Source organism: Myiozetetes cayanensis, unplaced genomic scaffold (assembly GCF_022539395.1).
Source record: "Myiozetetes cayanensis isolate MyiCay16 unplaced genomic scaffold, myiCay2020 scf6-25, whole genome shotgun sequence".
NCBI lineage: Eukaryota > Metazoa > Chordata > Aves > Passeriformes > Tyrannidae > Myiozetetes > Myiozetetes cayanensis.
In genome coordinates this window covers 56,748,108-56,870,003 of record NW_026087853.1, presented here as the reverse complement: position 1 = coordinate 56,870,003, position 121,896 = coordinate 56,748,108, and the positions used below count along the sequence as shown (strand labels likewise).

The 121,896-nt window shown below is 40.8% G+C and overlaps 2 protein-coding genes and 1 long non-coding RNA gene across 5 annotated transcripts; 2 read left to right on the top strand and 1 right to left on the bottom strand.

Moving 5' to 3' along the window:
• Positions 1–2,746: 2,746 nt before the first annotated feature.
• Positions 2,747–51,762, top strand: ANO5 (anoctamin 5). Its single transcript, XM_050337086.1, is given in 23 exon segments — positions 2,747–2,894; positions 11,747–11,791; positions 14,167–14,237; positions 19,876–19,923; positions 26,500–26,613; positions 31,998–32,066; positions 33,035–33,319; positions 33,594–33,630; positions 33,633–33,706; positions 34,840–34,955; positions 35,863–35,997; positions 36,368–36,473; positions 36,563–36,623; positions 37,742–37,893; positions 40,259–40,333; positions 40,703–40,925; positions 42,862–43,031; positions 43,647–43,744; positions 44,129–44,259; positions 45,723–45,928; positions 46,702–46,883; positions 47,502–47,607; positions 48,408–51,762. Coding segments are annotated over 23 exon segments (2,787 nt in total). The 5' UTR covers positions 2,747–2,833; the 3' UTR covers positions 48,630–51,762.
• A 5,636-nt stretch (positions 51,763–57,398) lies between these two features.
• Positions 57,399–68,654, bottom strand: LOC126651313 (uncharacterized). 3 transcript variants are annotated; one of them, XR_007631629.1, is made up of 4 exons: positions 68,460–68,654; positions 61,576–62,246; positions 59,291–59,434; positions 57,399–58,384 (listed from the first exon to the last, which is right to left on the bottom strand). It is a non-coding gene; the product is annotated as an uncharacterized LOC126651313 (long non-coding RNA). The 3 variants fall into 3 exon arrangements; XR_007631628.1 differs by lacking the exon at positions 68,460–68,654 and having other exon boundaries at positions 61,576–61,625; positions 62,072–63,940; XR_007631627.1 differs by lacking the exon at positions 68,460–68,654 and having other exon boundaries at positions 61,576–63,940.
• Positions 67,377–96,308, top strand: SLC17A6 (solute carrier family 17 member 6). The gene is made up of 12 exons (XM_050337087.1): positions 67,377–67,776; positions 70,737–70,989; positions 71,954–72,072; positions 83,959–84,073; positions 86,353–86,440; positions 86,576–86,662; positions 87,617–87,759; positions 89,808–89,957; positions 91,664–91,796; positions 92,416–92,526; positions 93,679–93,806; positions 94,139–96,308. The coding sequence occupies exons 1-12, from the start codon at positions 67,691–67,693 to the stop codon at positions 94,469–94,471; spliced, it is 1,746 nt and encodes a 581-aa protein (XP_050193044.1). The 5' UTR covers positions 67,377–67,690; the 3' UTR covers positions 94,472–96,308.
• Positions 96,309–121,896: the final 25,588 nt, after the last annotated feature.

Below are 121,896 nucleotides of genomic sequence, written 5' to 3'. Positions count from 1 at the left end.
CAGAGCCGCGTCCCCGGCTCGGTCCTTCCCCGAGGTCAGACCTAAGAGGCTCGGCTTAGCTGGGACCGCGCCCGTGCGGTTTTTCCCTGCCCCGGGGAGAGCGCACACGGAGGGTTTGGTGTCGCTTCTGCTATTGTCAACGTGGCCAAGAAAAACATAGGTTATAGCTTGTCAAGTCATCTGTTTGTTTAGACGCCGTAGGTGTCACAGCTGCCAGCGCAGCTTCCTGCGAACAGCTGACTGTAAAGTGATGAAATAAGGAAAAAACGCAGTGAGTAATGACGAACTTTTGCATACTTTGTAAAACTTTTTTACTTTGAGAAGTGTTGGCCCTCTGCCGCCTTCAAGCACATCTCTTCATGGCCCCCTCTTTCCACTTCCTGATGGTTTTAGGGCTGCGCCGTAGCAGGCACAAAGAATCAGCCGTCTCCGTACACAAATTCACTGCCCGTTCCCATCGGCAAGCCTTGCTGTATTTCTGAGCGCCTGAGCCTGCTATTCCAGCAGCTGGGTTTCCCTCAGGAACTGTGTGTAGTGGGAGGAGTCAGATCTCAAACAGCCTCTGAGTAATGAGCAGAAAAAAAAAATGCTGTGATAACTGAATGGTAGTTTTGGGTAGCATAATGCTGGACTTGGGTTCCTAACTTCCATCTAAGTCCCACTTTCCCTTTCTAAGGCTGTTTGGTATCAGGCCCTCCTGATGTCTAAACAATTAACTTCTTTCCAAATTACCCTATTACTTCTATTCTAAAGGGCTAATTGAAAGGCAGGGAAATACGTTATCTCTTCGACTAAAAAGCCTCAACAGCCTTTAACCAGTTGACAAAAGCACACTCCTGAAGACAGGGGAGGCAGCAACATTAATTTCTGGGACACAGCCCCCACGTGCTGAAATCTCACAACGCAGCAAACATCCACGGGGTTGTTCAGCCATCAGAGGAGCAGGAGGAGGCTGAGGAGGCTGGGAAGTCTCCTGTCTCTGTTTCAAACTCGTGTTTAGTTATTTCTGACTTGTGTTTACAGTCTGATTTGAGAACTTACTAAAACCCTGAATATATATATATAAATATAAAACCTTTTTAAACAAGAGGAGTGTACACAATACACTTCAATAGCAGAAAGCCGGTGCACCTTCAGAGATGATTATTCATGAATATATATGTTTATTCACTGCTAGCAGTTTTTGGTGATGCTTGCTGCCTTTACCCACAGTCTTCTAGGTATTTTTATTATTTTTTTGTTTATGTTTATACTGTATTAGAAACAGTGTTTGAACTCCAGACCACTAAATACAGAAATATTATGGTGTACCTGGTTTACTCTATTAATATTTCAGGAATAAACCGGTCCTGCCATTGGGTGGTTCCTAGATCAGTTGGGCAACTGTGAAACCCACCGAGCCAGACAATGGCTACTGAAACTCTGAATGTGTAAGAAAATTCAGTGCTGGGTATTGCATGGACCTCCCATGCTCCTCCACAGATCACTCTGGGAGAGCATCGTCCCGTCCCAACCCCACCACAGGCCACTGTGTAATTTGCACAAAGTGGACACACCATCAGCCTGTGCAATTACAGAGGTCTGGAAAATCTTCTTTGGCGTTCTGGCAGAGGTACTTGCAGAGTTTTAGGTACTGCTGGGTTTGCTGCCGGGTGGAGCTGGGAAGAGGGAGCGTGTAATTAGGAGGCAAAATCCAGCAACGACCTCTCCAGCTCTTGCTGTTTCTGGCTCTTGTTGAATAGCAAATCTAATTTCATCGCAACTCTAATTGCATATTCCATGGGCATAAAAGCATTTATCCAAGATATCTAGTGCTATGAGGAAATTAAAGGCTTAGAAAGTGCAGCTTTAAACTGAACGTTGTGACCTGGTGCACTGTAGGCAGTCACAAGCCGTTTGAAGGCATGCTTTGGTGCGCCAAGCCCGTCCTCTTTGTTCCCACCATCCTGCATCGTGATATTGAACCCCAAACTAAATATTTTAGCCTTTGGAAAGCAACCAGACACATTTTTAGGTCTTGCTCTTGACTAAAAATACACTTCTTGAAGCAGTAAGGCTCCACAAATAAAGGCTTAGTATGAAAACATGCCCAGAACTCAACTGACTTTGAATTTTATTAGGAATTCCTGTAATGAAGCTGCTGTTGTGTTACAGTTGCCCAAGTAACAGAACTCCCTACCAGTCTGGTGCATGAAGTGGTTAACTCGTGCAGTAAAAGCTGAATGTACAAAAAAAGTTCACCTGAGAGGCCTGAGATCATATTAATGTACAAAACCATATATTAAATACATGTCTACTGAACACAGGGACTGTTGGGAACCGTCTCTGAAGGCAGCGATGAGGAGCCAGGGCCGTCTGATGCATGGCAATGGCACAGCTGCGGGAGCAGCTGCCAACGGAGCCCCACGCGTTAAATTCCTTTTAAAACATGGCTTTTTTGGGTTTGTCTTTTGCCTGTGTGACGACCGCACGGCTGACAACAGAGGGATGCTAAAGATATTGACGAGCACAGCGCGCCTGGGGCGAGGCGGGGGGAGCGGAGGGGGCGCACAAGAAGCTGGGAGGGGACACAAGCCGAGCGCACAGCACGGATATAAACACTGCTCTCAGGCACGTGGTCTGATTTTTGGGGGGCTTTGTTCCGTGCAGGGCCTGGCCCTGGGGCGGGACCCCATCCCGGCTGGGCTCTGCTCGGAGCCGCCCGGCCGGGGTTCGCGGTGCCGGCCCCGCTCCGCCTCCCCGGGCAGTGCGCATGTATTGAGGCGGCCCAGCCCCTGAGTCACCCGCTCCGCTGCTCAGCCGCTCCCGGCAGGGGCAGGAAAAGGCGGCCACCATGAACCGCCTGGGCAGGAAAGGCAATGAGACCCTCATCGAGATGTCGCTGTCGGCGGACGGTGAGCGGTGGCGGGGCGGGGGGGAGCGAGGGGGTCGCTGATGGGTTTCGCCGATGGGTTTCGCCTCTGCCCCCCGGGACAGGGCTGGGCTGGGCTGGGCTGGGCTGGGCTGGGCTGAGCTTCCTGCCGGGGGTGACTCGGAGCCCCCCCCCGGAGGCGTCGGAATTTGGGGCGGATTTGGGGGGCATTTTGGGGCGCTCTGGTTCCTCCCCGGGGTCTGCAGGCCGGTGACGGTGAGATGGGGCTGATCCCGGGGGGGGAAGAAGGGTGATTCCTGGTCCCCTCCTGCGTCAGGGTTGAGATCCTCCGGCTTCCACTGAGCGCAGCAGAGCCACGTTTCTATGAGCCGCCGATCAAACTGCGGTTAGATCTTTTATAAGCCCCAGATAAACCTTGAAAACCTTGGAGGTTTCTTGCATCAGCCCAGAACAATGGGAAACCCTTTGGATTTTATCCTAAAGCGCGCCGCAAATGCACAGGTCCCTCTGCCTGATGGCAAACTTCCATCCTCCCCCGGGGCACCAGCTGGGATCAGGTGCCGGCTCCCAGGAGCTGAGGTTGCCACTACAAGAAGGTTCGGAGCAGGCTGGGTCACCCCTCTCCTGGAAGGTGTGAGCAGCCCCTCTCCCCCGCTGCCCCATCCCAGATGTGCTGGTGCCCATCAGCTTTGGATGGGACCCCTGCAGAAGGGGCAGCCGGGCAGTGGGGTTTGTGTCGGGGCCTGGCCTTATTGTACTGAGCCAGGTTACAGTTTCCACTTCATCTCGGTGTGGTATGCCATTACTTAAAATAAATGTGGTCATATTAATGATTTTGTAAAATAACATGACGCAAGTGTGTATTTATCAGCACCTCACCTGGCAACGTGAGTCAACAGTCAGATGTAGGAGAGCGCACTGATGCTTTCAGCATGGGACTGGAGTTATTTAAAAACAAAACAAAAATGCTGACCTAGAAAAATTTCCCTTTTTTGGGGGAGGGAATAATGCTTTGCCATCAGTCCTAGAAGTGAAGATCTTAAAGCAGGAAGGAACCACTAAGTTCCTGCGTTGGCTTCTTGGGTCATGTGTCCTCCCTCAAAGCTCGATTACGCTGTCCCTTTTAGAAAAACATGTAATGCCACAATATATATTAATACCCCAAGCGCTGGGGTCAAGTCGTGATTTTCAAACTATTTGACAGTCTTGTTTCATTGACTGGGAAAATTACCCAAAAGAAGCCCTCAGCAGTGCCAGGGAGGAGCGGAGTCCAGCTGCGGGGAGGCAGGCGTCCACAGCAAGTGTCAGACGGAGGCTGGCCCTCCCTGGGAAAGCCTGGTGGAGCTGGCAGGCTTCTTAGGAACTGGAGCAGATGGGTGTTACAGCCTCTTGGCCAGCACTGCTATTCCAAAGGGGATGTGGGGAGGCCTGAGTCACTGCCCATCCCGCTGCCTGTGAGCGATGAAAAGTGCTAGGACTGAGCTGCTCTAGCCAGGGGTTGTTCTTCTGAAGTGGCTCGAGACTAAAAAATATTTACAGAGCACACAAAATATTTCCATCTAGGGAATGATTCTGTGAAGTCAGGTTTGTAAACACAGTGTTCAGTTTCCCCGGGAGTGCCTTGTGGGTGTTTTCTAGACATAAATATTGAATATGAGGATATTTGAGGGGTTTCAGTGAGCAAGGATGGTTTAGGAGGATTTACCATACAGTAGCACATAACTGTCCAGACAAAATCTTCTAACAGTTCAATTAATTTTTTTTTTTAACTAACAACTTTTCTAAAACAGAAACAAATTGAATATGAGTAGTCTTAAAGTTTATGTAAATTTGTTGCCCCAAAGCCTCTCAAGGTTAAAAAAAAATAAAATCTTCCTTAAATTATGTCTCAAAAAACTTAACAGTGTGCATGTACTGCTAGCAGAACATCTGCTTTGTGGCTTTAAGGAAAAGCCTCCTAAGGCTATACATGTCTAATGTGCATAAGCAGGGCCCATGTGAGTCAGTAGGAATAAAACAGAAGACATTTGCTACTTACTTTTCTTAAAGACATGTTTGTATTTGGATAGTGTGTGTGTGTATTTAATTCTGGTTTACTACTGCTTTTCCTTAAACTTGAATGCTGGGAGACAGGTGGTGGGGATGAAAAACTGCGTGCCAGCAGCAGAAAGTTTGACTTGCAGAGTCTGTGTTCAGAGCCTGTGTGCCACAGCTCCTACCTGGAAGGAAGTTTTCTGGCTTCCTGCTGAATTACATCTGCGTGAGGTAATAACTTCCACTTCTGTGTGTGTGATTTCGCTTTCTGTTGGGAGATGTGGGTCATTTACCTCAAATATTAAACTCTCAGAGAACTGAACCTGCGAAATTGGAATGTAAATATCAGAGGAAGAAGACCACAGTATGTTGCTAGGAATATTTATGTCTGTGTTGCCTCTCAGTGTTTGGTTTTTTTCCCAGCACTTTAATGCTGCAGTAACTGTGTTGTGGGATATATCCCAAGACTGTGGATCTTCTGGAAGCTTGCAGTTGGCTCCATGCCATGATTTGAAATGTCCTGCCTTTATAACACATGGCTCCTCTTCAGAAACTTCCAGGAGGCTGGTTTGAACTCGAAACACTCTAAGCCTTGTAAATTTGGTTCTCATCTTGCTTGTGTCCCCTCTGAGAAAGGTGGAAAAACATCAGGAAAAGCCAGCGGTATGACTTGCAAACAGCGCTTGTGCCAGAGTGTTGGCATCACGTAGTGCCTCAACGTTCAGGGCCAAATATTGCTGCCATTTAATAGAATGATACTTCACTTATTTGATCAGGATTATTGTGATTCATACTAACAACATAAAACCTCTGCTCAGAACTACATCTGTCTCTAATTACTGGCGCAATGTATGGAGTAATTTCTGATCTATTTGTGGAAACGCTGAATGGGGTATCGTGTTCCCACAGGGCTAAACCCAGGGGTTTGTTAACGGGAAAGCTGTTTGACAGATTATTCCTGGGTAATGAAATAAAAGCTCTAAAAGCTCCAGGAAACTTGTATGCAGCTCAGAATACAAAAAGGCGGGGGAGAAAATACTCTTGGACCAAGCAGTGTGTAGTTTCTGAGTGGAATTTCTTTGCTGGCTGCTTGTGAGTCACCGCGGGGGCACAGCGTAAATAAATACAGGTTGGTTATTTCTCCCTGTAGCAGAAAACTCCTGATTGTAGTAGGAAAACTTGCTCTTGGAAAACACTTATTTTAGGTGAGAACCCTGCATATGAGGTTAAACTCACTCCCTGTAGCCCGGTGAGCAGCAAAGGAGGGATTAAGTCCCCCGTGTGCCATCTAAGCCCAGTAGCAATTATGTGGGTTGTTTGGGCCACACTTTGGGAAGCTGGGAAATACAGCTGGATTCATAGAATCCTTAAGGTTTGAAAAGACCTCTGAGATCCCTCAGGGACAGAACTGAGTGATGGTCCTGCTATCACAGGTGAAGGTGTTTTACCCTCTATATAATGAGGGGTCCACGACTTCAACAAGAGAAAAATCATTCTGTAGACGTCTCCCCTCACAACAGTTCCTGGAGGAATGCTTGGTTGCAGCTGGGGGCAGAGGTCCTGGGCTGTGAATGCCAAATAAATGCCGAGAAAGCCACCAAAATGCCTTCTGGTGTAAGGCAGAGTGATGTTCTCTCAGTGTTCCCCTCTCCATCAGTTTGCTGCTAAGATACTGCCTGGCGTGCTGTGCCCTTCTGAGGTGTTCCCTGCAGAAATGAAGTAACTACCATAAAAAAGGATGTGCACTATAACCTCTGTGTACAAAGGCTTGATAATTAGTGTGATACAAGCAAACACTAGGATAAGACACAAGGGCACTGCTGAAAAGGTACTTTTTAAAATTATGCTGACAGCTGTTGGCAGATAATTTGTAAAAAAAACCAAAAAAACAAACCTCAAATAACCAACCCATTAAACTATGGGTTGCACGTGGAGGAGACAACATAAACATGTAATTAAGAAGGTAGAGGTAATGTAGAAATGTGGTCAGATGTTAACAGGCAAGGTCATAATGCAGTGAACTTCTCCATGGGGTTTTTTTTTTTACTGCCATCTGAGGTTCAAACCAAAGAGCAGTGTAATTACTGGGTTGTGATTTGTTATCTAGCAGTAATTTCATTATATTTGGTGATAGCTTTTCACCTCCACGTGTTTGTAAATGCAGGGAGCGGGAGGAAGATCCAGGTGTTGCATTTCTAGGGGTAGTTCTTGCAATTATAACGTAATTACGGAAGGATTTTGAGGCGTTTGTTTGCTATGTACCAAAGCTGAGCAGCATGTCAGGAATTATTTATAGATTAAACATGGTGTGTGACGACACATCGTGTGACATCCGTTGAAACAATTACTACATTTTGTGTTACATTAAACTTCGTGTTTGGGAGGAGCTGATTCTAGTTTGGGACTTGGATTATGCTTTAGAGATGTGTGTTTTTCGTTGAAACCTGTGGCTGCTAAAGCTGGGGTGTTCTTGTCTCCATTCTCAGTGAGGTAGTGAAGTTCCAAACACGTTTTCTTTAGGAAGTGAGTGTGTCTTTGTGTGAAGTGCAGTCTTTTAACTGGAAATCCCAAGTGATTCTCTTGTCTTCTTCACCCAGCTCCCAAGGGTAAATATGAAACTTGAGGCCTTTGGCAGGGTAGCAGAACCCCAGCAAGCCACGTGGGCAGGGCTGGGGAGGCACACGGCTGGCCTCTCATTTTCTGCACCAGCCCTAAATTAGAAAGGGTCCTGTGGTTTGTTATTCAGAGTTTTCCTAACTGTGGGGTAGGTAATCAGAAAGTCTGTGTTGCTGCAATTTTTAGCATGCTAGACTATACCGTGGTAGCAAGTAATGGCTAGCAGATGTGGGTTTGAGGCCACTGGTACATGGATGCCTTTGCCTGCTTCATTTCTGTTAATTGACTGGTGCTCACATAAAAAACTCCCAAGTGATGGAAGCCATGGTCCATTGCCCTGCTCATTTTCTTGGCTGATAGGAGCTGTTCCTCTCTAGGATCAGTTTAGGAATTCCAGAGTTATTCCATCGTCCTTAAAGTGATTTGGACGAAAACACTAATTCTTCCAATTCTTGCATTTGTTTCTAAAAGGTCCTCCTATACTGGTGTATTTTTATGTTGTTTATTGTGAGAAAATGAGATACGTGGTGGATATACTACCAAAATTCTCAAGGATACATTTCATTAGAAGCATAATCAAGACTATTGAATGAGGTAGAGCATAATGACCAAAAGGGGTAAAAATTTGGAGATTAAATTTGCCATCTGAAGTTAAATGTCTGGATAACATGAAGCTGAGGAATACTGTCTGGTGTTTTACCCCCTTGCTCTGCTGAGGTTTATTTGTCATCCTAGTCCCCCTTACTTGCATGTATATAAATGCTGCAAAGTATAAAAATAGCTGGCTTTGTCCAGCTGTCCCTAGTCTGGGCTTGCTTTTCTTAACTGCATTTGAACCCGTTAATCAGTTTACATGTGTCATTCTGCAGAATGATGATACCTTAAAGGTCTAGGTGTTAAGTGCTCACAGCATGCTTTAAGCCTTGTCTGTGCTGGTATATAAAATATGGTAGTGGTTGTTGCAGTAAATGCCATTCAGGGTCTGTGTTACAACACTATGGTTGTGGCTTTTTTGCTAAAAACAGCTTTACTCAACTTCTTTTTTTTATTCCCCCCCCCCTTTTTTTTTATTCCTGTGCCTTTCAATCAAAAGGGGAGGTGGTTTTGTGGTTCTTTAAAAGCGAGGCAGCCGAGGGTAAACGTGGAGTTTCTGATTTAAAATACCCAGTTACTCTACTAGAGACTAGGGCTAAGATTCCATGTCTTTTCCACGTGCTAAATGAGATTTTCCTATTGATAGGAACAGATTTTCCTTATATAAGAGACTTACTTTTCTTCTGATGCATTGATAAATGCCTGTTCTGTGGAAAATGCCTGTTTAATAATAAAACACATCCAGATTTTATGTCCGTGAAGCAGCCTATGCTTGAGTAAAATCTTCTTGGTTTTTTTATTAAGGGACTAATAAAATTCTTTTAAAATGTTCCCAGTAAACTTTCTTGGATTCACTGAGAATGTTTTGTTTCCACTGTCAAGAGATAGTTTTGAATTTTTAGAAGCGTTTCTGCTCGCGCATGAACCAACCACTTCAGACATCATTGTGGCACTGAACTTTTGGCTCAGCAGTGAATTTGTTACTCTTCAGGCAATGTCACGCGAAGCAAAACCCTATTTTCCTTGCTCAGGAGCCAGCAAGGTGGGTCTCCAGTTCACCATGGCAACTCAGCCGTCCAGCTCTGGGAGGATGCGATCGCTGTGCAACTTAAGTTTATTTAATAAGTCATTTTAAAGCTGTTTTCTGTAGATATGGAAGCACTTGGCAGTAGTGATTATGGTGTTTGCTTGGAATGAGCGACCTTTTTCTGGAGAAGTCTTTGTTCAGTATGTGTTTTTATTAGTGATGCAATGCTGAATCAGACCCTTATCCAGGATGGAAATCAGATGCAGTAGGGCCCACTGCAGCAGCAATCCCACGGTGATTGTTTGGGAGCAAAGGACACAGGACTTTAAATAGCACATTGATTTAGTGATAAGTAAGCATGTTTGAAATTGATTTCTCTCTTTTCTGTCAGCCAGGCCAGGTGATTGGATAATGGCAAGGGTTTATTAAGATGGTGACTTCAAGACGTCTAGGAATAAAATTTTCTTTCATTGCTTGTTAAGGATGAGTATTGAGAATTTTCTTCGTAGTACAAAGTAACTGCCTCATAACAACTGCAGTGTAAGTTTCAGGATTTGTTAGGGTTTTGCTTGGTTTATTTGTTTGGTTTTTTATTTTACCCGGACCATCAAAATTTTCCTCTAAGGATATGTTTGCTCATAAACTAATACACCACAGGTGTCAGACGGGCAGAACAAGGTCAAAGCTCTTGAAAGCTCTTTTGACCTGCTTGGTTTTGTTGGCTGAAAAGGATGCTGTTACTGTGGCTAAGGCAAATTGTGGAAATAAATGAAAGCAGTAGTTTGGAAACAAGACTGAAAGTAAGAGCAGGGCAGAACTAATACTGCCTTACTGCTCCTGAACAATGCACGTTATCAACTCCTGCCTGAGAATCCTGTCTCTGACTTTGCCTTTGGACTAGCTCTGTCAGAGGTCTTATGCCTGCAAATGGAGATGATTTTCTAGTTTAAGCAGCAAAAGGAAAATTCTAATCCCTAAAGATGTCTATTCAGCTGCCACTTGGTTTTAGAAGCACCTAATCTGTTAGCGTTTTTTGCTGGTAGAAGCACATCTGTCGAGAGCTCTGCTTGGTGCAGATGAATCAGGGTGATAGAAGCTGGAGGAAAAGGAAAACTTAAAGGTCTTCTCTTGCTCTTTTTTTTTTTAATGATGCAGAGCCTGAGCTGTGCCACACTGCAGCATCTACAACCAGGGCAGTGGGCCTGGCTGTACCTCCAGTGCAGCATCATCAGCTGAGCTTTTTTCTTTGCCATCTCCCAGCAGACCCTGACTTACTGAGGGATGCTGAAGTAACAGGGATTGTCATCTTCCTTGCTGCAGCTTTCAGAAAACAGGGGGCTACGGGAGGTGTTGTTTTTACAATGGCATCATTAGTTTTTGCAACAGCATTGACCACGGGCACTTCTACCTTCTCCTAAACCCTCAGTTTTGCTCTGTAGAAAAACAAAGTGAACCTGGCACTGTGAACAGATTTAAACTGCTGTAGAATGACTAATCATTTCATTGCACAAGAAGCCATTTTTTTCATGCCTGTTACAGAAATTCTAAGATTGCACTAATAAAAGTACCTTTTTTTTTTTTTTTTTTTTTGTGGGTAAACTCCTTGTGTTTTAAGAGGTGAAATCACAGTCTTGATTATATTCTGCAGTCTTCGGTACCGAACGTTGATTTCTGTTTTGAATTACCGTTGTTCTGCTCCTTCAGGCCTGTAATTGAAGTGGAAATGGGCTGTAATTCTTAGGGGTGGCACGGCAGGAGTTTCTAAGTGGGTTTGCCCTGTGGTTGGGCGTAGTTTGGGACAGCAGATGTTAATACTGCAGAATTACAGGCCGTGTGAAGCTTGCTTATTTCCAGTAACATGCAGACTCCCGAGGCACACGTGTCTGGAGGGTTGCAAATAGCTGAGTGAAGAACTGTGAGGCTGTGGAAGACAACAGTTGCATTGGGAAAGAGGTATTTCTTTCAGCTGGGATGCGGGCGTGCCGCTGGAGGCCTGTGATTTGAACAGATACTAAAATGATAAATGTCTGAAACAATTTTAGGGAGTTTTGATGGTCGCAGAGTTGGTCTGGAGTTAATTTTGGAACAAAAGAAACACTTCAAGGAGTGACTGCAATTTGTACAGAAACATTTTGTATAACGAAGAGTCCCTTAGTTTACTGACTGTCCTTGTTTGTTGTTCTTGGAGTGCGGACACTTGTAGAATCTGTTCATGTGCATAACAGCATGTAGTGTTGAGGAACAAGGACATACCCTTAAATACGGTATTTTTACCAGAATGTTGTTTTACTCCCACCTTTAGATGAGAACTTGTAATTTTGTGAAGAATTTTAGAGGCATTTTCTTGGCTGGCAGAAACAATTATGTCCTACCTGCTGCTGATACGGGAAAGTGCCTGGACAAAAAGGTGAATGTTGGTGTTCCAAGAGGAGCCTGTTCCATGATTTCTGTCTAGCTCGCAGTCTCTGCCATCCAGGGCCTATTTTTTTTTGTTGGATATATAGTGGCTGTGTTGTAAAGGATAGAGGAGAACTATGAAACGGGTTCATGTTAAAAGTGATTTTTACTTCTGGTTCTTACTGAAGTGTTTTTTCCTTTTCAAGATGACATTGCGATTCTCACCAAGTTCAAGCCATCACAGTCAGAAGGTATTGTACTAACCCACGTTACACCTTCCTTCCTTTTGTCTGTGTCCTCTGTCCCTTTGTTTTTTCTGCTGGGAGCCTCTTGGAAATCAGACTTGGGTTAATGTGAATCGCTGGTGTCACATACGGGCCACGCCTTTTGCAGTGTGATTTGCAAGTCAATTGTTGGCTATCTGTGGGCAGCTCTCCTGGGTAAGAACTAAGTGGGCATTTCCATTCCTGGTGCTTGTTGTGATTCTGGGATGTGTCTCTTTTGCACCTTCCTACTTGTGCTGTTCTCGTTCAGGAATCTGTTTGTGTTTTTCAAGGAGAGAACATATTAAGTATGTTGTACTTCTCATTTAATATATGTTTTGCTTTTTTTTTTTTTTTTTTGTGCTGCTCTAGGGTTATTCAGGTTTATTCATGTGGTTCAGAGAGGATTTCCTTCCACAAGTTGCCTAAGTAATCAACTGTGGTGTTGGGAAAGCATTTAAAAAGTGGAACTCTGAATTGTACTTCTTCCTGAGGTCAGACTTTCACAACTACAGAAAGGATAAAATCCAGAAAAAAACCCCAAAATACAAAGGCTGTTAGAGGCAGTGGAATCAGTTCAAGTCCCCTCAGCAGCTTTGGCAAATTGAACGTTCCTGCTGCAGGGGCAAGGTGCCCAGGCTGCTGGTGGCCTGGGACTGGAGGGTTGTGTGACAAAATGTTTGGGCTTTCTTGCTCCAGGGCCTTGGGCTCGTTCGTACCTTTGGCCAAATCTGCAGCAGCCACCTGCCTCCCAGGGCTGGGGGTGCTCCCCTTCCTTCATCCTGGGCAGCTACTGGGTTTGCATAAACTTAAAGCCATCCCTGTGCAAAGGCAGAGCCTCTTCTTAAGAATATTCTTACAGAAACAGTTTCTCATGTAAGTTAAAGTGACTGCTTTGGTAACTGTTGGGTTTTGAGTCAAGACTCTGTGTTCTTACTACGATATTCTCCCATCACGTAACATTCATTTCTGCTGTATGTATTGGACATTCCTGCAGTGCTGGGAGGTGAACTGAGGTCAGTTCTGTGCTGCAGACCTTCTCTGGGTTTGGTGTTCTGTCTCTGGATAGGAAGAATGATCCCACATTATTTACTTACACGTTAACTTTTTAGAGACAACTTAGCACCCATCTCCACGCTCATATCAGTGCACAGAGACACTTTTCTACAGGTGCATAAATAAAACCCAAGAGACTTCAGCTATTAGTACAGATTTTGCAGGTGTAGTTTGCTTTAGCAGAATAACATGCAGCAGCTTTAAATGTCTTGGCATTCAGGAACTTATTCATTATATTTTACATACCATTATGTACCATTGCCCAGTTTCTCATTATATTGTATGTAAGCTTATAAATTAGAGACCATTTTCTGTGAGTGAATGTAGAGAAATAAAAAAAATTGTAAGAAACAAAATGTTCTCAAGCTCTACTTAAGTAGCTTATTATGTATTTTCAAAGAAGGAGTTTATATCCTGCCTGGATGCAATTTTGGCATCAAATATTTGCCTGATTTAGGAGACTGATGTGTCTGTCTACTCACCAGAGAGATGGTTGTTCACAAAAACTTCTTGAAGCGCGAGCCTATAGCTTATGGCTCAGAGTTGTTCTCCAGAGGAAACCGATGGCAGAGTAAGTTCAGAAGCACAAAACCAGCTGATGTCTCAACACAGTTTAGGGTTCTGATGGTATTAAATATCATTTCCCCCCAACATTAACATTTAAGTAACAGTGTCCTTGGTGAACTGACTGTTTTTGTAGGAAAGTCATGCTGGAGTTCACACCTGTTAAAATGAAGGTAGTTTCTTTTAGTTTGGGTGGTGATTGTTGTTGTTTTGGGGGTTGTTTTTGTTCTTTAAACAACAAGAAGCTTACTTAAGTTCATATTACTGTTCTTGATCTGTTGACATGTCTCCATTATGTGGGCATCTGTAATCTTGAGGTTGTGCATCATTAACCCCTTAGCCAAAAAAACACACCCTAATTCAACGTCTAGCAAGCAATCCCGTGGGTAATTCAACTTTCATAACCGAGGCAGCAAAGCTCTGGGTGTGAGACCCTCTTAAACAACAGCCTAGCAGGTATTTGAAACAAGAAGGATCCGTGATGGCAACAGATTTTTGTTTGTCGCAGTTAAAAATATGTTTCTGTGACTGCAGGGTTACACCAAGGTAGTACAGACTGAGTATATTGTCTCACAGCATCTTCTTCCCTTTAAATAACTGTTCTTGGTGGTTGACTGAGGATTATTTTCCACCTTTTCCGTGTTCATAGTTTGATGCCTTCAAGGTCCACATCATTTTCAGATCCAGTAATATTTTAAAATACGGAGTGTATTGATGTGAATCTCTCTTTCCATGTTCCTTAGGGGAAGAATGCAATGGACCCTTAAGTGAAACTATTTCAACTGCAGGATCAGAAATCCCAAGCAGCTCTGAGGTAAGGTACAGCATGGATGGTGTTAGCTAATGCACTGCTGACAGGAAGAAAGAAGAGTGGTTGCTGTGAAAGACACAATTAGTTTAAAAACTAATATTTCTTTTAGATTGTCTTCTACCCCCTTTTTGTCCATGTAAGCATTTGCATCCTGTGTTGTTTTGAAAGAGCAAAACTGTGAATGTAACACTGACACTCCCTGAGTCTTATTATAAAATGAGGCTTACCAGTGTCAGTGCTACAACACAGTAGTGGTAGAAAACAGTATGAACTTAATGGTGTTTCCAGTATTAGTCTTGAAATTAGAATCACACAACAATTAAGGGTTTGGGCAACTGGAAAAACATAGTGTTTCTGCACAAAGCAAACACTTTGTTTTGAGCTGGGGCCTGCTGGGGAAATGGAGGCATGTGTGTGTTCTGCTGCTCTAGGAACGTTGTGGCAGTGCTGCAAGATTGACGAGAAAGCAAATGAAGGTTTGAGTTACTAAAACACCTCTTCCTTGCAACATGTGCAGTATGAAAAGCACCATCAGCTATTCATGTTTTCACAGCACTTCATTGCTTAATGTGTACAGTACACAATGTCTTAAAGAGGTAGCAGTGTGTGGTTAGTATTCAGTTAAGAAACAGATGCAAAAAGAATATTGGAAAGACACGTTCTTGAAATCGTTATTTTATTTTCATTCCTATAGTCTGATTTCTTTATTGCTGGTATAGGCTTAGAGGAAGAGAGGAAGAGTTTCAGATAGGAAGAGAAACAACTGTCCTGTCAAAGTAGGGTCTTACACTGGCCATGAGCACTCATCAGGAATGATGTCTCTTGAACTGAGTGTTGAAAAACTGCAGCTGAGATTCTTAAAAGTAAAACATGTCCTCACCTACCTCTAAGGGTCAAATCTGGAGATGATCACATGAAGACAGAACTCAGAAGGGCTTCCTAAATTACACAGATCTTTGTCTTCCTGGACCATGCAACCATATCATCCCAATGTTTCCGTAAATCTACTGGTTCCATCTTAAAACTTGTTCCTGTGTTCACCCTGCTGCTTTCTGAATCTGTTGGAGGAACTGTAATCATCTTTTTCTCCAGGAGAATGTTCAGTGAACAGCTGCATCAAATCTTCACTGAGCAATGGGCAGACATGATCTCCAGTTCTAGTGTGTGAGTCATCATACCATGATAAGCTGATTCTGAGCTACTTGTGAGTGTCTCTGAGTGGATGGAGATGACCTATTTTCCCCAAAGCTTGAAAAAATTCACTTCAAGCCTTAGGAAGGACAAACAGGCAGGGAACATGGGAGAAAGGGTGCAGTGCTTGTGTCATATATGTAGAGACATGGGATTTGAACCTTTTTTGAAGGGTGAAGGATTCATTATGGGGTGGGAAAGGAGGCTTTGATCTTCAGCACATTCTTGTCTGGGAAAAATAATATCTGGTTATCCTCTCAAAAATCTCTCCTTGGTAACTTTATGCAGCCTTTTCACTTGTTTCTTCTTATGTTCCCTTACATAAGCATTTTTTCTCTTCATTTGTTCATAAATACCTCAGAGTATTTTCATATTAGCAATATCAGTCAGAGCTGACTTGATAACTTGGGGTTTTGTGTTTTGTTGTTTTCCTTGCTCCCTCTGAGAGGACTTGTTTGGCTTTAGGTAGTTGGTTTCTGTAGATCAGCTGGTCATCTGACATTTGCTTCCATTTAAATTACTACTTTTCTGTGCTTTGCCTTATCCTACCCCATGCTCCCTAATACATTTTCATTTATCTGATTTTTGCTTTCTATGCATTAGCCAGACATAAAGCTAGAGAGTTACTCTTAATCTTCTTGCCCAGTTTCACACTCTTATCACCCATTATTCTTGATGAATAATGTCCTAGATATTCAGGTTAAGTCCATACTTAGTTTTTCTGTGAATTCATTCCAATAGTAAGATAGCCCCTAATATTTATGGGATTTTTTTTTTTCATAAAACGTTAATCTTTTGTCTCCACATGTTGTCACAACTTCAGGTGTCTTCTGTATAAACTGGAAGAATTTCTTTTCCCTCGGTTCTTTGCTAGGCTGCCTTTGACATCCTTGGTACATTCCTGTAGGAACTGAACAGGGTCTTCTATCCCAGCATGAAAGTCAAGCTCTGGCTTCTCCTCTTTTCACCAAGCCCTTCTGAGCTCAGGTCAATATGCTTTGTTCTTGTTCTGACAAGTAGCCCGTTTCTCTGTGTAATGATTTCACTCCTATGGTAGGTTGGTAATTTTCTTGTCACTTAACAATGTTTCTGCAGTTGAAAAATCTGAACGTTAAGAAGTCTTAAACCGATTTAAGTCAAGTAATTTTGAAACAGGAATGGAATTAATTAATGAAAAAAAAAAACATTGGAAAGAGTTAAATGAGTTTGCATTCAGGTCACTGCTTCATTAGGCTCAGGCTGTCTTTTGGAAGAGAAAAAACATAACATACAGGAGCAATATGTTTCTGCTCAGCAGTACAGAGAAAAGCTTAAAATTGATTAGAGGAGGGGAAAAAATAAATCTAGATTTAATATGGAGAACAGGAAACATTACCTATCCATAATTTAGTGGTTCTTTCTTTCTTTCTTTTGTAATCTGTAAAGGAATATGTGATTTGGACATAAGGAGTGATGCAAGTAAAGCAAAGACAAAGGTGAAAAACAGTCTGTGGTGAAGCCTGCCAACATATATACAAAAACTGGATGAAGTCCAGGACTCAAAGAGCATTTGAGTCTCCAATCTGTGCTGCATTTGGTCCTCTGTGATTTTGCCTATTTCGCTCTGGGTTTTTTTCTTTTCTTTTTTTATTTTTTTAAATCTTCTTTTTGAGTCTCTGTATTTTTCTTATTATTTAATCTCCCACAAGGACAAAAATAAATAAGATCATTTGGAGTTCAACAGATTTTCGTATTCCAACCCTTACAGAGTAAATTATCTCCAATGGCATGCAGGGAGGTGAGGAGACATTTTCAGCAAACAGGAGATGGGAGAAGGGAAACAAAAAAAAAAAAGGATGTGTTGGGGATATTTTCAAATAGGTGCTGCAATGAATTTTGGGCAAAATTAAATCCCTGGTTTGTAGTATATCAACATCTGTAAGCTGTGTATACAGAGGACTATTTGTCTCTCTGCTGTTCCAGTTCAGAACTACAAAGTACTTTAAAATGTTTACTTGCTATGCATGTGGACCCCTTGGTATGCAGGTGACTGCACTACTCTAGGGCTGCAGGACTGTGCCCTAATCCAGCTCTGGAGGGGTTAGCATTTACTTTTGCACAGTTATACATGAAATTTTCACTTTCCTGTTGGTTTCACACCAGTGAAATGCTCACTAAGAGTTTGTGTTTATCAGGATTTTCCATAATGTAACTTGATCATGAGAAACCTTGAGAACAAGCTGTCTTTGCTTAAACCAGGTTAGAGGAAGTAAATTGACAGAATTCCATCAAATTTCTTAAAGCAATGCATTTTACCAAAATTAGGGCTGTGACACATAGATTATTATTTTTTTCAGAGCAGCAGGTGCTGCAGGTGTTCTAAATTAATTGTTGTGGTTTATTTTTTTTTTTTCCTGAAGAAACACCATCATAATATACATTACTTTTCATTCTTGTTCATTTTTCAATTCAGGCAGGTGGAGAGAAACATAAAGTACCATTATCAGTATTGTGAGAAGGCAGACCAAATTGGTTTCAAAATCCAGATGGAAGTACAAAAATACTTCTTCCAGTTGTAACAAAAACACAGTCTGAGGGTTATTTTGGGGAGAGCCAGAGTACATGGAAGACTTATGAGAGTGGATTCCAGAGCAAGAAGGACCAACTCAACGCTGCTGCCACCACTGCCAACCTTCTTGGTTTTCCTCTCAGCAGAGTTTGGACTGTTTGAGTTGGTTCCTGTTTTGGGGGGTCATGTGTTAATCAAGATTGGGCCCCCTTTGTGCTGTACATCGGATTTTGGCATCTAATGGTGCGTTTTTACCAGAGGACTTAAAAGGTGCAGGAGAGGGTTTGGGCACGAGTTTTACAGTAGTTAACCCCAGTGGCCTGAGCTAATTAATTGCAGACAGGGTAGGTTCCCTAGATTAGCATTTCCCGGAATGCAGAGGAATGTCCAAAGGCCTCTGCAGGTCATGCATCTTCACCTCACAGCTGAGTGTTTCGCTACCTGCATTAAAATTCTACCTCTGTGGGCAGTGAGCACCAGTGGGTGGCTAAAACCTCCGTGGAGGAGGAGGGGGGGAGCAGTGAGTGGGAGAAATGTGGGATGGAGAGGTTGGATGAAAGCAGATGGAAGAGCCCCAGCGTGGCTGGGGAGTTGCCTGTGTGCAGTAGAGAGGGCAGGAGCTGTGGGGCAGCACTGAGAGCAAGGCTGTGCTTTCATGGACATTGTTTGTGCAGTATTTTACATGACAGGTACCTGTATAACTGGAGAAAAATTAAAAATTTCAGTTTAATTGTCTCAACCCTTCATTCTCTGCAGATAGAGCAGGTTTTTTTCCTGTCACATCAGTGACAGGAGGATTAGACTTCTAAAGCCAGTTCAGACTGTGTCACAGTAAGAGCATAGTGCAGCTATTTATATTTGCACTGGTTCTCATGTGGTTTCCTTGCCAAAAAACAGATGGATCTTTTTGTGTTTTATTTGACTGCGTTCTGAAAAGGACGTTTTTTTCTTACTTAGATAAGCAAATACCTAGAGATAGCATCATAAAAAGAATATAAAGATGTGTGTATGCACATTACTTGACGTGTGAATAGGAAAACCCAGCACATTTGTTTCACAAAATTACAGGAATGGGCTTCAGCGTTTTCTCTCAACAAAAATTGTAATAAAAGTGAAAAATACTGTTTTCTAATTTAAAAAATAATAAACAGTACTTTATGAAAATTGGATTTAGGGCAATAAACTTTTTGAAATATTACAATTCTGAAGCAAAAAATGATGGCCCAATAATGGAATGCTGTTAGTATTCCGCTTCTATTGAAAGTTAATTGAATTCCACAGTGAAGTGTTGTATTTTCATAATGCACTCACACTGTTTGGCTGCACTGTTTAAAACTGTCTGTGGTTTGTGTACAGAAGCAAACTGGTACCAGTTTACCTTGTCTGCACTGAGGGACTGGGGATTTGTTTCCTTGCCTTTGTTTTTGTGCAGTGCACAAAAATGGTCTAATTTTGATTTGCATTTCAAGAAATAGCCATTTAAGGGGCATCCCATTGCAGGTGCAGCCATCTATGCTGCACTTGCACTTTCTCTCTTTGGTATCAAAATAAACAAGAGTGCTGTTAAAAGTTGTTCTTCATCAGCTTGTAAACGGTAATCCACGTGCCAGCTTGTTTAGACTTTATTTCTTTCTAAGGGAAATGCTGAGGAGTACTGTATAGCTCTTACCAAAAATGGTAATTTTTAATACTTAAAATTAACATGGGCCACCTGTTAATTGTTGGTGGCATAGACTGGAGACCAAGCTCGCCTGAGGAAGTGGAACTTGGTTTAAACTTAGGCTATCTAGGCTGAAAATCCGTCAGAAGAGCTTTTACCAACTTAGATTAGCCTTTTATTTTTAAAGCATCCTTTGCATCATCGCTAACAACGTTATGTTTTTCCCGTGATGCCACTGGCAGGGCCTAAGCAGCACTGAGACTACTTTACTCATCCCTGAACATCAAGTGGTAAGCAGTAAGCAATATTCATGCTTCCTTGCATGAATTTGTGTGGCGTCTTCTATTACAGTTTGCCGAAACATCCCTCACCGTGAAATTTTCCAGTTTCGAGGATGCCATCCTTCCAAAAAAAAAAAAAAAAAAAAAAAGGAATCTTTTCCTAACTTGTCCATTAAGAATGTGGTGTTTGCATTTATTCCTAGCGATGACTTTAAAAAAAAAAAAAATCTAAGCAAATCAAAAGGATAATCGACAAAAATTGAAAAGTTAAGATTGGTGGAGAAAACTGGAAAGTTTGCTTTTTTTTTAATTGTTGTTTTGGTTTGATGGGCTACAGGATATATTCTGACTCTGGTGTTATTAACAAATGTGGGATTCCTTGTTACCATGGTAGCCTGAGGGCTCTGTGAGTCAGCATGATACTTTAAAAAGTTTGAAAGAGCAAGAAACAAACATTGGTGTCATTTGAAACGCGTTGCCTCTTTTTTTTTTTTTCTTTCGTTGTAGCAAATAATAAGGAAAGGCTCAAAATAGCCACTTACTGAAATTCACAGAAAAGAGAACTGTATAAATTCCCAAATATATCGGAAAACTTAAAATGATTATTATTGTTTTATGGAGACAAAGTGCAAAAATTCACTTAAGATGACTGAAGAAGTACATGCTGAGGTGTATTAAAACTGTCTGCTTGCTTACATTGGGCTCTGGTGTCTTCCATTAACACCTACGCTCTCCTAGCATACTTTTTATTTTCCTTTGTTCTGTTCTTGTTTACCCAGAGGGGCTTTTTGTGTGCAGTTTAAATTTCGGTGCAAATATCCCGGTATCTTAAACGGCTTTGAAATGCATGTTTTCAAGCTTGCAGACTTTACCGTGGTTCAGAGTTGAAACACATACTGAAGGTGGAAAAAAAACCAAAAAGCAGCTTGCAAGTTTCAGCTACAAGAAATAACGTGGGGTTTTGTGTTTCTTTGAATGGGAAAGGTGATGGTTTTGTATGAAACCTTGTGAGCTGCATGAAGTCTAACTGGAAACTGGGGTGTGTGGTGTTAAAGTGTGTTGTTAATACGCTCCTTTAAAGTGAGTAACTCTTCAGTTGCACGGATTCCTCCAAGGAAGAATAACGAAGAATAACTTCATGGAAAGGGGCTCTCTGGTAAAATGGGAACTGTGTTTATGGTGCATAAACCAGAAATTTGCCTTTTTTGATTTTCATGGGAGTGCCTGTATATTTGCTTATGTTCTGCAGATGCATTCACAGGAACTTTTTGCTTTTGGAAGTACATTTATATTATTTATATATGTGTATTTTTAAAATGATGTTTAAATTATATATAGGTATATATAAATATATATATTTATATTTATGAAGTTGTATTTAGCAGCACTTAGATCTGCATGTTTTTCCTGTAAGTGTGTTTAATTCAGTGAACAGGAGGAGTATATAAATATTCCATGCAAATTGGGGATCTGAGTGAAGGTGTTAACTTTGGTTTTAAGTCATTTAATGTTTCCTACCCTTTCAGTTATGGAAGCTTCTCTTGTATTTTGATTCAGGTTTTCAACACTTATTTTTTTGTCCATTTCTGTGTTCTGAAAGTTTTTCTGCAGTGGAAATTCATAAATTACCTAATCACTTTTTAATGCAGTTCTGTTGGGTTTTTACCCTGCCCATTTTAGATCTTCTGTGCCTGTGTGATTATCAAAGGTATGCAGTCAATAAAGTAAATATTTGGGTTGGAGACTATCCTGTAAGAAAGAAAATGTTACAAATCGATTTCATTTTCTAATTTCAGGCAGGTTTTTTTTTTGGCCTGGAAATGTAGGACTGTGCCAGTACAACTCTTTGATGTGCTGATGGGGATCATACAAACCAGCTATTGTGTGTTATTAACGTAACCTCAGAGCTGGAGGTGCTTCCCTGTGCTGTAACTCTAATGAAGCTATAATGGGTTCCTCCACCCCAGATTAGTGTTGGTGACTGACTGCTTTGTTACTGAAAGTGCTGCTCTAAGCCACCTTCCCACAAAAAAAAGGTGCAAGATACAAAAAGCAGAAGGGGAGCAGTGCTGAGGTCTGAACTTGCAGTCCCGTGTCTGTGGGGTTGGACACTTGGGAAACCTTGAAGTCTGGGGCATTGAATTTGGGATGGGTGTTTCTGAATGTAGACCCCTAAGGAACTTTGCACTCTTCTGACTGAATAATAATCTGAAAAGTATTGCTTTAGGACAAGTTGCCCCCTGTCTTTGAAGCATGGGCATGGAGAGGGCTGGGATATTCAGCATCAGGGTGTATTTGGAGGAAGCTCCATGCCTGTAAGGAGTGAGCTGTAAGGACATAAAATTCCTGTTAGGTGGATGATGAGAAGCAGAAATCCCTCAGAGTCCTGTAAAAACATACGGGGTTGAATCATTCAGGTATAACCTGCAAAACTTATTTGCTTTTGGGGAACTGTGGTTCCCTCAAACCGCTGAGGGGGAGCTGCCCACACTGCCCGAGGCATTTACCACAGCCCCCGTCCTTCAGCTTCAAACCAAAGCCGTGTCTCTGGGGCACTCTCTGTGCCCGTGTCTGTGGCTGGTGCCACTTCCAGCAGCTGGGTTTTCCCCTCTCCAGCTCACCCTGTCCCACTGTTTGCCTTGGCCCTGGGGAGGCGTCTCTGAGGCACCTGCGGAGCGAGGCAGCCGAGGACTCCTCAGCAGTGCTGGAGAGCCTGGATGGCTCTGAGTGGAGTGTGGGGCCACCAGCCAGCATTTACACACCGTACCCAAACCAGTCTGGGCAGAGAGGGCCGTGGGCTCTTACAGCCTGACTGCAGCTTGGTCCTGTTTGAGTCGGGGTTTCCCACTGCAGGGCTTTGGATCGTGTCTGAGGGGAGGATTGCAAGTGCAGGCACTTGGAGGGTTGTTTGTTAGGTTGGACATGGTCCAATACCCCAACCTCTGCTGGGTGTCTAGACAGAAATTATCGAATATGGGGTCATTAGAAATATTAATATAATTCCATATGAGTCCTGTAAGTTTGCACTTCTGTAGCCATGTGAAAAGAAAATTTCTCTTTTCACGACAGACCATTAGAGCATTCAATTAGCACATCTGTGTGCAAGTTGTGAGGTCACTTAGTTCTTAGAGAGATAATTAGACTATTGAGGCTGCAAATTTACTGCAGGAGGGCAGTATTTGGACAGGTGGTTTTTGTAAACTTGCTCTGCAGCTGATGGATTTATTCAGCTTTTTGAAAGCGCTGGTGAATGCTGAATGTTTGCAGTAGGCTCCTGCAATGAACTTGGATTGGAAGTGACCTCTGAAGGTCTTCTTGGCCAGCCTCCTACTCAAGGCAAGGCTGGCTTCAAACTGAGGTCAGGTTGCACAGTCCTGGCCTAGCTTGACCAGGTTGTGTGGTCTTTGGGGGTGGAGATTTTGCAGTCTCTCTGGGTAACCTTTTGTACCCTTTCCCACTCAACCACGCCCTCACATCCAGTAGAAATTTCCCTTGTTGTGGCTTTTGGCTGTTGCTTCTGGAGTTTTCAATGTATGACTTTGGGCCCCTTCTCTTCTGTAATTCCTCATTGGGCATAATTTAATTATTCGAAAACTTCAGCTCGCTTTCTGTGCTGTGTTGGGAAATTTTAATTTGGTACTTGTGTGGCAGGAGGAATACATTACAGAGCATCTACTGTGATGAGTTGTAGCTTCATTTAATAACTGCACATTGTCCAAGATAATTAATTTGAATACAGTTCTGTAAAGAGCTGCTACTAATCCGTAATGTTTAATGATTCACTGATAACACCAATGCGAATTACGAACTTGTCATATATTTTAAACCTGTAGGTGCACATTTATGCACAAACCTGTATAAGTGTGCAAGACTGATCTTGTTCTCCTTGTGAAATCCAAATGCAGCAAAATGGAAAGGAATAATTTATGTGTTTAATAAGCAGACCTGTCACTATCCATGATAAATAATCCTTTGTACAGAAGGAGAAGGAAGTGATAAGTATTCCCCTTCTCAAAGCAGGTCCAGCAATGACTACTGCATCTCCTTAAATTGATAGTCAGGCCTTTAATGACTGAGGGTTCTGATACATCTTAAAAAATGAGTCAATGTTGATGGCACTAAAGATAAAGTATTACTTCAATTGTATTGAATAATCTAATTATAACTATGCAACACAAACAGTTTGGGATACTCCTTTGGCAGGAGCTTTTTTTGAAGTAAATATTATGTATTGATTTATTTCTTTTTTGTGTATATGATTCTGTGGCTTACACAATGTAAGCCAGTGGTTGGGGTGGCCTTTTTTAGGGCAATCCCCAGCATTGTAATTTGTTAGACTGCACTTTGGGGTTCACTTATTTTAAGGCTGAATAATTACATTACTGTTGATTCTATACAGATGTGAGTGTGGTTCTACGCACCATGTTAATTTGATTAAATCAACATCTAAAGTGTTGCAGTTTGCATGTAGTCACAGTTATATTTACAAAGAAAAACCCAAACCTGCAAGTTCAAAATGGAATGGAAAAATGCTTTTTCTTTTCTACTGTTGGATTCCGTGGTTTTTGTGAACCTCTTAATCGTGCAAGGTTATGTACTGCTTTTGGAAGCAGAAGTATTTTCTGAGGTAGCTGATTTCAGTCATGCAAAGTGGTCTACTTTAATTGATCTGCTGTAAGTATTTCTTGGGAAGAAAAGCCACAGAAAACCCTCACAGAATTGCTGAAGAGGGCAGGCAAAGAAAGGATGGCAGCAATTTCAGGAAATAATTTCTTTTACCTCTTGCAACGCAGTATTTTGCAGCTCCCCCAAAGGCTAGGATAGGGAACACAGGAATTCTCTGTAGTGCGTGGATGCTTGAAGTAGGCTGGTTCCTGGAGTCACCACTGTGTCTAATGGAGATGCAAAAAGTTGTGCAACACCATAGAAACTTCCAGTTATTTGTATTTAATTTCAGCCTACTTGAAGATAAACATGTATCCTGGACTATGTGGATGTTGTTGCTTGTAATTTTGTCAGCTCTGGAATTACGGGTTTGCCACTTGTCTTTTTGTGTCCCAGTGGGTCCAGCCTAACAGGAGTGTAACAGAAACGTTCTGTGCTTGTTGTGTTACCCTTGCCCCACACTCAGACCCACTTCCTTAGTCCTTTTCTAAATCTGCCTCTAAGTATCCAAATGATGGCCACTGGCACTATAGGGGTTATTCTTTAAAACATATACCTGCTGTCAAAACGGATCCCAGCAGCTTCACCTTGAATTGAAAAGACACGATGTTCAGATTATTTGTGGGTGCTCCTGTTTTTCTGATAGCTGGGGGCTTTTCCTAGCTTTAAGGGACACAGAAGTTCACTGTAGTTGGGGTGTGTGCGCTCCAAGCAGGTGGTGTGGTCCTTGGAGGGGAGCAGTGGGCCTGCTAACTACTTGTTGGTTGTTCCAGCAGAGTGGAAGGAGATACAATCTGTTCCTGAAGCGACGTCTCAGGGTAAACCAGTGATGAATGGTATTGCAAGTGGCTTGGATGGCTGCAGTAATAACATGCTTCACTGTGTGATGCCTTTTGTTAACTGGGAGCAAGCTTCACAGTTACAAATAAGTATTCTGCGCTTTCTCAGGGAACCTTTTCACACGTATCCTTGCATGGCGTGAGACGGAGATGACAGAGATGTAGCCCTCTGAATTATTCTGGTTTGTTCCTACTCTCATAAAATGAAAACCCAATTCAGCCCCGTAAAAATACACTTGTGTTGATGGGTGTGGTTAAAAAACACCAGCCTTCCTCAGCAGAGAGGCCAGATTTCCTCCCTGGAATTCCTCAATGTTTAGACCAGACTGTTAACTTCTGTGGAGAGCACTTTGCTGCATGTCTCTTGTACCCAAGATGGTAAAGCTGAATATTGACATGACAACAAATAATATTACCTAATATTGCAAATAATATTACCTAATATGAGTTAACTTCCCTAGGGGAGTGGGGTTACAGTCTTTTATTTGCCTGACATTAATTACTGTGGCCTAATGGATAAAAAAGGTAAATGTTGTTACTATGACACTCTGGCATGCTGATAAATTAAAATATGACCTTTAGTGGATCAATTGGAGTACTAATTATGCTGTTACATTGATACCTTTTATTAGATGTATTTTTTTTTCCCCCATGAAAGTAAATGCTCAATTTTGAAATGTCACTCCTCTGTTGTCTGTGTGCTATTTTTATATGTAGTCATTGCTGGCACGTATGTCTCTGTGGTGGTTGATTTAGTGAATCTTATTATGTAGAGGAAAATGCATGGAATTTACATTTTGCCACCTGCTTCAATTATTCACAAGTATTGCTGCACTAATATATATTTATTCTTTCTGTACCAGTTATTATATATTGTGCTTGTGGACATATGCAGTTAATTTTGAAATTATTTTAACTGGATGTAGCCCTGTTAAATCTTGCCCAAGTATATCTTCAACTATGAAGAAACTGAAGAATTCTTGCAATGTGGGGAAACTTCTTTGTCTTCTGTTATATTTTAGAGAAACAGCAATGTACTTGTTGGGTTTTTTTTTTATTCATATGCCTTTATCTTCTACAGATTGATAAAAGACATCAAAGCAAAGATTCTATTTTCTTCAGGGATGGTGTCAGGAGAATCGATTTTGTTCTCTCCTATGTGGATGATTTTAGTAAGGAATTGGAAAAAAAGTTGGTAAGTTTGTCTTTTTGAAAATCCTCTTAATTTTTATCTCTAATAACCTGAATATCAGTTACTAACTCTTTCAGATCACTACACTCAACTGGAATAGGACTTAGCTAAAAATTTTATAGCTGTGTGAAAAGCCATTCCATGGATGGAAATGTCTGTGTGATTTACTGTTGTGTGTCAGGACCCAATTTTATTGGGTTTTTGGGACTCTGTGTGTTGAATTGATCACTCTCCATTGCTTGGGCTGGGCAATATATAAAACAACTGAGCAAAGTAATCCAAATTGTTTTGCTTCTTCATTGACAGTCTAGCTGAGACTTTGGAGAAATATCTGTAAATGGTTTTATCTGCAAATGCTTTTAAATGCAGGAGGTTTCTTCTAAATAAGCAAAGCATCATCCAAACAAGATTTAACAATGACTATTTTTTTTCCATCCATTGACTGCAGCTTTTTCTAAAATGCCAGTGACTATCCCTGAACTTCCCAGCAAGACCCAGTTGCTTGAATGACACCTATTTGTTCCATGCTCACACTGCTCACTTGTGGCCTAACTCGGCTAAACATGTAAATTCAATCTGTATAAAAAATCCAATACTATGCGATGCTGTCAAGACAAACAAAAAACTTCTCATAAACCACAATATTTAAAAAAAAAAAAAAAAAAAAAAAGATGGATTTTAAGGTGGTTTTTTTCCTCTGTATTTCCTGTCTTCTTTCTGAGTCAGGAGAGGTTACATTTACAAACTGGTCTCTCCAATGTACGACTCCAAAGTTTATTCATGATTTAAAAAAATTTAAAAGAGACACCAAAAACCTTCTTTCTCGTGCAGTCATATTATTTTGAAAAAGAAGGGTATCTGAAAAAAAACTTATTATACCAATGCTTATGACAAAGTCATGCTCAAAACCAAAGGTCTGTAAAGGACAGCTATCTTCGATCTCTTTTCATATTTGTTTCATAATTAGGAATTCTAATTTCCTTTGAACAAAAACTGCAAGATTGAGCAAGATTGAAGGAAATATTGTTTCCATTAAGGACTTATACTGCCTAAATTTGCATCCAAATACGACCCAGTGTAGAGCACAGCCCCTCATCTTATTCATTACCTTAAGAAACCTGGGAATTTCTGTCATAGTCTCTGTTTGATGCTTTTCCCTGTCAGCTCTGCTCAGTGAGCCACATTCCAGAGATTTTCTTGGGAGACCAGGGTTATTTTATAGCTATGGTACCATAGGTTTATCTACAGACATATAAAACCTTTTCAAACTCAAACCCCCTGTCAGGCTGTAATCCTCGCTGCATTCCTCCTTCTCCCATGGAGCAAAATGCATTTTAAAAAAAGGAGGAAGAGGAGATCACTCAGTGTAGAGAGGGGAAAAAAAAATATATCCATGCTGAATTTGTCAAAGCAGCTCTTAAAATAGACTTTTCCATTAGTCATACTCAAATTATTTAAGATGAGGAAAGAAATTGAGACTATTTAGGTAACGTTTCAAGTGGGAAGGAAAATAAGCCAGAGGGGTCATTGTGTGCAGCAGTTTCCTTCTCGTTGCTTTATGGATCATTTGGAGGTAGCAGGAATCCTTGCCAGACCAGAGGCCACGTACAGGGGTGTCATTATTGACTGAAGGATTAATGTGAGGAGGAGCCCAAGAGTTTGTAGCTAATACTGTGTCTCCTCTCTGAGGTAAAAATGCACTTGCTGGGGAAGAAACATCTCCGTCTTGCAAAAGACCAAAACATCCGCATTAAATTTTGTGAGATCTAGTTCTTGTGAATGTCTGTTATTTGGAAAAGAGTTTGTGGCCCCATGGAGGAAGGGGTTTGGTCAGTGGCCCTGTAGATTAGCTCTGCAGTCACTGGACAAACAGGCATGGAGATATCAGTGTTTCTACACAGTTCCTGGGGAAACTGCATTTGCCCTGTGTTTGTGTTCAGCACAGACCTTTATGCAATTAGAATGCCTGTCAAATTTAATGCAGAGTTCTTACCATACAAGTGCTGTTGTCTTTGTGGGAGCAAGATTTAAATATAGGTGCACTGCAGCCTCTGGAATTCATCTGACATATACTGTATTTGGCATTACACAGTCATCACAGGAATGTGGATTTCTTTTACTGTGGCACAGTGATACAGCAAAATGGAACAGCCAAGAATAGGAACGTTCATACAAAGGGAATAACAGCTGTGACAAAGGGTTTTGTTTCCTTGTCTCAAGGAAACAGCTTTATTCTGCACTTCTGAGAATGGGATGAATGACTGCTTTGTGTGCTTCAACATAGCCCTAATACAGATGGAAGAGATGGTCTGTTCATCTTCTCCCTCAGTTTCATGCAGAACGACTGCATTAACTTCTTTGATGTTCCCAGACACATTCCAGCTTCAACGCTGTTTTGAACTTGCCTTCTAAATCCAAACCAGGGATTGGGAACTAATTAGGTTGAGAACTAAAGGTTTTTCACCCAGAGGGTGGTCAGGCACTGGAGTTCAGGAGTTCGTAGAACCACAGAATCATAAAATATGCTGAGTGGGAAGGGACACATCAGGATCAAAGTCCAACTTCTGGCCCTGCAGAAGACAGCCCAGTAATCCCACCATGTGTCTGAGAGCATTGTCCAAATGCTGCTTGAACCTTTACTTCCTAATACCCAGCCTAAACCTCCCCTGAACAGCTTCATGACATTCCCTTGGGTCCTGTCACTGGTCAACAGAGAGACTCACTTTGGAGGGCACATGGAGCCATGTGGGCAGTCCCTGCAGGCTGCAGGAGGGCCAGTTATCCGTGACCTCGTGCTCTCATGGCTCTGGGTGGATGAGATGACAAGAGGCCTTTCCTAAACAGGCTCCATCTCATCTGAAACTTTCTTCCGAGGGCAGCCCGAGCTCAGACTGATCCCATACTGTGTCCTTTAGGATACAGCTATGAGCAGGCTTTTCATACACTTCACCAGTAGAATGTAAATGTTCCCCCAGGCCATATTTGCTTCCCAATATCCTACACCTGACTGCAGTTAAAATAAGCCCGAGAATCCTGATGCATGAACGGCTTTGGTGAGCTTGGTGCTCCCTGCCTAAAGAAAGAGGAAAAGCAAGCAAGAGGAGTTTGATTAAGTTGATTATGTTGTAAACTTAAAATTACTTTAATCTCCTGTCCCTTGACTGTTGTGACAGGCAGTGCCACCATAAACAGGTTTATAGTAGTTGTCTCTCTTCTGCAGATCACACAGTGTTATATCTGCACTGGGCTGTTTAGGGCTGCTGGACTTTGGATCTCGCTTTGTTAATCTTATCAGGATGGTTCCTTACAGCCCAGCACATGTTAGATGATATCTGTGCTTAAACAAAATGTGAGGAAGGGCATTAGCCTGCTCTGGTCTTCACTAATGGGATGACTTGCAGAGCTTCTCTCTGTGACTACAGAGTGGCATCTACAGCAGATTCAAAAATACATGCACCAGGTACAGCTTTTTAGGTTTGGAGCAGGGAACTTAAAATTCTGACAGGTACACATTAAAACCAACCAGCACTGGCCCAAGTGTATGTTGTTTTTTTGGTTGGGTTTTTTTTTTGGTGTTTTTTTTTTTTTCGCAATAGCAGCAGACTGAATTCCTTTTAAAAATGGTTGTTTCATGTGACTGGAAAGTTCAGTGCATTGCAGGGGTTTCAGAGAAAGGGGCTTACGGGAAGAGGGCAAGGTGCTAAAAAGAGAATAATTTCTGTTAAGAGGACTGTAGTTTGTCACACTAAGTGTCTAGTAAGGAAAAATAAGAAAAATAAATAAGAGGCCATACCCTTTGGCACTGTCTGTTCCTTGAGCTGGAGGGGAGCTGTCTGGAGGCAGAGGACCCTTTGAGCTGACTCACTTGGCTTTCTTCCAGCGTTTGCTGGGGAAAGAACGCACACCACTATCCTTTGTTTGGAGAAAATGTAACCCAGAGTAGCACACAGCTTTGGATACCGGGCTGAGATGTCACTGTAGCACTTTAACATGCACTCTTAAATCACCTTTTAGTTGCATTGTTCTGTATTTGATGATCAGGTCGGCATACCAGAGCTCTCTGATGTTTATACAGGTGAATGTAGGAAGTTTAGTGGGATAGATTAATTAAAAAATAGTGCATGGAATTGCATTTGCCCTCAGCTTGTGCTAGAATGGAGGAGTCAGCACATTTGCAAGTTTATATAGTCAAGTGTCTAATTTAATATCTAATAATATTTGGGAAAATCAGACGGGACAAGTAGAAATGAAAGGCCACTAACATATATCAATGTATCTTTAGGTACATTTGAGGGCTGTGAAAGCTTTTCTTCAGTCTGTATTCATTTGTCTGAGTAGTTTATGCACACTGAAATGCAAAAAAAGGCACACTGCTGCTCACAGACATGCAGGGAAAGGAAATTGGCTGACAGCTGTGGTTGTTTGCATTTTTTAAATGTGTTTGAAAAATGTCATTTAAGACCCTTCAATAGAAAAAAACATCAGGCAGCATTGCAGGTTTTAGCCAAAAATAAATTCGTGGTCCAGCTTGTGCATTCTAAAGAGGATAAGGCTCAGATAGTTGGCTTACCTTACGGTTATTCTGACAGTCCTTCAGCAAATTTTATAGAATTAAAAGGAAATGAATGCAGTCTCCCTATAGGAACAAAAATTACACAGAGAAGGAGGGGAAGAAAATGTTCTTCCCTAAAGGCACCTCCTAGGAATTACTTGGCAAAATAAAGAGTTCCAGGAGGATCTCAAGCTCCCAGAGGTCACGCAGCCACCCCTCACTGCCACAGGCAGGTTTGTTTATCTCTGCTGAAGTCCACGGGGACTTTATGCAAGCTAAGCACAGGGGAGGTCACACGTGGTGATTTGTTGGTCTTATCTGGTTTTACAGTGGTGTTTGTGAAGTACTGTTTGAATTGTCTGTAATCGGTGCTTGACCATCTATATCAGGCATAGTTTAAAACAGGTGAATAGATAAACAGATGAGGCTGTGAGCTGTCGGTCTTCCACGTGCTTCCAGGATTTTATTTTCCATCTGGTTTTGATGGGCATTCTCTGAGCAACGTGGCTTCAGCTTGAGCAGTGACACACCCCACATACCATCCTCCTGAAGAGTCAGGAGGGCTCAAAACACAAGACATCAATTCCTTCTCTGATTAACCAGAGCAAGCCTTTTCCTACCCGGTAGGTTTCCTATCGCAGTTCCCGACGTGTTGCCATCACCAAGCTGGCCTGCACTCGGAAGTGGCCTGGTGTGCATCAGCTGGTTTTTGTCTGATTGCTCTTAGCAACTCACATAGCATTAAGGGGTTGTCATCAGGGCAGTTGGGAGAAGCTGGAACTTGGTGAGTCATCAGTAAGCGATCAGTTACTCAAGTGTGTTTATTTCTCTCTAGGAAAGAAGAAAAGAATTTGAGAGCAATCTGCTAAAGGCAGGTTTGGAACTAGAAACAGAAGACAAGAAGGTAAAAAAAAAAAAAATTAGAACCAAAGAAATAGACCTGCAAATTAATAAACCATTTTGTTTCTTTGAGAAAAAATATAAATCGTGCTGGTGGATTTCAGTGGAGTGTGACTAATTTAGGTGGAACAAGAGTAATATATTTATTTGAGTCCTTTTTCTAGATGCATTCATAAGAATTGTGGAAGTGGAATGATTTTGATTCAAGAGGAAGTGATGGCTTTTGATTTCATAACAAAAAGAAAGTGGTTCCAAAATAGCTGTGATTTGATTTAAATCCACTTAAATGGGAAGTGTGCTCACAGCTACATTTAATCCTGCCTAACAATGAGTAATAAGTTTGGAAGGTTGGTGAATGGGTTAGTTATGCCCACTGGACGTTGTAATTATGAGGAAAGGATGAAACAGCTTGAGGATGTTTGATTAGTGTTACTGTTTGGTTTAACTGCTGGAGAACATGGGATTTTGAGTGATGCAGTCAGTGTGCCAGAGACTGGGTGGGGTCAAGTAACTCTTGATGAAGTTCAGACTCTGTAACATCCACAGATGGGGATTCATTGAGCAATATGTTAAAAGTACCTTCTGATTGCCATTTTCTGCTGTGTGTGCAGAGGATCACTGAAAGAACACGCACTGTTGGGTGAGGCCTGTGATAAGAATATTCCCCGTGTTTCCAGTGCATTCAGTGCAATGACAATTTTCAGGCCTCAGTGTATGAGATTAATATAGTTTGAAAAGCCACTGTGAGCTTTCAGTAGGGCAAAGATTGTTTTTATGAACAGACGACCACTCAGATAAGCTTTCCAATTAAAAATACATATATAAAAGAAGTTCCCCTATTTCCTCCTCCTTTTTTTTTTTTTTACTTTAAAAATATGTTAAATTCAATAAATTGTGTATATAAAAAAATTATTCCCATAAATCTTGCAATAAAACACGGCCTGATGTGTGATGTAACCTTCCCGGGGGCAGGAATCCGAAGACGGCAAGATCTTCTTCGTGAAGATCCACGCGCCGTGGGAGGTTCTGATCACGTACGCAGAAGTGCTGAACATCAAGGTCCCCATCAAGGAAAATGACATTCCCTCCACGGTGGAGAACCCCCTGGACTGCATGCTGTTCCCACTCAGGCTGCCCGAGAAGGTGATGCACCCCGAGCCGGATTATTTCACGGCCCCGTTCAGCAAGGACAAGCAGGAGCTGTACCTCATAAACGACAAGAACACTTTCTTCTCACCGTCCATGAGAAACAGAATAGTGAGTGTGTCGAGCTTGGCTGCTCCCATTTGCCTGCAGTTTCCTCTGCAAGGAAGGAGGGTGGTCTAGAAACTGTGGTGTCTGTGGTAGCCTGGGTGCCTGTGTGCCTTTTTTAGGAATCTGTTATATATTTGTTGGAGCGGATCTTCTGGGTGTCTGTAAGGCAGCTGTGCCCTCAGTGTCCTTCTGAAGAAATGCCTCCTGCTTTTGCATATTGTTCCATTCAATGGCTTTAAAGTGGGAGAGTTCTGAAACCCTTGTGTTTCGATCTCAGGTTAATTATATCCTCACACGTTGCCCTTACGGAACAGAAGAGGGAAGAAAAAGTTTGGGATTAAGAGGCTGCTGAACAATGGCACCTATACAGCTGCATATCCTCTTCACGATGTAAGTATTTTAGCTTTCTGCTCCCTTGAGCATTTCCCAGTGTTTTCACTCTTTTTTCCTGCTGTGAATTTGCTGTTTCCAGCAGATATGAAAACGTACTCAAACCCTTCCATTTGTCCCATTGATTCTGTTTAATAATACACAAGACTTATCTACCAGCCCTGCTGTTTGGCTTTTATGTGCTGAAATGCTTCATCCTGAGTTTTGAGGATATACCCATGTGTCAGTCACATCATTTCTTCAGAGACTTTTAAATTTTTTTTCCTTCTGAGTGTTGTGTTTAATTTGTTGCTTAAATTCTAAATTCTCTGCTTGTTTTTAGTAGTTATTTTGGATGTCACACTGCTTCAGTGAACTTAAATTGCTTATTGATATCTCTGAATTCTACCGTAAGGCATTTTTAGATACTTTAGATAGATTTATCTTTTTAAATGTTTGAAATATTTTTTCTTTCCTTAGAAAATAAAAATGAATGGGTGAATGGACATCCCTTAGGTTATCAGTGGGAAAGTTTAGCTGATCAGGATCTATGCTGTAGAAGACCAGTCTAGGCTGGGAAGGAATTTATCCTGTTGGGACTATCAAAACCATAGATGATAATAAGCAAGAATCTCTTCTAAACAACTACAACCAACCTTAAATGCTAAAAAAATCATGTGAAAAAATTCCAAAACTTGTGAGACAGACTCACAAATCTTTGTCTAAAAATACTTATTTAACCTTTTAAAAGATTTTCAAAATGCAAACTTCAGGTTGTTTAAACCTCTTGATTTCTAGTTAGAAACTTAATTTTCCTGCATTTCTTTGTGCTCAAGAAACATTCAGGGTAAAAAAAAAAAAAAAAAGGAAAAGCAAGATCACAAACTGAAGGTTTGGCAGAGGCAAATATTTCTAAAGGCAGAGTTCTGGGGCACAGAATGAAGTTACAAAAGCTGTCAGAAGCTGAGGTTATTTTGTGCTGTTCTGTTTCTGGGAAGGTGATGAAGTTCCAAGGCAGGTAGATACGTGGTAATGACGAACCCTATTGGGGGGGGTGTGTGCATCATCATCATCATCATCAGTATTTGTTTCTTCCAATGTGGTGTTTGAGTCTGTCCATGAGGTGTTTTGACTTTGCTCTGATTTGCTCACAGTGCCAGTACTGGAAGAAGGCAAATGATCCCAACTGTGACAACGAGAGGTACACGCTCTACATGGAGTGGGCGCGTTTCCTGCGCTTCTACAAAGAGCAGCCTTTGGACCTCATCAGGTGAAGTGGTTTGTTGTGTTTCCCTGGTTTTTCACTGCAGCACAGCGTCTGTTCGTTTGTAGCTGGATGCTGCTGGGTGATTTTTGGCACTTCTAAGGTCTGATGAGAGCAGGGTATTAACTGGGCACTCGTCCTTGGAGGCACAGCTTCCCACTAGCAAATGGAAAAATGTTTCATCTCGAGTCAAGCCCCTTCCCATCTACCCCATCCTGGGGTCAGCTACATTACAGATAATTCACATGTAGAGAAACATGTACATAGAATATCTTGGATTTTATAATCGATGCCTACAAGAGTTTTTAAAGGGCAATTTGAAACGTTGAAATTTCAGCACAGACTTCAAAAACACTGATGAAAGCAGTTTGGAAGCTTGAAACTGAGTTGTAACCCCAAATTTAAACTCACCTTACCCAAGATCTCTTTGTTTCAGCCCATCCTAGACAACAAAATGTTACTTTGTTCACAGGTTACAGTTCCCCATTTGTGACACAAGTGGTTATATTTCTGTGGATTATCCATTTCTCCTAACCATAGGATCAGAACTGGTGTACCCAGTTTCACTTGTGTAGCTCCCTGGAAAAATCAGAAAGTAAATCTTCATTTGCATTATCCTGTGGGAAAGAGAAAGAGTGATTTTAAAACTGGAGCTTCTGCTTAGGAGGAAAAAAGGGATGAAAGAGGCCATATAACCTGTTCTTTCAGCTTGCTCATTCAGCTTGAGTAACTTCTCATGGCCAGCTTCAAATCTCATTTTTCCACTGTGCATCATTGCATTTACTCTTCTGTTAAAAGAGAATTTTGCCAAGTGTTTCATTTTTACTCTGGCAGATTGCTCTATTGCTGTTTTAAATTTTGCTTTTTATTCCTGTTAATTGCATTTTTTTTGTTTGTTTGTTTTTGTATTCAGGAAGTACTATGGCGAGAAGATTGGAATCTATTTTGCCTGGCTGGGGTTTTACACTGAGATGTTATTCCTTGCAGCAGTTGTTGGCTTAATCTGTTTTCTTTATGGCTTGTTTACAATGGATGAAAATATGAGCAGGTGAGTGCAACGCTGAAAATCTCCTGGGCAGAGTTAAGCCACGAGACAATTTAGTTCTTGCAAAAAAATCCCAACAGATAACAAGCTTTTAAGGCTTGTCAGATTAAAAAAAATTGTTCTTCAGCTGTCTTTATTGATTGAAAAGGTGGTGGGCCACTAATGCAGAACTTTTGACTATTAATTAGTAAGAATAAACTGACCAACCACAGGTTGACACCAGAGAACGTGACGAGATGTGGCGTCTTTGCTGTGAAGCTGCAAATCCTGAGCTTTGAACAAGTGGAGCTCTTACTTTATTTAATTTTTAAACGAATTTCACAGAACAGCTCTTAAGACAGAAACAGATGCTTTACAATGTTTTCCTCCCCAGCAAAGAAATCTGTGACCCTGCAATTGGAGGAGAGATCATCATGTGCCCTCTTTGTGACCAGGAGTGTGACTACTGGAGGCTGAACACCACCTGCGAGTCCTCACAGGTCTGTGTCTGGTTCTGCAGCCCGCTGTTGTTTTTGTTCATCCTGAAGGCTGTTTGGGTACTGACCTGTTCCTGGGTATTCTGTTGCAGTATTCCCATTTGTTTGACAACGTGGCAACTCTTTTTTTTGCCATTTTCATGGGCATATGGGGTGAGTACGTTTCATAAGTTTTATGGCAAGCAGTAAGATCGTGGCCAAGCTGCTGAGGGACACTGGAAGTGGGAGGAGGGGGAATTCACTTCAGTACCCTGCCTCAGATGCAGAAGTGATGAAAGAGTAAAAATAAGTTTAAGTTACAGGGGAATTGAGAGAAACACAGAGGAATTAAAAACCCCAAAGGTATTTCATTAGCTCATAAAGATCTCTGTGCTAGCAGAAGATCTGCTTATTTGTTACCAAAGGACCTCACCACTAACTTTTTTCATATTGATTTTTTTTTTTTTTATAATCTAATAGAGTGATATTGTAGGGCTGCTGTACCAAACTTGTCTTGTTTTTTAAGCACTAGCATTTGTGTGGCATGGATGAGTCATTCAGGAAGTACCAGCCAAAGGGTTTAGAACTGCAGAAGATAAGCTTTCCTGTGTTTGTACTAACCATGAAGCCTCCCCAGGTCAAATAAGAACAATCAGATTACTAAATGTTTACATTTTAAAGTAGTTTATACAGGGTTCTTAAAGTGTTATATAGCATTATAAACTTTATTGTTGTTTATATATGAAATCAGTTCCCTCTAGTGTCTTAAAAAATTCTTAAGCCAGCCTAAGTCTTGATTCTAAGGAAAACATCAGACATTCACTGTCTTTAAAACGACAATGGTATCAAATAAACATCAGAAAGCAACAGAAATGTTTGAACTTGAATAGCCACGCTGCTTATTTGTAATAGTTGTTCGTGTGTTGCAGGTTTATACACAAGCAATTATCTGTGTTATCAGGTTCTTTTGCTAGTTCCATGTCACTTTTTTGCATATGAAAAGGAGTTAAACTGCAGTTAAACATGGCCCTCATAACTATGGAAATACCTGTTTATCTTGGCATCTTCCTTGTCATCCACCTCTGGAATTTAATTAGCTAGTAAAACTCTGGATTCGTGTTATGATCTCAGCTGTGAACCCTAATAGGCAGCCGGTAAAAATAGATGGGTTGCACTGTGGGGATAAATAATAAACCACAGAACAGAAGGCAGTGCAGAAGTTAAGGTGAACTTGGTTCATGAACTTACTCATTTCTTCCTTAACCGTATTTGAACCACTTTGCAAATCGTAGTTACGCTTTTCTTGGAGTTTTGGAAGAGACGGCAAGCTAGACTGAAATACGAGTGGGATTTGGTTGATTTTGAAGAGGAGCAGCAGCAACTCCAGCTGAGGCCTGAATACGAGGCAAAATGCACCCAAAAGAAGAGGAATCCTGTCACTCAGGTAACGAGCGTGCTGGGCTGACACTCGTGCAAGTTCAGTTGTACGCCGAGAGTTTCATCGTGTGGAAATTGGTGTGTTAAAATCAGGAGAACAAAGGCAAAGTTTGAAGCTTTGATACCATCTTTGCAGCGTCCTTTCACGTTGCAGGGCAGCAGTCTCTGAAATCTTCTTGCCTTTAAAAGCACTCTTTCTCATCCCTGCACAACATAGGAAGAAGTAGGTGTCTGGATCTAAAGATAGATAAGTGGGTCTAGCTGTGGTTTTGGTTCTGATTACAACCACTTTGTTCAGGGAACACTGGAGAGATGAAGGTTGCTGAACTCCTGTCTCTGAAATCCAATTGAGATACAATTAATGACACGATTTAACACACTATTATTGAACACTCTGTATAAATATTTACTTCACAGCTGTGCCAGGGGAGGTTTAGGCTGGACATTAGGAAGAAATTCTTTACACAGAGAGTGATCAGACATTGGAATGGGCTGCCCAGGGAGGTGGTGGATTCACAGTCCCTGGAGGTGTTTAAGAAGAGACTGGATGTGGCATTGAGTGCCCTGGTCTAGTAGACAAGGTGGTGTTGGGTCATAGGTTGAATGATCCCAGAGGTCTTTTCCAACTTGGTTGATTCTGTGATTCTGTAATTGTTTTCATTTAAATTTAGTTTAGGTAGGAGTGTTTGACAAACGTAGGGATCGGCTGGTTGCATTCCCATATGACACCTACCACCTCAGTTTGATGTAATTTTAAATCATCTTTCATAGAATTGCATGTAAATAGCTTATTGGCACTAGGACTAAGTATACTTAGGTAACAAAGTCTTCAGAAAAGAAATAGAAGCTTAGCCAGAACAAGGGAAGAATCATTGTCATGTAAACAGCAACCCTGACTTTCAGGGTTTCTCTCCTTAATTAATAAGAAATACATACACTAATCTTATTTCTCATGAGAGTTTTTCCCCTTCCACACGTGCAGCATCAATTCTGCTGTTGTACTTGTAACTAGTACAGTGCACACGTTGCACAGAGCTCTTGGATAACCATGCACTGTGATTTCAAGTGTTACTCTGCTGGCTTTACAAGCCTTATTCTCTGACACATCAATTTATTGTCCTGGTGGTTTTTCAGAAGCCTTTTTGCAGCAGGGTTTAGCAGTGATCCTTATCAGTACCCACTAACAGGGTGAGTTGCACAAGGTTGCCACTCTGTGGTGTAATGTCCTTTCATCACAACGTGTGCAATACTGAGCACGTGAAATGGCAGTGCTTTCAAATAAGTTAATTCTGCAGACTGAAATGGTTTTGTGGTTACGGGGCAGTGACTTCATTGTGTCCCACAGCTGGCTTTGCTTCTCTCAGAAAATTGCTTCCTCCTCAGTCCTGTCCAGGATTCAAAGTTGTAGGTGCACTGAAACCAAAATTGCCCATCTGGAGGCTTTGATCGACGACTCGTTTGTTTATGATGCTAAACTATCTATCTAGATCATAGCTAAGATCTGGTTTTGCTGATTGCAAGAGAATTCTAATTGACATAAATAATGAAGCATTCGATTCAAACACAGGCTCTGTCGTTGCACTTTACTGGCTACATTTCACTCCTACAGTATAAAACTTGTTGAATGGCCTAGAACATGTGAAATATTTGCTCTTGGGATAGAATATGTGTAAGCTTTCCACAGTGCCTTGTCCCAAAGATTTATCAAATTCAGGGTTTGTTTTTTTTTTTTACTAAATCATCTTCCACTGGCATTAGTTCTTGAATGATCCATTCATAACACATGTAATTTGATATTTTAGGAATTAGGATAGGTAGCAAAAACTTTACACATGTGTTATATGGGGATACTGGCACGAGTAAGACCCAGTTGCCTGGTGCTTTAGCAGAGCTTGGCAGCTACGTTAGTAGGCAATTCTTCAAGCAAAGAACCAATAAAATTGAAGGAGTGGAGGGAAGCACTCTCTGACTGGCACATACAAATCCTCAGCATGAAGAATTTATTAACCTTGAGTTGAGTTTTGGACTCAGAGCTGTGTGGCAGCTGACCTAGCATTACAAGTAATAGTTCATGAAGTTGGTCTTTTTCCTTCAGCTGCTGATTGATTTTGCAGAGGTTTAACCATTCTTCCCAGGTACTGTCTTTACTTTTAGCAGTTTTATGGCCACTTCTGTCCTGATCTTCTCACACCCCCTGGCCCAGCACATTCAAAATCATGTCCTGTCTGCCATTTTGGAGAGTGGGGGTCCATTCTGAGGGGCTCTCCTTGGACGTGGGCACTTCCACGCAGCTGATGAGAGCTCTGTGCACCGCTTGATGTTGGAACAAGATGTTGGAATAAGCTGAACTGTGCTCTACTTGACTGTTTCAGGAGATGGAGCCTTATTTGCCTTTAACCAGCCAGGCTGTGCGGTTCTGCATCTCAGGAACTACAGTGTTGTTCTGGGTGAGCATCTTTTTGAACCGTTGCTTTAACGCAGGTCAGAGTTGCTGACAGTTTAATCTAACTTGTCCCTTCCGCCTCCATTTCTGTGAGCCTGTGTTCTTCTGGTTTGTTTTTTTGGTCTTTTTTTTCAACTATTGGTATTAGTTTGTCCGCTTTTCCTGTGTTAACAAAATAATTTTGATGGTTTTAAAGTACCTGACTCAACAAAGGCTTTTGCCTGCATACTTTGCATTTGCCACTGAACTGATGCTCACAGAGGACCCAGTTTGACAAATACGAAGCACCGTGGTGTGCATCTTGTTTCCAGAGCTCTGTGCACACAGCTGTGCTGAGCTGCAGCTGCATCTCACCTCTCTGCCCCTCTCCCAGGTGTCCCTGATCATAGCCAGCATGATAGCTGTCATCGTGTATCGCCTGGCGGTGTACGCGGCCTTCGCCAGCCTCATGGAGAACACCCAGACCTTGCAGCCCATCAGCGGGCTGCTCACCCCTCAGCTGGCAACCTCAGTCACCGCCTCGTGCCTCAATTTTGTCATCATCATGATACTGAACTTCTTCTATGAGAGAATAGCCATCTGGATTACCGATATGGGTAAGCAAAGGGGTACTGGAAGACAAAGCTTTGGAAGGCGGAACCCGTCGTCGTTCTTAACTCAGCACTGTAGCTGGAAAGCTGCTTGCAGCAGCTTGCAGCAATGACTCGACCATACTGATCATCTTCCCTCCATCTCAGTAGTTCTCATAACCTGATTTCTCTTTGTATAACGTTTGCTTAGATTAAAACTGGTCCACAGAGGCAATCACAGATCTGAACATAATTATCTTGTATTATATTAGAGTCACCAAAGCAAGATCAGACTGTGTTGATCTAGCAGCATTTCAGTTAGAAATCCTGTAGATGTGTTTCTAAAAACAGATCACTGCCATCTTTACAAGGAAAAAAAGACTAGATAATCATGACTCTTAGTTTGAAGGGGGAAAGAAAGGAGGGTGGAGGATAGGATAGGACAATACATTTGTCATTTTTTCCTGAGCGCTGCTTCCCTTGGCTCTGTCTGTTCAGATTTGGAGTTACACAGGTGGAAGGCAGAGGCTGAGCAGGATGAGAAGCTGTGCCCAAGATGTGTCACTGTGGCTTTAGCATGTCCTGCAGAGCTGGAGGAGCCAGCAGGCAGGCAGGTCCAGAAAGATCAACTACTTCTGTAGCAGAATATTTTTTATTTGACTTCTGCTTGCATGCTGGAAATACCTTTCCCTAGAGCCCTCTGTACATATTTGATTTGATTTGATTTGTCCTTAATGATTTAGCTGTACAAATCCCTGCAGGTGTTTTATAGAAAGAAAAAAAAAATGTAGAATACTCAGCTTGGAGAGGAGAGCTGAAAATACTAGGTGCTTGTAGTTTGTACAGCTGTCATAAAAACAGTTGGGTGATTTGCAAGTGGAATTAAGAATTGAAAGGTGTTTCTTGTAGAAACTTAAAGGTGTATTTCATTTGGTTTCTTTTGATTTATCAGGGACCATCTCTTGTCTCTGTGATCTATATGGCTTATCTCACTTGGCCCAATCAGACCAAGCTGAAACAGAACAAGTAACAAGTTCAATTACCCGTAGCAAACATGGAAACAAAGGGGAAATCATAATTTTTTTTGACCTTCCTTTCTCGGGGCACAAAAATTATTGGCATGAAGGCTGGTTGCAAGTGTGGAGGATTAATTTCTTGAGTGTTAGCACTGGCTGTGGTCGTGGGTTTCAGGGGGAACGCAGCAGTTCACTTGTGTGGGACTGCTGCCCTCCTCGGGCTGCCGAGGCGGCTGCGCCCAGCCCGGGCTACCAGGAGTGTCTGGGCAGAACTTCTTCACCCTGGAACTCCCTTGGGACAAGTTAGGCCAGATCTGGTGTTCAGACCTGCAGGGACAACCTGCCTCTAGTGCTCTGAAGGTTTTGTGTGCCTGGCATCAATAATATGAACATCTCAGTGAAAATACATCACATTTATGTTTTTAAACCTTCCCTGTTCTTCCCCCCATTATGAGACTCATCTTTCAGAGGCACATCCAATTTATGCTGATCTCGATGTTAACATACAGCATTTTGTTAAAAAAACACACTGTAGCATACTTCTCTACTACAAATTAAAAAAAGAGTGACGTTCTCATTGCTAACAGTGCTAGTTCTCATCCTTCAGGAGGCCCTGCTAGTTACTGCTTGAAAGTCATCTTGGATCTCCTAAAATAATGTAATATTTGGGAATGGATAGGTGCCAGTGGACAGTACAAAGAAGTGGAAATTAAAGCTAATAAAAGTTTAAAGCATGAATTTCCTTTGCCGGCCTGCTCCTCACATTTCATTATAAATTAATGGTAGGATGTCTGAGAACAGGAGCTTCATCTGATGAAATATTTGTAGGTGTTTTCCTTTTTTTCTTTTTTCCTTTCACATCACTAGTGCATGACGAATATTTTATGAATCTTTATCGTTTTAAAGGGAATAAAGGAGAATAAAATTGCTGTTTTTTGGTTTCACAGAGATCCCCAGGACTCACATGGAGTATGAGAACAGGCTCACTATGAAAATGTTTTTGTTCCAGTTTGTCAACTACTATTCATCCTGCTTCTACGTGGCCTTCTTCAAAGGGAAGTTTGTTGGTTACCCAGGTGCCTACACATACATGTTCAATCGCTGGAGAAATGAAGAGGTGAGACTTCCTTAATTAAGGTGAATTGTTCCCTTCAGCCCCTCAGTGCAGTCATAAATTTCCAATTACAGTTGTTCTGAATTGTTCTGAACTGAGCTGGACCTCAGCTGACCATCCTGAGGCTGATGGTGGGGCTTCCAAGGTCCCTTCCTGCTGTTGCTAGTCGGGAGAGCACCAGCAGTGAAAACCTGTCTGTCCCCAGAGTGGAAAATCAAAAAGCTTTCCTCGGCCCCGGTTCTCCTGAAATACCAGTGGGTCTCGCCTTAGCTCTTTAAAATAAAAAAGGTCTGGTGCTGAGAGCTCACTGAGAGCCACAGATTGGCCTTCCTGGGGTTGAGGGGTGGGAGCCACACACAGATTCTGCTGCTGAAGCCTCTGTGAGTTACTCTGTCTTCAAAGGGTGGTTGTGCTTTGGCACACGTGTTTTATCACACACTTTTTAGTGCTGAAAGCCTTCCTGAGAGGGGAGCTTGGCTGGCAGCCCAGCTGGAAATTCAGTGTCATCCTAACAAGTTTGAGAAACTCCATTTCTTTCACTTCTGCAGTAGCAGAGTATGGTTTCTCTGGGCAGTGCCCCTTACTCGTGTCCATTAACCCCCGGTCTGTCTCCCCCAGTGTGACCCCGCGGGCTGTTTGATAGAACTGACGACACAGCTCACCATAGTCATGGCTGGCAAACAGATCTGGGGGAACATCCAAGAGGCCTTTGTACCGTAAGTTCTCTCTTCCACTGAGATGCTCATCTCGTATAGCCAGAGGAAGTTCTTGGGAGGAGTGATAACAAGTATTGCCATATGAAGAAATTAAGAATTCTGTAAATCAGACACAAATTCTGATGAGTAGACTCATTTCCTAGAGGCTTTTGGCCTCTTCCTGTGAAAACACATTGCTTGCTCAGAGAAAGGGAAGACTTCACAGATTTCACAAAATATTCTGAGCTGGAAGGGACCCACATGGATCATCAGTGTCCAGCTCTTGAGTTAAGTGGCCCATAGAGGGATCAAACCCAGGAACTCACTGTTATTAGCCCCCTGCTCTTACCAACTGAGCTAATCTGATCTGCCTCACTCATTGTTAACTTTTCTCTGCATGTGCAGCTGGATTTGTAACTGGTGGGGTCGTCGGAAAGCCAGAAATAATCCCGAAAATTTGTACAGTCGCTGGGAGCAAGACCACGACCTGCAGACATTTGGAGCCTTAGGCCTGTTCTATGAATACTTAGAAATGGGTAAGTTTAAAATTACGTGTTTGGAATCGAGGACAAGACACCTTGTACTGACACTTTCAAAAAAAAATCTTCTCGATTAATTGTTATGGGTTGATTCATCTGCTTAGCTGCTGGAAATCATTAAATAGGTCAACCTAATTAAAAAAAAGAAAAAAAGCTGTCTTTGCATCTTGAACTGCAGGGAATTTCACAGAAACACTGCAAAGGCTGTTTGTTTCCCTCATTTGAACAGGGAACATTATTCTCAGTGCAGCCCGGCTGCCTCCGTGTCTGTTCTGTTCTTGTTCCAAAGCGTATTCTTAGCTGATGTCAGTGGAAATTTTAAGCATGGGATGAGTGCCAGATATGCTGCAAGGATGGGTGCTGCAGACATGAGATCTGTGAACTGGCTCGGGGAGAATCCCTTCAGCGTTAGGTTTGCACTGATCAGTGCTCCCCTGCAGCCCAGCAGAGGGAGCCTGGGTAATGGAGCAGGGCTTTCCAAAGGTGAGGTGAGCACCTCAGCATGTGACATTGGTTTACAAGACCTGAGAAACTAAAACTGAAGCTGAAGCCAAGCTCAATCTAAAAGGCACTTCGAAAAAGTTAATATTTCTGCTATTAGAAGGATACGTTTTGTTGAAAAGTGGACCTTTGTATGATTTGATTTCCACAGAAATAAGTGTTTTAGGGATGTTTAGAGTTGTCATTGTCACTTAATTAATTTCATACAACACTGTGATGTTGTGAAATTAATACACTTGGAACAATCAGTGTTTTCAGCCCTTGCTCTTCCAGAATCAACTGAACCCATGTGCTCCAACGTTGTCCTGGGGCTGCTAAGCTAATAGGAATTTTGCTGCTTGTCTAAGGTGAAGAACTCATCACTGAAATCATGGAAGAGCTGATGACTGGTGTATGGGAATTTATTTTTATCCACTGTCTAAACCAGAAAAAATACTCTGTTTCCTGTTTTTGAAATATAGTGGCGGTATTGGCTCTGCACTGAGATATTTCATTTTGGTACTATCTGAAAGGATCATTTGTGTATTTTATTTGCAGTTCTTAAACTAATGTTAAGACTCTCCAGTGGAACTATTGCATACAGAATTGATATTTGTTTTGGTAAAGAATTGGTAAAGTTTTGACTAAATCATTACCAATAGGTGGAGGTAAAGTTGTGATGAAAGTATTTCCTCTTTTTCAGTTAGGAGTGTAGTTAATAAGTAAAAGGAGAACAGGATTGCTCTGTACAAACTGCAGGAGAAAAAAACTAGCTTGTTGCCCTCTCATAACTTAGAAATTTGTTGTATGAGTTCATCCCAGTTGCCCAGCAGTTCCACACCACTCATGCAAGAACTGGCATCCAGCACTGCTGGCAGAAGTTTGCCAGTTGTCTGCGAGTGGTGGTCCCTCGTCACCCTGAGGTGAGGTGCCCCTTTTGTAGGGGCAGATTTTGACACTTTTCCTTCTCTCCCTTGCAGTCATTCAGTTTGGATTCATCACCCTCTTCGTGGCATCCTTTCCCCTGGCTCCCCTTCTTGCTCTGATGAATAATATCCTGGAGATTCGAGTGGACTCCTGGAAATTAACCACCCAGTACAGGAGACCTGTGGCTGCCAAAGCACACAGCATAGGGGTCTGGCAGGAAATCCTGAATGGAATGGCCATCCTGTCTGTTGTCACTAATGTGAGTATGTTAACTGTGTGCTACATCAACGCTGGTTCTTCCATGTGAAATTCAGTAATTCAAAATGTGAGGAATTCAAAATCAGCTGATGCTTCTTGTCCTTCATCAGCGCTGTGTCACGTTGCCCTACAGTGATATCATCAAACCATTCGGGGTGGTTTGGCTTCTCCTTGTGTTGACAACGGGCAGATCCCAATCCACGTTTCCTTTCATTCAGTTGTCTGTGTTTTCCAGCCTTTTTGGAATGGCATAGGCCAGTCAGAGGCTTAGTCTGATGAAGCACACTGATTGCCCAGAAGGGACTGTAGGGGACAGTAGGAAAGGTGGATGAATTCTGTGGATCAGGTGCACTTCTATCCTTATCACTATGAGGCCTGTTCTGTGGGAATTGTGCTCATTCAGGTGCTTCTGGATTTTCTTGTGGCTCCACTTCATAAATTGGAAACTATGCCAGTATTTCACCTAAAACATACTGTAAAGAGACTGCTGAGCAAAAGAAATTCCTCTTTCTAGTGTGTTTTAGGCAACAAATCCACTTGCAGGTATTGCTTTAGTAGCAAAGGCACCTCAGCACTTCCAGTTTCTCAAGTTTCAAGGCAAAATGTGCTGAGGCTTCACTCAGCATCTCTTATCAAGTGCCCTAATCCTGCTTTTTACCCTTCCTTAAAATATTCAGGGTAATTCCAGGGTGACAGAACTACAACCCCTTTATGAATCTGCTCACAGCTTTTTTTGTGCCGCTTTCCTGATTTCTTTTTCCTGTTTCTTTTCAGGCTTTTATTGTGGCATTCACATCAGATATGATCCCTCGTTTAGTTTACTACTATGCTTATTATGAAAATGAAGACTCACCTATGTCTGGGTACATAAACAACAGTCTGTCAGTGTTTCTAATCTCAGATTTTCCTGACAGAAACAAACCTAAAGAGAATCCAGAAAACTTCGTCATATGCAGGTCGGTGTAATAATAAGTATTTTATCACTTCATTTAGAATACAGCATAAAAAAGCAGTGCAAACCAAAATAGTCCATTAGAAATTAAATTATGTCACTGTGATCATCCTAAAGTGTGAGAGGTAATATTTAGGCTATCAACAAGGTAATGCTTGAGGTGGTAAGAGATCAAGCCAGTAACAAAAAAAAAAAAAATCACCATTTGTGTGATGGTGTAGAACACTTACTCAGGACTGTCCTTCCATGAAACCCTGCATCTCTCCAGTCCACAGCCTGTCACATTTATTCAAATACATGTCTGTTACCGTGTGATACATCCCATCGCTCTGCCCTATATTATTTGATCATTGCCTGAAAAACAAGTAACCCGTGTGCCAGATCTCACACGTCGCACGTCCCCTGCTCTGCTCTGGTGCTGTGAATGTGAGGGTGTTTAGGCAAACGTATGATAGGAACAAATTTGAGAGGTAACCTTTTTTCTGCAAAAGGAGACAGACCATTTAAAACAAGAAAAGGTTCCTTAAGTGACAGCTGTATTTGCTTGTAAGTGTCACTGAGCTTGTAGTCTGTCCCAGGCTGACTGTGACATTTCACCTTTGCATGTCTATCATTCCAACAGGTACAGAGACTATCGATATCCTCCAGATCATGAGAGGAGATACTTACACACTATGCAGTTCTGGCACATTCTTGCTGCAAAGCTGGCCTTTATAATCATTATGGAGGTATGTTGCCTGCAAAATTTCCTTCTGAAATTGGTACCTTATAGATTTTCTAGATAGTTATTATGAAATAATTTTTTCTCTAAGTAATACCAAGTACTCATGTCCTAAATGATTACTATTAATAGGCCTTTCAACTTCAAGTTAACCTCAGATTAGGAGCAGTGAAGACAGCTGAGGAGACTGCTAATGTTGATCAGAATCCCCAGCAAAATAAAAAAGGTCTTTATGCAGGTGGAAGAGATGTGAACCACCAGGACTAGCACTTCCCACTTGTCTGGCTTTCACAAAATCCTTGTCTGGATTTCACATGAAATGATGTATGATTTCATACATCACTTTGCAGTGATGTATATTGGCTAAAAATAGCTAAATCAATGGTTTGGCTAACTGGCACTTCAGTGTTAAGCCACTGTTGAGCAAGTTATGAAGGGAAAAGGAGTAGTTAAAGTGCTCTTCTCATCACTTTTCCTGCTGTGCTTTATCAGCTCTCAGTAGCTGAGCGTTATCAGCACGGCTGTGTGAACTTTCTGACAAACCACACAGGGGACTTAGAGATTCAGACCCTGACGCTTCCCTCTTGGGTTGGCTAAGTCATTAATGGTTGGGAATGAAAATTTCTGCATAAAAGGGTGTGTTTTATTTAGATACACATTAGCTTGGTATTATTTATTGTTCCAGGACAGCCAAATGAGATGTGTTCTCTTTGTGAAGAGAAAGTGACGTATTTGGTGTTAGATAAAACAAGAAGTGTTTTGTTTGGTAATGACTTATTCCTTCTTTTTTTTTCTTTTTTTTTTTAGCATGTTGTGTTCATCGTCAAATTCTTTGTAGCCTGGATGATTCCTGATGTCCCTGCAGATGTGAAGGCCAGAATAAAACGTGAGAAGTATTTAACACAAAAAATCCTGCATGAGTATGAACTTGAAAAACTGAAGGAGAGACTGTGCCAAGGTGATAAACGAGCCACGGAGAAAGAGTTCATCGCCACGGAAGGGAGGATGGAGTTATCCAGAGCAATGTAGCCCTGAAACCAACTGTTTGGGATTTAGCTCATTTTAGCTTTTTTTTTTTGTAATCTGTGGTTTGCTCAGTATGCATCCTGTCGAAAGCTGTAGGAGAGTTCAATCCTTCGCTTTCAGTCCAAAGATTTTAGGCTTTTCTTTAAAAGCTTTACTGAGCTTTCAAGGTTTAGGAAATCAACTGTTTGACTTCGGCACTGGTTTTTATTTGCCCATGACTTTGACTAAGAACTGTAATCTTGTAATCCTAGAATTTGGACACCTGGTACGGGGATTGTTACCTTCAAAGGGCTCACAGGATATGATAAGGTCGTTATCACCAAGCCCTCTCCCTGTTGGTAACTGCGAAGTTCCAGGACTGCTCTGTGGAAAATGCTGAGAATTATTAATTTTGTTACGTGATCATTTAAATAGGAGAACACTCCTGATACAAGGGTTAGGATTTGGGGCTTTTTTTTTTTTTTTTTTTAATATCCACTATGTCTTATGAAACATTGGTTTGCAGCTTTGAACTTCTATATACTTTGTAGAAGGAACTGATTTTTAAAGTTGGCTTAATTCCACTTGGAATTATTTACAGGCACAGAATTCAGTTAATACATACTAGTGAAGTAAAAAAAAAGCCATAATTTATTTTTATGAAGATACAGTTTGCCAAAGAGTTTGCTCTTTAAATGTAGATATTGTGGAATCATCTAATTGCAGTGGCTCTTGAAAATATGTATTCAATGTGGAGAAGTACAGTTATTATATTTCTCAGTCTCAAAAACTGCCATTTTTGGAAGATTATGTTTGCCAGTTTTGGCCAAAGCTGCTCCTTTATTTATTTATTTGTTTGGATTCTCTGTGAATGCCAGCAAAGAGCTAAAGCTGTGTCTGTACTCGGTGCATCCTGTGGGGTGTGACTGCACAGGGCAGTGGATTTGAAGCTGGGTCACCACACTAATTGATCCAGCTGGATGGTTTGTTCTTGGACTTTTATCCAAAAGATTTTAAGCAGGCCAGATAATCTGTGCTTATGCTCTTACTGTCCCTATACATAGGAGCTTGGGGTTTTGGGGTTGTTCTTTTCTTTTTGTGTTTTTGTTTTTGTTTTTTTTTTAAATTTTGAATCTTTAAGAAGGGTATTTTTCTCTGTTTTGTTATGTGGCTTTTCTACAACATGACTGAATTTATAAATATATAATAACTACTTGTGCAAAGTATCTTCCAGCTGTTTATGAATGTGCCCTCATTTTCTAATTTGAAGCATTTTAGGCATTTTTATCGTTTTGCTGTATATTTAAAACATATCAGCGCTTCCATGCTTAGTGCCTTGTTTCTCTGCATTTGGCAAAAGGTGTGAAAATAATCTCTGTTGGGCAGTGCCTATTTCCAGAGCGTGCTTTGCAGGCATCTGTGAGCCTGCAGACTGAGCTTGTTCAGTGTTAGCCAAACCGTGCCTGCCTTGGCCCACTCCTGCTTCAGTGCCACGTGAACTGATCCAGGGAGCACTTCATGCCTTGGTGGCTTAGTTAAAGTAACACCACATTGCTGAGTTCTCTCAGGCTGAAGTGCAGAGGGTAGACAAGATTAGGAAACTTTACTCTATTTGCACTTTGAAAGTTATACTTCCTTGCAAGTATACACAAAAAAAAAAGGAGCTTTGTGTTCCACATCAGCCTGATCGTGTACTTGTTTCCTGGTACCACAGCTTAAGGTATGTTGTTTTCTTGGTGAGTAACCCTAATGTTGTAACAGTTTTAAATCAGTGTCCTGAGTGGAGCTGTTGTTATTAGCAAAAGGCTTAATATTAAAGTGCCTACCTCGAGCAGACATCACATGGTTTGGCTGCCAGTCAAGGAGATGATGCAGATGTACATTTCTCGTTACTGTAAGTTATTCACCCTCGTTCTCTGAGTTTTGCTTGAGCAATCAAGCATGTTGGCAATTCATGTCCATCATGAACTGATCATGTTCTTGAATATTCAGATATCTTCGTAGCGGATTTATTAGAGGAATGCATGTGTAAATAAATTAGCTCTGCTGCTTAGTGTGTAAGCCAAAGAAGAGTATCATTCGCCATGATTACATATCCAGCACCACAATTTGCACAATGAAAGCACTGTGCTGCTTCTTGCACATATGCTGTTAATTAAACTGCTTAATTTAGATGTCATGGTTTTGCTACTGTTAGCAATGCAAACAGTTACTTCAAACAGGAAGGTGATGAGATGCTAAAAGGATATTTCTATGCAAAACGTACAATCTGATTGAAGCTGCAAACAGATCTGGAAATTCAGCATTAGAATATGTCGTAATGCTTCATGGTATTACTTTTTCGTATACGGAAACTCTTGAAAAGAGAATTTGTTGTCGTATTAAGAGCTAACATCACATAACAAAATAAGCCTTTACATAATATTTTGCCTTCACCTGTCATTAAGCAGTATTCTAACTAAAGATGGTTAGGTTTATAACGGTTCACATACATTTCCTGAAACTCTTGAAAAAAAAGTGACAAAAGTCAGAAAAGTGGCCAGGTCAGTTTGGAGATGTGCTGATTCTTAATAATGGAATATTTCATTTTGATGGGTTTTGGTACCTAAAAGTGTTCTTTAACCAAAGCTGAAGAGAGTTCTGAGTTGGAACTACTGTAATTTAAGCAACAATAGATTGCCTCATTAGAATGAGTTAGAAACCCAAAAATTGCCTTTCAGCTGTAATACAATCAGGGATTTTTTTTTTTTCCACTTAAAATTTAGGGGTTTTTACCTGGGAAAGATTTAATGTGGTATGTTCTAAGCAAAGGACTGCAAGAGAAGAGTGCTACTACGAGACACTATACTGTTTTTTTTATAGAAAATGTTCTTACTATGCTTTACTTTTTTTATGCAATGCTGTCAGTTTGAGGCTACAGAATGGAGTGAAAATAGATGGACTTTCTAACTGTACTGCTGACTTTTTTTACATGTACTGCTTGTTTGACTTGTACCGTCATGTAATCCGAGTGGCGTTTTTGTCTGCTAAGTTTGTTGCTGATATATCTAATACACTAATGTCGGAGTAAATTTTTTAAACCTTGCATTCAGCTAACATTTAATATGCACATTGAATAAGATTTAAATCTGGCCAATAAAGCTGTGTCTGTTTTTAACGTGCTGTCAACTCGTTCGTGCAAACTCCACGAATTCACAGAGGAGCTGAAATATCGGAAGTCAAAATGCCCGGAGAGCCTCTCGGAGAGGAGCATTCATACAGATTTCTGCACCTCATGTATGTTACACATTAACACAGATCCATTTTCAGCCAGGCTGCTTTTCCCCCTGCGCTCTCCTGAGTGCAGTTTTTATTCTTGCTGTGCCAGGACCTGAGGCGACTTCTCGAGTTCTCAGTCCCACGTGCGGTTTTCACGCGCAGCACGAGTGGCTCACATACGTTCCCTTTAAATAGCCTGGAGCACACACACACACACACACACACACACACAGTGGAAGACATGGCAGAGCTGAAGCTTTCCCAAGCAACTGGTTAAGTCTTACTAGGCATATTTTCCTTAAAACTCACTTCTGGCACCAGTGAAGGGCTTTGGATTAAACCTCAGGGAGTCTGGGTTGAAGTTTTTGTGGCTTGCTCGCCAGCAGATGGTTTTATCCCAGCACGTTGCCTCTCCTGTTGTACCACAGGGTCAGAACTCTGGGAACAGGGTCACCTGCCACACTTGGTGGGTCATTTCCTTTGTAGCTTCGAAATGATAAATTAAAGGACATGCAAGAGCAGTGGTCAAATTAAAGAAAGGTATGAGATGATTAAAAGAATCTTCTCTGTATCAAAGGAGGGGGAGAAAACGCCAAAATAAGCAAGGTATTATGTATTGTGGTGTGCTTGTTACTGAGGTGAGATAAGGTACTTAATTAGCTATCAAAGGCAAAACTAGAGCATTAAAATGGAGAAGAAAGTGGTAGCAAAGGGGGGGGGTGGAAGGATGAGGGAAAAGTGCTGTTGCTGTGCAGGATACAGGGGATATTTATGTATCATGTTGGGAGTTTTCAGATGCATTCAGGCTTTGTTCTTTGGAGGTTAAACCTTGCCACCACTGAGGCCTGTGGTAAATGGGTAATTCAAGGTTTAATTGGGGGTAGAGTATCATCCAAACCCCATTATATTTTATTAAAAAAGTAGCATGGTAGCTTGTGAGACAGTCACGAATTCTGGAACATACCTGGCTTTCCCCATGATTGGAAACTGCAGCTACCCATCAAAAGTCTTAATTCCTTCATTTATCTCGTGCAGTAAATGAAGAAATGCACCAAAATTCAGTGGTCGCAGTTTTTGAATCAGAAAAACAGGTAAGGCATCTAATTCATCCACCCAGATTAAAAGGGTCTTTCTAAAAATAGGTCCATGTTTATTCTGTGCAAAAAATGATGGGGAGCACTGAAATGGAAGGCATTTTTTCAGCATTTGCCTGTGAAACGGTGTAAAACACGTTGTCTTACAGGAGCAGAAAAAAATATGTAGCCCACTCACTAGTGGATCAGTGGGAAAGAACAGCAAGATGTGGAAGAAACAATATCCCGGCATCTGAAGTCTGCAGTTTGTTTGAGATGCGTAGGATCTGAAATAAATAAAATCTTGCCCTGAAAACATTGTCTTAAATGTTTAGGACAGGCTGCTGGGAGACACAGGGGAGGGGTCGGGTGTTACCTGACGTCTGGTGTGGCAAAGTGATTGCACCAAGAGAGGGCAAAGGGAGCCCTCACAAAGGACTTATTTAAAAGTCCTTCCTTCCCTAAATAGAAAGAGGTAAAGGGGGAAAAGAAAAAAAAAAGGAGGATTGTTACCATATGAAGGATAACAAAATGATTTCTCGAATATCTGAATTGCTGTGTAACCTCAAGGGTGGTCACAACAACTCTTGGCTTGGCATCCTCAAAAAGGAATAGCTAAATCTCAGTCTGCTTTTAAATAATCCTTTGTCTCTGCACAACACTTACATCATTCAGATGCAACTCAGGAAGGTTGTTTTTTTTTAATGTAAGTATTTGTACTGAGAAATCTGCCAGGAGATGAGTAGGATGTGAAATTCAGCAGCCATATCAATTTTTGGAAGGGTGCATACGCACATTCCCCTGCAATAATTAGTGACTATGCTTTCTCAGTCAGAAATGAGTCAGTCTGAGACATTTAGTGAGGCTAGGATTCTTTTTGAGTTGTTTTTTTTCAGCTCCTCAACAAACCAATGCTGTTGGCTTGTCAGAAACATTTGTATTTAAATTATGGACTGACCCACCATTGTCCTTGGGTGTTCTGAGCATCCAACGCTATTCAGCATTTCAGTTTTGGTACTGAAAGTTGCAGGGGCCGTAGCAACTGCTTCTGTCATCAAGAGACATTGAATAAACGAGCCTTATTTTTGTGTTGTCCCTTCCATAACCACGGGAGGTTTGAAACACTTGATGCTGTGAGTCTCTCTGGCCCACACCATCCTCAGCGATGAAAAGCTGAAAAGGTAGCAAAGCTCTGGCTCAGATGGCCCCAGGTTCCTTGGCTTTTACTTATTTTTCTCAGCAATGTAGTAGGAAGAGTGCTGGAATGTTCCAGCACTGCATGCTCGATGGCTCTTTTAATAGTTTTTTCAAAAAGGAATAAAAATAACTCCAGACAGAAGATTTTAGCAGGGAAAACTGATAGGGAGGCTGGATTCCCTGCCACGTTACCTCATCCACAACAGACAGTTTTACTGTCAGATTCTCTTGAATAAACATTCCTGCTGACATTAGCCCATAGAGTGTCAGCAAATGGTAATGCTACAGGTAAGCCTGTTCCCTGGTTGTGGTGTCTGTATATTATTCCTCAGATAAAATTCTGGCTCCATCTCCACTGGTGGGAATTGTACTGTTGTTTTCACATGTGGCCAAGATTTCTACATCTCTGTAACAAAGATCCAGCTAAAAAACACCAAACAAACAGCTGAAACAGGTGGGCCAAGAGATTTCTATACAGCTCACCACACAATGACAGTCTGTTAATTTTAGGGTGTCATGCTGCTCCAAGCAAGCTGCTAGTGCACTGCAAGCAGGAAGGATTCCCTGCTTTCCCCCTTTCACTGTGACTGTGACAGCTTTTTAGCTTCCCCAGAAGCGGCACAGGAGACAGTTGGGAAGGAAAGTCTCCTATTTTGAGGGAACAACAAGATCCCATGCGTTCTATGGTAAGCAATAAGTGTCTCAGTGCTTTTTCATTATATTTTTGTTGCTGGGCCTTTCTGTGGAAATAGCAAGTAATTCTATGGCTGCAACTGGCCTGTCACAATGACTCGTGTTTTTATTAGAAGATGCCAAAATATGCCAAGTCACCACATACCAGCAAGCCATTCAAGTTTTTCATCAGCTGGGATTGGTAAAAAGCTGATGAACCAGTTAGTGGGGGTCACTGCTGTGGTTAGAGATGAGGAAGGTGATACGGGGGAGAGGAAATCAAAGCAGGAAAAGACCCAGCTTCGTACTTTTAAGTTCAAAGTGCTAGGATTAGATGCTGAACATGTGGAGGGAACTGAGTATAGGAAGGAATCATGAAGTCCTTATCTTCAAAATGGGGAAAGTGAACACACAGAGGGGTAAGGGCTCATGAACTGGAGCAAACAGAGAAACTGAGGCACTGGATGGGCTCAAAGCCAGACCATGCAGAGGAACTGTTAATATTTAGATGTGTAGGAGAAACCTTTAAGTAGAAGTGGTAGTCTGTCCAAAAGTCTCCCCTGCCTAGGAGAGGGGAGCCAATTTTTATTAGCAGCTAAAACAGGAGCTGAAATGGGGCAACTGAGAGGTCGGTCCTGCGGCGAAGGGAAAAGCAGGATTTTCTTTGCTTTTACACCTGGAAGAAGTTATCTGGAAAGAAATCCTTTGGAGTGTTTGCTTCTCTTTCAGTGCTGGACAAACTCTGCTTTATTATTTAGCATGAGAAGATGAAGTGATATCAGATCATTGCCTTTGAAGAACGAGTTCCTTACCGTCTTTTAAAGCGTGCTGGAAGAGCGGCTTGGCCTGGAGGTGTCCTGGTAGGGCAGCCCAGAGCAGTAGGTAGGGATTTCTCTGCTGATTGTAATGCCTTTGATCAGACCACGCTGATCTGTCAGTAAAATGTCAAACACCTAAAAAAAAAATGAAGGCAGTACCAGCACGAATGTCTTGTCAGAGCTGGCAATGATGGCACAGGCAGTCACAAGATGTTCACATTAACTGTAAGGCACAGAGGAGACATCTGTCACATAAAGTGCTTCGTGGCTCTAAATTTGGATGGAAAACACAAATTTTGGTGGGAAACGCAGATGCCATCTCGGACGCTGTCCACAGGACTCTCCTTCCAGGGACTTTTCCTTGTCCCATCTGTGGGGCTGACTGAATATTTCTGTTATCTGGATATTTTCTCCCAGGGGAAATGCTGGACCCAGAGCAGAATTTTCCTTTGCAGCCTGGGCTGAGCTGAAACCTTCCTTTCCTGATTGCCATTTGCACTGTATCTTTTGAGATGGTTTTTTTGCAAGACAATCAGGACAGTTCACCATGTTTCCTACTGTGGCAACATCTTTTTTGTCACATGTCACATGAGCTGGTCCTGAGGCACCCAGTGAAATCCTTGAGGGTGTTAGACAGGGATGGGTCTTGATCCACCTCCCCATATGGACAATGACTACCCTGGCCAGTCCTCTCCAACCCAAACCACTCCATAATCCTACAAAATCAGTAGCAAGGACACATCAGCTTCCCAAGATGGAATTATACAGTACATGTGGGAAATATGCTGGCAGTCATGCTTGTATTCTGGACTACAAATTTGGGCAGCTACAGGGATCATGTAAAATGGCTTCAGGACTGCAGTTGTCAATCTCCAACCCTGAATATTCTCTTCTTTCAAGTAAGTGAAGTGGGCAATGAACAGAGCTGGCAGAAAAATTAAAACCTTGACAGAAATGATGCTTCCAAGTTTTGTTTTTAAACTGATCTCAGTCAGGATTAATTTGTTTCTTTCTTTTATTGCTTTAATGTGCACAATTATAAAGGCCAGTGAAAGAAGTTAGCACATTTTCACCCACCATTTTTGCAAATTAAATGATTCCCTTAGTTTCATTTTCTGATTGTTAACAAATTTTTCTACTGTAGGATTTTTCATGAAAAACAAATTTATATGTGGAAAAATTTCAAACTGAAAAAGCTTTAAATTACACAAAATTTTCTGAATGGTTTATTATGTTTGGGGGATATTTTAAAACACTAAGAATGGGAGTTTTCACTGTTTTTTGTTACCATCAGAGGCAAAAAGTAATTTTCCATCTTGTTCTGCAAGACTGAGTTACCAGTTCCCACACTCAAGTTGCTTTTCAGATACTTGCATGTGTGAGCTGTTGTCTGACCATAATATCAGACGGATCTTAAAGGTATTAAAATTGGGCCCAAATGTTTAGCAACATTATCAACTGTTTAGAATTACTTTAATTACTTTAATTACTTTATGTCCCTCTGACCTTTTGTGAAATAACAAGGATTAAAACGGGAAAAAATCAGGGAGGAGAAGGTGGTACAGCTGTCCTGTACATCTGCCATCGCTGTACTTTATCTGCTGATAAAGGGACATTCCTTCAAATGCTTGGAACCACTGGATCTGTAAACTGCTTGTTATCCTACTGCAGGGAAATGGGGTTGGTGAGGCATGGAGTATCTTGGAACAAAGGGAATAAATATGTGACATATAAACTACCTTCAGCACCCCCCAGCCCCCCAAAAAAGGCCTAGTTAGTGTCTGCCCTCTCAGGCTAATAACCTGCCTGTGCTATGGAAAAGGAATTCCAGAACATGGATAATTGTGAGGTTTTCTGAAGAAATGCTGGCACTCATGACAAAGTCCTGTTGTCATATTTAAAGTCATATTTCTCGAGGTTGGGTTCGAGGAGAGAAACCTGGGCTGGTTTTTACACTATCTGGCCACCTCTGTGCCCCACGTGGATTTAAGAGAGAATCCTGCTCTCTCTTCCCCCACTGGTCGTATTTTTCCATCTCCTCCAGGCTGTATGACTGGTCACCCAACCTTTCAGTGAAGGAGGATTAGTGAGGATGACTTTGATATCTACTGGAAGTGCTGGGGAGTATAGGGCAGCTTTTGAAAGACAAGGTTTGTGAAGCCCTTTGGAGAACACTCCTCAAGGTACAAGACATGAGTGTAGGAAAGATGCCCACGTAGATTGGGAAGGCCCGTGCTGGGCAAAGCCCTGAGGTGTGACTTTAACCAGCTGTGAAAGGACCTCCCAGTGATTTATGATGTGCCCCGATGATGGAGCACACACCAATCAGAGAGTGATTAATATTCTTGTCATAACTGGAAAGAAATGGGCAGCCTGCCAGGGAGATTTGTCCGTGAAAGCAGAAGACCAATTCAGTGCACCAGGAGTGACTCGGTAATACGAGACTGATTGAACACATGGAGATTTTTATTAAAGATAAGATCCCTCCAGGGAAAGGTGTTTTCATAAGCCAGGCAGGCCTCATAGTAAAGAAGAACTTGAATGTGAAGAAGACATGACTGACAGAAGGGATTTTTAGGGAACCACTTGCTTTCCAGCCACTGAGTTTGGGGATTTGTACTTATTTCAGAGTTTTGGTTATTATATGATTATTCCTAACAGAAAGTCAAAAAACCCTAATGAACCCTGTTGTTCTAAAGGCACCAAATCTGGCCTTTGTAATGCTTCTGATGTGTTCAGCCCTTCAGAAGGCAGAAGATATCTAGAAAAAAAAAAGGAAAAAAAAAAAATATATATGTTATATATATATAACATCGTGGTAGGTGTGAATGCGTTGGTAGTCTCAGACCAATTACTGGACACATTAAAACAAAACAAAAGCAGGGGCAATTAATACCGTCCTTATTAAATTAAATTTCAATCTATGAGGGTAAGGAGGAAAAAAGGATCTGCATAAAAAAACCCATTCAGATCACTGTAAGAAAATTTAGATCCTTTGTTATGGAAATAGGCCCAGTGTTTCCACTGGAATTATATGCAGAGGAAGACCTACAGTGTGGAACTGTAGGAAAATATTAGGTGAGAGAGAACAAGAAAACAAACAACTAAATTTAACAAGTTATGTGTTGCAGACAACAATTACCTGGCTGCAGCCCCCAGGGTGTGAGCTCAGGACATCTGGCAAACAGCAACAGAACTGTGCTTGTAGCCCTCCCTTTTCTTACATATTTACACACATCTCAGTCTTTAATCTTTGCTTGGCTGTAGCATAATGGACGTTTTTCATGGAAAAAAGCAGGCTGAATAGCTAAGAAATGCCTATTTCTCAACAGGGCTCCGGAACAAACAAATGGTAAGACAATTTTTCAGAAAACGGCATCAGTTCTGAAAGGAGAGGGTGTGAAACGTGTATGGAATGTTTCTCAGCTGGTAAAATGCCACGTGCACATTAAAATCAGATCCATACAGAAGGGCAAATCCTGGATTGCTTTCTTGATATTCTGCAGAGATTTGCCTCTTGCTGAGTTAGGTGGGAACACAGCCCAAGCAGAGACTTTGGCATTTGTCTCTTTCCTCCTTTCAGCTGTTATTTTTCTGATAGATTGAGAAGTTTCTGTAGCACTAAAACAGAATAAATAGCATTGTCTTACAGGAGCTTTCTATCTACCCTTTAGTATTTGGCTTTGGCAAACAGAGTGGGATTCCTAGATCATACACCACAGCATGCAGAGACAGCACTGATGGTAATACTGATCACTTCCCACAGCACACAGAGACAGCACTAGTGGCAATACTGACCACTTCTCCAGCTCTGAAAAAAAAAAATAAATCCAGGTAAAACTGCCCATAAAAATCACCCTTTGGGTTTAAAAAGGAAATAGCCAGCAAATCTGTGCCACAAGGGGAGCCAGAAAGTTATTCAGCTGCAGAATGAGTTGTAATAATCAGACAACTACTAAGATGAGGGCTGTTGGAAAGAAAACCAAAAGATAGAAAAGCTTGTCCTGGCTTTCATGATGAAAATGCCAATTAAGAGGAAACTCTGAGCCTGGTAAGGGCAGAAGGTTCAGCGTAAGCCTTTTGAACTCTTTGAACTTCCAAGTCTTGCAAATAGACCACCAGTTATGTAATTAAAATTCACCTCCCCCCAACAGGAGAAACCCTGGAATAGCTAAAGGCTTCAGAACTGGTCACAGAGAGACTGAGTCAGGCACTGGCTCGGGTTGGTGCAGATGGAACTGAGTAAGCCAGAGGCATTCCTGACAAGCTACACTACATAGCACTGCATCATCCCGTGGTGACACACAATGCATTTGGGGCCACAGCTTCCTCTAGTGGAACCAATTAGTTGATCCACCAGATCTGTGACGATTTATTTACAGCAAACAATAAGAAAAAAGAATATATAAAAATATTTACACATAAGCACCAGATTCTAAAATGAAACGCGTACAAAGCCTAAGCTCGGAGATGTTCCCTGTGGAACAGAAAAGGGATCTGAATCAAGAACTTGATATTTTTAGTTGCCTTTAGAGATCACAGATATTTTTTAATGGGTAGGTTGAGCTGAGTGCTTTGGCCTGAAGTGATCTACCTATGTGATACCCTGCTCTTCCCCACTCCCCTGTGGAACCATCAAGATCATTGGCAGTGCCCTAAAATAAAGCAGAGATTCTCCTGTCATCTTAAATTATGTGCTGCTCTAGTATTTCCAGGGGAGAAGGAACATCTAATGTATTCCACAAATCAACAAGAATAGCATTTCTGTCTTTTCATTCCCTCAAAACCTTTTACAGTCTTTGGTTTTCCTTTGCATCTTGTGGTAAGAACAAGAATATTTTTCTACCTTCAAACCCATGGACATGTTCTCCAAAATGGTGTCTAACACTTCTGAAGTATTTAAAAAAGAAGCAAGACCTCTGTGGTTTATAAAAGGCAGAGAAATTGTTTCTCAAAAGGTGCAGCAGTGTTAAAGATAACTTCTGCCATTAATGAAACAAGAGATCAACACAACCAAAAACATCTACCACTGATTGTTTCAGAGTTTTCTAACAAAATGAGGCTTATGTTTCTCTGTGTGTGTGTGTGTTCATTTCCCTTTACAATCACTTTTGAACCCATTTTGGTCCAATTTGGAGGAAACCTAAATGTGCTGGAGTTACAAGTTCCCTAAAATTTTCAGAGAAATAGTTTACCAAAAGCAGTTTTGTAAAGGAAAACAAAAGAGGCACAATAAGGGAGAAGGAAAAGACATGACAAGAACTAAGGATGCTGGCAGGAAAGCATGAGAGAACATCCTGACCAAGGCCTGGTGTAAGGACAGGGTAGTAGAAAATTAGGGTCACTCAGGACAGGAAGCCTTGGGGAGTCAGATGCATTCATTAACAATTGGTCTTAATTACCTTAAAGGTCTTTTCCAACCTTAATGATTCTATGTTTCTGATGCTCACAGAACAAGCAAATTTTGGTTTTATGTTATAAATACACAAATATCCTTAGATCACTGGAACCTGTTCTGGCAGAGTAGGGTGAAGGCACAGTGTCTTGGGTCTTTGTATCACTAGCAAATTATGCTTTGTGGAGATAGATTCTAATTGCAGTTTTATGTGTATTTTTCTCCTTAGGGAAACCACTTTTCACGTGATAGCATCTGCATACAGCATTTAAGGTATTTTGTGTTAATTTGGTCTGTTGAAAAATCAACATTTGTCCTAAAGATGGATAATTCTCCCTCTTTCATAACCAAAAATCTGAGGCATATTAAAACTGAGTGACAAATCTAGGCTGTAATGTCAATCCCAGACCCGACACCGTAGTCCAAGAGCCCAGACCACCAATTCAGATGTCAGTTTGCTGTTGGGCTAAGAACAACTATTTCCCAAATATCTGTTATGAGTCGTGTGGGGTTGTTTGTCTCCCTACCAGGAACAGTTTCCTGATCAAATGACCTACCTGATATTACTTTTGGTCCCTCTTCAGGTGTTCTCCTAGCAAATGAATGCCTGTAACAGATTAAAACCCTCTTCAAATCAGTGCAACTTGTGCTCTGAATCAACAAAAATTCCTCCCCGAACTTCTCTTAATACATTTTAAAATAATGCTGAGACAAGTAAACAGAAAAGAAATGACCACTGCAGCTTCATAAAATCGGCTTCCAATTTTCTAATTCTAGCAATAAAAAGGCACCACAGCACAGTCTTCATTTTCTACGTTTCTCACAAGGTTTCTCCTGCAGTGAAAAGAGACCTGACTGTCACTTTTTTTGTGTGTAAAAGCCTTTTCTAAGCTGTTAAACAATCCAGTGCTGGACATCCTGGAATAATAGAGTAATGGTAGATTAATGATGCACAAAAGATCATTAATCACCATGTTAATAACAGATAGGATGATGTGCTGCAGTCACAAATCCTTGGCTAAATTTCGTTATGGGTAATTGCATCCCACTCACCAAGTGTTGCTTGGCTGTCCTGGGTACTGAGAGGATTGTCCCTCTGTCACAGCCCCAGAGGTGGGTGCATTTCTGCCTGTGCAACGTGACAGATGGCTTCAAGTCCTTTGGGACACTTTGCATGTAACTCATGGAGCAGCACTGGAATTCAAAGGAACAGATGTTCCTGGAATATCTGGGAAGAATATGAGCATCTCCATTTACTTTTAGTATAAATGTATTCAAGGCTGTTAAATTTCCCCACATATATATATAAAAAAATATCATTGCTTTCATGATTTAAAAGGCATTTGCCATTGGGTGGATTTTTATTATTTGGTTTGTGGGTTTTTTTTTTTTAATCTGCCTGCTAATATTAAAAACAAACTAGATTTTAGACAGGAAAGGGAAGATGGAAGAAATAAATAAATCTTTGTGTAACACAGCAGGAAAATTTCCAGCCACGGAGTAGTCCTACATAGTGACTGCAAATCATCTAGTGATTTGGGTTGTTTTCACAGTGAAATCCGCAATATCAACAGAACATAAAGATTAACTGCAATTCTAGTGCTTTGGTGGCTTTTACCACTAGAGGGCTGAAGGAACAGCTTCAACAGGAGCTGGATTATCTGAAAATTAGGCATTGACATCAGAGTTAATAACAAGAATTTACATGCTTAAAAAGAAGATATTCCTCCATTAAAAAAAAAAAAAAAAAAAAGGTGCAGTTTTCAGATAATTCTATGCTGTTTTGTTTTGGTTTTTAAATGGCTCTTGTTACCCTCTCAGAAAGCAATAGCAACTTGCCAAAATTACCCTGAGCAAATTACCTCCAGTTCGGCCAAAAACTGGAAATCACCCTGAAAAATGAGTGTGCAACTTCTTTCCTCAACCACATTTCACTCCTTGTGCTTATTAGGCTGTTGGCAGAGCAATGCAATAACATTCTAGCACCTGAATAATGGCATCTGAAAGAGCAGCCCCATTTTACAAGCTCTGAGCTGCCGTACATCCCACTCAGCTGAAGCAGTGGAAAAGCTGCACGACTCTGCTTGACAAAATCCACAGGCACAGTTTAAATTGTGGCCAGCTCCCCTGCTAGGTTTGTCCATTTGCCCCCGTGATCGCGGCCCAGAGTTCCAAATTCCTGTTTCCAAAAAGCGCAAGCCGGTTGAGAGGGGATTGTGTGGATGTGTGTGCTCTGCCTGGACAGATGCACTCCTCAGCTTCAGCTGGAGCATGTTCTCCTGGGGACACAACAGGAGGAGGATGGACAGTTTTTGTGGTGCTGTAGAGATACAGAGACGAGATCTGATCCAGACTGTTCAACTCTCGCCGCGCTTGTTTTGTAGCGTATAAATTACCTTGCACAGCAAAGAGCAAGGGGATTTCATAAAATACATGTTTGGACACTGCTGAACAAACCTCCAAAGGGCAAAATAATCTATGAAGTACCATCAACCCGGCTTTGTGTAGTTTGACCTGGGACTGAGGAATCTTTGCGGGTTGGTGTGCAGAAATTTGGCAGAGACGCATCTTTGGTTTGTGTCTACACGTGGACACTGCACCTAAATCCTCAGATGGATGGGATTGTGTGATTTTTTTCAGGAGACTTGTCGAGTTGTTGCTGTGAATCATCACGGCTCTAGGGGAATAAATCAAAAACCAACCTAAGCTTTTCAGGAAGTGACCCTTGCAAACTCTCAGGGAGAATGAGGAAGCTCCTGGTTTAACACAATCTTTTTGTCACATATTTCTGCCTCTTAAGCCAAGGCATGGCACAAGGCTTTATTTCAACAAATTTTTTTTTTAATTATTGAATATTTTTTCAGTAGTTTACTGGAAAAAAAAAAGAATTTACAAAGCCATTGCTTCTTCCAGACAGCCTTCTTCCTGGTGGCTTGGCAAGGAGATCATTATTTGGGCATTGCTGTGTGATTTTGCAGTTTCATAGTCCCAAAGAAGGTAAAAAATTGCTTTGTTCTTAAGGTGACACCAAATTACTTTGGATTTAATGGACAGCTACCACAAATAGGAGTGAGAATTAGATCACAGTTTTTGTGGCATATTTATGCTGTCCTCAGTCCCAAAAGACTCTGTATTACAGACATGCATTTCATGGCATAGCTAAGATTTTAAGCACATTTTTTTCCTGAAGATGATTAAGAGCATTAAGAGGGCAGTATTTTGTCACCTTTGAGTAGATAATAAGGGAGTATAATATATTATGTATTATATAATACATATATGTATTATATATATATATTAAGTAGATAATAAGTAGATAAAACAGGGATAATAAAATGTCTTAGATTTTATATGTATGATCATATGAATTTAAAGTAACATATATGATTATTTTTCAAAATGGATCACAAAATACACATTCATTTTGTAAGTTCTGCATGCACAACACTTGGGAAGGGGAAAATCCATTTTTGCAGTCTATCAACAGCAAAGATAAGATCAAAAATGGAATTTAAATAACTAGTATTTTTAAACTACTGCTATGTACCATGGTGAAAATTTTAGGTTTTTCTTCACAAAGACTAAAACTTTGAGAAAAAGAAATTTATACTGGTGTAAATTATAAAGGACTTTGTAGTCCTTTAAAAGAATGATAGTATATTTAGGCACTCTTCTTAGGGTAATTGTGGAAGATTTTGAGATTAGATATACACCAATAATAAAAAAATGAGCTAAGAAGCACATCTGTAATTCTTCATCTCTGAAAGAGAAGTTGAAGTATGTCAATTAGAGGTTTGTGAAAAGGAGCTATTGATAGAAATAAAAGGGCAAGTAAGGACTCAATCCTTTAGCCTTCACATGAGCAAAAGGAAAAGAAAATCTTGTGAGGTGAAGAAAACAGTATTTAATTGCAAGATTTCAGGATGAAACAATAAGCTTTCTGCTCCGTGTGAGAAAACCCCAGAGTCATCTGCAGCCTCCTGCATCACACCATGTCACCCCACAGATGTTGGTAGAGCCTTTTCAGAGCTGCATTTTTTAGTGGGCGACTTTGGGTTGAATCTCCTTCCTCCTGGTCAATCCCTTTAGCAGTGATTATTTGGGCTGGAATGTTCTGCACAGCTTCCTATTTCCCCTGACACCAGTGGAAAGAGCTCACAGTGATTTCACTCGAGTTTGAATTAGGCCTTCTGCAAGTGAAGTCTGTCTGTGACAGGTATTTTCTTATAAAAATAATTATTGATCGTTTTAATTAATGTTATGTGTTGTTTCTTCCAGAAATGGCTCGTTCTACCAACATTAAGTGCTTAATGTTAAAAAAAAGCTAACAAGACTGCAGATATTTTGTAATACTAATGAGATTAGCTTTCTGCTCCTCCTATTAGTGCCTCATGTGAAACCAAACCAGCTGAGCTTGATCAGGGTGTGACTCAGTAATGTCTGGATATAACATCACAGACATAGAATTTCTATTTCAGAGAGCTACAGCAGCAGCTTAGTCACTGTAGGATTTTACTGTACCAGGGTTCTTTGCTCGTTTGCATATTTTATCCAATTAAGGACTAACTAATTCTCCTCTAGCAAAAGCCTGCAACCAGGAATGTCTCACCTGGACTTTTGGTCCATTTTCGTGTGATGTGACATGATAAATTATTTCTCTTTCCCAAATCCATCACCATTTATTTCTTAAATGCCATTATTTTACTAATAATTATTGCTGCTATTCAGTGGCCACAGCATCAGTGCTGAGCTTTCTAAAAAAAGGGGCCAGAGCTCCCTGCACAGAGCGTTTAAATAAACAAGTCACCCTTGCCCTGCAGGCTTTACAGTCTCAAATTCCAGCTCAGGAAAGAGCTCAGTACCTTTCTGAAAGGCTTGAGTTACAGAATACAATCCCATTTCATCCATCCCTGCAAAACAATATCCTGTTCCTGCTGCCTCTTAGAAAAAAAATCTATTAATATGGGTTTCCTTTGAGCATCTGCAATGGCACACTGGAGCCATGAAACACTGGGAAGACGGGCTTATATAACTGTGCAGCTTTTCTTCTTCTGGGAAAAATTCCTTTCGGGTTTGTGATGGCAGTGAAGATGCTGTAAACCACATTCAGTGCCTACCATGATTTATAAATCAGGTCTGTGATATGATGCTAATTAGCAACATTTCAATTACATATTGTTTTAATTTATTTTCTATTTGTAGTTCTTTTACAGCTTTGAAAGGGAACACTGAAATTCTACATGGATCAGTCATTATGGGAATTTCAATACTAAAATAATTGGTCTGGCGTAGATGTGCTTTGACGCCGTGAAGCTTCATTAACCCTCCAGCAGAGGGCAACATGTGAAAAAAATATTTATATAAATCCAAAGAGCAGTTGCTTTTAGGCTATTGCAGCTACAACACACCTTTTCATCAGGGAATCCTACTTTAGAAAAACACCATTTACATTTAGTCACCAACTGGGCGAGTGAAGTATCTTAATAATTTTGGAAGGATTTGTCCGGAGCACAAGTTATCATTTTTAAGTAACACAGGAACTTTAAGATTAACAGGAAACCTAAGAGAAATATAATGGTTACGACTTAAAAAACAAATACCACGTTTCGCGTCTTCAGTTTGCTCCGGTGTGATAAAAGGTGGGAAATTACGTTCATTGCAGTGCTGTAAATACCACAAATCAAGGCCGAGCGTTACACTGGCCTACTCAGAGGCGTGAAAACAGAGGGCACGAAAGAGATGAGAAACACCAAACGCTTAAGAGAAAGCGGTCACTAATGGGTCCTTAACATGACACAAAAGCAAGAAGCTGCGCGGGTAGACGCGGACCTGGAGGATAAACACACCTATGGAACGTTATCCACACACACACGCCTATGGAACGGTGTTATCCGTTCATCGGCGCTGCCGCAGCAGCGTTATCCGCAGTTCTGCCCCGTTTCGCCGGGAAGCAGCGAGCCCTCGGGGCCACGTCCTTCCTCCCGCACCCGCGGGTCGGCGGGCACCGCGTGGGGCCGGGCCGGAGCCCTCGGGGCTTGGAGGGAGCGAATCCTCCCGATGCCGAAGGCGCGGCCGCTGCGGGCTCGGGGGCGCGGCGCTGGCCGCGGTGCTGAAGGGCCGCATCGCCCGGGGCTCCGCGCCGCCCGTGGCGGGGGGGATTCTCCCGTGGGGGGGAGGTTCTCTCGTGGGGGAGGTTCTCTCGTGGGGAGCTCCGTGTGTGCCCGCCGCGCTCCCCCCACCCCACCCCGCGCCAGCGCAGAGCCCGCACCGCCTCCGAGCGCTCGGCACGGGGCTCCTCCGTCCCCTCCCTCCTCCCAGCCGGGCATGGCTCTGCCTCCACCACCCGCCGCCCCCGCCGGAGCCCGCGGGGACCGGGAGGCTCGGTGACCGTGCCCGGCTCCCCCGCGCTGCCCGGCGGCGCGCTCGGGCTCCGCGCACACGGGCGCGCTCCCTGCGCCCTCTCCGCCGCCACCACCCCTCCCTCCTCCCCGCTGCCCGCGGCTCCCCCCCGCTCACACACGCGCGCACGATTCCTCCCCGGTCCGCCTTCTCCCCGCATGAGCCGCTGGACGAGGGAGAAAAGTTCAGGGATTAAACCAACATGAACCGCCGCCGCTCGTAGCGGTGCCCTGCGCAGAGCGGAGCGGAACCCAGCGAGCATCCCCCGCAGGAATGGAGTCGGTAAAACAAAGGATTTTGACCCCCGGCAAGGAGGGATTGAAGAATTTCGCCGGTAAATCGCTCGGTCAGCTCTACAGGTAAGACTGACCTAGGTCTCTTGTAGGGCTCTACTTCCTAGAAGGAAAATTGGAAGGTTTTGTTAACCGCCCGCTGCTGAAGGAGGTCGAATGGTTGGGGGGGGTTAGGGTGGGAGCTGCTGAGATACTGCTGGATATGATCTGGATCCTGGAAACTAGTGCTGAAGCTGCTCAATATGGCACCCTCGTAACTTCTCTATCTGATTCGTAGATGGTGTCAGCAAATATGTAGCGAAAGATTACCCCATCTTTCTCCCACAAAAACAGGATCCCATCTTGAAATCATAATCAGGAGAGGGCAGCAACCTGTATTTTTGTTCTGTCTTAATTTTGCAAAGCAGTCACAGGATCTTTCCCCCTGCCCTTAACAAAGCTTAAAACAAAAACAATTCTGGTTTTGATTAATATTGTCTTTTGTGTAATTCGTCGTCAGAGGAAGATGGAGATATATAAATAATTGATATCTGAACGATTTTTTTTCTCCTGAAGCTGAAACATATAGAAGAATGTGTTTAATTATTTATCCATCTGCCCTGAGAAGCATCTGCTTATCCTATAAGCGATACAGAACTGCAGTTGCTAAACTCAAAAGCATCACTCCTGTACGTTTCTGCGTGTAAAGAACATTTCTACCGTCTTGGAGCCCTGTGCAGGCAGATAAACAAGCCCAAATTCTTGCATACCTGAGAAGTGTATGCACTGAAGTTCACACAAGTGCTCCGTCCAATCTAGCGACTTTAGTGACCTCCAGAACGTTTGAGACTGGTCTGCGAAATTCCGATATATTTTCAAATTGTACCGTCTGCTAGAAATTACTGCGAAGTGTTGCTTTTGGTTTGTTTGCTTTGGTGTTTTGCTTTTTTTTTTTCTCCCGAATTACAGTTGTAAGGTAACTGCGGATTTGTCTGCCCAGGGTAGGTCACGTAAAAGTCTTTTTTTTTTTTTTTTTTTTTTTTTTCCCCATACCTATGCGGCAGTGCTGGGCACAGGCACAAGGCTGTTTCACAGCATGAGTCACAACTTCTGCTGCCATTTTAAGGAAAGGGGACATATCAGCGAAGTGATAAAGACAAGATTAAGATTTCAATTTTCGTAGGAAGTGTACCATTAAGAAAAGACAAAAGCAAAATTAAGGTCATCAACAACACAGTGAATTCCCTACTTTTTGGTCGTGTTTAAGTCATTTTCAATGGTCGAAAAATGATATATTTTTTAAAGGATAATCCAGAATAACCGCTTAAATATAATTAGGAAATAAACCTCTTTTTTTTTTTCCCTTCGTCCTGAAAGAGTCTACAACATATGAATAAAAAGATTATTTCTACTGCTTCTTATATGGTCACACAGTGAATAGTGGAGAAACGGTGTTTATATTTTCCAGCAAAACTCCGTTTCAATTCACACCTCTATTAACAAACGCGCGATTTGCTGATCTTTTTCAGCGCAGGGGAATTAAGTACTTTGTTTTCGATTCTTAGAATTAAAACACTTTTCTCGTCCCTTACACATTGATTTCCAGTTCTTCCCGAAGACAAGACACCCATTCAGGGAGAAAACACTTCTACATTATCCTTTATCCGCACGAACGAATTTTGAGCACAAAACCACGGTGGTTTATTTTATTCGCAACTTAAAAACCTTTCTTAGTGCCTTGGTCTTTAAGCATGAAAAGAATTCATCCAAAAAAGGAAAAATCGGGAGAATTTCGGCTGCACAGCTTTTGGAGAAAATCCCTGTATTTTCCGCAAAACACGGATAATCTTTTGAGCCTTTTTCTGCTAATTGTTACTACCCCATCAGCCGGATGAATCAACCTGAAAGAGATGCTCCTCCGAGGAGAATTTCTGACGTGAGAAAACACTCCTAGAGCAGGGGTGAGGGCAGCGGTAGGAGATTCCAGAGTATCGGGAAATGGTCGCATACTTGCTTCTCAAGACGATATATTTGGTTCGTTTTCCTGTCTGTTAAATATCTCAATGACTACAGAAGAAGATTTAGGGATTCAGCGTGGGACACTTGCTCGATAAACATGATTTTTCTTAATACCGACACAGCATTTTAAAAGCTTTTCCACCAAAAAAAAAAAAAAAAAGTTCTAAACCACCTTTCGTGGTATCTTTCTGTTGATTCGAAATAGCTACAAATAACCATTTCCCTTCAGATTCCTGCAGATCGTTTTCTAGGAGACAGGATTTTTCAGGTAAAACCTAAAACCAAGCGAGTGGAGGCAAATGAGGCAGGGCTTAAAGCTGCACCGGGTTGAACCTGCTGGGTGATCACACGCTCACAACGTGTAGCTGAGATCTTTGGGAAAGCCTTCGCGGGAGATGCCAGCTCTCTGAAGACGGTCGTGTTTTCTTTCACTGCATGTGACAGCCATTTTGCAAATCTAAAATAAGTAGCAATATCGCTCTCTCCTCCTTCTCCTCCTCCTTCCCCACCCTCTCCAACCCCAACCCCCCCCAGCCCCCCTTTCTGTTAACATTCCTTTTGTTCCCAAGACCTTAAGCACACCAAGATCATCCCCCACCCCTTGGTGCTTCTAACACGGCGAGGAGGAAATAAAAAACCTCCGAAATAAATTTTTTTTTCTGTTTCCACACCACGCGTCTTGGGCTGCCCAACATGGCGCCTCTGCAGTGGTTACAGATGATGCCTTCTTGGAGCGTCCTACATATTTAAGCAGAAGTCTTTAATGATAGATGAGCAATTCTCAGCTAGAGCTCCTCCCTGGGCCGCTGCGGCGGGGTGGGGGAGTTGGGGATGACTAATCGTGACTCCCACAGGTCATTGCTAAAGAACAGTTGAAGGTGACTGGAAAACAAGGAATAAATCCTCCAATCCGACCCAAACCAAGCCGGAGGAGCGGGGGCGAGCGGTCAGGTTTAAGCCTTCAGCTATGCGAAATGGTTGTGCCTTCAGGCGGCCGGGGCTTGATTTTCCCTTCTTGTGTCGGGCAGAGTCCTAGAGAAGAGGCAGAAGCCCGGGGACACCATCGAGCTGACGGAAGATGGAAAGCCCATGGAAGTGCACGAAAAGAAAGCCCCGCTGTGCGACTGTACCTGCTTCGGGCTGCCCCGGAGGTACATCATTGCCATCATGAGCGGACTGGGATTCTGCATTTCCTTCGGAATCCGATGTAACTTGGGAGTGGCCATCGTGGATATGGTCAATAACAGCACCATACACCGAGGAGGAAAAATTATTAAAGAGGTGGGAACCCTTCCCTCGTTAATCCCATGTCCCCCCAGTACAGCTCCCATGTCAAGCACCTCAGCGCAGGGTGGGACGGGCTCCTGATGATTTCACAGCATTCCCTAAGCCCCGACGATGCCCAGCCCCGGGGCGGGACGTCCCCCTGCCCTGCCCTGCCCGGCCACTGCCCTTTCTAGGACAGAAAAATCCCGTTCCTGAAGCAGAAACATTTTTCTATCAATTATTTCTATTATTTTATTTCAATTCCCAGCCCCAGTTTGCTGTACTAATTTGCGGACACTTCTCCCCCCTCCTCCCTTTTTCCACACAACCTTGAAAAACGCGGATGCCTCGTAAAATAAACGCAGGGGAAGGAGGGCTTCGAATAAGGAGCTGCGAGCGGGTGCCCCGCGCAGCGAAGGAGGCAGGAAGGTTTGGCAGGAAGGTTTGAAAGCACCGGGGTGGATCTGCTTAGATAAAAGGCGTTAAACGATAAAAGCCGTTTCAAAGCGAGTTATAACGTGGAGAGAAAGAGGCGAACGATAAATAGAGATGAGTGTTGAACACCCAGGTCCAGAGACAAACCCCTCACGGCTTTGCTGCCTGCACAGGCAAGAGGTAAGTGAGGGCAGGGATGGCGAGCCACGCCTCCGGACCTGGCCGGGCTGTGTCTGTGACCGAGGGTCCCGCGGTCCCCCCTGCCCGGGGATCCCGTGCCTCGGCGGAGCAGCTCAGGGCACACGGGGCTCCTGTCACTCAGGGAGACCCTGCCGCCCTCTCGTGTCCCTGGGAGGCACGGGCAGTGCTATTTCCACGGCTAATATTGATTTTGTTTTGCTGTTTATTTATCTGGCTCTGAGGGCATGAGAACCCCCTCAGTCGCCCCGTGTGAAGCTGCTGCGGGTGAGAGCTCCAAAGCCGCACAATTACAAGCCTTCCTCTTCTCTCTATCTCCTTCTCTCCCGCTCCCTTGCGCTGGAAGAAAGCGAAGTTTAACTGGGATCCCGAAACAGTCGGCATGATCCACGGCTCCTTTTTCTGGGGATACATAATCACCCAGATCCCCGGCGGGTACATCTCATCCCGGCTGGCAGCGAACAGGTAACCACGGCCTAAAACAGCCCCGGGAGCCCTGGACGAGCCCGAGCAGGGGCGGCTTGGCCGGGGGGTGGTCGGGATGGGGGGCAGAGACCCCTGCACCTCATCTTCAAAGGCAGAGCCTCAAAAAAAAAGGAAGGACCGCCTGTATGCGACCCGCGAACGCGGCTGTGGCGGTGCATTGCTCACCCTCCTCCAGACTGCCCTCAGGTTTCGCGGGGGGTATCCCATGCTGGCTTCCCTTTCCTTTTAAAACAGTCACTTAGGGAGGTAGCGGCAATGATATTCAAACAACACCTATTCAGAGGCAAATTCAAAGATTCATTATTTCGTCAAAGCTTGAGAGATTTTTTTCATTTTTTTTTTCGTGATGGAACAGAAGAATTTTATGATTTTTTTTATTTTAATGAGGAGGGAAACCATCAGCAGGAATTTTTCATTAGCGCACAAATGAATTTAGAATGGTCGAAAAACATGTTTCAATGAGACTTCCGCAGTGAAAAGAAAGTGCAGATGGTCCAGGGACTTAAGGACTCGTTTCTATGGTGTCTGGCAATTTTTCAAGCACCCAGGGTGCGATTCTACCTGTTAATTAGATCCACTGAGTATTGGAGACACATGAGGCTTTCACAAGCGCGCTTAATGCCACAGGCTCATCGTTTGCAGAAGGAGCAAAGGTCCTAGTGCCACTCTTCAAACCAGTACCATACTGAGTGCAAATGGGTACTAAACTCAGCAAGGCAACATCAAAGGTAGGGCTGCATGGCCAGAGAGGCTTTGCCTTTAGGGCAAGATGACTTGTGGGTGAAAGAGAGGGGAGCTGCTGCGAAAATGCTCTCCTCAAGGTCCTTTTAGACAGAGACCTACACTAGAAATGAGTATTTATGAATGGAGAGATGCTCTATAACTGAGAAAAAAACCTAAAATCCCACACGTTAGAGCAGATAAATCAAAATACATTTTTTAAACTGAGGTGTCCATTGCCTCTCTGTTTACAAAGTGCCATCTTCCTGATAATGGTTTAGGAATGTAAAAGGTTATTTGAAATAACAATTAACAGCCGTTTAAAGGATTATGTTTTCTTCCTCTTCTGATCATTTTTGCATCTACATAGTCTGCAACTCCTCGGGATTAACTGGAGTTTTGCTTGAGTAAAGGCTGCAGAATTTGACCCCGAGAATCTGTCTTCATTCACCCAAACAGCATCAGTAAAGCCAATTGAATCAATTCAGATTTAAAGTGATGCAACTACAAAGATTTGCAAGACAGTGGCAAGGGCATTGCCAAGAAAACTCAATAGGAAAACACACAAGCTGGCACGTGTGAATGAAATTCTCCCCCTCTTCACAAACATTTACATTTATGGCAGCAAATGAGGACTAGTTCGAATTAAGCTTTGTGTATTTTAGCTACTACTCTTGTGGAAGTGCTTCATTCCTCAGGTGTGTTGTGTCATTCCCACAATATTAATCTCTCTGCCCGTGTATCCTGCAGGGACCCCAGGTATTTGCCCTGGTCATCACATGGTGTGATGAAACCCCTTCTTCTTGTGGGTCTGCACAACCAAGGGAGTGCCTGGAACTGGAACCAGGGATATTTATCACTCTGGGATGATCAGCCATTTTAGGAATACGAATAAATGCTGATAAAATTGTGGGTACAAAAAGGGTCCAGTCAGTCAGATGGTATATTAAACATTTGGTAGACTGAATTCTGCTCAATATGTATGACACTTAAGTGCAAAGTGACATCAGAGAGTGGTTCCCCCACTCTGGAAATCAGTCACACTGGGAGTAACCTGAAGCCATGCTGGACTGGAAACACATCACAAGCTTCCAATCTGATGCTCTACTAAGGAAGTTGGGGTAATCCCAGGATATTTATTTTTCTTTATTTAGTGCAGTGAGTTTATAGGTCAGTGACACAGACTTTGAATTGTTGTGGTCAATTTGGACACGTGCATATTAATATGAGTGTTGAAAAAATTGGAGATTGATTTAGAGGTCTTTAATTGCTTCAGAAATGATAGTGTAAAATGACGCCTAGTGAAAGAAATAGCAAGAACTATGTATTAGGAATATAAGAATATAAAAAGGCTTAATAGGAGGCAATCTTATAACTAAATATGCACATAATTCCACTGAAAAAAAATTGCTAGGTAGAAGTGTATGCTTTGGTCCTCTGGAAAGCTGTAACAAGAATCAGCACAAAAGCTTAAATATTAACAATACCGACTACCTACCACTAGTCCAACCAGAGAAATTAGGGTAGAGTCTTTCTCATTGGGTTTTAAATTCCTGTATTGGAAGTTATATTTTAGCTGTTGTAAAATGTTTGCAGTAGAGGGATATTTTAACAAAATATAAGTCATAAAAGGGTTAATGCCATAGTGACTTTTCAGGCTAGATGGCCCTATAACTAAGCAGATTTTGTTTTTAATCTAGAAATATAATAATTTTATTCAAATTAATATTCCCTTTTCCATATTCATGCTACTGCAGCTGTCTCTGAATAAACTACCTGCTGTGCTGTCACACACATATGGAAAGGTGTGAAACTGTACTGGTTTTTACCACCTCATCTCAAGATAATTTAAATATCATTATTTTTTAAACTTCTGATACACCCTTTAAATATTCTTTATGTTGGAAACCTATAACCAAGCCCTTGCCCTACCAAAAGCATTACCAAATCCTCACTGATTTCCTAAGTGAACAGTTTAAATATTTACCGTAAACCAGGAAAAATTCTTTGAAATTAATAGGGTACTTTTAGATTACACAACAGGGAATTAATTCCCAGCTTTGCAGTTAAATATTTAAAATAGAAATGCAGGTTTTGACTGTATGTGCCAAGCACTGTTTCAAAAATAGATCTGCAACAATCACAGACTTTTTTTTTTTTTTTTTTTTATAAATCAAAGCTGAGTGACCATTTTAGCTCACCTGTGTCTGTTCAAACATTAGAACTTCCTTACACAAAGAAACACAAAGCACAGGATAGAGTGATAATTTTTTAAAATATTAAAGCCACCTTACAATTCTATGGTGATGTTTCCTGTTTCTGTGAAACCTCAAATTCTGGAACTACTCCCATTAAAAATTGGAACGACATAACTATACTACATTTCTCTACAATGCAATTATCTCTCATCTATGTTGAACCCTTTGTCATTGTCATTCTAATCTGAATGAAAACACACAAATCAACCTTTCACTTCAAATCCATCTTTGTTTTTCGAGTGCCATTCTTCTTGTTGTTATGGGACTAAATCCCTCTTCCCAGCAAGTAATCCAATAGGATTATTTGCATGAATAAACTGAATGATATTTCAGACAACTGCCTGTCAGTGCATCTTGTCTCAGAGTCCCACATATTTTCCCTGGAACTGTCAGTGAAATCAGAATTCTTCTCCGTAATTCAGCCCTAATGACAACAACCACAGAGGTGTAAGGGAAAGGATTGCTTCAGAAACACGAGTAGAAAGATTTCCTGCAGGTTTACACCTTCTTTTGTTTTTCTGTTTTCAAAAGAGAAATGATTCCATTCCTTTAGCAGGCAGACACATCGTGAGTTTTCTGCTTTGCAAACAATGATTAACTCACAGCACGAGCAGGGGATTTGTGGATGTTTAGACTGAGAGCAAACTTCTGAACCTCTGAGAACATGAGCTGACCTCGCACTGAGGGAGAACCTCCCCCCCCCACTCCCGAAGCTGCACTTTGCCATCCACACCTTTCGTGTTCAATTCAAAACCCTGCAGATTGAGCTGGGCTCTGATCCCGGGCGCTGGTGTCGGGCTCATCTGTTTCCAGGCCAAGAAGCCAAATATTGCACAAAAAACCCCCAAGATGATTTTGTCACCCTACTGCACTGCAGGCTCTGTGAAGTACCAGCCACCACAAGAAGGGGGCTGGAGGAGCTGGTGGCTGGTGCCGCTGCTCCCTCTGCCATATGGCTCAGGCTCCTTCCATTTTTCTGTCATGAGTGATGAAGCTGTTTTCACAATGTAATGATGCAACAAGGGATTTAGATGGGGGTTTTGGCTGGTAAAAGGGGGCCTCAGATGTGTGACAAAAATTAATAATGTACCCAAGCCCTTATTAAACTAGATCAGGTGGCGGGAGGTCGACTTTTACATATTAATGCTTCATGAAGGGCTTATAATAGGATTTAGTATGAAGAACACAGAGACACATCCCCCTCCTCCCTTATACACATATGAATGAAAATAACCTGTTTTATCACGATTTTAAAAAGCCAAATAAAGCTGTCATACTGCAGCTTCTGGCCACAGACTATCACTAAATAGGATTGGGTTTAGGTGATTCTGTCACGAAGCACGTTCAGCCTAAGACTGTGTTTGGGAATAAGTGTTTCTCTCTAATGGCAAAGGTGGAGTATTCTCTGTGTTTTGTTGGGCAGCTGAGTTCGTCTGCCACTCTAATATTCATGGCATAATCCCAGCTTTGTTAGCCCTGTGCCATGTTATGCAAATTAAGGGCCCAATTCAGAAAAAACCACCTCACTATATTCTGTCAATCATTTATGAAGCCATAAATCATCAGGGCCAGCATTTCACAGGAATATGTTTACAGTAGAGGGTCAACAGGGTCATCAGGAAACTAGCCTGTAGTAGAGAAAAATCTGAATGATTATATATGTCACTGAATAGCTAAAGAGTGTCTCCCCATACTGGGTTCATTTCCAGTTAGTCCATTGACACATAAACATAAATAAAAGCTATCCTAAGAAGGGGTTATCAGTGTGATTGCAGGTTGAAAAGATAACTAGACTAAGACAAATAGGAGTATTTAGGTTACAAAGGAGATGAACAGGTGACATGATAGGTATATAATTTAAAAAAAATCAACAAAAGTAACGTAAATATTCCAAATCAGTGGCGAGTCACAGTTTGCAGTCAAGGAGGTGGACATGGGGAACAGCTGAAAATATTAAAAAAAAAAAGGTCACCACTATATTACTGAACAAAAATCATCTTTTCAGAATCAGTAAGGGCACTGCTTATATTGACATAAATTAGGAGCAAGCAAACCATCATTAATGGTGTTTAATTTTTATCTTCCAAGGCTCCTCAGGCAAGAACATCGCAGGGTAAAATACTATTTTTGTCTGTTTTCTCTGTTACTGAGAAGCATGGCTTCTGACAAACATGGAATTTTGGAACTACTTGAATACAGAATGGCAGTAATGCTTAGGATACTAAATGCAGAGAACTACATTTATTATTGACTAATTATTTCAGGACTAAGTATAAAAAAATTCAGAATTTGGCCCTGTTTGTTCAGATATGACTGCAAGAGTGGCATTATGTCTGAAATCTGGACTTGTTTCTGCATTCCATCCTCCATTGATCCAAATAATTTAAATCAGTATCTGTACAAAATTTGCTACACAGTTTACATAAAACTACAGCAGATGCTTTCATAGAATCCTATACTGACCTGGTTTGGAAGAGACCTCCAAGATCATCCAATTCCAACCCCACTGCCAGGACACCCCTTTTAGAACAAGCTGATAAAGAAACTTCTTATTTATTGGGATTTTATCATCCAGGTATCTCAAACATCTTTGCTCCCAGCTCTCTCCTGAGCCTCCAGGAGCACTTGCTGCACAAGCAGTGATACCTAATAAAAACCCCACTCTCTGAAACAAAACCCGTGTGTGCTTCTGGCACAGTTAATTCCAGGCACTCTATCCAGCAGGTATCCCTAATCACCTCTACCTGCCTCGACACCTCACCCCAAAGCAATCTGTGCACCGGATTTATTGCAACAAAATGCTGCTCAGGCTGGTTGCATAAAACCACTAATGCCACTGTCACTTTGCTCTGAAGGAATCTGCCTGTGCTCTGAGCAGTCCTGATGCAATCAGTTGGAACATATGTCAGAAAACACTCCAAAAAAGCAGTGCAGCTGTAGCTTTTGAGTCCAACACATAGTAGCTATCCTCCCAAACAGCTCTACAGAACATTTTAAAGTTAAACCCACAGATGATTCCTCTGATGAGTGTATTATATACCTCTAAATCAACAGAGACAGTTGAATCTCATTGAAGCCCTGGATGTTGGTAAAGTAATTTGAATGAGGCAGTCTTGGTTTGAAACGTTATCTAGCAGATTACATATTTAAAGAGCAAGCTGTCCCAGAGCTAATGAGCTAGAAGGAATGAGTCAGAGCTTTATCTAGACATATATGGATATAATGAGTTGTAAAACGAAACCGCAGGTTGGAGAGATTCCCCAGCTGAATTCAAACGGGAAAGAGGGAGGACTGGGAGAGTGAGCTAATGAATGAAGAAAAAAAAAGAAAAAAAAAAGCAGACAAGGTGAAGAGTGCCTGGCTTGCTTAATGGTGCAAAAGAAAGAAGATAGGTTTGCTGTTGGGGTGAACTGCAGAGATGAAAACCCTTGAAATAAAACAGCATGGGTGGACGACATATATTGGATATATGAGGTGAAGAGCTGGAAAGGCAAAACTGCCACTAAGTAGGGCAAATGCTTGTTACTTCTGAGGTGGAACTTGATCTGCTTATGGGAGGATGATGTAATGCACTTGCTGAATTTAATGACCCAGGAGTCTTTTGCACTCAGCATCATTTACAATGATACTGATACCCAACAGTGTCCAAGTTCTCCATGAAATACACACTGGCATATCAAAAATAGGATATGGGAGGTGAAGCCTGAAAACTGTTCGGGGTCCTGGTATGAATCAGTGGCATTAGTGGGGTTTGAAGAGGGCAGGAAGCTCAAGGGACTTGGAGTTGCTGATACACTTTGAATTAGCCCCTGCTTGGAATTTCACACTGGTGCTTGATCCAGACCTTGTATGGTCTGTTTTGCTAAAGGACTCAGGAATATTTGGGATTCATTTATCTCCAGACCTGGGAGATCAAATCACAGCAAATTCAGGTTGTTAAAATGTTTTCTGTCTCAGAGTCTGAGAAGGCCCTCATCACACCTGGTGTGGGCAGAGATGGGCTTGGTAAGAAGGGGAGTGTTAACTGGCAGCTGAATCTATGAGATTTCTATACATTCAAAGAAAAAACTAAGTTAAAAAGTTGATCACAAACTGTCACTACCAGGAACATTTGCTGAAGAAAGGGTTTTTGAAAAGCTGATGTATGATGTATGACCACAGACATGCCTGTTCCTTCCTAGACATTATGTCTCACTGGAAAAAAATAAACTTTTAATCCAGCACTGAGCCCTGCAGCTCTCAGACAAGAAATTCTTTAGGTTGTATAAAAATATATCATAATCAATTCTGTGTCGTGTTGCTGGCCCTTTGCAGGAGGAGGTGTGTCAGAGATGAAATATGGTTGGCAGAGTCAAAGACAATAAATTTTAGAGATCTTGTGTTGACAGAATGGTCTAAAAAGTCACATTATGCAATACCTGCTCAGATGCTCAGAGCTGCTGCTGCATTAGCACTCTTCCAAGCAAGCACTGTTCAAGGAAGAGCACCAAAGGAGGGTCAAAACCCAGTTTAAATTTTTTCATATATGTGTGATAAAACAAGTCTTTGTTCAACGTATTTTATACGGTTTCTGTAAGGAAAAGGAGTGGCAAACCAGCTCACCAACTGGAATCCTAATAAATTTAATTTTATTTTATCATGACAGATTTTTTTCTGTCATTAAACTTCTTACCCTTAAACTAGGTTAGAAAAACTTCACAAGAAAACTCATGTTTTCACTCCTCTTTGGTTTCCACCCTCACCTAACAGACTGTTATATAAGACCAGGAAAAATGTTTTATCACTGCTTACAAATTGAGTACCTGTTCAATGCACAGACTTTATCCAATGAAAATAATGTTCTCTAGAATATGATCAGTATTATTGTAAATTTGTCAAGTGCAGAGGTTGTATATCTCCACTGGGCTACATTTTCCATAGGTTCCTGTTTACAGTCAGAATAAACTGCCTTATAATATTTTGATTTAATTTACTGTAGGGGTGTGAAACGCTTTCACACACACACTCCCACTATGATTTCCAAGAAAAATAGCAAAAAAATCAAACTTTCCTATTCAGTAAATAGATCTTCCATGAACTGATGATCAGTGGCATTTTGGAGGTAAAAACTATTCAGTTAGAGTTCTGAATGAATTTTCTATGCAAGCCATTGAATGCTTTCTATGCCTTCACATTTCTTAATGTGAACCCATTACAATATATGCAATATTGTACCTATCAGTGACCAAGACTCACTAGTCTTTAATTATTTTGGATTTTAATTAAACAGCATTCGTAATTCACTGATGCAGCATCTTAAAACTGCAGCATTTTCTTGTTTAAATAAGAACTAAAAAATTCATATTTTGAACATGGAGGGTTACTTGTTAATGTTACTTTTTTTAACACAGGAGAAATTTAGTTAAGGTATTTAGAAAAACCACGTTATTTGGCATCCAGACCAGTTTCATTTCCTCAAGGTGAGATCACTCCTTCAGGGAACAGAGACATCGATAATCACAGAGTTTTTGTCAATCACATAAAAAATTTCCAGGATAATTTCCTCCCTCTGCTCCCATCCCCAGCTTCTCGTAGTCAAAAATGGCTTTGCTGTCGTCACTACTTGTACTACAGGAGGACTAAGTCACAGTTCATGACCTTCCTGCGAGGCCAATGTCAGCAAAACACTAAAGAGCAGTGTTAGATTCTGCCTTTTGGGACCGAGCCTACTGAATCTAGAAACAGAAATAGATAAGTAAAGCATAATTCTTTGTTTCAGGACTGCTTCTGGTCACTTATGAGGGAGGACCATCCCCTCATATTAGCATGCTACTGCTGTATTTAGTAATTTTTCTCCTTCTGCATGTGGCTTTTTTCTTCTAGATGGAGTTGCACAGTTGCTGATTTTGGGTCAGAAAGGAATTTTCCCCCAAGACTAGGGGCTCCTGAAGGCGTGTCAGGGCATTTTAATTCCATCCTCATGCCAGGGCCAAGAGTGATGGCAATGTCCTTGGCCTCTCCTGCTTGCTCTCTGTGATTTACTGTAGTTTCTCCAGAGTTTACCTTTGGATCTTTTCAAGCTCCTAATTTTTGCCACGGTGTTAAAATATGTAAGCACCAAAAAAAAAAAAATTATGGAATTTGAGGGTTTGATGTGCAGGTCAGTTAAGTGCTTTAGAAATGCCTTGGGAACAACCAGAATGTTCCATTTCCCAATAAATATATTCAAATGCGTGCTGCATTCAAAGATATTTTGTTTGACTGTAGCTCAAAATCATTCTTATTTGATCCAAAGCATTATAAATACTGTTGGCTGAGATATTTAGAGCAATCAAACAGGAAGTTTATACAAAAACCTGCACTATGTCACAATGTTCTGTTGGGTAGGATTTCGTGTTTATGGAGGTGATATAAATATAACGAGATAAAAGAGCACAAAGGAGAAATATTGATGATATTTATGAAGGTGCATCGAGAGATACAAAACAAACACAGGAAGATTTATTTGCTCTTGATTAAGAGTCATAGAGGAAATGAACTCACCAAAATAGCTTTGCACGAAATAGATGGTGCCACTTTTAATATATATTGAAGAGAAAGGATAAAAAAAAGCCATTGCTTGGAAGAATTATAATTTATTCTACCTTCAAATCCTTAGATTTAAAGGAGAAATATTTCTATTTTTGAAAAGGTTGTTTTCTATAAAGCACAGTTCCAGAGAACTGACTCACAAGTGACACTTTGGAATTATTTCATCATCTGTTCCCTGATGTAACTAAATATTCACTGGTACTTGTATGTCTAAATACAGGCAAGAATTTAATCTGGAAGAAGCCTGTCTCTGATCATTCCCTCAACTTTCAGTTGTGGCAAACAGAAGCTGATTTCAGATACAGAATTAACAAACTAGAGTAAATGTCCCTGAAGAAAGAGTTACCTACCCTAACAATTCTGTAAATCTCATCCTTATCCACAGACAGCACTTTTTAATGTTCTATCTTAGCATGATTTTGATTATCAGTGGAATAAATTCCACTGACAAATCGATAGAATGTTGATTTGGAATGGTTTCACTGATTCACACTTTCACACTTGCTCCAGCAAGTCTATGTACAATCAAAAAAAATTTAAAACCTTATAATTGCATTAGGCATTTAGTTAAATAGCTATTCAGAAAATAAAGGAAAGGCTAAAAACCAAACAGTCCTTTCTTCCCCTTTACAAGCCAATAGGGATTTTCTCCATGAACCTTTAGAACAGTTACAGACTGTGGAGCTTCACAAACTGCTAACAGGAAGATCTAACTTTTGAAAAAGGATTTGTAAAAATCACAAGCAAAACTCCTATACATCCCGAATTCATGTCATTAATAAATTAAAAAAAAAAAAAAAAAAAGCAAAGGAAAGCCAAGACACCACTGAGGTTGATGTGAACATATGGAGGTATTAGATTGTAAGGAAGAGAACTGAATGTACTTCTGGAATAGAAACTTCCACAGAAAGAGAGTAGAGACAGAACTCAGGTCAAAATATCCCCCACAGTGCAACACAAACAGGTGTTTCAGTCTGTTCCCAGCGAGTGCATTGAAGGTGCTGACAAAGCAAAGCCAGAAATGTGCTGCACATGTTGTTTAACTTGAGACGGAGATCACGGGGAACACAACGAGGAGACCAGACCTGGAGCTATTTAACAAAGCTCCCTTATCTTGGTCTTTAATGTGTGTCAAACAGAAGCAGCACATACTCAGTTTGGCATTTAAAGCTCTGCTTCAGCCTGTAATTCTAAGTGCAGAATGTGGAACACAGTGTCTTTGAGGAGAATTTTCATCCTGTTCCTTTAGCCCAAGGTCTGTTTCTCTCCAGCTTATGGCACTGTACCAATTTCTGAAGAACACATGCTGAGGTTAAAGGTTTCTGTCAGATCAGTTCCACATCAGATACTGTGATGTCCCACGTTAAGACATCTCCAGGATTTATCTTTGCATTACATGGCTTTTTACAAGGTGGCCAGTTGGTGCTGCTGCTTTCACTCCTTTGCATAGTTCCACTGAAAAGGAAAATGGGAGGAAGAGAGGGTTATTTCCAAAATAAAGGAATGAATGAATATTAAAATAAGATATAATAATATTAGAGAAAAGGTTCCTCCTACGAGGGGTGGATATTAATTGAATCAAATCAAAATTCAGTCAAAGCAGTGGAATTTTGAAAATGAGTCACCACTTCACACATTTATTTAGACTTTGAAATGTACTTTATTTCAAGCAGTTCCTAGGACACTGTGGAATCAAAATGAGCAATGTTCCATGAGTAGCCTCTGAAAAAAACAGCAGCAAGAATGATCTGTTGTCTGTGGAGATGTGTTTCCAGATTGATTAACTCCTGTGTCTAAGAAAATCCCAGCTCTGTCTGAAATTCTTTCTGCTGCTTTTGGCATCTATGAAAGCGGATTCACTTCTGCTTTATAAGGAGTGAATGCAAGGTGTCACAATTTCAGCACTAATGAGAAACTCTCTTTATTGGCCACCTGTTTTAGCAAACCATTTGCAGACAATTTCTAACTTTGTTTCCAGAGGATGAGAATTGAGTCAGATTTGATTGAAATAAATGCAAAAGTTAAAGGCAAGTGTGGGGTTATAGGGAAAGTAAGATCTCTACCTGGGCTTGCATAAGATTTATTTCCTTAGGAAATTATGCTAAATAGACACATAAACCCACGTTTGGCCTGGGTCTTATCAGACAGGTTATTACACTAGGTGGAAGCAGACATGAATCCATCCATTTAGCATATTCCTCACATAAAGAACACAAGGAGGGGACATCTGTATCAATATATGAGCTTATGTGGGACAAGTCAACTGGAACCACACAGAAGTTACTTACTTTCCCCTTTTTTGTCCCCCCCTTTGCAGAGTATTTGGTGCTGCTATCCTGCTGACGTCCTCCCTCAACATGCTCATACCCTCTGCAGCCAGGGTGCACTACGGATGTGTCATCTTCGTTAGGATCTTGCAGGGCCTTGTAGAGGTATGGAAAAAATTATAAAATAACTAGTAAATGTGATAGGTGGCTGTGGTTGAATTAGCAACTGTGGCTTTAGAAGGAAAATAAAAACAGTTTTCGATTTATTACTGATTTTCAGCGTAATAGATTTCAACATGTGAATTGCAGCTGTTTGATTTTCCTCCAGCTATAAAGCCCTATCCTGAATAAGGTTTATACTGGTGATTCTCAACAGCTAGTTGCTGGCCAGCCTCACAGAATAAATATATATTAAAAAAATTAAGGTTCTATCATAAGTTCTGACCACGCTTTTACTGGAATGAATGAGAGATTTACTGTACTTTAAAAAAGAAAAAAAAGTAGCCTTCCTTTCTTTCTTCCTTCCTTCCTTCCTTCCTTTCTTTCCTTCCTTTCTTTCTTTCCTTTCTTCTTTCTTTTCTTCCTTCTTCTTCCTTCCTTTCCTTTCTTTCTTTCTTTCTTTCTTTCTTTCTTCCTTCCTTTCTTTCTTTCTTTCTTCTCTTTCTTTCTTTCCTTTCCTTTCTTTCTTTCTTTCTTCTTTCTTTCTTTCTTCCTTTCTTTCTCTTTCCTTCTTCCTTTTCCTTTCCTTTCCTTTCCTTCTTCCTTTCCTTTCCTTTCCTCCTTTCCTTTCCTTTCCTTCTTTCCTTCTTCCCTTTCCCTTCCTTCCTTTCCCTTTCCTTCCTTCCTCCTTCCCTTTCCCTTCTCCTTTCCCTTTCCTTTCTTTCTTTCCTTTCCTTCCTTTCTTTCTTTCCTTTCTTTCTTTCCTTCCTTTCCTTCCTTTCCTTCCTTCCTTTTCCTTCCCCTTCCTTCCTTCCTTCCTTCCTTCCTTCCTTCCTTCCTTCCTTCCTTCCTTTCCTTCCTTCCTTTCCTTCCTTTTCCTTCCTTTCCTTCCTTTCCTTCCTTTTCCTTCCTTTCCCTTCCTTCCCCTTCCTTCCTTTCTTCCTTCCTTTTCTTCCTCTTTCCTTCCCTCCTTTTAGTCCTGTGATGGTTGGTTCTTTGTTTCTCAGGGCCACACACTTCTGCTGCATGAGCTGCTTTTAACCAGTGAATTTTATTGTATATAAACACTCCAAAAGAGGGTGCAGAATATGCCTGAAAGTCAGGTGGCTGTCACTCAGGTTCCTAAAGCATTTGTGCATAACCCTGGAACTATTCCTGGGAAGTGAGCTGAGTGCACAGGATGAGAGGAAGAGGAGCAAGTGGGTAATTACAAAATAAACCAGCTATTTTGGACTCACACATTTCTCTGATAATTGTTCAAAGGAACTGTGAACACAAACATTCCAAACAAGATTGTCTGAAGAAGGTTTGTGATGGATCATGACAATCTGCAGATTACGTCTTTATATTTTAAAAATTGATAAAATACTGAAATGAATATGAAACTGGTTACAGGATCTCCTTCCAAAACTGAAGAAGGTGTTTTACAACCTTCTGCATATTGAAGTTGATCATCTCAACACTTATGATATCCTCAATATTTGCAAAAAATTATTAAATTTTTTCTAATTTTTGCATAGGAAACAAAATACCAGATTAAGAGAAAAGTGACACACACATATATATCTCTATATATATAAAACTATGCATACATCATAATTCTTCATCAGGAATTTCACAGAAAATTATTGTACACTTCATACTACATTTTCTAAAATTTCAACACTGCAGATTTAGCTTTTCTATTGCTGGTTAAAGGTTGATTTTGAAGAGAGACCTGAAAGGTAGATGGTTTAAAATCAAGTCAAATAATATCATTCAATGATTTTCTTTACATGCTCAAGAAGGTTCATTAAAGGCAAAGGGAGTGAAAAACGTCTTTCTTAAAATTATATTTCTGAGCTCTTATTTCCTAGTTTTAAAGCAGTGGAACTTTAATCTGTATTTCCTAAATGGTATTCTAAATGTTTGATAAAAAAAAGTGAGGGTTGGAGAAATCAACCCAGCATCAGAAAGACTCTGTGTTTTCATCCTTCCTTTGACTTTGGTTCTTGTGCACTAATATTCTTTCTCTTTAATTATTTGCAATTGTGTCCTGGAAGGGGGAGGGGGAGCAAAAGGAGACCTGTTTGACATCTTATGTTTCATGAGGCCTCTTTAATGATTTGGAGTGTCGTGCAAACCCCATTTCAACCTGAACCCATGTTGAAGTTTTTCTGTGGCTTGCCGTAGAAATGCAGAGGACGTCTTGTTTATAGCAATTTAAAAAAGTAAAAGACTCGTAAAAGACAATGAACTGAGTGACTGATCAGCACCAGCTAACTTGTGGCACACCCATTCCCCAGGGGGTCACCTACCCTGCCTGCCACGGTATTTGGAGCAAGTGGGCCCCCCCATTAGAAAGAAGTAGGTTAGCAACCACTTCCTTTTGTGGTAAGTAACTCTGTACCTTTCTCTTCCTTTCCTTTGTCACGCACAAGTGTTTTGAAACTGATTTGTTTTGTTTTGTTTTGTTTTGTTCTTTTAACAACTCCCCTTTTCATCCGCCGCGTGTTCTTGTTCTTGTAGGTTCCTATGCAGGAGCTGTCATTGCAATGCCTTTAGCTGGGATTCTAGTGCAATATACTGGGTGGTCTTCTGTGTTCTATGTGTATGGTAGGCATTTTTGCTCCTTTTCACCCCACTATGGTATGACCTTACTCTGCCCCTTCTAAAAAAACGTAAAAGCTACTGTTAAGAGGCCAAAAAAAACCCCCCAAAACCCAGAGAAGTGGGACTGCAGATCTAAAAATACAGATTTTTTTAACAATGAAAGAATGGAACAAGGAAAGAACAGAGTTTAAAGGGAAGAATAAGTAGGAAAGCAACATTCTTGATAAGAAGGCAAGCTAGTTCATGGTGAAACCTTCATCACTTTTAGCACAAGCAGGGCAAACTGCTACGCAGATCTATAGGACCTCTGCTGGCAGTAATGTTGCTCTTAACATTTATAAAACTGCAAATTTAGGGTGCCTGCCCTGAATAAGCTGTCCTGATTTTTCTATCTGAAGACTTACAAAACTTTATTCGCGCTAGTTGTGCCACCTTATCTCGCACTGATGGAAAAGTATGTCCACATCCATGTGGATTAGGGGGAACCTTAGAGAAATTTGATAAACTATTCAGGAAGTGCATTGTTATGCTGGAAAAAATGCCCCATTTTGCAAGCAGAAGATTTAGTTCAGTAGTCAAACAGCAGGGGCTTAAAGCAGAATGGAACTTCATTTGCAGTTTGGTGAAATGAATTAAATGAAACCCGTTTCATTGCATTGCATTGTACAAATTGATGTTAAGATCAGTGAATATTCACTCACAGTGAAATCATTCTGTAAATGAAGCAAAGACTACCTCATTGTGCTCCAGCTCTGCATGTATTTTGCCCAAATATTATTTACAGGATCCAACTTTCTGTTGGAGAGCTATCTCTACTGAGATAACTCAGTAAAGAAGCACTAACAACGATTGCCATTTAAATTTGTTATAAATCTTCACAGATTTATTTATATTTTTTTCCCTTGTTTGCTGCTTTACTGTGCATTTCTTTTTAAAGTCTTTCTTTCCATTCCAAAGGGAGCTTTGGTATAGTCTGGTACATGTTTTGGCTTTTGGTTTCATATGAGAGTCCTGCAAAGCATCCTACGATCACAGATGAAGAAAGGAGATACATAGAAGAAAGCATTGGAGAGAGTGCCAACCTCCTAGGTGCAATGGAAGTAAGAATATTACTCACACACTGGTTTCCTATGAGATAGCAGGAAAAATAAAAAAAATAAACACTTCACCCCACAACTGAAAACAATAACAAAAAAAATCAAAAGACACAAAAGTGCGTTTTGAACAATTGCATTTTTTTGGGGGGGGGATGGGGTGGGAAGGTCCGAAGTCTGTTGGTGGACTTCTGGGTGGACATTGCTTTTGCACTGAGAGAACACAGGAATTTGTGCCTCTTTTATCTCTCCAAAGAGAGATCCAGCCACATTTGAAAGGGTGGCTTTATTCAGACTTTCATAGCATCTTGAGTTCAAGCAGTTCATTCCCTTCCTGTGCAGTAATTTCTGGAAGGGTTTTCCTCTTCCTGAAAGTAAACTGGGGGAAAAACACTCCTGAGTGTCTCTTAAGGTCCCCAGAGCATGAGAAAATACAAATCATGACTATTCTAGGTTTGGTTTGCCCGAAAGATTGCAAGTTACAAAACTGTCCTAGGAGACCCTTAAGAACATTCCCCATTATTGTGATAATATTGCTGGACATGTGTTATCAAGCCTCTCCTAGTCTTAGTCCTGTACTGCTTTAGCTCTCAGGAACTGCTAAAATTCAGAGAATTTTCCAGCCACTTCAAGCTCCTATCATGCTAAATAAGAATTTTATTATTTCTGGAACTACTGAAAAGCTTTAGAGTGTTTACTCACTCAAGAAAATAAAAATAATAACTGTTTAAGCCTCACTTCATCTGCTCAAATTTTTACACCATCCAGTCCCAGTAAACCCTCAGTACCACTCTTCATTATTTTTTCTGTTTGGTCAGAACACTGGTTATTGATTGAATTCAGAGATAAATCATTTTTGTCTTAGTTAAAAAACCACTTTGTCATATTTTCAGTTCCTTATTTAATCTGGAACAAAGTAATTTCTTTGATAGGTGACATTTTTAGGTGCTGTTGAGGCACTGTCTGAGCTGATATTCAATAGCATTCAGTAGTATTCATGGTTTTGAAAATCTGATGTGAAATGAGCTGCTTCAAAGGACGTCCATGCAATTCTAATTTGGCCTGTATAATTTCTATTGTCTGTTTTTCATTGTTGCTTTTTTATTAAACATTTTTTTTTGAGGCCCTGATCTTGTATCAATAATTCATTTGCTTCTAAAACATTCAATCCAAAATTTTCCCCATAGCATCCAGTTAGATTTTTCTGGCTGGCTTCTCATTAATTACGTCCTTAGCTTAATCCTTAGCTCTGACTTAAGTGTAGTTTAATAGGTGTACAAGGTGTTGCACATGCCCATCTATGGGCTGCTTTTCTTTGAAGAAAAGCCATTATTTAAATCAATAATAGTCTAAATTCAGCCTGGAGTGATATTCAAGCACTTATCTGGGTCTGGATCCTGTATTTGCATCAACACAGATGGGCAGTACCCTGGACTCATGGGGAGGTGCTGGGACTCAGCAGGATTGTACTTCTGTCCATCTGTCTTTTTGTTTGTTTTGTTGTTTTTGGTTTTTTTTGTCATTATGCAATTCATTTTAAAAACACAATAAAACAAACAAACAAAATATATTGAGCAAGCAGTTTCAGCTGAGGCTTTGTGAAAAAAAAATACTTAGAATGCTGGAATTAAGATTTAAATGCTAAAATACAAGCTTACCAAAAATTGGGATGAAACTGTATAGTTGCAGTGTAAAATCTGACTGTTGCCTTAGAGCAACATTGTCTGTTAAAGACATATTATTATTATTGTTTGGGGCTTAGTATGTTCATGTTTTCATGGCTGAGATAATAACACCTGTACACGAGGGTTGTGATAAAATTAAAGTATCACTGAGTTTCTCTGCCTGTGCATTTTGTAGTAATTTTGACTTATGTTTTTAAATATAATGCTTGCCCTTTGTGGCAAATGGAGTCATTGGAATTCAGAGAGACAAAGCTGTGCTTATGGGCACTTGTTGGAGTGAGTGTAGGTGAAACCAGGGTAAGAAAAGGGAGGATGGGTAGTTGGTAACGATCAACATGGTAACTGGATCCCCCTTTTTCTGCGTTTCAGAAATACAAAACTCCGTGGAGAAAATTTTTTACATCTATGCCAGTCTATGCAATAATAGTTGCAAACTTCTGTAGAAGCTGGACTTTTTACTTGCTGCTCATTAGTCAGCCTGCTTACTTTGAGGAAGTGTTTGGATTTGAAATAAGCAAGGTATGTGAAAAGAACGTGAAGCTTTTATCTGAACGGAGTAAATGCCAGAGCTGCATCTGTGGTATTTATTAGGAGGAGGAAAGATAAGTGTTCTGCATCTTTATCGTGGATTTAAGTGTTAAATCTTATTCCTCCCAGTTCCTGCTTCCTTGACCAGCACAGATGAGTGAAGTAACACCAAGGACAAAGGATGGGGTAGGGGAAGGTGGAGGCAGGATGAGATTTAGTGATGATCCACTTGGGGCTTCATTGTGAGTTAAGTGCTCAAACCCAGACCATGCTTGATTACACAGGTATTAGAAAGGTATCAAGAGAGCCATTGCACTTCTGTCCCTGCTGCCCCAGGGGCTCCAGAGTCCCACTGAAGCTGTAAAAGAAAGCACCGACAAGTGGTGTCTTCTTGCACTTTCAAAAGCAGGGCCACCTAATTCTAGGAAGGACAGTACAATTCAGCACTTTTCTATATCCCCCTTTAATGTGGAGAGAACTTCTCCCCCTTTTTCACTTGGAAAGCAGAAGAGACAGTGAGAAAATATGAGATACAGGGATGATCAAGGGTTCCACGTGATTCATATGAAGTTTGGCTCAGACCTGTGAGGTAAATATGAATACATGCAAACAAGCCTTCAGCATGTATAGTGAGCTTTCCACCAACACAGGTTTCCTGCTTGTGAAAGTGCTGGGGGCTTGTGCTTTTGAGAGAACTCTATTCTTCTGATGTTGTTCCATGAGGTATTGTCCACCCTAAAGTGTGGTTCAAGTGACAATGAGAAGAGTATCTTCTAAAGTGTTGCCAGATTATGGAATATTGTCAAAATTACACAACGCCATCCTGCATTTAAAGATGATCTCCCCTTTTTAGCTGGAGTTACTTTAAAAAGCTTTGCTGTGCTTGAAACTGTCCTGCATGCAGTAAGAATGCTCCCATTCTATAGAAATAATCATTTTGTTCCAAAAGATTTTTCTTGGAGTGGATTCAAAGCTGAAGCTTTGTAAACAACGAGGGGGAAAACCAGTTTTCTGACATCTGCTGTGGAGATGGATGCTCATAAATGAACAGTTGTAATTTAGTCAGCAGCACCTCAAAGCAGTAACTGTAGCACCACAGTTAATATCTGGATTATGGAGAGAAGCATTTATTCAGATGAAGAAAGCACTTTGAATATCAGCAGTGGATATTTAGTATTTTATCTTCCACTGCCTACAGAGTTTTTCAGACATGTCTTTTGCCCATGTGAACTTTGAAGCTTGAGGAGTGGTCAGAAATCAAATGACAGCTGTGCACACAATGATGATCCATAAGGAATCTGTCTAAGCATGTGAGGTTCACTGCAAAGCTATGCTAAACACCAACAGAAATGCAGCAATTCAATGTAACAATTTAACTGATGATAAATTTTCTGAAATGAAAGGACAGAGGAACTAAAAGTGAGGAGGAGAAAAGGTTTTAGCTTAAATATAAACTGTGAGAACAATCTATAAACAAGAATCATCAGTCATTCTTAAAATCTCTCACTGTACTTCATAAAATAAAATTATTTCAGGTCACAGGTTTTGTTCAGTTGATAAACCAAGTTAAAACTTTTTTTAGCACATAGTCTGACATTTAAAAAAATAATAGTTAATTAGTTGCCGAATGCTTCAGAAAATGAAGAATCAATGCTTTCTTATGGTTTATACTTTGCTAATTCTGATTATTATTTTAGGTGGGTATCTTATCTGCTGTGCCACATTTAGTGATGACAATTATTGTTCCTATTGGGGGACAAATTGCAGACTTTTTAAGAACCAGGCAGATTCTTTCAACCACTAATGTGAGAAAGATAATGAACTGTGGAGGTGAGTCTTCCTATTTTATTTGAAAGTTGTACAGATTTGATGTCCATATTGTGTCCTGTATAGAAAAAAACAAACAAACTGCACAGTTTTATGTACTTAGGAAGAAATATTTCATGCATTTTTTTTAATGTAGGGCAGATGCTGTTACTAAACAAAAGTTTCAAAGAGCATTTGGAGGGTAATTTGCCTGCCCTGAGCTACTTACTCAGTCTTAGCTCCTCATCTAAACACTCCCTGCAGTAAAACAGCCCAGCCCACCTGAGGTTACATCCCTGACTCCTGAGATGTTAAAGCCACATGAGCTGGAAAATTCATTCAAGCAGGCTCAGTGTATATTCCCGTGAGAGGTGGCTGGAATGACCCAACCACATCACAGGTATTTATTTTCATTTCAAAACTGACAGGAAGTAACCATAAATTAGCATACAAAGGGTCAAATTAGGATTAATTGAGATAGGAAGAACATGTGCTTTTTAGGATGAAAGAAATACCTGATTGTACTCTACTCTGAGGTAACATTTTGTTTATGTTTCCCATGAAATATCACCATATCCTAAGACCTGCAGTATTTGAGAGGGAATTAAAACTGATGACTGCTTTTAATTCATTATTTCCCCAGGTTTTGGGATGGAAGCAACTCTTCTTCTCGTGGTGGGATATTCACACAGCAAAGGAGTGGCTATTTCATTCTTAGTTCTTGCTGTGGGCTTTAGTGGATTTGCCATATCTGGTAAGATTTTATTACTGTTATTACTAAATTATTTTGTCCTAAGAGATAGAACCTCCTTGCTTTTATTTATGCATAGTAATTAAAAAGCCCCCTCTCTCTGGAATTCCCAAAGGGCATTACTTGTGATCCCTACAAAGGGAAGTACATTCAGTATTACATTTTTTTACATTAGATTATTTCTGTACAAACACTTCAGTCTTTTCCATATTCATAGCAGCAAATTAGACTTTCTTCTCATTAAGATGCTAATGTGTACTATAGATTTTTCTTGAAATCAAACATAGAAGACAAATGGACTGGGATTACACAGTGATACCTAAATTTACACATCTTTGTTTAAATATAGGTCTTTCACTATTTTTTCCGCTGTATATTGGTTAATACTTTGTTGGGTTTGTATTATTTTATTAATTTGGGGCCTAACTACTGGAATTTTTCTTCTTCTGAATTAAAACTCAGCTATTCCCCTTTCCTGCTGATTCATCACCCCTTTGCCTTTCCCAAACACGAGTCACCTGACCTTCCCTTGTTTTCCCACTGTGATCTTGGTATCCTCTCCCATGCTGGTTCCTTATGTCTCAAATGGGCCCTCTTTCATTTTTGTGCCAAACATCTAAACTCTCCTTAATCAAACCTGTCCCTAATCCCACGTATTCTGCGAGGTATCATGCCTGTTTTTCACAGCTTGGGAAGTGTGTTTGGCTTCCTCCAAGCTGTCCATATCATACTGCCTGCCTTTTCCCTTTTGCTACCGTTCTGTATCCAAAGATTTGTTTTCTGTTTGCCCTTGCCTTGGTACTTATTTAGGGAACAGTTAGTTCTGTCTCTTCAGCTTATTTAAAAACTTACATTATGCTGCTGGAGATGAAAGAGAACAAACAAGTATTTATAAAAATTAATTAATAATTCAGTTATAGATACTGTCTTTTTAATCCCTTCATTTCATCACTGAAGAACAGAAGGGAACTCCCTTCTGCTGGTCTGTGTGACTCTCAAGGAGTATTTAAGTATTAATTTAAGTATTGTAAGTCTTGTGGAGAAAAAGAAATGCAATTAAGCACATAGTTAAGTTGTCAAGTGATAGCACTACTTTCCACAGCTGAAATAATGCTCTGCTCTTGGTGTGAGTGTTCACTGACCTTTCTCTTGCAGGATTCAATGTCAACCATTTAGACATTGCCCCAAGGTATGCCAGCATCTTAATGGGGATTTCTAATGGAGTCGGGACCTTGTCTGGAATGGTTTGCCCTATAATTGTTGGAGCAATGACAAAGAACAAGGTAAATGGAAATACAGTTTTCAAACCTTCCGGTTTAATGCCATTGATTTCAAGAAAAAGACCTTTCTATAATCCAGCTTGCCAGGATATCCATGTTAAACTCTGGGGCTTGCATCCAGGGATGCAAATTTGGAGCAGGCTCAGCAGGCCGATGCTCTGGTGGGCTAACAAGTTTTTCAAAGAAAGGTGGATATAAATAATCTGAATGCGGGCACTTAAATGCTTTAGCCGTGCTGACCAGCACAATCTCAGCCCCTAACTTAAACCTTTCAGCTCAGAAGAGCTAAATAGATCCACGTGCTGATCTAATGTAGCAAATTTTGCTCTTTGCAGACGCGTGAAGAGTGGCAGTACGTCTTCCTCATTGCCGCTTTAGTTCATTACGGAGGTGTAATCTTCTACGGCATATTTGCTTCGGGAGAGAAACAGCCCTGGGCAGACCCTGAGCAGACAAGCGAGGAGAAATGTGGCTTTATCCACGAGGATGAACTTGCTGAAGAGACAGGGGACATTACCCAGAATTATGTAAATTATGGTACCACCAAGTCTTACGGTGCTACGACCCAAGTCAACGGTGGCTGGCCTAATGGTTGGGAGAAGAGAGAGGAATTTGTACAGGAGGAAGTACAAGACTCATACAACTACAAGGAAGGAGATTATTCATAACAAACCTAAATATTTGGTATATTTTGTAGTGTTTGTGATTAAATTCATTGTGATTGTTTGCACACGGAAATAAAATGTGGTATAAACATGTAAACACATATCAAACAGGAAGGTCTTACTGTAAAAAAAAAAATACATCAAAGTGCAATCTGTATGAGTTGTGACATGCTATCACTTTCATTAGGTTATATTTGTTCTATAAACATTAGAGTTTTAAGGGTTTACTGGTCAAAACTATAGAGGCAATTAGATACTTACAGTATACAAGAGCTAAAACTCATAACTAAAGATTAAAGCACAACTAAGCAACCGAGTTGGCACATCTAATGCTCTTTCAGCAAGCCAAAATTACTTGATCATTAAAAATGCACTTATATATTTGTTACACTGTATTGAAAGAGATTGTGTTAAAAAGACACACATTTACTCAGTGCAATGTAGGAATTGTGTGTTTTAGCCTAAGACAAGGGCTTTCTCAGAGAAGAAAGGTTGAGTCCTAGGCATTTACAAGGATTGATCCAGTTCCCTTCGTGGTAATTGCATCAAGCCTAAAGAACAAATAGGGCATATTGTATGTTTATCGTGATTACATGCTGCAGGCTACTCTGTGATGAATAAAGGAACTATTTAGGAGTTTTATACTGAATGTTTGGGCACAAATTCTTATTTCTGTTATTTACAGAACCTTGTGAAATTATAGATATTGTCATGTTCTTCCCTGCATTTATCAACTAATATAAAAACAATATATAATATTAAGTCTGACTTTTCAGGCAGACCGTCAAATCCCTCTGTCAAAAAACAAGCTTTATTATTCTGTTCTTTGCAGTATATTCCAAATTTGTACTGGTGTCTTTAGAGAGAGAGAAAAAAAAAATCAATATAACATAGAAAAAGATATAGTCTTTTACAAAATTCCAAAGAGAAATTTACTATGAGCAAGTAGCCCTATGGATGCATTTGTTTTGCAGAATATTTTGAAGCCAATAGAAGAAACAGAGAATAATTTAACCCTTATCCTTCCCTTAATAGCTTTCATATTTTTACACATCGTGCCACAGTTGTATACATAGATATAAGTTTATTGAAGATACTGTAATTATAGAAAATGTTCTTATTTTAGAAAATCCCTGAAATAAAAGATGTATTTGTCTTTCGATTAAACCTAATAATAATGGACACTGAATATGAGTAACCTATAAACTCACAATAAACCAAAGTGGTAAATAACTAGTGTTGGGTTGAAAGAAGCCAACAAGCATCATGCTTGTCTTTTTATCATAACTCAACAGTGACTGCAACATTAGTGTACCAAGCAATAAGTGCAATGCATTCTGAAGTGCATAATCTTCTAGACTATATATTAACCTTCATTTAGCTTGTTGTATATATTTGGGGTTGTTGGGATTGAACCAAACCGAACCAACTGAAGTTAGCAACACCAGACCACTTCTTAATACTCTAAAATGACGACAGCGATCCATCTCTTAATTCAGTCAAACGATTATTATTGTATGTAATAATCCATTCTGGATTCTTGGTCTGTTCATTGTATTGTGCTAGTGATTGGAAACCCTGCTGCCGCAATATACAACTTGAGGATTGTTTCTTCTCCTTTTTTCTTTTTTTTTCCCCCTTTTTTTTTTTTTTAAAATGCAAACCATACCTTGACCTTAAGAGAAAAAAAAAAAAAAAAAGTATTTTGCTTTGTGCCTCAAAGTGATGTAAAACGTGACCATAGCTTCTGCTGTGTTTAATGAAAAAGATGTGGACTGTGTCACTTTCGTTGCTGCAAAAAGTGTCAATAAAATGCTCTATTTATCCTTTTATATAAAAAGGACCGCCGCAGTTTCTTTGTCATTTTTGGATGTGTTTTAATATAGATGATCCAATTGATAGCCACTGCAAAAAAAAAGAAAAGAAAAAAAATCTATCAGCATGGACAGAACATGTCCCATCTGGGATCTGTGCTTTTCTTGATCATGCAACAGGAGTCCTTGACTTAAAAATGTTGCTTTCCATCCATTTTTAGAAAAAGCCTGCAGCACCCAGGGACTAAGAAATCCTATAGCAAAAGTAAGTATTTTTCTACTAAAATTTCTGCTTTTCAGTGATTTCCTTCCACCAAGAAGGATAATGTAAAAACACCAAACTGAACAAAAGGCTTCAAAGCACCAACCAGAGCCAGGCCCAGTGTTTTTTATCAATATCAGGAGATGCTGAGTCAGTCAACAGGCAAAGTTACTGCTTTTTCTGGGCTGGTGTGGTGTTGCCATGGAGATTCCTGAAAGATTCAAAAGTGGGATAAATAGGGGCTGCAAAATCACTGTTGTATTTATTGTGGCGAGTGGACGGCTCAGAAAATGCAAACTAAATTAAAATCAATTCTTCTCAGTTCTCAGTCTAATCTTACAGGTTAGAATTGCTAATTCAAACCTCATCTTAGAGTCTTAAAATTTAATTGATGTTAATCTTAGGACTGTTTCAATAATTTCCTTTCATTAAGTGTAGGTATTTTTTTTTATTATTAGCTTGACACCTTTTAATTACTTAGAGCAAAGGAGAGACTTTAACCCAGGCATCAGACACTGCACTGTTCAGCCATCTGCAGCTCAGTGAGAACTCAACACTTGCCTGTAAATGCCAGTAGGAACCTCCAGATCCCTTTTTTAGCTCTCTGCTTCTGCTTTTACTCTTTCCCCTCTTCTTTTAATGGCAGAGCAGAAGAATCCGTTCTTCTGGGAAGGAAAAGGAGCATGATAGGTTTTAAGATTTTTGCTTTTTCACTGACTCCTGTTCGTGTGAAAACACAGCAAGCAATCACCAGGAACAGGACTGAGAAAGAAGGAGGGGTAAATGAAGAAAATAATTGGGTTCTTCAAAGACAAGAAGCAACAGCTGGATCTGCTTTAGGGAAAAGGAGAGCTGAGGGGACGTGACCCTTCATCTGAACTCCTGTGTTTCTCCTCAGTAAATAGGTTTATGATTCTGCCTTGCTTCTTCATTTTTACAAAGCAGCATTGCTAAAATGTACCCGCTCAGCCTCTTCTGAGCTGTGCCCTTTCTGCTCAGAGCTTTCTCTTCTGCACTCAGATTCAAAGCCTTGCTCTGCAGGCATGTTGCACTTGTGGGGTGTAGTGTTCCCTTTTTGGAACTCTCAGCAGCTCAAATCGTCTCCTTTTATCAGGACTGTGTTCCCAGGCACTTGATGGTTTTGTCCTGTCACCAATTGCTGTCCTGTTCCTCTGGCTGGTACTCCCTGCCCACTTCAAAAAAAAAAAAAAAAAAGAAAAGAGAATTGTTACTCACATTTTTATTTATCAGTTAGTTATCAGTTAGTTTATTTATCAGTTATCTTTTCAGTGAAGAACAGTAAGCAAAAGGAAGGAGCGGAATCCAGGCTCCACTAAAACAGTTAGAAAAGCTTTGCAGTTAGATGGACCGGAATGACACCTCAGATGTTCACCTTCATGTCCTCAAATGATTCCATATAGACAGCACCAGTCAAATGGTGACAATCTTTAAAATATTTGAGTCTCCATCAGTGGGATCCCTTCTGTTAACACATAGTCTTTGTTGCAGAGATAAAGCCATCACAAAGTGCTCTTTGCTTTCAGAGGTGATCATGAAAATTCAATTGACCAAATTTCATAAAAACACACTTTTCTGTGGGGAAAAAAGAAAGCCTCAAGGTAAAGGCTGAATAAAAGTTACAAAAGAATATCTGCAAATATGAATGAAGTTCTATTTCAGCATGAGGCTAGGAATAGGAATGAAGGTGGAAGTCAGAATAAATGTCACAGTTCAAAAGCTGTACTGTAAGAAAGATAACATCACAGTCTCAGTTGCTGCCTCTGAAAGATGAAATGTTTTGTTCTTTTCATGACAAGCTGTGAAAGAATTTAAAGGCTAGTCTCAGTCCAGATTAACTGCTTAACAGCAGCTTCTTTTGTACTTCTTTGGAATTTGTCTGTGGTTTTTTTGGTTGAATAATTTTCACTGCACTGGGAGATTTAAGAGTAAATAATCAAAGGACCTAGAAGTACAGTCAGATATTTTATTAGATATATATGTATATCCTCTCTATCCAGCCAGTGTGTCTTGATGTCACTATTCTAGCTTTGCTTAACACCTCTTCACTCAGCTGTAAACCAAAACCCAGCAAAGAATTAAATATATTTACTTATGAACCACTACAGAAGCTTGTGTACTCAGTTATACTGAGGTCAAGTGCTTAGGCAGCATCTTTCAGGTTTGGGATTTGATGTCACAAAATGCTATGGCTAAGTTAGAAATTACAGGAAATAAAGCATTTTAGGAAATCCAAGGAAGAGCTTACAGAAGAGCTGACAAATCTCCTGACTTTTGCATCTAGTGTGGTTTGGATTGGAACAAAAAAAACCTGAGTATGAGGTCCTAAATATCTGGTCATGCCATACTGAGTCTGAAATGGGGTCAGAAGTTGGCTCCAAAGCTGATTACCACGTTCTGGCTGCTCCCTGCCTTGGAGGGACACTCCCAAAGTGTCTGACACATTCCTCTGCCAGGGCCACAGGGACACTTCCAGGCCTGCTCTGGGACCCCCACTTGCACCCCCAACAAAAATAATGATGCTTGGAAGCAGCAAATGAACCAGATAAGAAAGCCTTTAAACAATAAAGTGTTGCATTGTTAGAATTGGAAGGCTGCCATTTAATCAGAGTTGGCATTGTGCAATCAATTAAACGTGCCAGCCCTGGCTGCGTGCCATCGATGGCCCTGACTAAATGAGTTGGTGAGGAAGTCATGATAATTTTCTTCAAGGTAAACCTCAGAACAACCAACAGAACTGTTAAGTGCTTTCAGTTTTAACCTGGAAAGTTCCGGTGTTAACTCTTTTTTTTTGTTTGTTTTGTTAAATGTTGCTTTGCGGAATTAAACCTGAATCAACAAAGAAAACCTCAACTCTTTTTCTCAGGTGTGTTTTTCTGTGTGATTGTGTCTGGTCTCGGAGTCAATAAAGCACAGACCGTTTAGCCTGCACAGATGAGGCACCAAATTAAAAGTGATGGCTGAAAAGGTGCTGGTTGGCATGCACAAGTCTCACAGAGCAGAGCACAGGGCAGCACTGACCGTCGAACCCTGCTTTAGGAGTCCTGAAGGTGACGGCTCATGATGGTTATTTCATTGACCAGAAATGTGATGGGACTGGGATGAAGTGGGTTTTCTGTGCTTTGTGAGTCTGTATCCTCCAGCTAATTCATATAACCTGTTTGAATACATCCTCCAAAAACTTCTCAGCTCCTTTCAAAGAACCTGAAAATGAAATACATTAAAAAATGAATGAGTACATTAAATGTTACTTTAAAATCTGTGTGTCAGGAAACATGCTTTTGATATTTTTCCCCTCTCATTTCTCAGTATATCTCAATCATACTTCTTAATTAAAACCATTTCTCTCTCGTTTTTATATACTGAACACCTTCAGTAATGAATGAGACAAAATGTAAGAAATCAGAATTACCTCCTTGGGCCAATTTCTTCAAAGGACATTTTGTGTGTGTGTCTATATTTCATATGAGTAAAAAGAAAAGGTTTGGGTTTTTTTAAAGCAGTTTCTAGTTAATTTATTTTCTTGCCTTGGAAGACCTTTATTAGCCTAAAAACTTGTTTAGACAATGCCAACCTTATTGCAACCATCATTTACTCTTTGTATCACTGAACATAGATACCCCATGATTTATTTAGAATTTAGAATAAAACCCTCTGGGATATCTCTGGTTTATTTGTTCTTGTGCATCAATTTGACTTGAGAGGACCTAAAAACTACTTAGCAGAAAACACACAAGCTGAAATAATGCTTGTGGTGTTGAAATACCAGCACTATTTAGCCTTTAACAACTGGCACTCGTTTGAGATCCATTCCCTAAGTGATGCTTTGATGCACAGACCGTGATACTTTTGGGAATCCTGTGCCATCCTCCATGAAAACACCCAGTTCTGCTCCCCATGTGTTGTGAAGACACTGATGTCACTACAACGAAGACAAACCAAGTTCCTCAAAAATTGTCCCTGTCATGGCTGTGGCAGATGTTCCAGATGTTTTGGCTCCAGCATCAGTGGAGTAATCCACCTGAATGCTCATCTAAGTTTCTGTCAGTCGTGAAGAAGGTGTGTCACACAAGAAAGACAATCCCATAAAGTAACTAAACAGCCTTAAAGGCACGTGAGAAAACAAAAAACCCAGAGATGACTAATAAGTGAACCTGGAGGCAGTGCTTGGAAATGATTATTTTCTTTTTTTGCCATTGATTGATTTAATCTTTTGAATATATCACTTTCGATTGCGTTATAAAAATAAAACACTAAAAAAAAGTAAAATGTGTAAGGTGATTTACAGCAGTATTTTGGTAGCAAGGTTTAACCATTCCCTGGGGGATTGCTGTTTCCTCCTTTGCTTCTTTCATCTCGAGCAACTTTGGCTTTCTTTTCTCTGCAGTGAAATCACAAATCATGTGATTCGTCCCGGAATAATCTCATGGAAATAATCACAAAGGAATACAGAAAAAGAAAGGTGTGAGAAAGAATGAGATGGGAGAGAATCCTCCAGCTGACTACAGGGAGAGATTTAAAGGTCACCATCAACACAGGCTGCAAAATCAAACATCAGAAAATACAATAAAATCAATTAGCAAAATTGCTGATGTGTGAAAGTTAACTGTCTTAATAACAGAGTATAAACATGTTATGTCTTCAAACACTTTTGGACAACCTCATTCGCTTCCGAAGTAAAAGGCCTATTTAATTTTCTTTAGGAGTTAATGTTTCTTTAAAAAACTTTTTTTTTAAAGTAAATATTTTACATTTTATGTGGACAAAAATGTGTTTGCAGGGTGGCTTGAAGCCTGATATCCCATTAAGTGTGGCTTTGCTTCTGTTGCCTGAATAAGACAGTGCAGGAGCCACCGAGAGCCCGCGTCATCTAAAGTGAAATGGTGTTGATCTCCCAGGGAAAAATGCTGGAGTCCATCATTTCATTTGCTGTGTGTGGCCATTAATTTGAGATTAATAACAAAGTCCAGGAAGAAATGGAGATGAATTATTGATCTGCTTTTGGGCACTATTTAGAACAGGTTTACAGTTAATCTCTAAAGCACTCTTTATCTTGCATGCAATAAGGAAAACTAATTTAATTAGTCCTCTGTTGTTCTCCTGATTTATTGAATGTATGAAAACAAATCAGCCTTCTATTCCTAATAAGGCATTTATGAATGGACATTTTGGGCTGCAGGCATCCTCCTCCTTAGCCTGTATCTGTAGAAAGAGCAGAGCTTGTCAGCAACAACTTTGACAGTAGGCAGGGTTGGGGATAAACTTAACAATATGCTAATATTAGATTTACAGTAGCTAAAATGCTTTACTAAGAAAATACAGTCACACTTTACCATCAGGATTTGATCTCAGGTGTTGAGTCACCTGTAACAGTGCCACATTACCAATTAAGCAAACCTAGATTTTATAGCAATCTCTCAGCAGGATCCTCTCTTAATAATCTTTATCTTGAATCTCCCTGGAGGTGCTTAAGGAAAGACTGGATGTGGCACTAAGTGCCATGGTCTAGCTGACATGGTGCTGCTCAGTCAAAGGTTGGACTCAATGACCTCAGAGATCTTTTCCAGCTGAATTGATTCTGTGATCCTGTAATCCATTTATATATTGTTTTTAAAAGCAGCATATTTTAGGTGATCCTCCACTCTGAAGTCTGCAAAAACAAGTACTAACAGTTAGGAGACATCATAATTAAAATCAGCACGCACAACCTTGATCAGCTCCTTCTCCATGCACATTGTGAAACAAAGCACAAATAACTAATGTATTTTTCCATGAGATCTCCATGTCAGTACAAAATTAATAACATAACCCAGTAAGCAGGGTTTAATCCTGATTTTTAAGAGCAATTGGTGATAAATAAAGCTACCAAAGTTTATATTATAGCCCCCATATCAGCTGCAGTTACAAACTCTCTAATGCCATCAGTCAGATGCATCATCTGAGCACAATCAGACTGCATCTTCTCTATCCTCCTAGAACGCTTAATATCTGTAATACGTTCTGCCCTTTTTTGTTTAATGGCTTGTTTATTTTCAACCTGGAAGTTTTGGAATAAGAAAGAAGGAAATCACTTCACTGGAGTGGCATTCAACAGCCACAAGTAAAACATCATCTCCCTTTCATCAATAAGTGGCTAACAGTCCTCTGCCTCATTCACCCCACATTTTTCAACTAATGCAACAAGGTGGTTTTTTTTCATCTACAGAAACTATTTTCTGTGTCATCAATCACGTAATGATTGATCTTATGAGAACAGCAGCCCCCAACACCCGGCCTGTGTTGCTGGACTCACTTTCCATCAGCCCAAATCTGCAAACTGCAGTTACCAGTCCAAATCTATGACCTTAATTTCATTTGATTCCTTAACCCAGAGGTTAAGGACAGTAAAATCGTTGTCTCTTATCCACCCACCCACCAATCTTTCCACGTGGTTGGTAAGAGCAGCCTTAATGGTCCAGCATCACCACCCATGGAATCTTTTTCACAGGGATTCCCCATGAGGTTGGAACTCTGCAAGTTTGAGCACAGACTTGAGCCCAACTATTCCAAAGCCTGCTTTCAAAAGCTTCAAGGTTTTAAGTATTGCATGTTGATTTCGTTGTCTGAATCAGTAATTATCAATTTCTGGAAGGTTTGCTTCTTACTCCGTGAAAGAATATTTTCGTTTTTTCACGTGTGTTGCAGAAACAGGCAAAGCAGGATGGGATAATATTGACAGAAAGAAACAAAGCAACAGGGTTGCAAAGAGACAGTCATCCAACACTGGAGAGCAGCTCTACTGTCTTCAGGTGATTCAGACCAGTTCAGTAAAAAGGAAGCGTGTCCCCTGTACATCTGCCATTTAAATTTTGGAAGATTTCATTTACACCCATTTTTTTATGAGTTAACACACACTGAACGAAAGGTCAGGCATAAAACCACGAGTAACAAATCAGTTTGAAAATGCGTATAATGAAACTGCCAAACTACTTTATAAAAGACTTCTGTCTTCAAATATTTGGGAGATTTTTCTTAGCTGTTTACTTAGAAATCAAAACCTTTATGCACATTAAAGCAAATGTAGGGGAAAAAAAAATAAAATCTTGAACAAACAGTGAATCGTGCAGTTCAGTCTAAAAAAGGCAACTCCACAAGGAGCCACTAGAGTATAAGAAATTTCAGTTATTTGTAAATTCATGAGAAATGTAGCTAGTCAAATCCAGGCAGCGAGCAAAAAAAGGGGAAAACTTCACAAACTGTACAGCTGACAAAGAACAGTTTGGCATCCAAGCACTGAGAAAAAATACCGAACATAAAATAAACAGCAACCGAGAATATAAAAATATTTTTCTGTCTCGCAGCTGCCAATCTAGCAGTGAAGTACATAGTTTGAAGTTGTTGTCCTTTACTTACAAAGAGAACGAAATGCTTGCTAGAGGCATGAATTATGTCATCTATCTGTCTTTGGTGTTTCTGAGTTGCCTCTCCCCCCCCCAGGTCTTTCAGTTAATAATATCTCTTTCTCCAAACAGCTATTTTTGAGGAGAAAATGAGCTCCATTTCTTGAGAATACAAAAATTAGCAGTGTGGCCAAAACGAGCTGGCAACATGACATGCCAGACTCTTCAAGCTCCTGACACGTCTTACATCCTTTATCTCTCGTTCCCCAAAGTGGCCAGTCCACCCACCCCACGTCAGGTTGGTTGGATATAGAATCATATGAACTAAGAACAGGCACCATGGGAGGGGGCTTAGAACTAGATGATATTTAGGGTCCCTTCCAATCCAAAGCACTCTATGGTAGGAGCTTGATGTGACAGCTGTTAGGATGTTCCCTTTCAGCGAGACGAATTGCTTCCAAGATTTTCAGACGGGCCACACGTTGCTATGAAGAGAAATAAAAGTTGCCTGACCAAAAATTCTAAACACCATCCAGCATCACATATGGCAGATGTGTTGAGTTTCCCTTTTGTCCTCTCACAAGCACCCGTTTCCCCTGTATTGCAAAAACTCTTGAAACCCAATCTTTCTCCCTTTCCTCCATTTCCAAATCTTGCTGTCAGGACTCCCGGCGTGAAAAAGACCTCGCGAATAGATAGCAACCTATTTTTTGATCTTCCCCGTCAAAATTAAGTATGCATGCTTGACTTCCTCTCCATCCCACCAATCATATGCTCTGCTAACAAACTTGGCATTTGGAGGGGAAAGGATTAGTCACTGGAGCAGCGAGGGAGAGCTAAGGATTCCTCGGAAAAGAGGCGCCTTCAAACCTCGTGTCTGCTGCTCATCGCTCCCTTCACAGGAGAATTCAAAAATACCTGGCGTGTTTAATGGCAAGTTGCCTTTTTAAAAATAAAATTGTCGTAATAGGGCCTCTCTGCCAGCTGCCCTGTGGTTTGGAATTTGAATACTGGTCCCAGTGGAGGCAGATGAGAGGCCAAAGTGCAGATGAACTGGGGAGAGGTGACAGGTTATTAGCTCGAGATGTGCCTCCAAAATGGATCTTCACAGATCTTTACCACATAGCTGTGCTGTTGTGTGAGCATCACTGTTTTAGCTGGGTGCTATTTAATGCAGAGTATATACATAAAAATATAGATAACAAAGTCATTACATACGTGATAGACCTGAAATAGCATTTAGCAGTCTTTGAAACACAATAAAGAAAATGTCATTAATATTAAGTATTATAATTGGGTGGTGGATTAATTACATGGAGAGGGGAATCTTTGGACAAATTTTCTTTCTTTCTTTTGTTCATAAATTATTTTCATATATGGGAGACACATGAGTTATAGATGCTTCTGAAATTTCAATTTTTGTATCTTTCCCAAACATTTTTCAAGGATCAGTTGACACATTTTGCACTTATTTTGTACAAAAAATGTACAGAAGGACAACAACATTGCTAAGAGCTCAAAAGCTATTTCAAATTCTTCTTTTTCAAATATTTGGAGACCTAACTTAGTCTCTACTTAAACAGCATTTTTAATACATTTTTCCATGGGTTTTTTTGCTGTATTTTATACTGATATTCAGCAAAAGCTTTTACACCCAGAGAACCATGCTTTTATCACTCTGAGCCTGCCAAGAGGTCCCTGCAGCACTCAGAGGATGATCAATGCTGTAGAAAACATCAGACACATCTCACTTGCTTCTTCTCCTTAAAGCACTAGCACATGGTGTATGTAACCTGATGCTTGAGAACTTCCCACAATGTCATGATTTCTGACAGTTCTTGAGGTGGAGGAGAAGATAAATAATAATAATTAAATAGTAGTAATATCTTTTTCTCTAAATAAAATTCAATGCAAGTTTGGAAAAAGAAATACATCTTGGAGGAATACATGGAAAGAAATACATATTAGAGACCCCTGAGCAGAGGCAGCTACTGTGTGCAGTGGGCACTGTCAGCATGGCTCATTTCTGTACTGGAATTAACTCCAGAGAAAACTCAGTTGATTGTGGTCTTATATAAGGAGTGACATCAGACCATGTCTCAGTTCTGGAAAATAATGCAGCCTTTTAAATCTAGCAGGTGGCAGACTGGGATGCTGACAAGAAGGAAGACTGGAAGTAAAAACCGGTTTATTTTAAAGTCAGAATTTTCTGTTCAAATTCAGGGGAGATGTAATATTTTCTTATTTTATTTTCTTTGCCCTCAGCCAGTTTGGAATTTACACAGAGGCCACTGTTCTAGGTTCAGGTGTGGCAACTGCGGAGCCTGGGAAATTCAAGGTTTCCTGTTGTAATTCCTTCCAAGTTGCAGAGATTAAATTGTCTTAAATTAACCCTCTTACAGGTAGGAAAATCCAAATAGAGCAAACTGAAAGGACCAGGACATGTTTGGTTAGGAGGCTCCTGGCAGAGCCAGGAACAGAACCCAATTTCTCTCTCTCATATGCTCCTTTTTGGTGAAGAATTAAAAACAGGCACACACCTTGGATTAATTGGATTGGACTTTGATTAATTTCAGCACAATTTAATTATTGATTCTGATCCTGACTCATCAGAGTCTGGGAATTGTGGCTGAGCTGCTGGGAATTACACTTAACAACTCTCCACGCTCATTTCTGCAAATGGGACTCCTGCAACATCAGGCTGTGAGTGCTGACGATGCTCAGCAACCCACAGGATTTAAAACTAGTTCTAAATAATTTGAGGGGGGGAAAAAATATTTCTCTGTCTCGCTTTTGAAGGCTCCCTTCAAAGGCACAGACTTGTTTTTCTACTTCTTTTCCACTGTTCCCCTCCGAGCAGGGAATTGAGAGAAACAAAAGTTTACTGGGCACTTCAATAAACCACTCTGAGCTTCTTAGCTCTGCACACACGCAGTGAATGAGTAAAAATGCTCCTTGAAGGATCAGAGCCAATGCCAGGGAGTGAGATTACACGCCACAGACTGCTGCTGTCTGTCTTGGCAGCACTCAGACAAAAGGAGTCTAGAGGAAGATATTAGAATTATATTACTGTGGCCATATGCATTTCTAAATACAGATATTATCTCCTAAAAAACCAACATCTGCATTTCAGGTTGTCCACCTTTCAAAATGTAGCATTTCAAAGAGAAAAGCATTAACAAGCACAGTAATCCCATGTGAGGAAATGCATTTTTACTAGATTTTCTGCATTCATATTCCTTAAAAAGCATTAAACAGGAATTATATCTTTTCCTCAAGGAGTATCAGTCTGTGGATTTCTTTCTTTGAGAAATATGTTCCTTTCTGCACAAACGTGGAAGAAGAATACAGAATGCCCAATAGTTTATCTTTGAGATAAATGACCAAAAGGACCTTCTGTCCTAAGTGCAAGCAAATGTATTTCTCTGTGCCATAATTCCCAAATATACAAGGGATCAAATGAATTTTCCAGTACAATGTGCCTCCTTTGGATTTAATGTATAAAATACATTTAATCCTAAGACAATGACAATGCTTTTATCACAGTGAGTGACTGAGCTACACAAACCAAGTGCAACTTGTGCTGCCAACAACTTTCACAGCTCTTCTTACCTTCTCATTGTGCTGTTCAGTAAAAAGATGCACACAGGTAGTTACCATGGCAATTCCTGCATCACATGATGGTCATAAACTGTGGCAGAGATGTAGAGCATCTTCTTAAAGAAGCATGCATAAGTGCACGTAGGTAACAGATAATAATTTTTAGGTAAACGGTCTTGTTCAGCACACCTTAAATTAGTTCAGGTGTGAAAATGTTAGCACAGGAAAAAAAAAAAATCAAGATTTCCCAAGCTACACAGCTGTAACAGTGAAAACACATTTGCCCATAACTAATTCTGTGGGCACAGATGAATGATTAGATTTTGTAACTTTAGGACAGAAAATTGTTCGTCAACACTGTGAACAGTGTTGCATACACCTTGAAAATAAATGTAACAAAACCCCCCAGTTATTTCCTTTGTAAAATAGTCCTGAAAGCACTTGGTAGGCATGGTAAGAAGGTCTCTGCATATGTTAAATTAAACTAATTCAGTCACAGAGAAGAAGCAGAATAAATCTGATTTTGAAATTCTGTTGGTTTTTTTTGTTTTGTTTTGTTTTTTGTTTTTTCAAATATGAAAGTAATAATTTCCATTAGTTAACATATATTTTAGTCTTTGGGCACAACCTAATGGGCAATGTCTGAAAAACATCCCAATTACTCAAACAGAAAAAAAAGCATTTCAAGCTTAGGATTATGCCCTTGCCTTATCTTCAACACCTGAGAACAGAGCTCTTGAGGCTTTTGAAGCTGCTCTAAAATTCTCATTTGGGTTTCACGTGAGGCAATGCCTGGTGTGTGACCAGGGAAGGACATGAAAGGATGGAAAAAACACAAAAAGGCTTCATTATAAGGTTTGCTTACAGGCGTGGGGGTGGCGAGGGGGAGGAGATGAAGGAGGCCACGTGTTCATCCCTGCCATCCCTTTTCCTGCTTCGCTGATGCAAACTCCGGATTTCTGTGTGACTCACAACACGTGGAGCAGCGAAGCCCATTAGGCAGCCTTGCTGCTGTTCTCTGCACCACAGAGGCAAACAGGGCTGCTTCTTTTTTTCTGCTTCACATCACTTACAACCTGTGGCTGTGATGTTTCGCAGAATCTTTCTGCACATTGGGCCAGACACGCAATAAAGAGTAGAAAGAGGTGCTTGGTAGAAAAGTCTGGCCTCTTCCCCGTTAGAAATGATGCAGAAATTATTTAATACAGAACAGCTCAAGTGGTATTGCCACTATCATTTGCCACCAGGATTGATCACAAGTTTAAAAGTACTAAAAAAGAGAGTAACCTGATGGATTTCTCCTGATGACCCAGTGGTTTGCCTTTTAATCCCAAAGACATTGGCTCCTCAGGCAAATTATCTAAATATATCATGTCTCTGCATCTGATGTCTGAATCCACCTCTTAATCTGCATCCTAGAGCATCTCAAGACCTAGTGGCATCTCTATAACGTTTTAAGAAGGGAAAGTATTGAAATTATTTAAAAAGCCACTGAAGTCTTACACACAACACTATATATTTGTGCATTCCACATGAATCTACTGCTACTAATCAGACTTCTGTCACCATAAAAGGCTGCAAAAATTTTGGTTTTCTGCCTAAGTGGAACTAATATTTCATACCTAGTCTGTTAGACAACCCCCTTTTGACTCTTCAAGGCCACTTAAGTGAAAGTTAGCACCTGGATTTAAGCCAGCACATGTAATGAACACAGGTGTAATAGGTTTGGTGTAAAAGCACTGATGAGTAACTAATTTTTTCATTTTTCCTTAAGTTTTAGCTAATTTTAAGGAAAAAATATCTACGGATCAGTGGAGTCCACGCTGAGAGAGTGCAGGTAATTTCAAAGCCAACACTGGTTTGACACTCTGTCGAATGTAGGTTGAGAGGGAAAACCAAAAAATTAGGGATAGAAATTAATGACATTTGATTCTTTGTACAAGCAACCGTGCAAGGAATGGGGAACTTCAGCTTCTACCAGCATCTGAAGACAAGGAGGGGCCATAAGCACCTCACAAATGCTTTTTCCAAAGACTGAAGCATTTTTGTGGGCATATTTTCTTTTTCTTCTTTCCATATCAGAGCAGGCCCCATCTCCCCTGCTGATCACCGTAAGGCACTTGGAGCTACGAGACTGAGTCTCAGGAAAATGTCAAATATAACGAGAAAGAAAGAGGAGGAGTTATAAACAGAGAGAAAGCTGGCAACAAGTTCTCCAGCGGGTCACATTCTCACAGGTTTGGCAAGTTCTTCTGTCTCATCCACTAAAAAAAACGTGCCACCACCTCAGCTGCTTCTGCTGCTGCCGTCGCTGCTCTGGTGCGTGTCACCAGGGTATTGCCCATAAAAAGAACACCTCCTAAAGCACTGCACCGTGGCAGCTCCAGCTGACAGTGTGGAAAACCAGCTTCACTCTTGAAAAAACACCAAAAATGAACCACTGGGAGTTGGGGGGTTACCCCTTTCTTCCTTCGCCGTGAAGCAGAATGTGAAGGAAACAGAACATAATAATGTCGATGAAGAAAGAGTAAACTATTGATTATTGTAATGGCATGCTTGAAGATAATTTTGAAGGTATTAGAATAAATGCTGGGTCTAAAACCTGAGCAGAGCCTAAAAAAAAAGCTTCAGAGGTTCTGCAATTTGAACTCCAACACTGAGAACCCTGCAGAAAGAGGAAAAGCCACTGATCTGTCAGATATCATCAGTACTTCATTCCAGCTCTTTGAAAGATAGAGAGCCACAGCTTACCAGAATAAAAAAAAAATAAGGTTATGACTAAACTACAAGCTAGTGGGAAAGTGATAAAAACTAACAGAAGGCATGTCAGAAAGTTTTAAATATTTTTTTCTTAAATTGCCTGTTGATTCTGTATGGTGACAGTAACTGGTTTACACCTAAAGCAAAATTAAAACTTAAAAGAATGGGGGAAAAAATCATGTATCAGCCAGACCTCTACAGAGATATATCTGGGAATCTCCACAGAGATTCTGAAGACCCTCTAGATTAAAACTATCATATGAAGACTTTGAAATGAGCCACAGTGAGCATTAAGGTACGACTGTGAGGGGACCCTCCATTCATTGCTTACTGATATTTAGGAATATATTCTATCATTGCAGAAACCTCCAAATCTGTCTTATTTCAATATCCTTAAGTGATAACCAGAACATCACCTCACATCCACAATATGATGCTATTATTATTTTCTTTAGTAAAGTGGATCCTGTTACAGAGACAACCACCTTTGGTTTTCTTTACTGTGAATTTTTGAGGCAGAATTGCTAAAAATCAATCTTCAGACTGATTAAAGGCTTGCTCCAAACGTTACTGACCGTCATTAAAATGCTGTTAAGTGGGTCTGCCGGTGCTTTGGAGGTAACAGAGCTGTGTCTGTTTGGATTTCAGCTCCAGCTCAAGCACGGTAACACCAGGCAGCTTTCCACAACTGCTGTTCCAGACTGACAGGTACAACATTATCTGTTCCCTTCTTCCCCCGTACGTTTTCTGGCTGTGAAGAAAAATAAAAAAAAAAGTTTTTATCATCTAAATAGCCAAATGCATCTTCTAACTTTCAAGAATATCAAAAGGTCTGTGAGGATCAAGATGAATCATTTGACACACACACACACACACATATTTCAATGAAGGTGTGGGTGGACGCCAGGAAGTTTCACTGCTGTTGACTTGCATGGCTACGAAATTAGCAGGTAACAAAATTATGCCCTTGATTCCACAGAATTTTCACTAAGAAAATCCAAGATTCCCAGATGCCTCGAAGCAAGGAGTTTCACAGGCCTAACACAACTTCCCTTTTGTTTTTTATGGCTTTGTTTTGAGTCAAGTTTTCTTCATTGAATTGTTTTTTTTTAATTTGTTTAATTTTGTTTTGTTTTGTTTTGTTTTTCTGTCAGCCCCTACTACCCTAATTTGATAGTCCTGATTTCTTGTGCTGGATAAGACAAACTCACTATCCTCGTGATGACTTTGAAGACTTCTGTCTTGATGAAGTTGTCTCTAATTCCATGTTGAAGATTGGTAGCCTATGCCATCTTTCTCTGTGTAACAGTCACTCCATTCTTTTGAATTCCTTGTCTCTGAAAGTTTTCTACTTCCACTGTATATTTTGTGAGGTCAGAGAACCATCACTGTCCATGACATTTCTGGTGGCAGCAAATTATGGACGTATTCAATGGCACAATGCAGTTTTCTTTCATTATCTTTCCCTGTTCTAGTAATTCCTAATGTTTTATTTTCTTTTTTGACCTTTGCTGAGCGCTGGACCCGGCATGCATCTCTCTGCTATGATTCCAAATGCCTTGTTCCTAAATAATAATGCTCATCTCAGAGCCCACCAGTGGACAAGGCAGGACAATCTTCCCCTGTGCAACCCCTTACACACAAACAAAACCTCACAAACAGCTTAGAAATAAATAATTGACTCCACAAACGAGAACCAGAAATGGTAAAGCATCAGTGTCACGTGGAGGAGAGGGATCAGATTCTTAATACCCACTCCACTAAATAATTAAGTTCTTATGTTACTCATTGATTGGAAAGAAGCAGCATATCTCACCCTTCCCAAGTGACTGCTCTCACTGGGCTGTAGCCTCTCTCTCCCTTGTCTCAAACGTCCCTTCTCTCTTGCAGACCCCCACAAATATTTAATTGTTCAACACAGTGTGGGGCAGCTTAGGCAGGAGGGACTGACAATGTGTTATTCCACAGTATTTTACTGCCTGGTGACTCAAACCAGAAGGAAGGGAGGGAGAGAGAAACAAAAAGAGGGCAGGAGAGGAGAGGAGAGGAGGGGAGAGAAGGGAGGGAGGGAAAAGGAAGAGAAGGGAGAAGTTAATATTTATTAGACAGAAGAGGGCACTGAATTTAAGTCTGTAAGCCCACGTTAGCCCTTGTACTGCTAAGCTATTGGATAAATTTTGGAGCACCTGCTCCTGCTCTCTTTTGAAAGTAGAGAAAAAAAGCTGAAATGCTTGATTGCCAGGGAGAGTTGGGGCCTGAGCTGAGAGAAGCAGTGGATCAGTGTGAGTGCCAGCTTTTTAATTCCTGGAAAGGAGGATGAGTTCGAGCCATGCCTTTCTCATCTAAGGTTTATCATGGTGACTCTTTCATTCATTTCTGTGTGGATTTTTTGGGTTTTTTGGGGGGATATGGATTATTCCCACGTCTAAGGTTTATCATGGTGATGCTTTCATTCATTTCTGTGTGGATTTTTGGGGTTTTTTTGGGGGATATGGATTATTTTGCACTGTATGTGCAATTAGGGCAGTGGGGTCCTAATCATGGTTATGGGCTGTAGAAACATTGGCAATGTAGTGACCACCTGTTCTATTCATATATGAGCTTTTTTAGTCACCACCACTTTTAGGATGTTTTTCTGTCTTACAGAGAGAAAAATACTTTTCAAATTGTGGTGTTTCTGGGCACCACTGCTAGCATACTCACTTCAAATATTTTCTTCCACAAATGGGAAGAAGAAACATGAATAAAATCAGCAGTGCCTCAAGGTGCTTTGAAAATCCAGGCCTGGTTCATTTTCCATAATAAATAAATAAATAAATGAAAAGGAAATAGTCAAATACCCTGTACAACTCTGAGAACTGTATCTGAAGATTTATGACAATGCCTAAAAAGATGAAAAGGAAATTGTTTCCCCAGCAATAATATGCATTATTTATCTCTGTATTTAGCTGTATTTTCATTCTTCAGCAAAGAAAAAAAATAAATATTGGTAAGCCTGGGGTCTTTATCTTTTAGCATTCCTGTCAAATATAGGATTGTTTTCATTAGTGGTAAAACTACTTTTGCTCAGCTATATGCTGTGGGTTCTGTGCTAAGCTGCAATGCAAGCTAAAACCTCTTTTTATGTATTTAAAATAGTTCATTATTACCAACGGTTACACACAACCAGATTTAGCTAAAGAAACATGGCTGGATTTAAAGAGCACAAACCCTCCAAAGACCTAAAAATAATCAATTCTATAGGGAGTTCTGGAGCTTTTAAGTCCGTTTCTGTAGTGCAGAAATCTGATATGGATTATAAACAGAAAACAGTGCCCTAATAGCTTCCAGTATTACTTTACATCATGAGATTGTACAATTCAATGTGCACACTCTGTAACAGAGTGCCAAAATCTGCCCTTCTATGTGTCCTCTCCGGTGTCAACATTATACAAATAGTTCAAAACATTAAGAAAGCTATTGCAAAAATTTTTGGGCCACAGAATACTTGAATGACAGGTCCAGTGCTTAGCATGTTCTGTGCAACACAGCAGGTTTTTCACACGGGCCAAGTACATCTTCAGCTCCAAAGGGTGTGTAGAGGCCTCCTGGAAGTGAACCAGGGCAGTTCTTACTGAATGAGGGATTACTACCCTAGAGAACCCCCACCAAATTAAAGATCACAGCATTTTAGTGCAATGTTTGAACACGTGGAATCTGAGGACCCAGAATTTAACATCTCTCTAAGCATTAGTCAAGACTCAGAATACGGGGTTTTGGAGATGGGGTGGGGGGGAAGTAATGATTTTCACGAGCCAAAGATTAGTTTAATCTTTGCTTTTTATTTTCTGGATCATAACAGTGTTCCTGCATGATGTTGACCAGCTTCCTTCCAGTTGCAGGAGGGCCTGAACTTGGAATTTTGTTTTCCACAGAAGAGTGTGATTCTCACAGAAGTGCCTGAGTTAGGAGGGCGGGTCTGCAGCAAAGCTGCTGAGCGTGGTTACACCTTTGCTAAAATGCTGACAGTTCAAATAAAGATGATTCAGGTTACTTCAGTGTTGCCTCTTACAATCTGTAGGTTTTTTTACACACAGAGTAGACACAGAGTAGAATGTTTCAAAACATCTGTGTCTTGGGATTTTCGTTTTAGAAAATCCAAATTTTAGATGGTTTTCCCTTAAATGGAACAGGAATAACTGCTGAAATCTTCATTTTTCTACATATTTTTTCTGTCTTCTCTGTAGCATTCAAAGTGTTCCACCTTCTCAAAAAAAAACCCCATCTTTGGTCTACAGCCTCACTGGACTGGTGTGCTGAGAAGCAATTAAAAACCTGTATTATTGACCTGCAACTTCCACCCTCCTGGGAGAATGAAAAAAAACCCCACATTAAGGCAGTAACACATCCAACAGAGTCTTGATAATGCTTAAAAAATGCTGTCACATTAGGCAGCCATAAGATCTTTGGCATGTTGTATTAGATGACTGCTTGTTGTTTTTATCAGGGCCAAGCTCAGAGAATAAAAACAATCAAACAAACCTACAAGCAAAGAGAATTACCAAGCAATGATGTCTTGAGATGCATTAAAATGACAAGACAGACTCAGCAACCTGAAGGGAATCATTGTATATGGCCTCATGATAGTCTTGCAGCTAGCTCTTCTGTGTCTCCAGCTCGCTCACACCAATAAAGGCAGGTAGCACAGGGTGATGAAAGGAAATCTTTGTCTCACTGTACAAAGAAAACACAAAGAAAACAGCTATTTATTAAACCAGCTTGTCTGAGCACACCTATGAGTTCGTGCTACTTACTACAAATGCGAAACACGTGTAAGGAGAATAAAGACACATAGATCTGTACACACTGCGTGCTCCTACAGCTAATAAAAAGAGATTTGTGGTTCAACAGAACGGTCACACATTTCTCAAAAAGAAATACGGGTTAAAGCCTACAAACGTCTTCTACAAAGCCATAAATGACAGCCGGTTCCAGCATAAAAAAAAAAAAAAAAAGGCAAATGAATATTAAACAACTTTTTTCTGCTGTTGAAAATTTAATTAGGTTTGTTTTCCGTTAGGCAGAGGGATTTTAGCAATATTTATTTACTTCTCCCAAGCTTGCTGCTCCTGTGGAGGCAGGGGAGGTAAGATGACTTAGAGCCCTCAGCACCTACTCTGCTGAATTCCTGGGTGCTGGCAAAGCCCTGCTCATTTGTCAGGGTGCTCTTTGCTCTGCTCGACTGCACAGTAGCTGTGAAGCTGCTCTCCAAAGCCTCCACCCCAGATATTTATGCATATAAAGGGATGGAGGCAAGGGAAAGCTTGCAAAAGGCAGGGGAGGTGGGGGAAGTGGGGCTGGCTGTTCCCATCTGGAGCTCGAAATGTGGAGCTTTAGCCTTGCTCTGGCCCACAGGGGACACTCACACCAGTGCAATAAGGTTTCCTATACATCTTGTTAAGCCAGCATTAGATTGAAAAATGCCAGTTTTCATCCACACATCGCCATCTCCTGAGCCCTCAAGCTTGTCCTGAGATCTCATAAAATGCTTGCTTCCACCTGTTCCCACCAGTATCCCCCCGGAGTTTGCCATGAATTTAATTGCCTGCCAGTTTTTATGTCTGCTTAAGCTACAAGACCTTTAAATAATTTATGTTCTAATTACCGTTCATCATTTTTTAACTAGAAGGCCCAATTTCATTCACACAAAAGAAAATTCATGGGGTCCATTCTGAGGAAACACTTTCAAGGAGCCACATAAAAATAGCAAGTGTGACCGTGGTTTTGAGAAATGAACTTAAACTTACTCTAATAAAAAGTCATAAAAATATGAATCGTTCCCTCTTGATAGGGATCACGGTAATTTTAGCACAGATTCTATTAAATAATTTAATGTGAAATGTAATACCCCAGATTTTTGGGAGAGCTTATGTATTGATCATCTGACTCAGGGCTACCATTCTGCTTGCAATTTATATTCCTTTCTCCCAGGCAGCAGGATTAAACCCAACTGATGTTTCAATCAATCACAGCCAACACAACCCCAGGCTATGGAATTCGTCTGCCATAATTCAGAGCAGAAGCCTGGACCACAGTTCAGAATTAAATTTCTCTTTTTAGAAAGGGATTTTCAATGCTTTTTTTTTTTTCAGGGCTACAGTATTTTCATGTACCAGCAAGTAAAGCTCAAAGCTGCTCCAGGATTTGTGGCAGGGCATCTTAGGGAGAGGGGAAATCATTCTAATGGAGTGTTATAAGTTTCTTGAGTTCAACAAGTTAATAGAAGACACATGTCTGGAATGATTTCACTGTTAGCATTTTGTCTGAGAGATATACACAAAGGAAAAACAGAAGATGAAATTGTAGGACAAGGGCAGACTAAAGGCTTTTGAAGTTTTACTGTTGCTACCAGGAATAGCTGTAAGACTTTTACAGGTTTATGGTATTTCTGTTAAGCATAGCCTGGCCAATGCTTTAAAAATCTGATTGTGTATCCATGCATGATTGCTTCTCTGCTTTTGCCCAACTGGGTCTATTTTAGAGAGTATGGGCCAAGAATTCCAATGGTCTATGCAACCAGAAGCTCTAGAAAAAAAAAAATGAATTCCTTATGAATTTGAAAAATACACACCTTTGCAGATGGAATTAGGTGTTGCAGGAGGCATTTGGTTATTAAAATGTTTACTTAAGAAAAAAAAAATTATTAGAAGTTGATCACTGTAGAAAAAAAAAAAAAAAGAAAAAAATAATATGACTGCTCAGACATATGTTTGTGCAACTTTACTTAAATGAGTAGTGCAACATTTACGAGTAAATTTGGCAATATATGGATGTCCACACTCTGTCTGCGGGCTGGATCTGACTCACCAGAGTAGTTCAATACCTGATCTCCAATTCCCTCTTCCCAGAAAGCCCTTCAGGCACAACTTACCTGGCCTTCAGGGTCCTCAGGTGCCACATCCCTGACCAGAACAGGCGATATTAGCATCACTGAATGAGAATGTTTTACGCCATGTATTTATGAAAATAATTCTGTGTTTGCTATTGGGTAGAACTGGAATAGTAGGGGGAATGAAAAAAAAAAAAACAAAAAAAGACAAAAAAGTTCCAGGGAAGACTCAGTTCCTCTCAGTTGTGAAATCTTAAGTTATACAGGAGATTAAAAAAAAAAAAATTCCGTCTGATTTTCTGCACACTTTTTGGAGTAAAGGTGCTGCACACCCACCAAAAAAAAAAGAAAAAAAAAAAAAAGGCAAAGCCCAACACATTCAGTGACTGCATATTTCGATTACAGAAGTCATTTCTCTGTTGTCCACGTTTAACTTGTTCTACCTAATCACATCACACCTGAGCTTTGGCTAGCCTGCACTCAGGAAGCGTGGTTACATTTTTTGTCCAACCCTTAAAAAGGTGGCAAAGACCTCCAAGCCAATTCCCTTTTCCCAGCCTTGCCCTAGAAGACCTAGAAGATATTCTGCTTTTTGCCTCTGGGAGAGGCAACACGTGGAAACAACACGGGGCAGGTACCGCCCCGAGCCAGTTTTGTGCTCTTGGGAACCCGGCTGCTCGAGAAAGTAAAAGTATTTCTTGACATGACCCCTCTCAGCTGCTACGTTCTTGTTAAAGCAGCCGCTCCCTGCCAGCCCAGATGGAACAATCACAGTGACCCACATACTCTCTGGCCCGACGGATCGATGCCTCCCCTTCTCCCCGGCCGGCGCATCTCGTGCCTCTGCGGGTGGGTGTCTGTGAGAAACCAGCGCACAGCCACCCGTGGCAGCTCCATACAGGGCGATGTCTGGTGACACTGAAGTCTTTTAAGGGTTGATCAATGTTTTCCACCCGCTACCAGAGAAATACACGTGTGATAGAGGCACAACCAGACCCCCTCTTTCTGCCCAGCCTTGGAAGGGTTCTGCCGGCAGAAGCGCGTTCTCCGTGGCTTTGAGCACCCGGTGGGATTACTGGGGAAGTCTTTGAAGCTGGATAAAGAATTTTCTGCTTGGTTCAGGTGTACACTTCTGCTGTTTTATCATTAAAACTAAAAGGAATTAAGTTTATTGCCTAATTGCACCAAGTACAAGGCTTTTGCGTCTGCCATATCTTCGTTTCAAAATTGTTGCTGGAAGTACTTCCGAGGATTCCTAAAGGAAAAGTGAATATATGCAACGTGCTTAGCAATGCTAGTATTGCTTTGCCAAATGCTTCACACCAATTTTTTTATTATTTTTCTAATATCAATAAGGGAAGTTCAGAGGATGTTGGTGTAATAAATTATTTTTCCGGAGGGAGATTAAAGTCCTCTGACGGTGCCCCATGTGCTGTAATAACCCTGGGCTGTAACAGTTTCATCATGCTGTGTATCCCTTGTTGATTTATTGCCTAGCTAATGGTCTTTAGAGGGGAGACTTGTTAATAATTTTAATTCACTCCACACACAGTTCAGCACGGGGAGTGGTATGTGTACCATCACGTTGTGAGCCTCCAACAGCCCAAAAGACTGACTGAGCAGCAGCTCTCCTTCTCAAGGAATTAATCAACACTTAAAGGCAGGAATCCTGTTCAGGCAAAGGAATACCCTTCAGGATCCCTTACTTTTGTCTCTTCAAGCAACAGACTCTTTCAAAATACTTTATTAGCTTTTTACAGGGCTTTTTCTAAGGCTGCCCAGCATTTCTCACATGGTAACAATAACAAAAATCTAAATAACTAGTTAAAAAGGCAGCATCCTCTGTTGATTAGAACCTTAAAAATATGTGGTATATGATGGAAAAAGTCATATTTGGTTCGTGCTGCATACTAAATATTTTTTCTTTTCAACAGAACTGTTCATGGAACAGTTCATGAGTTGCAGAATCCCAGTTTATGTGAATAAAAAAACACCAACAAATTAGGTACATGCTCAGTGTTTATATTAAAAATACTGTTTTGCCTTTGGAAAAAAAATCAGTTAATTTGTACAACACATCCATGGAAGATATAAGGATTTTTTAATTTTCCTTAGGTGAATTGTGTTTAATCACTGACCGAAAATGTGACAGTTCAATAGGAAAAGAACTCCACACACTTTGTAGGAGTTGCTCAGAAAGATATTCTTAGAAGTGATCCTGAATTCAGTGGCCCAACTGTTACAAGCAACCACCACCAATCATGATGTTGCCATGTAGAAAGGGAGGGGAATATATATACATGTAATGGCACAGATTTAAGTTTCAAGTTATCAAAAAGCTAATTTTGGTGATATGCCTGAATCTGTCTGGAGTTAGGGCAGAAATTCCATTCACTTCAAAGAGTACCCAAAACCAGTGACCGCTGATTGGAACAAATTTGGCTTCAATAAATACACTGGATCATACTATGAGCTTCAAAATTAAATCCTGTATTTTTATCTAGCTACTGGCATTTAAAAAAAAATACTGAAACCCTAAACCAAGTGAGGTGGGAGTTGGCAAGAGGCACAAGCACTACCTGTAACACACTTGAACACTCTTATTTAAATTGCTGGCTGCTGTTAGATGCTGAGTGGTGAGGATTTAAACATCTATTTTATCAACCACTTCTCTCCACTGAAGGAAAAGCAGCAGCATACCATTCAGATCCTCTAATCTCCTTTGCAGGATAAATCTCATTGGAAATATATTTAGGTCAATGAGATAGACATCTTTATTCCCATTCATTCCAAGTAAAGGGTACAGAAAACCCAACTGAGTGCTGGGACTCCTGAGCATGATCAAAATGATGTTACAATAGCAGATTTGTTCTCATGCTGGTCACATAGCTGTCTATGGCATACAGAAAAAAAATACCTTGTGCATTTGGGCTAAGAATGTCAGGGAGAAGGCTGAGAGAAAGGCACAAGGCTGTAAACATCCTAATTATAAAGAAAACACAATAGAATTAAAGACCACATCTGAAACAGAAAGATCAGATTCTGATCATATTTTGCTAGAGAACATATTTATGTCTTTTTTTGTCCAACAAAAAAATCAGTGAGTAAAGAATTCTTTAATTTTCAAGTGCTGTTGTACTGTAAAAGTAGGCACAGGCCCATATACAAACATCAAAATACCCGGTTTCTAATTGTTTTTCCTTATCACTCAACAAGATTTAGTGAATTTGCGGACTTGTTTTGCTTGTTTTGATGCAGAAAGAATATTTTCCCTTTACACAGATGAAACTACGTGAAGCAGAGGACAGAAAGTAGAACATTTTATTACTCAAAAGGTATTTCATAATTGTCTGAAGCTTTCCAATTCAATCAAACCCACCCAGTGTTATTGGTAGTCCCATCCAGAGTTGATTTAATCAAGCTGATACGGAGCAGTTGAAATCAGGGCCTGGTTCAAGTAGCTTCCTCAACTATAATTTATATTCCTTGCAACTAGACATATTAGTTTCAGGCACTTTGACACTTCCAATAATGAAAACATCAATAGCCTGGCACAGTTGTAAAGAACACACGAATAAAAGAAACAGGATCAGCCTTTTTTGTGTGTTGCAGATACCTGGGCAGACCAGGATGCTTCTGAGAGGGGACACAGGAATCTGATGCCAACCCAAAGTTATGCTGCTGGGATGGAAAAACCTCAGGAAACCCAGGCTGGGCACCACTGGCTAAGAAAGGAGCTTTGCACAAGCAGAGATGGGGGATCCTGGAGGACAAACAAGATGTGCTCATCCAGCAAACCAGGCTGGTGACACCGGGCTGTGTCACAGAGTGCATCCAGAAAGCTGAGGGGAGGGATGTTCCCTGTCTCTTCAGCATATATAAGATACCATCTGCAGTAGAAGCACAGTTCTGTGCTTTCCCACCTGTATGGGCAGTGGACTGACACAGGTCAGGTTCTGGGAGAAGGTGGATGCTCTCAGAGAAATGAGTCTGGGAGAAGGCTGAGGGTGGATCCTACTGCTGCCTTCAGCTGCCTGTTAGGAGAATGGAATCAAAGCCTTAGGGTGGAACAACAGGAAATGGGAACTGCCATCACCTATTATGAAGTTTGTTCTCACCATATAAGTACTTAAATACTGAGAGAGGTTGCTTAGAGAGGCTGGGAAATCTCTGCCCTTGGAGACATTCATAACTCGACTGCACAGTCTTCTCAGCTCACTCTTTCTCTTGTTCAGGAAATTAAAAAAAAGAACCCTATTAGAAAATATGTTTTCATTTCAGTGTGCTTCAGAAGTGAAAAAGTAGATTAAATGAGGAAGGAGCAAGGGCAGACAACAGGTAAAAAGAACAACTGTTTGAGTACTGTTCTTCCAGAAAGATACAATGCAAGCAACAATTTATAATATTAACTGAGTTTAGCCTTTTCCTCTTCATGGAGTATTTTCAGGAATATTGTGATGTTGTAAAAATACTTCCTTATTTGCCTGATTTAAAATTCACTGAAGTTGATGGAAAGATTTCTGTTAACAGGGATAACACGACTGTTTTGGGAGGCAGTTTTGGCTCAGTGGGTTGAACTCAAGGAAACCTCTGCAAATCGTAGAATTTATTAAAAAAGGAATGAAGGGTTGTGTCCTAAGGCTCATTTATTACTGCTGTGTCCCTGCAGAGCAAGTAAAAATAAATACAACTGATTTCTAGTAATATACAGTATTTTTGCATGGAGA

Coding starts and splice junctions, on each gene's coding strand:
- SLC17A6 (XM_050337087.1), top strand. CDS start 67,691: ATGGAGTCGGTAAAACAAAGGATTTTGACCCCCGGCAAGGAGGGATTG. Junction 72,073..83,958: donor TCCCGGCTGGCAGCGAACAG/GTAACCACGGCC, acceptor CCCCCTTTGCAG/AGTATTTGGTGCTGCTATCC. Junction 86,441..86,575: donor AGCAACCACTTCCTTTTGTG/GTAAGTAACTCT, acceptor TTGTTCTTGTAG/GTTCCTATGCAGGAGCTGTC.